Source organism: Poecile atricapillus, chromosome 27 (genome assembly GCF_030490865.1).
Source record: "Poecile atricapillus isolate bPoeAtr1 chromosome 27, bPoeAtr1.hap1, whole genome shotgun sequence".
NCBI classification, from domain to species: Eukaryota; Metazoa; Chordata; class Aves; order Passeriformes; family Paridae; genus Poecile; species Poecile atricapillus.
The window spans coordinates 1,760,901-1,891,362 of NC_081275.1; the positions used below are offsets into that span (position 1 = coordinate 1,760,901).

The window sequence follows — 130,462 nt, forward strand, 5'->3', positions numbered from 1 at the left end:
CTGCAGAGCGCGGATGACTCGGGCTACATCGGCTACCGCAGCTACAGCCCGTCCTTCCAGCGCCGCACCGGGCTGCTGCACGCCCTGTCCTGCCGGGACCCGGCCTTCGGGGGGCTGCCCACCTTCAGCATCGCTCAGCGAGCGGCGGCTCCGCTCAGGGACCCCGCGCTCAGCCCCGCCGCGTCCCCCGCCGCCGCCCCGGCCGTGCCCAGCGCGGCCCAGGAGCCGAGGCCGGAGGGCGGCCGAGCCTCCGAGCAGCCGGAGGAGCGCAGGGAGGAGGTGGTGCTGCGGCAGAAGCCGCCCACGGGCCGCAAGATGCCCGCGCCGCTGCGGCAGATGAACTTCGTGTTCCCCGAGGGGGTGAAGGAGACGGACATTTGTGACCCGGCCGGGGCCGCGGGCAGAGGGGACAGGCCGGGGGGCGAGCGGCCGGGCCGGAGAGTGGCTCCCTTGGCGGCCCCCGAGGACTCGCTGGCGTCCATCCCCTTCATCGGTGAGTCCAGGGCTCGCTGGTCACCTCCGGGAAGGGATTTGGGAGTTCCCGTGCCAGGGAGGGCGCGTTTGGGGCTCAGAAGTCCAGGGCGTCCATCTGTGGCCAGCGGGAGATGGGAAGGGGCTACACCAGCGGCTTCTGCAGTTCCCGGCACCCCAGAGAGTTCCGAACTCCACAGAGTTCCGAACCCCACAGTTCTGCACCCCACAGAGTCCCGAACCCCACAGTTCTGCACCCCACAGAGTCCCGAACCCCACAGTCCCACACCCCACAGAGTCCCAAACCCCACAGTTCCGCACCCCACAGTGTCCTGCACCCCACAGAATCCCAAACCCCTCTGGATCTGCTGTCCCCAGACAGGCTCGGGGCTGGTGATGGGGTGCCAGGGTTTGGGTTTGAGCACCCTCACCCCTCTCTCTTGTCCTGCAGCCCCTGCCCCTTACTGGTGCCCCTCACTGGTGTGAACTGGAGCCCTGCTGGCTCCGGCCCTGCTCCGGGGTGGGGACAGGGCTGTCCCTGTCCCTGTCGCACCTGGGATCTCCCTGCCCAGGGTGTGGCTGGGTTCGGGAAGCCACAGCTCTGCCCTGTCCCCGTTCCCGGGGAGGGAACTGGGTGGGATGGGAAGGGAGGGGATGGAACGGGGCTGGGGGGGTCTCAGAGTGGGTGAGGGTCTCACTCCTGGGGATGGGAGCGTGTCCCCAGCCCAACCCTGACACCAAACCATCCTCAGAAACACCGGGGGGGTCCCAGCAGGGATTTCCCCTGCCCCCAACCCCTGTCCAACACTGCCCACCCCCCTTGACAGACGAACCCACCAGCCCCAGCATCGACCTGAAGGCCAAGCACGTCCCGGCCTCCTCGGTGGTGTCCAGCGCCATGAACTCCGCACCCGCCGTGGCCACCAGCCCCGCGTCGCCCACCTTCGCCTTCGCCCTGTCCCGGCACTACTCCCAGGACTGCAGTAAGTGCTGGGCAGGGGGAACAGCCCCGGGAGTCGGGGAGGGGAGCAGCCCCCCGGCCCAGAGCCCTGCCCCGCGCCCCCGGGCTGAGCAGGGTGGGCTTTGCCCCCTCCCCACCGCAGGCAGCATCAAGGCCGGCCGCCGCTCCTCCTACCTGCTGGCCATCACCACCGAGCGCTCCAAGTCCTGCGACGACGGTCTGAACGCGTTTCGGGACGAGGGGAAGATCCTAAGGTAGGGCTGGAGCCCGGTCCCGCCCCTGCCCCACAGCTCCCACCCCCTCGGCTGACGGGGGCTGCTCTCCCCGCAGGAGGATGCCCAGCCGGGTCCCCAGCCTCCGCATGCTGAGGAGTTTCTTCACCGACGGGGTGAGTGCCGCGCTGGGGGCCGCCCCCAAAGAGCTGGGGGGGCAGCAGGGGGTGCCGATGGCCTCCCCCCAACACCTCCCTCCGGCCCCTCGCAGTCTCTGGACAGCCTGGGCACGTCCGAAGACGCCCGTTCCAAAAGACACTCAACCTCCGACCTCTCGGACGTGCCGTTCAGCGCCGTGAGGAAGGAGGGCTGGCTCCACTGCAAGCAGATCCTCACCAAAAAGGGGAAGGTAGGCAGGGTTTGCCCCCAGCCCTGGGCGCGGCGGGGCCGCTCCCCGAGGCCGCCGCTCCATCCCTTGTCCCCCGCAGAAGGTCGGTGGAGGCATCCGGCAGTGGAAGCGCGTGTTCGCCGTGCTGCGCACCCACTCGCTGTACCTGTGCAAGGACAGGCGGGAGGCGGTGACCTGCGCCCCGGCCCCAGGTGAGGAGGAGCCGCCGATCAGCATCCAAGCGTGCCTGGTGGACATCTCCTACAGCGAGACCAAGAGGAAGCACGTCTTCCGCCTGACGACCGCTGACTTCTGTGAATATCTCTTTCAGGCAGAGGATCGGGAAGACATGCTGGCCTGGATCAAAGTCATCAGGGAGAACAGCAAGGCTGAGGGCGAGGTGAGAGCCACATGGGGCTCCCGGCTGCCTCTGGCTCTCCCGGCACTAACCGCCTCGGCTCTCTCCGGCTCTTTGCCTTGTGCTGCTTCCCCAGGCCACGGCCAGGCCCGTGCCGCGCTCCCAGGGGTGCGTGGGGGCTCGTGGTGTCCAAGAAGAGCGTGGCCCCCCCGCCCCGGCCGGGGCAGGGTGCGCGGGATGCTCGGCGGAGGGGCCGCGGCTCTCCAGGCGGAGCCGGTGCCGATCGGCCGAGTCGGTGTTTGGCTGTGCGGTGGTGGAGGAGCCTGCGTGGCTCTGCCGTGGTGTGTCCTGGCTTTGGTGAGGCGCCACGTGGCTGTGCCGTGGCGTGGCTGTGCCGTGGTGGGGTGTCCCTGCCACGGTGTGGTTTGGCATGTCCCTGGTGAGGCTGGATGTGTCTCTGCCGAGGTTTGGCATGTCCTGGTGAGGCTGGATGTGTCTCTGCCGAGGTTTGGCATGTCCCTGGTGAGGTGGATGTGTCTCTGCCGAGGTTTGGCATGTCCCTGGTGAGGTGGATGTGTCTCTGCCGAGGTTTGGCGTGCTCCTGCCAAGGTTTGGCGTGTCCCTGCTGAGGTTTGACGTGGCTGTGCCAAAGTTTGACGTGGCTGTGCCACAGTGTGACTTGTCCCTGCCAAGGTTTGACACGGCTCTGCCGTGGTGTGGCCTGTCCTTGTCGCTGTGTGACTTGTCCCTGCCATGGTTTGGTGTGGCTCTGCCATGGTTTGATGTGGCTCTGCCATGGTTTGGTGTGGCTCTGCCATGGTTTGATGTGGCTCTGCCACGGTTTGGTGTGGCTGTGCCACGGTTTGGTGTGGCTGTGCCATGGTTTGGTGTGGCTCTGCCATGGTTTGGTGTGGCTCTGCCATGGTTTGATGTGGCTCTGCCACGGTTTGGTGTGGCTCTGCCATGGTTTGATGTGGCTCTGCCACGGTTTGGTGTGGCTCTGCCATGGTTTGGTGTGGCTCTGCCATGGTTTGGTGTGGCTCTGCCATGGTTTGCCATGGCTCTGCCATGGTTTGGCGTGGCTCTGCCATGGTTTGGTGTGGCTCTGCCATGGTTTGGTGTGGCTCTGCCATGGTTTGGTGTGGCTCTGCCATGGTTTGGTGTGGCTCTGCCATGGTTTGGTGTGGCTCTGCCATGGTTTGATGTGGCTCTGCCATGGTTTGCCGTGGCTCTGCCATGGTTTGGTGTGGCTCTGCCATGGTTTGCCGTGGCTCTGCCATGGTTTGGTGTGGCTCTGCCATGGTTTGATGTGGCTCTGCCATGGTTTGCCGTGGCTCTGCCATGGTTTGGTGTGGCTCAGTTTGTGGAGAGAGATCCGGGCATGGATTGTGCCGCTGCCGAGCCCTCCCGGGACAGCCGTGGGCTGTGCCAAGTCGCTGAGGTGTGAGATGGGCACAGCTGCCCCCGGCGCCGCTCTGGGCTCCAGCAGTGGATCCTCAGTGTGGCCGTGCCGGTGCCGGTGCTGGTGCTGGTGTCAGTCCGGCCGTGGTGGCTCAGTTTGGTGGCAGTGGTGGTCACACTGGGCTTGTGGCAGGCTCCAGCCCCAGAGGGTGCGTTGAGCTCGGGGCTGTCTCTGGTTGTCTGTGGCACAGCCCTGCTCCGGGGGGCGCAGGGGGCTCGGCAGGGATGGTGCTGCTGGATCAGAACCGGATGGTGCTGCCAGGTTGGAATCAGATGGTGCTGGAGGGTCAGAACCAGATGGTGCTGCTGGGTCGGAACTGAACCGTGCTGCTGTGGTTGGAACCCGACGGTGCTGTTGGGTCAGAACCAGATGGTGCTGCTGGGTCAGAACTGAACCGTGGTGCTGTGGTTGGTGTTGATGGTGTGGATGGTGCTGCTGGGTCAGAACCACCTGGTGCTGCCGGGTTGGAACTGAACTGTTCTGTCGGGTCAGAACCACCTGGTACTGCCGGGTTGGAACTGAGCTGTTCTGTCGGGTCAGAACCACCTGGTGCTGCCGGGTTGGAACTGAGCTGTTCTGTCGGGTCAGAACCACCTGGTGCTGCCGGGTTGGAACTGAGCTGTGCTGTCGGGTCAGAACCACCTGGTGCTGCCGGGTCAGAAGTGCTGCCATGGTGGGAACCAGACGTTTCTCCAAGTCTGGAGCGTTGTGGAGGTTGGAGGTTGGACAGCTCCAAGGCGGAGCTGTCTGTGCACACCCCGGCTCTGCGGTGCTGTTGGGGCACACCGTGTGTCCAGCGGCTCGATGGAGGTGTCCGTGCCCTGGCAGGACACACCCGTGTCCGGCTCGGACCCCGCTCCGCGGCCTGGAGCGACGGACAGCGGCGGGGCCGGGGCAGCGGGGACCTGGTGCTGCCCTTGCCCGGCAGAGCGTGGACTTGCCCGGGGTTGTCCGGCGGACGCGCTTGCTCAAGCTCTCCCTTCCCCTCTTCTCTCTGCCTCCCCAGGACCCCGGTTTTGCCAGCCAAGCCCTTATCAGCAAGAAGTTAAACGACTACCGGAAAGTGAGGTACGGACCGGGGTGGTGGGCACCGAGACCCCCGGGGCGTTGGTCACCCTGGTGTGACGGTGACGGAGCAAAGCCGGCGGCTCCCTGGAAGGGGGCAGTGATAGAAGAGCCGCCCGCACCCGGCTTGGCCTGGGGTCGGCCAAACCCACTTTTAAGGAGGCTCGGAGCAGCCCGGGGGTCTCTGTAGGATGCCGGGAAAGGCTGGGAGTGACGCCGGCAGTGTTTACCGGGAGGTTTTGTGCCGGGCTGGTGCCCCTGGCCCTGCCCCACCTGAGCCCTCCCCGCTCTCCCTGCAGCCCTGCGGGCACCAAGCCCGACTCGTCCCCCAAGGGCCCTCGTGGGCTGGGGATCCGAGCCGAGTTCCTGAAGCAGACGGGAACCAGCGCGCCCCGGTCCCCCAGGCAGGACGCAGCTGTCACAAAAGGTACGGGTGACACCCCAGGATGGCAAACTGGGGGTGCTTTGTGTCCCCCCAGAGCTGCTGTGGTGCTCATCCCTGTGGGGCTGCTCTTCCCATTTATCCCAAGTGATCCTGTGGGTTTTTTTCCCCTCCCCACCCACCCCAGATGAAAGCAGCTCCCAAAAAGCCCCGTGGGGCATCAACATCATGAAGAAGAACAAGAAATCCGCCCCGCGCGCCTTCGGCGTGAGGCTGGAGGATTGTCAGCCTGCCCCAGACAACAAGGTAGGACCGTGCCACCACCGCCAGCCCTCGGGGACTCCGCACAGCCCTGGCACCCCCTGAGCCCGTCCCTGTCCCTGCAGAACGTGCCCCTGATCGTGGAAGCGTGCTGCAAGGTGGTGGAGGACCGCGGGCTGGAGTACATGGGCATCTACCGCGTGCCCGGCAACAACGCGGTGGTGTCCAGCCTGCAGGAGCAGCTCAACAAGGGAGCCACCGAGATCAACCTGCAGGACGAGGTGAGGCCAGGGCAGGTGACTGTCCCTGCTGCTGGCCAGGGATGGTCCCCATCCCTACCATGCCTCTGGAATGCTTCCTGGTCTGTGTCATCATCCCTGTCCTTGTTATCATCCCTGATCCCATCATCATCCCTGTCCTTGTTATCATCCCTGTCCCCATCATCATCCCTGTCCTTGTTATCATCCCTGATCCCCATCATCATCCCTGTCCCCATCATCCCTGTCCCATAGTCCCTGTCCCTTTTATCCCTGTCCCCATCATCCCTGTCCCCATCATCATCCCTGTCCCCATCATCCCTGTCCCCATCATCCCTGTCCCTTTTATCCCTGTCCCTGTTATCCCTGTCCCCATTATCTCTGTCCCCATCATCCTTGTCCTTGTTATCATCCCTGTCCCCATCATCCCTGTCCCTTTTATCCCTGTCCCCGTTATCCCTGTCCCCATTATCTCTGTCCCCGTTATCCCTGATCCTGTTATCCCTATCCCCATCATCCCTGTCCCTGTCCCATCATCCCTGTCCCCATCACCCCTGTCGTCATCATCCCTGTCCCCGTTATCTCTGTCCCCATTATCTCTGTCCCCGTTATCCCTGATCCTGTTATCCCTATCCCCATCATCCCTGTCCCCATCACCCCTGTTGCCATCATCCCTGTCCCCGTTATCTCTGTCCCATCATCCCTGTCCCCGTTATTCCTGTCCTTGTTATCCCTGATCCTGTTATCCCTTTCCCATCATCCCTGTCCCCGTTGCCCCTGTCCCATCATCCCTGTCCCCGTTATCTCTGTCCCATCATCCCTGTCCCATCATCCCTGTCCCTGTTATTCCTGTCCTTGTTATCCCTGATCCTGTTATCCCTATCCCCATCATCTCTGTCCCCGTTGTCCCTGTCCTGTTGTCCCTGTCCCCATTGTCCCTGTCCCCGTTATCCCTTTCCCATCATCCCTGTCCCCGTTGTCCCTGTCCCCGTTGTCCCTGTCCCCACCAGCCCCGTTTCCATCCCTCCCCTGCAGTGCCAGGGCCCCTGGCGGTGGCTGTGGGTGACATCCCGGGGACACTTTTGTCCCCCTGCATCCGGCCACTCCTCCGCGCTGGCTCAGGACTTCTCCCTGCCTGTGTCGCTGCCCTGGGGACTTCACCCCGCTGTCCCCTGGGTGTCCCTGCTTGTCCCCCTGAGCAGCCTCTTCTGTCCCCTGCAGCGGTGGCAGGACCTGAACGTCATCAGCAGCCTCTTGAAATCCTTTTTCCGAAAGCTGCCCGAGCCTCTCTTCACCGACGGTGAGTCCCCGACCCCCGAGGCCACCAGAGCCCCCGACCCCACCCCCCCGTGTTGGGGACATGTCCCCAAACCCGGTGACACAGCCACCCACGGCGGGGGACAGCGCAGACCCCCCTGTCACCAAGGCCGCTTGTCCTTGTCCCTCCCTGCCGCGGGAGGAGCACTGAGACCCTTCCCCAAAATCTCCAGCGGGTTCATCCGGGGGTCCCTGGCTCTGGGGGGGTGGGGTGGTGGCCTGTCCCCTCCACCCGGCTGTGACACCCTCAGGTCCCCCTTTCAGATAAATACAACGACTTTATCGAAGCAAATCGCATCGAAGACGCCAGCGAGAGGATGAGGACGCTGCGGAAGCTGGTAGGGACACGGGACACGGGACACGGGACAGGGTGGGGACACGGCCCCAGAGCCCCCCCTTGGCTGGGGACAGCGAGCAGAGGGGTGACCAGTGCCACCCCACAGATCCGGGACCTGCCAGGCCACTACTACGAGACCCTCAAATTCCTGGTGGGTCACCTGAAGACCATCGCTGACCACTCGGAGAAGAACAAGGTACTGACCGCCCCCATCCAGCCCACCCTGGGGATCTCCTGGCCCACCCGAAGCCCCCCCCCCCGGGGGTTGGGCTGCAGCTCTGACCTGGCTCTGGGCACAGATGGAGCCCCGGAACCTGGCGCTGGTGTTCGGCCCCACGCTGGTGCGGACGTCCGAGGACAACATGACCGACATGGTGACGCACATGCCCGACCGCTACAAGATCGTGGAGACCCTCATCCAGCACGTGAGTGGCACCCCTGGGTGGGATCTGGGTGGGGAGGGTGGGATCTGCACCCCGAAATTTGGGGGTGGAGGTGCTGACCCCTCTCCCGTCCCCCCCACAGTCAGACTGGTTCTTCAGCGACAAGGAGGACAAGGGCGAGAAGGTGAGTCCTGCCCGCCCTCGGGGGGGTCTCGCTGTGGGTCAGGGGGGGTGCAGACCCCCGGTTGGGTGCTGGGGGGGTTCATGGCAGAGCCCTGATCCTCTTTTCCCCCCCTCAGACCCCCGTGGATGAGAAGGAGGCTCAGTCCGTGCCCAACATCGAGTACCTGCTGCCCAACATCGGCAGGACGGCGGCGCCCGGCGATGCCGCAGGTGAGGGGCAGCGTCCGTGGCATTGTCCCCTCCTCTCCTGGCACCCCGGGGTGCTCCCCCCGACCCTCTGTCCCCTCCCCTGCCCACATCTCTGGGCAGCCAGCCCGGCTCGCCACGGCCACGGCCAACCTGTGTGTGCTGGAGTGGGACATCCCTGACCCCTCCTCTCCGAAAAACGGGAATAACCCCTGGAGACGCCCGATGATCCCCCTGTCCCATCACCCTCCTCTCTCTCCGATGGCCACTCCTTGTCCCTCAGGGCTCCCCAGCAGCGCCCACCCCGCGGGACCCCCGCCCGTGCCCGCGCTGCCCACCCCGGAGAGCGGGAGCCTTTGACGTTGGACTGATTTCTTACGTTCTTTCCTTGAACTTCTCTGTGCTGTCCTCTTCCTCCTCCTCCTCCTCTTCCTCCTCCAGCGGACCTCCTCGAGAGCTAGAGCGGGTACAGTCTGATCCCGGGTGCATTGCTCACGCACTAACCCTCGGGGGGACCACGAGAGAGCGGGAGCAGGGGGGGCACAGCGGGAGGGGAGGGGACCCTGTCCTGCCTGGCGCTGTCCCCAGGGTCCCCCAACACCGGCAGGGATGGGAGCCCCGAATCCTTTCCACTCTGCTTCTCCCACTCTTGTTTGGCCAGTGCCTGTGGTGGCATCTCGCTGCGGGGAGGGGTGTGGGGTGTCCCAGAACCCTCCAGTTCTGGGGTGCGAGGTTCCCAAAGCCCCGGGGAGGGTCAGGACCCCCTTTCTGCCTCCCCCTCTCTCGTTGTCAGCAGCTGCTAACCCCGTCCCGGGCATGCGGGGCGGGAGAGGGGTCTGTGTCCTGTCCTTGTCCTTCACACGGTGGCAGCAGGGCCAGGGCTGCTTGTCCCCTCTCTGTGTCCCCTCTCTGTGTCCCCTCTTTACCCCGTAACCCCCCGGCCTGTCCCAGCCCCCTCGGGCACCCCCAGACCCCGCTCCGAGGCTGGGTGTGGCACGGAGCCCCCTCCCCGCGCTCCGTCCCGGTGTCGCGCTGTCCCCGTCCCCTCCGTGTCCCCCCGCGGCCGCGGGAGGGTTGGGGTCCCACCGCGGGGGTCCTGGCTGTGTGTCCTGGCTGTGTGTGACCCCCTTGTCCCCACTCCTCACCCTGGGTGAGGCGAGCAATGCCAGGGACCCCCCACCCACCCCGGGACCACCGGAGCCCCTCCCGGGGCGAGCCGGGTGTGACGGCCCTGCCACGTCCCCGTCGTGGTTCGGGGGGAGCGGAGCAGCACCCCCGACTCGACCCCCAGACCCTTCCCCAGCACTTTCTCACCCCCGGGACCCCCCTAACCCCCCTCTCCCCTCTGCTTTCCAGGCTCGACCCGCAGCGGCTCCGCCAAACCGAAGGTGAGAGGGGGGGGTCCCGGTGCGAGGCTGGCGGGGGGTGGCTCGGGGGGACACGGGGACACTCAACCCGTCCGTGTGGCCGCCACCGCTGACCCCGCTGTCCCCGCTGTCCCCGCTGTCCCCGCTGTCCCCAGGGCACGTGGCCGTCGCGCAAAGCGCCGCCGCACCGGGAGCTCCTCGCCATCCCCTTCGTCTCGGCCGCCGCCCGCAAGAGGAAGAAGAGGAGAGAGGCCGAAGGCGTTGGGAGCAGCACCGACGACGACGCGGAGCGCAGGGACGGCCCGGGCCGGCAGCAGGAGCGGGAGGGCCCCGCGGTGACACCCGGCAAAGCCCCCCGCGGCACCGGCACCGGCACCGAGCCGGCGGCTCCCGGCCCGGCCGGGATGGAGCGGGGATGCTCCGCCGATCCCGCGGGAACCGGATCCGAGCCGGCCCCCGACGCCCGCTCCATCGTGTCCGGCTACTCCACGCTGTCCACCATGGACCGCAGCCTGTGCTCCGAGGTGCACTCGGTGGCCGGGAGCCGCGGGGAGGAGGCGGACGACGAGCGCAGCGAGCTCAGCCACATGGAGACGGACACGGAGAGCCGCGAGGGCGGCCGGGGACAGCCCGGGGTGGGGACAGGCGACGAGGACAAGTCACCCCTTGGCCGCCCCTCCTTCAACTCGCACCGCTTGATCCAGTGCGACACGCTGGCCCGCAGGAAGCTGGGCAGGCCGCGGCCGGCCGGGGACACCGCGGGGGTGGCCAGCGGCGACGAGCAGAGCTGGGTGGCCCCCGGGCGACCGTGGCTGCGGGAGCAGCTCCGGCAGCACCTGCGGGGCTCCACCGATGACATGGGGGTCCGCCTGCGCCGGGCGCACTCCCCCGAGACCCGCCGCAAGAAGAGCAGCTGGCGCCGGCACACGGTGGTGGTGCCCGGTGGCCTCAAGGACCTCAACTTCAACGAGTGGAAGGAACCGCGGGGGCTCGAGGGGACACCGGGACCCTGTCGCGACAAGGACTCGGGGCTCAGCAGCTTGGAGTCCACCAAAGCCCGGCCCGCGGTTGCCCCGCCTGGCACTGGCGGCCCGGGCACGGCCACCGAGAGCCCCCCGGGCAGCCCCGGCCCCCCGGCCCCCCTGCGCTTCCCGCAGTGTCTGTGACCCCCCCGGGCAGTGTTTAATTTAAGGATTGTCCCTTGTCCCCGTATTTAATTGTGCTCCGGACAAGCTGCTGTGATTATTTAACAGGTCCCGGTGGCCCCGCGCCTGGGGAGGGGGGACAAAGCCACCTCGTGCCCTCCACGCTTTGGGGACTCAGCGGGGTCCCGCAGCCCCCAGGCAGTGCCGGGAGGGGCTGGCGGGGACTGTCCCCAGTGGTGGCCCTGCTGTCCCCAGCCGCGGCGGAGCGAAGTGCGGGCACTTCCCTGGGCGCTGCGGCTGCTCCGGCCGGGACCTGCCCTGGGTTGGGGACCTTGGGGACCTCTGGGTCAGAGACCCCTGTGCTGGGGACCCTGGGGACATCAGGGTCAGAGACCCCTGCCCTGGGGACATCAGGGTCAGAGACCCCTGCCCTGGGGACCTTGGGGACATCAGGGTCAGAGACCCCTGCCCTGGGGGACCCTGGGGACATCAGGGTCAGAGACCCCTGCCCTGGGGGACCTTGGGCACCTCGGGGTGTGAGACCCCCACCCTGGGGACATCAGGGTCAGAGACCCCTGTTCTGGGGACCTTGGGGACATCAGGGTCAGAGACCCCCACCCTGGGGACCTTGGGGACATCAGGGTCAGAGACCCCTGCCCTGAGGACCCTGGGGACTCTCCATGCCCTGAGCACCTTGAGGACCCCACCTCAGGGACCCCCCCCCGTGTGTCGGGGTCCCTTGGGGACCTCAGCGCTGTCACCCTGAGCCTGGGGTGTCCCCAGGAGCCGGGGAGGGGCTGGCACTGAGTGGGGACACCCTGTGACACAGGGGAGGGGACACTGCCACCGTGTCGCTGTCCCCTCCCACCGCTGTCCCCTTCCTGCCCCCCAGGCCAGAAGCACTTTAGGAAGGGGGCGCGGGGACCCCTGGCGTGGCCACGCGGGGACACCGAGTGCCACCAGCTCGGTGGCCTTGCTGTCACATCCCGTCACCGTCTCTCCGTGTCGTTCTCATTACGTTATGCAAATATTTGCTGTAAAATTTGTTTTTTCTTTTCGAATTTTTGGGATTTTTTTTCCTTTTTTTTTTTTTTTCCTTTTTTTTTTTTGTTTTATTTTCCCCCCCTCCCTGTAAATATCGTCTCTGTGCCCGTGTAACATATCCCAAAGGATTTATAAAGGATTTTTTTAAAGAAGTTTTGCTCAGCGGAAAAAGCCAGCCCCGAGCAGGGGACGTGCTCAGTGGTGACTTTTTAAAACCCTCCTGCATGTCCCCCCCTCCCCAAAAAAAACCAAAACCCCCTCCCCATCCCCACTCCCGGCGCCTCGGCCCCGTCGGGATCTGCAAAACTGCAAAAAAAAAAAAAAATATAAATATAAAAACCGCAAACCAACCCCAAAAATCCCCCCTGCTTTGCCCTCCCACCTCCGGTCCTGGTCTATATATTGGAAATAAACTGATTATTCAAAGTTTTGCTGGTGTTAATTCCCATTTTTTGGCGGGGGGGAGGCGGGAATAGAACCCAAATTTCCCGCTGTTGGGAATTTTTATTCCTGGATTTATCCGCGGTGGGGATAAATCTCATTTTTCCTCTGAGATCGTGGGGAGGAAATAACAGAATTGGGGATGTCTCATCCCCATCGAAATTCTCAATTTTGGGGGGTGGAAAGTGAGGGGGGGAAAAAAAAAGCGCCAGAAAAAAGAGAGAAAAAAGAGTCCAAAAAAATAAAAAAAAAGTTAAAAAAAAAATTTAATTTTTATTAAAGCCAGACACTCTGATAGAAAAGAAAAATTATCAAGGGAAAAAAAAAAAAAAAGGAAAATAATAAAAAGCAACCCTTATTTTTTTGTTTGTTTGTTTGTTTGTTTTTTATCACGGGAATTACAACGGTCACACACAACTACCCATGGCATCCACGGCGACACGGGGGACACGGCGAAATGGGGAGGGGGTGGCACAGGTTGGAGGGGGAGGTCTCCCCTCCCTCCCCTCCCCCGCTTTTCCCCTGTGCGAGACATTTTTTTTATCATAATTATTTTTTTTCTTCCTTTTTTTCCTTTTTTTTTCCTTATTTTTCAACTCTTTTTTTTTAATATATATATATTTTTATTTTTTTTTTGTCCGTTTTATTTCCTTTTTAAAACAGTTCACGAGAAAATTCATGCGGAAAAGAGAGAGAGAAAGAGAGAAAGAGAGAGAGACACACAACGGCGTAGAAACCCCAAAACATCCTCTAAAGAGAACCAGAAATTCATCGTTTTTTTCCCTTTTTTTTTGGTGTTTTTTTTCGCTTTTTCTTCTCAGTTTGCTCATTTTTTTTGTCCTTTTCAGAGTCGTAGCCTTTTTTTATTCCGTTTGTTTGTTTGAAAACAACATCCAGACGAGAAAAGCGGGGAGCGCATGCAGCGGGGCGCCTCCGACACATGCACGATGCAGGCAGCGCTTGGATTTCAGCTTTTTTTTTTTTTTGGGTGATTTTTATACATTTTCCTCTTTTTTTTTTTCATTTTTATTTATTTTTTTCTTTCTCTTTCCGGTCCGGACCAGAAGGGAGTTGTTTTATTTTTAATTTTGGGTGTTTTTTGGTGTTTTTTGGTGTTTTTTGGGTGTTTTTTGGGTGTTTTCTCCTTGTTTCAGCGAGGGATTTGCACGATGCCATGAAGGGGACGCACACGCGGGGACATCACGCTCACGGGGACACCAGCCGCGGGGACAAAGGGACACTTTTTTGGGGGGGGTTTGGGGGTGGTTTGGGGACAGGTTTGGGGACCTGCCACCCCTCACCCTGTCACCTGGCGTTGTCACTTCCCCCCGCTCTGCCCTGCGGGGGTGACACCGAGATTTGGGGACAAAGTGGGGTTGGGGACATCGGGGTGGGGACACCACACGCCACCCCCACCCCAAAATTGGGGACAGCTTGGGGACACCGCGGTGGGGACACCGGGGTGGGGACATCGGGGTGGGGACACTGGGGTTGGACTAAGGACAGCAATGTCATTTTTGGAGGTGTCACCAAGGAGGGTGGCATTGTCACCCCCCCCCCCCAAATGGGTGTCCCTAAGGGGGTGGCAGTGTCACCTCCCCATGTCATTTTTGGGGCTGTCACCAAGGAGGGTGGCGTTGTCACCTTTATATGGGTGTCCCCAAAAGGGTGGCACTGTCACCCTCACGTGTGTGTCCCCAGAGGGGGTGGCATTGTCACCTCCATGTGAATGTCCCCAAGGAGGTGGCACTGTCACCTCCATGTGGGTGTCCCCAGAGAGGGTGGCACTGTCACTTCCCCAGCTCGGTGTCCCCAAGGGGGTGGCACTGTCACCTCCATGTGGGTGTCCCCAAGGGGGTGGCACTGTCACCTCCATGTGGGTGTCCCCAAGGGGGTGGCACTGTCACCTCCCCATGTCATTTTTGGGGGTGTCACCAAGGAGGTGGCATTGTCAGCCCCCATCTCGGTGTCCCCAAGGGGGTGACAATGCCACCTCCATGTGGGTGTCCCCAAGGGGGTGGCATTGTCACTCACAATTGGGTGTCCCCAAAAGGGATGACCCTGTCACCTCCATGTGGGTGTCCCCAAGGGGGTGGCACTGTCACTTCCCCAGCTCGGTGTCCCCAAGGGGGTGGCACTGTCACCTCCATGTGGGTGTCCCCAAAGGGGTGGCACTGTCACCCTCACGTGGAGGTCCCCAAGGGGGTGGCACTGTCACCTTTATATGGGTGTCCCCGAAAGGGGTGGCATTGTCACCCCCCATCTCGGTGTCCCCAAGGGGGTGGCACTGTCACCTCCATGTGGGTGTCCCCAAAGGGGTGGCATTGTCACCTCCCCATGTGGGTGTCCCCAAGGGGGTGGCACTGTCACCTCCATGTGGGTGTCCCCAAGGGGGTGGCACTGTCACCTCCATGTGGGTGTCCCCAAGGGGGTGACAATGCCACCTCCATGTGAATGTCCCCAAGGGGGTGGCACTGTCACCTCCATGTGGGTGTCCCTAAGGGGGTGACAATGCCACCTCCATGTGGGTGTCCCCAAGGAGGTGGCATTGTCACTCACAATTGGGTGTCCCCAAAAGGGATGACCCTGTCACCTCCATGTGGGTGTCTCCAAGGGGGTGGCACTGTCACCTCCATGTGAATGTCCCCAAGGGGGTGGCACTGTCACCTCCACCCCTCCAGCCCCGCTGGGTGGGGAGGAGGGTGAGGCGCTGTCACCGCGCCCCCTTTGGGGTGACAGGAGGTGACAGGAGGTGACAGGAGGTGACAGGAGGTGACAAAAGGCGCGCGGGGAAGGGGAGGGGACAGCGCCAGGTGCCACCCCCAGCCAGCCCCGGGGAGCTACAGCGAATTCACGTCGGTACCGAGGGAAGGAACCGGCACCGCCGCTGGCACCGGGGGACGCGCCCGGGTGTCCCCAGCGCCACCAGCAGCTGGGGACAGCCCTGGCGACAAGCGGGGAGAGCGGGGACGCAGCGCCACGAGGAGCTCGAAACCTAAGCAGGGATTTTTTTTTTCAAATCCACCCCCTAAATAACGATTTATCATTTATTTCTCTTCATTTTTTCTTTTTTTTTTTTTTAGTTTTTTTTTAGTTTTTTTTTTTCCCCTCTTTAAATATTTATATATAGATTTATATTACGTATATTATATATATATAATATGTAAATATATTTTTTAAAACAATATAAAATGTTAAGACACTTCACTTAAATGTAAAGAGTTGCTTTTTTTGCAATCCAAAGAAATTGCATCGTGATTTTTTTTTTTTTCCATTTTTTTTTTTCCTCTCTTTTTTTTTTTTGGTCTTTTTATTTAATATTTTTTTTGGTTTTTTTTTTTTGTTCTTTTTTAGTCTGTGTTTTTTTCTCTTTGTTATCCAAAAAAAGGCTCTCGTTTCTTCTGTACAAAAATGATCGAGATACAAAAAAGAAAAATAAACCCAAAACCGAACAAAGAACGAAACAGAAAACCGGAGGAGAGGGGGGAAAAGGAAGAAAAAAGGAATTGAAGGTTTTTTTTTTAAAAAAACCCGAAAATTATCAACCCAAGGACGAAATAGAGAACGGAAGCAGTGATTGGATCTCGTGTTGTACACGCACACACACACACACACACACACCTGGGCACACCTGGGCACAGCTGGATACACCTGGGCACAGCTGGGCACAGCTGGATACACCTGGGGCACAGCTGGATACACCTGGGGCACAGCTGGGCACAGCTGGATACACCTGGGGCACAGCTGGATACACCTGGGGCACAGCTGGGCAGACCTGGGCACAGCTGGGGTACCCCTGGGGCACAGCTGGGCACAGCTGGATACACCTGGGGCACATCTGTGCACACCTGGGTGCTGCTGGGTACACCTGGAGCACACCTGAGGCACAGCTGGATACACCTGGAGCACACCTGGGCACACCTGGGTACTGCTGGGCACACCTGGGCACAGCTGGGCACAGCTGGGGTACCCCTGGGATGCACCCAGGCACAGCTGGGACACACCTGGACACACCTAGAATACACCTGTGCACACCTGGACACAGCTGGGCACACCTGGACACACCTAGAGTACACCTGGAGCACATCTGGACACACCTGTGCATACCTGGGATCACCTGGGCACACCTGGGCACATCTGGAGCCCACCTGAGGGACACCTGGTGCTCACCTGGCCACACCTGGGCTCACCTGGGCTCACCTGGAGCACACCTGGACACAGCTGGGTGCTCCTGGGGCACACCTGGGGCACACCTGGGCACACCTGGAGCACACCTGGACACAGCTGGGGCACACCTGGGCTCACCTGCGCACACCTGGACACAGCTGGGTGCTCCTGGGGCACACCTGGGGCACACCTGGGCACACCTGGGCACACCTGGACACACCTGGGGCACACCTGGCCACACCTGGGGCACACCTGGGCACACCTGGCTCGGCCGCTCTGCTGGGAGGTGGCCACGGACCCCCCGCCCAAGCCCCCCCGGTGTCCCCGCCAGCCCGGCCGGGTCCGGGGCTGCTCCCCCGGGGCTCCGGGTCCCCGTCCCGCCCGCTCGTCCCCAACGGGAGGGGACAGAGCCGCGGCCAGGTGACCCCCCCGGCATCACCGCAGCCCCTCCATCGCACCCCGAGCCCCCTCCCCAGTTCACACCCGCGCCCGGCGACCCCTCCGGCACTCCCGGGGACCCCCCGGCCCCTCTCGAGGGGAGCCGGGCGTGGCGGCGGCGACAGCGGCGACAGCGGCGACAGCGGCGACAGCGGCCCGGGATGTCCCCGAGCCCTCGGCTCCTCCGGCCACCCACCGGCGAGCCCTGCCCGGGGCTGTCCTCTCCTCCTGCGGGGACACGGCCGCGGCTCCCGGGACGCTCCGGGGCTGCTCCGGGGGTCGCTCCGGGGGTCGCTCCGGGGGTCGCTCCGGGGGTCGCTCCCGGGGTCGCTCCCGGGGTCGCTCCCGGGGTCCCTCCGGGGGTCGTGTCCTCGGCGGGCGCTGCTTCCCGGTTTTCCGCGCGGTGGGAGCTGGAAGCTGCTCCTGGCTGGACGCTGGTGGGGGGAAGCTCTGAGAGCTCTTAAATAAACAGGAAAAAAAAACCAAAACAAACAAAAAAAAAAAAAACAAAAAAAAGAACCAAAACGAAAAAACGGAGGGGGGAAAAAGGGGGGAAAAAAGAGGAAAATGGGAGGGAAGGAAACCAAACCAACAGCGATCCGAGGGGGAGGAAAAAAAAGGGGAGAAAAGGAGGAAAAAGAGAGAGAGAGAGAAACAGAAAGTGGCTGGTTGGCCATGGCGGAGCGGGAGGGGACACAGAGGTCGGGCCGAGGCGCGGCGCAGGCGACACACAAAAAAGTTCTTTTGGCGGAGCGGAGGCGACAAAAAAACATGGATCAAACAGAAAGAGGAGGGGACAACAGGTGGCGGCTTCCCTCCAGAGCGCCTCAGGAAGAAGCCAAGTCCCAGGGAGGAAGAGGAGAGCGAGGAAGAGAGGAGGAGCGGCCGGGCGGAGCTGGCAGGGGCGCTCAGAATGAGATGGAGGAGTTCCTGGCCCCAAAGGAAGTCAATACGGGGATGGATGTTCTGCCAGCTGCGGGTTTTTCTGAGACCGTGGGGGAGGTCTCACTGGCCTCTTTAGATGGTCTAGTGGCCTGGAAAGAAAAGCAAGATTCAAGGAGGACGAGGAGGAGGAGAAAAGGGTGGAAAGTCCGAAAAGAAAGAAAGGAAAAAAAAAAAAAAAAAAGCTTTAAAAATAAAAATAAATAAAAAGACGAAAGGAAAAACTGAAAGAAAGGGGGGAAAAAACCAACAAAAAACGAGGACAAGGGGGGAAAAAAAAAAAAAAGGAAAAACAAAACCCAAAAACAACCGAGAACCAAAGGGAGTTCGTTCAGAAGCAGCACTGAGTCAGGCCTGAGGTCAAGCAGCTGGAAAAGGGCCACCACAAACAGCGCGACAAGAGCGGGTCCCACGCGTCACTGCACGGGCAGGGGACACCCCCGAGAGGAGCGGACGGACGGACGGACGGACGGACAGGCGGACACACAGGCAGACGCAGGCGGGGGGTGGCGGGGGTGGTGAGGGGGGAGGCACAGGGGACACGGGGGAGGCACAGGGGGGACAAGAAGGGCAGCGTTAGAGCGGGCACAGCCCCCGGCCGAGCCTCGGCGGTGCCCACCCTGTCCCTGTCCCTGTCCCTGTCCCTGTCCCTGTCCCTGTCCCTGTCCCTGTCCCTGTCCCTGTCCCTGTCCCCACCGTGCCCGGGGGGTGGGGGTCGGTCACGGGCATCGGGAATGATGAAAATCCCCCGGGGAATGAGGACAGGGATCCTCCAGCCCCTTCCTCGCCCTCAGTGAGGGGTTGCGATGCTGAGGGAGAGGAGCGGGGGCGCGGCCAAATGTGACACGCGGGGACAAAAGTGACACGGAATAATGCCAGCCGGGGCACCCGCAGGTGCCGGGGAGGGGCTGATGGCGCCACCGAGGTGTCCCCGAGGAGGACAGCGGTGACACCGAGCAGCCGCGGCTGTGTGGCCACCAGGGGAGGGGGCTCGGTGGCCTCGTAGGGTCAGGAGATGCTCCCCGGCCCCTCTCTCCGGTCCAGGGGGAATCCAGAGGGAGCTCCTCGCCTGTCCCTGGTTCCACGGGCCGCGACAGCCCCGCAGGCCGGAGGGGACAGCCAGGGGACGCCCCCCGAGCTCGGGGATGGACCATGGACCCTCCTTGGGGAAATTTTCCCACTGGGAACGGAGCAGCCGAGGAGAGGGTTTGACCCTTCTCGCGGGGTCCGTTTTGCTCATTCCACACTTGCCCAAATTGAGCGAAATCCCCCCCAAAACCCTGCTGGGAGTAGCTCCGGTGTGTCCGACAGGGCCGGCGGCTGCACGAGAATGAGCAGAATTGGGTTTATTGCGGGATTTTGGGGGTGAAAAGGGGGTCGGGACACAGAGGGGGGCGCAGGAAGGGCTCAAGGCGGAGCCGCCGGCGGTGCTGCTGCCCAGCGAGGGGAAAAGGGCTGCTGGGAGAGGGGACAAGGGGTCAGCAGGGAGGGAGGGCACCCGAGTGGCCGTGATCCCCTGGCCTGTGGCCCGAGCCGGCCGGGAATGCGCGGCAGGAGCCGGGGTGACAGCAGGGACGGAGCTGGGGGGATGCAGGAGCTGCCCCCCGGGATGGGCAGGGGTCAGTGCTGGGGGGCTGGGGATGTTCCATCCCATCCCCAAAACGCTTCTCTTCCAGCTGCTGTGGCCCGCTCACCCTGTCCCCACGGTGTCCCCACGGTGTCCCCACGGTGTCCCCGGTGCCACCACCCCCGCCTGGGACACCACAAGCTGCGTGGGGCGGGGTCCCAGCTCCCCAAAACCTCCCGGGACAGGAGTCCCAAGGAGGGAATCCCCATCCCCAGAGCTCCCGTGGCTCTGCCACGCTCCAGGGAGGTGTCACTGTCCCCAGGGGCGAGGGGACAACGCCACCGCGCCAGGGTGACACCCAGCGCTGGGGGACAGCCGGCTGCGGCTTCAGCCAGGACAGTCACAGTCACAGGGTTTGTGTCTCTCAGCACAAAGTCGTGTCCCTGTCCCCTGTCCCCACGGGCTGTGACAAGAGCCCCTCGTGCGCCTCGACAGCCGCGTCCCTTTGTCCCCAACCCCGCCGGGCTCAGCCCAAGCCGAGAAGGCACCAAGAAAGAGAGAACCCAGCCCCAAAAATCCTCACGCTGGGGGTGTCCCCGGCTCAGGCCGTGCCCGAGGGCGCTGCCGGGGCCGCGGGCAGCCCCGGGCCGGCTCTAGGGGTGGAGTACCTGCTGCTGGCCCTGGATCCGCATGTACTCCATGCGCTGCTTGATGTGCTTGCCCTTGTCGGGGCTGCCCTGCTGGCCCTGCTTCAGCCGCGACGCCGGGTTCACCACCTTCATGGCCGGGATGGAGACGCCACCGCTCTGCCGGGACACAAAATCCAGGGGAAAAGGGGTTAAAGTCATTTAATCTTTTAATCCTGGTGGAGCCGGCAGCGCTGGATGCCTGGGGCTGAGCCACCCCTGCCCGCACAGCCCGTGCTGGCGAGGATGAGGAGGATGAGGCTCCCCCGTGTGAGCTCCAAACCCCGCCGGGACTTACCGGGAGCCACCCGAGAGGGGGTTTAGGGCAGACACGGCAAAAACCGGGACACCGAGGGCGGGACAGGACACCCGAGAGAGAGGGAAAGAGGCGGCGGCAGGCAGAAGCAGATTCCAGGTGGGAACGGCGGCAGTGGGAATACAGAGGAGTTTATTGACGGCTGTGCACAGGAGCGGATACAGAGAATCGCCAGAGCACCCCCGCGTGTCCCCTCCCGTGCCAGGGACACCCCAGGTCCCCTCCCGGTGGCCTCGTGCCTGTCCTGTTCCAGTGGGGACATCCCAGGTTGGGAAATCCATGGCTCGGGTGAACCCCTGGGATCCTCCGTGGTCCCCACAGGTGGGACACGGGGGATTCCCACACCCCACAGCACGAGGGAATCAAAAAATCATGGAAAATTCCTCAGCTGGGAGGGTGGAGGATCATCAGAGTCCAAATCCCAGCCCTGGAGAATCCCACAGCATCCCCGGCATTCCCGGCGCTGGGAATCTTCCAGAATCCTCGGGAGGTGACAGCAGCCCTGCCCTGCCCCGCTCTGCTTTAGGACGGACCCATCACAGCCCCTCCTGCCTAACCCTGAGCCTGGCTTTGCCCCAGCCCCAAATCCATCCCCGCAGCTCCGCTTCCCGTTTTCCAGGGAAAAAACATCTGGAAAAATTGCAGCTGCACCCCCGTTCACCCAGCCAGAGCCCCCCGAGGAGCGGGAGAACGGCTCCAAATGGAAAAGGAGATTTATTCCCCAGCGCTGGCTGTTAATAAAGGAGCAGGTTGACGTCGCAGCGGAGCTCAGGGCATTTTTCCCCTCCCTGTTTTTCCCAGATATTCAGCTGGATTCCAGCGGAAAGCAATTTGGGACGGCTTCAGGGAGCTCACGCTGTGGTTTAATTAGGAGAAACATCTGCTGGGTTCCGGCTGCTGCTCATTAGGAGGGAGTTTTTATGCAAAATGGTGAAATTGAGAGCGGTGCTTTGGCATCCGGAGTGCCCAGCCCTGGCCAATCCTGTGGGATGTCCATGGACCCCTTGGGATGATCTTGGATCCCTTGGGATGCTCAAGGACCCCTTGGGATGATCCCTTGGGATGCTCTTGGACCCTTTGGGATGACCTTGGACCCCTTGGGATGCTCAAGGACCCCCTTGGGATGCTCTTGGACCCCCTTGGGATGCTCAAGGACCCCTTGGGATGCTCAAGGACCCCTTGGGATGCTCAAGGACCCCTTGGGATGCTCAAGGACCCCCTTGAGATGCTCAAGGACCCTTTGGGATGCTCTTGGATCCCTTGGGATGCTCTTGGACCCCCTTGGGATGATCTTGGACCCCTTGGGATGCTCAAGGACCCCCTTGGGATGCTCAAGGACCCCCTTGGGATGCTCAAGGACCCCTTGGGATGCTCTTGGACCCCTTGGGATGCTCATGGACCCCTTGGGATACTCAAGGACCCTCTTGGGATGGTCAAGGACCCCTTGGGATACTCAAGGACCCCTTGGGATGCTCAAGGACCCCTTGGGATGCTCTTGGACCCCTTGGGATGCTCAAGGACCCCTTGGGATGCTCTTGGACCCCTTGGGATGCTCATGGACCCCTTGGGATACTCAAGGACCCTCTTGGGATGGTCAAGGACCCCCTTGAGATGCTCAAGGACCCTTTGGGATGCTCTTGGACCCCTTGGGATGACCTTGGATCCCTTGGGATGCTCTTGGACCCCTTGGGATGCTCAAGGACCCCCTTGGGATGCTCAAGGACCCCTTGGGATGCTCAAGGACCCCTTGGGATGCTCAAGGACCCTTTGGGATGCTCAAGGACCCCCTTGGGATGCTCTTGGACCCCTTGGGATGCTCAAGGACCCTTTGGGATGCTCAAGGACCCCCTTGGGATGCTCATGGACCCCTTGGGATACTCAAGGACCCTCTTGGGATGGTCAAGGACCCCCTTGAGATGCTCAAGGACCCCTTGGGATGCTCAAGGACCCCCTTGGGATGCTCAGGGACCCCCTTGGGATGCTCAAGGACCCCTTGAGATGCTCTTGGACCCTTTTGGGATGCTCTTGGACCCCTTGGGATGCCCATCCTGGACCTGGTGCTCCAAAACCCTGCCAGGGCGGAAGAATCCACCTCATCCCGGGTCTAATTCCAGGACGGGATCAGCCAGCACCACCCGGCCCCGCCTCCCTTCCAGCAGCCAGCTCCTGCCTTGCTCATTCCTGCCCTTCCCAAACCCCTCCAAGTGCCAGTGAGAAGAGGAAGATTCGCTCTCCGCCTCGGCCCTGCCTGGAGGAGGAGTCACAGAGAGGGAGCAGGCGGAGGAAGAGACATCAGAGTGAATCCAGGGCAGAGCAGGGCACGGGGGAGAAGAGAAAATGAACCTGGCGAGTGCCGGGGGGCAGCTGCGGCTTGGGGAGCAGCGCTGGCTTGGTCCTGCTCGGACTCTTGGCAGCGCCATCCTTGGCCTGGCTGAGGTCCAGCGCGGTGTCACCGTCGCAGCCTCCGAGCCCGAGGTCCCCCAGGCTCTTCCCGGCCTCCTGGGATCCCAGCGCGTCCTTGGGGAACGCCAGTTCCACGGCGGGGTGGCTGCTGATCTCGCTGATGGTCATTTCCAGCTCGCGGATGGTTTCCTCCAGGCTGTCCAGTCTCTGGTAGGTGTCCTCATAAATCTCCTTTTTGCCCGGGGCCGGGGGCAGCCCGGGGGACAAGCGGCCTCTGCAGAGCCCCTCCGCCGCTTTCCCCCCCGTTCCGGGGTCGCCCCCCGCAGCCGGAGCCCCTCCATCCCATCCCGGAGGTGCCGTGGCGTGGCTGGAGCGGGCAGGAATCTGCTCCAGGGGCTGCTCCTGCCGGGAATGTCCCTCTGGATCCCTGCCCGCGGGAATCCCGGGATGTGGCAGCGGGCTCTCCTCTCTCCACGCGGCTTTGGGAGCCCCACCGGAGCGTCCAGGAGCGAGCCCGGCTCCTCTTTGGGGATCCCCATCGGGAATTTGGGGGATGATCCCGGTACCGATGGAGGGGAGCGCGGCCTCCGCAGCTCCGGCGCCTTCCCCGCGGCTCCGAGGAGCCCCGCGACTTTGGGGACAAATCTTGTCGCCTCCTCCTGGCCTGCTGGCAGCGTCCAGAGCCGCGTCCCCTCCTTGTCCCCCCATTTTATCCCTCGGGAAAGGCGCGGCTGCCAAAGGAAACGCCCGGGAGGTGCTGCCGGGGGCCGGCGGGGCTGGAGGGCGTTCCTGTGCCAGCGGGGACTTTGGGGAGCTGCCAGGAGCCACCGCAAGGCCCCTCCTTGTCCCCTCGGGTGGCAGCCGCGCTCCTGCTGCGCTGCCCGGTGCCAGCCACGGCTCCGGCTCGGCTTCGGGGGACGGCGGCTCCGACACCCACTCGGTGAGCACGATCTGGGGCAGGGAGAACGCCCGGCTGGCCGGGGCTGCCAGCGGCTCCTAGGTAGAGAATTCAGACAGGTTAGGGGCCGGGAGACAGCGGGGTCTGCCTGGGGAGGCACCACGGGGCGCCACAAATTATTGGGGTCCCCCCCCACGGCACGGCCGAGTTCCACAGGGGGGAGTTTGGGGAGGGAGAGGAGGGGGCTCAGCTCCCTCCTGCCCATCCCGCACATCCCAGAGGGATTCACGGCACGGATGGGGGCTGGAGGGGGGCTCAGCTCCCTCCTGTCCATCCCGCACATCCCAGAGGGATTCACGGCACGGATGGGGGCTGGAGAGGGGCTCAGCTCCCTCCTGCCCATCCCACACATCCCAGAGGGATTCAGGGCACGGATGGGGGCTCAGCTCCCTCCTGCCCATCCCGCACATCCCAGAGGGATTCAGGGCACGGATGGGGGCTGGAGGGGGGCTCAGCTCGCTCCTGCCCATCCCGCACATCCCAGAGGGATTCACGGCACGGATGGGGGCTGGAGGGGGGCTCAGCTCCCTCCTGCCCATCCCACACATCCCATTGACAGGGACAGTGTGAACAGGGGATGGAAGGGAATGTTCAGCTCCCTCCTCCAGCCCTGATATCCCACTGGGATCCAGAGCATGGACAGGGACTGGACAGGGATGTTCAACTCCCTCCTCCATCCCTGAAATCCCGCAGGGATCCAGAACATGGACAGGGACTGGACAGGGATGTCCAGTTCCCTCCTCCAGCCCTGAAATCCCACTGAGAGCACGGATGGGGACTGGACAGGGATGCTCAGGTCCCGCCTGTCCAGCCCTGACATCCCACCGGGATCCAGAGCATGGAGAAGGACTGGAAGGCAATGTCCAGCTCCTTCCTCCCACCGGGATCCAGAGCATGGAGAAGGACTGGACAGGGATGCCCAGCTCCCTCCTCCAGCCCTGACATCCCACCGGACCCAGAGCACAGACAGGGAACGGAGGGGAAGCTCAGCTCCCTCCTCCAGCCCTGACATCCCACTGGAGCACAAAACCTCGGAGCAGAATCCAAGCCGGTGTTTCTGCGCCTCCCGAACGCCTTTGGAAATCCCGCTGCCACCAGCAGAGAATCCAGCTGGGATTTCTCCGTGCTGGCACAAACTGGGGGCACTGGGACAGAGCTCCGGCGGGGGCTGAGCCATCCCAGCCGAGCTGCCGAGGGCCGCCCGGCCTTTCCCACCCCGAGGGGCTCAAAATCCCCCGGAAAATGCTGCTCCTCCTGCCGCACTTCCCTGCTCCCGTCCCAGGAATCCCTGGGATGCCTGAGGGAATCTGGGGGTGCGGCTGAGCCCATCCCAGCTCTGGAGCAGAGGGACAGAGGGATGATCCAGCCCAGCTGGCCCAGGACAGGGGGGCACCCAGAGGGACCAGACCCTCCCCCAGGAGCTGAACTGGGGGATGAGCCAGAGCTCCCCTCGCATCTGGAATGGCAGGAGCTCCTGTCCCGCTCTTTGCCCCTTCCTGGGCACTCCCTGCTCCATCCCAGCCGCTCTCCAGGCATTTCCCTCCTGCTTTTCCTGTCCTGGGCACTCCCTGCTCCATCCCAGCCGCTCTCCAGGCATTTCCCTCCTGCTTTTCCCATCACGGGTATTCCCTGCTCCATCCCAGCCGCTCTCCAGGCATTTTCCTCCAGTTCTTCCCAGCCTGGGCATTCCCTGCTCCATCCCAGCCGCTGTCCAGGCATTTCCCTCCCGTTCTTCCCATCCTGGCTATCCCCTATTAAATCCAGGCCACTCTCCAGGGCATTTTCCTCCTGCTTTTCCTACCCTGGACATTCCCTGCTCCATCCCAGTCGCTCTCCAGGCATTTTCCTCCAGTTCTTCCCAGCCTGGGCATTCCCTGCTCCATCCCAACTGCCCTCCAGGCATTTTCCTCCTGCTCTTCCTGTCCTGGGCATCCCCTATTTAATCCAGGCCACTCTCCAGGCATTTTCCACCTGTTCTTCCCATCCCGGGTATTCCCTGCTCCATCCCGTCCTCTCTCCAGGTATTTTCCTCCTGCTCTCCCCACCCTGGACATTCCCTGCTCCATCCCAGTCGCTCTCCAGGCATTTTCCTCCAGTTCTTCCCAGCCTGGGCATTCCCTGCTCCATCCCAACTGCCCTCCAGGCATTTTCCTCCTGCTCTTCCTGTCCTGGGCATCCCCTATTTAATCCAGGCCACTCTCCAGGCATTTTCCACCTGTTCTTCCCATCCCGGGTATTCCCTGCTCCATCCCGTCCTCTCTCCAGGTATTTTCCTCCTGCTCTCCCCACCCTGGACATTCCCTGCTCCATCCCAGCCGCTCTCCAGGCATTTTCCTCCTGCTCTTCCTGTCCTGAACATCCCCTGCTCCATCCCGTCTTCTCTCCAGGTATTTTCCTTCTGTTCTTCCCACCCTGGACATTCCCTGCTCCATCCCAGCCACTCTTCTGGCATTTTCCTTCCGTTCTTCCCACCCTGGCTATCCCCTATTTAATCCAGGCTGCTCTCCAGGCATTTTCCTCCTGCTTTTCCCAGCCTGAACATTCTCTGCTCCATCCCAGCCACTCTCCAGCCTCTCTCCACCCCAGAGAGAGCCCAGCGTGGATCTCCGGAGTGCTGCGGTGGGGCCGGACGTGATTCCAGGCAATCCCAAACCACCGGACCGTGCTCCAAACCCTTCCCTTCCCATCCTCCGCATGCACCCGGAGCTCTCCCGTGCCCCGCCCGCCCCCCGGGGCACCCAGCGTGGCGTGAGAGCGGCGGGCGCTGCCCGTGCGGTGCTGGGGGTGCCCGGGATCCCCCCGAGAGCCCCCCGGGAGCCCCCCGGGAGCCCCCCGGGAGCCCCCCGGGAGCCGCGGCCCCGCGTTAGTGCTGGCTCCGGTGCCGTGTCAGTGCCGTGAGCGAGGCGGTGAGGAGAGAAGCCGTTAATTAGCCGGTTAATTAGCCGGTTAAATCAGAGAGAAGGAGCAGAAGTGAGTTGAGAGGAGGCAGAGGAGGAAGGCGGTGAGAGCGCAGCCCTGTTACCTTCCATCCTTCGGCCGCCAGCGCGGCTCCATCGGGCCAGGGCTCGGAGTGGCCCGGGGCCACGGGCTCGAGGGGGTCACAACGGAGCGTGGGGAGGAAAGGGGAGGCGGAGCTGCGCTGAAACACCTGGGGAGTCAAACACGGCCGTTGGAGGGAGCGTGGGGTGCCCTGGGCCCGCAGCGGGGCTACGAACGGCCACGGGCTCAGCAGGACCCGCGGGATGTTGGTGCACAGGCAGCGCTGTCCCCTGGGCTGCTGGCAATGTCACCTGTCCCCTGGCCAGCAGTGTCACCTGTCCCCTGGCCAGCAGTGTCACCTGTCCCCTGGGCTGCTGGCAATGTCACCTGTCTCCTGGCCGGCAGTGCCACCTGTCCCCTGGTCAGCAGTGTCACCTGTACCCTGGTCAGCAATGTCACCTGTCCCCTGGCCAGCAGTGTCACCTGTCCCCTGGCCAGCAGTGTCACCTGTCCCCTGGGCTGCTGGCAATGTCACCTGTCCCCTGGCCAGCAGTGTCACCTGTCCCCTGGCCAGCAGTGCCATCTGTCCCCTGGCCACCAGTGTCACCAGTCCCCTGGCCACCAGTGTCACCAGTCCCCTGGCCATCAGTGTCACTGGTCCCCTGGCCACCAGTGTCACCAGTCCCCTGGCCATCAGTGTCACTGGTCCCCTGGCTACCAGTGTCACCCATCCCCTGGCCAGCAGTGTCACCTCTCCCCTGGCCACCAGTGTCACTGGTCCAGTCTGGCAGCATCACTGGTCCAGTTCTCCTGCTTGCAGCATCATCACCTGTGCCACACCTGCACCATCACCTGTGCCCCGTGTCACCACATGTGCCCCATGTCACCACCTGTGCCCTGTGTCACCATCTGTCCCACACCTGCACGGTGCCCAGTTCTCCTCCCTCCTGGGGGAAACCATCCAAGGAAAAACCATCCAAGGAAAAACCATCCAAGGAAAACCATTCCCTCCCCACTGTATCCCCCGGGCAGTGCTCAAAACCAGGCGAGCCAGGCTTAGAGCCCAGGTGGGAAGTGCAGAAGGAGCCCCCAGGTGTGCAGCACCTGTCCCCGGCACCGGTGCCACCCGCGGTGCCGCCCGTGTCACCTCGCCCGTGTCACCTCGCCCGTGTCACACCCCAAAGCCCACCCCGAGCTGTCCCAAGGACGTGGCGGTGTCACCTCGGGGGCGGGGGTCCCGCGGGGGTCCCGCGCTCACCTCCAGCTCGGCGATGATCCGATCCTCATCATCATCGTCCTTGATGGCCGAGGCGATGATGGGCGGGGTGGAGGCGGGCCGGACCACCTCGGACACCGTCCGCCTCAGCTTCACCTGCGGCTTCTGCGGCTCCAGCTCCTCCGACTCCGCCTTCTGCCGGGACAGAGGGGCCGTGAGCGCCGGGGGACAGCGGGGACAGCGGGGACAGCGGGGCCGTGAGGGCCGGGGGACAGCGGGGACAGCGGGGACAGCGGGGCCGTGAGGGCCGGGGGACAGCGGGGACAGCGGGGACAGCGGGGACAGCGGGGACAGCGGGGACAGCGAAGACAGCGGGGACAGCGAGGACAGCGGGGACAGCGAGGACAGCGGGGGACAGAGGGGCCGTGGGGGCCGGGGGACAGCGGGGACAGCGGGGGGCACCGGGGGACAGCGGGGACAACAGGGGACACCAAAGGACATGGGGGGACACCAAAAGATACCGAGGGACACCAAGGGACACCGAGGGACACCGGGGGACACCGAGGGGACACCGGGGGATGCCGGGGGGCACCGAGGGACACCGAGGGACACAGGGGAACACTGCGGGACACCGAAGGACGCCGAGAGACACCGGGAGACACTGAAGGACACAGCGGGACACCGGGGGCACCGGGGGACACCGGAGGACACTGAAAAACACGGAGGGACACCGAGGGACACTGAAGAACACCGGGGGACACCGCGGGGCACCGGGGGAACACCGGGGGACACTGAAGGACACTGGGGGGACACCAAGGGACACCGGGAGACACCGGGGGACACCGGGGGACACCAAGGGACACAGGGGGACACCAAGGGACACAGGGGGACACCGGGGGACACCGCATCGCTCTGTCCAGCCCAGCGGCCATCCCTACCTTCATAAATCCGGGCTCCTTCTTGCTGGTGACAATGACCTCGCCGCTGCGGGTCGTGGTCAGCCCGTGCGAGGAGGGGAAGCTCCGGCGGGGCGGGGGAGGCGGAGGGGACTTGGAGGGTTTCTCGGTTCGGTACCGCGGCACCGTCAGCTCGTCTGGGCACAGAGGGGACCGTGAGACCCCTGTCCCTCCCACTCGGGGACACCCCCAGCGTCCCCTCCCTGCCCGGCCCGTACCTGAGCCCCGGCGGCCGTTGGGGTCCCCTTTGCCCCCCGATTTGGGGGTGTGCTGTGCCTTGGAGGGTTTGTGCTCGGGCGTGGAGGCGGCGCTGCCGCTGCCCGGGGTTTGTTTGTGCTTGGCGGCGAATTCCAGGTCGGGGATGGCCTTCATGAGCTCGGCCTGGGTCTCCTCCAGGAGCCGGTTGATGTCCTTGGCGCTGTACTGGGTGAGCGCCGCCCGCTTCTCCTCCCAGTCGCGCTCGGCCGCCTGCGGACACAGAGCCCGCTCCAGCCCCGTCCCTGGCGGGCAGGACGTGACCCACAGCCCTGGGACACCCCCAAACCCGCTGGGAAGGGCTGGGGGGTGGCGGACAGCACATTTTTACCCCCATCCCCAAATAATTCCCCAAATCTCCCCACCCTCCCACGCTCCCAGCGCTCCCACGCGAGGCGGAGAGGGATGAGCGCCGCTCCCTTTGCCATTTTCACCTTCCGCAGGATTCCCCCCCAAAAAACCGAGCACCCCCCGGGCCGTGCCGGGCTCTCACCTCCACGGACACCGCTTTGTCCACGCTTTTCTTGCTGGGGGTCTCGGGCCCCGTTTGGGTCTTGGCGGGCACCATCTCCGGGGCTCGGGAGGGGTTATTGCTCTTGCCGGGGTGGCTCTGGGGCTGCGGGGGGCTGTGCCCGAAGCCGGGCACCCCCAGGGGGTCGGGGGCGGCCGTCAGGTGGTGCAGGCTCACGGGAGGGCTGGTGGGCATCTCCAGCTCCAGCCCTTTGCTGAAATCCGTCTCCGGGGCCACCTTCTTGGGCGACTGGCTCAGGCTGCTGGGGGAGCTCCACACGCCCTCGTCCACTTGCCTGGGAGGGAGCGGAAACACTGAGGGAGGGACGCAAAAATCCCGGTTTCCCCAAATCTGAGGTGCTCCGAGCATCCCGGGCTTAAAGGGAAATCCAGGAAACCCTGGAGCATCCCAGTGCAAGCGCACAAATCCAGGAAATCCTGAAGAAAGGGGTTGGGATTGGTGAGGTTTTTTGGGAAGAGCTCTGCCTGCCCACGCTGATGGCAGGAAATGGGATCCATCCAAACCCTTCCTCTTCCCTTTCCCGGCTGGAAGTGTCCTTGGGATGGATCCCTTTCCCAGTTGGAAATGCCCTTGGGATTGATCCCTTTCCCGGCTGGAAGTGTCCTTGGGATTGATCTTTTTCCTGGCTGGAAATGCCCTTGGGATTGATCCCTTTCCTGGCTGGAAATGCCCTTGGGATTGGTGCCTTTCCTGGTTGGAAATGCCCTTGGGATTGATCCCTTTCCTGGTTGGAAATGCCCTTGGGATTGATCCCTTTCCCGACTGGAAGTGCCCTTGGGATGGATCCTTTTCCTGGTTGGAAATGCCCTTGGGATTGATCTTTTTCCCGGCTGGAAGAGCCCTTGGGATTGATCCCTTTCCCAGTTGGAAATGCCCTTGGGATTGGTGCCTTTCCCGACTGGAAATGCCCTTGGGATTGATCCCTTTCCTGGTTGGAAATGCCCTTGGGATTGATCCCTTTCCTGGTTGGAAATGCCCTTGGGATTGATCCCTTTCCTGGCTGGAAGTGCCCTTGGGACTGATCTTTTTCCCGGTTGGAAGTGCCCTTGGGATTGGTGCCCTTCCCAGTTGGAAATGCCCTTGGGATCGATCTTTTTCCCGGCTGGAAGAGTCCTTGGGATTGATCCCTTTCCCAGTTGGAAATGCCCTTGGGATTGATCCCTTTCCTGGCTGGAAGTGCCCTTGGGATTGATCTTTTTCCCGACTGGAAGTGCCCTTGGGATTGAGGAATTTGTAGGGATGAGGGTGACAGGCTCTGTGTGATCCCACGGGTTGATTTCCCTGGAAAAACCGGGAATTGCGCGATCCCGCTCCCCCATCAGGGCCGGGAGCGTCCCCAGAGGTTTCCCAGTGGGATGGGGCAGGTAAAATCCACCCGGCAGCGGCTCCGGGAGAGGATTTTCCTCTGGGAGAGGATTTTCCCCTGGCAGAACAACTCCCTGCTCCTCGGGAAAGAGGATTCTGCTGATTCCAGGGGCTGTGTCCCCAGCCTGGTGTAAATCCCGCTTTTTTTCCAAGGAAAAATGAGATTTGTGTCAAAAGAGAGGGTCCCAAACACGCCTGGGAAGGACTGAGGGGGTTTTGGGGGCTTTTAGAGGTGTCAAAGGTTTTGGGGTGATTTCAGGGGAAATTTTGGGGGTGCCAAAGCTGATTTTGGAATGATTTCAGCTGATTTGGGGATTTTTCGGGGGGCAGTTCTAGATTGCTTTACAGGGTGATTTTAGGGGTGATTTTGGAATGATTTGGGTTATTTAGGGTTTTTTTGGGGGCAGTTCTAGGCTGCTTCAGGGGTTGATTTTAGGGGTGATTTTGGAATGATTTGGGTTATTTAGGGGTTTTTGGGGGGCAATTCTAGATTGCTTTAGGCCGTGATTTTAGGGGCGATTTTGGGGATGCCAAAGCCGATTTTGGAATGATTTTAGGTGATTTGGGGATTTTTTGGGGGCCAGTTCTAGGCTGCTTTAGGGGTTGATTTTAGGGGTGATCTTGGAACGATTTCAGGTGATTTAGGGATTTTTCAGGGGACAATTCTATGCTGCTTTAGAGGGTGATTTTAGGGGCGATTTTGGAATTATTTGGGTTATTTTGGGGTTTTTGGGGTACAATTCTAGATTGCTTTAGGCCGTGATTTTAGGGACGATTTTGGGGATGCCAAAGCTGATTTTCGAATGATTTCAGGTGATTTGGGTTTTTTTGGGGGGGCAATTCTGGACTGCTTTAGGGGTTGATTTTAGGGGCGATTTGGGGGATGCCAAAGCTGATTTTGGACTGATTTCAGGTGATTTAGGGTTTTTTGGGGGGCAGTTCCAGGCTGCTTTAAGCAGTGATTTTAGGGAAGATTTTAGGGGTGCCAAAGCTGATTTTGGAATGATTTCAGGTGATTTAGGGTTTTTTGGGGGACAATTCTAGATTGCTTTAGGCTGTGATTTTAGGGACAATTTTGGGGATGCCAAAGCCGATTTTGGAATGATTTCAGTTGATTTGGGGTTTTTTTGGGGGGGGGCAATTCTAGACTGCTTTAGGGGTTGATTTTAGAGGCGATTTTTCGGGTGCAGAAGCCGATTTTGGGTTGATTCGGGGTGATTTGGGGGGTCTCACCTGCGGATCTGGGCCAGGGTGTCGGTGACGGTCTTGCAGCGCTTGAGGAGCCCGTCCAGGCGGTTGGGCTCCTCCTTGAGGAACTTGACGGCCTCCACCTCCACCCGCAGCACCACCCGCATCTTGCTCTGCAGGCCGGGGAACTGGGCTGCCAGGGGACACCGGTGTCACCTCCTGGCATTGCCAGTGTCACCTCCTGGCATTGCTGGTGTCACCTCCTGGCACTGCCGGTGTCACCCCCTGGCACTGCCGGTGTCACCCCCAGGCACTGCCGGTGTCACCTCCTGGCACTGCCGGTGTCACCTCCTGGCACTGCCGGTGTCACCTCCTGGCACTGCCGGTGTCACCCCCAGGCACTGCCGGTGTCACCCCCTGGCCCTCCCGGTGTCACCTCCTGGCACTGCTGGTGTCACCTCCTGGCACTGCCGGTGTCACCTCCAGGCACTGCCGGTGTCACCCCCTGGCACTGCCGGTGTCACCCCCTGCCATTGCCGGTGTCACCCCCTGGCCCTCCCGGTGTCACCTCCTAGCACTGCTGGTGTCACCCCCTGGCACTGCTGGTGTCACCCCCTGGCACTGCCGGTGTCACCCCCGTGGACCTCCCGGTGTCACCCCCTGGCACTGCCGGTGTCACCCCCAGGCACTGCCGGTGTCACCTCCTGGCACTGCTGGTGTCACCCCCTGGCACTGCCGGTGTCACCTCCTGGCCCTCCCGGTGTCACCCCCTGGCACTGCCGGTGTCACCCCCGTGGACCTCCCGGTGTCACCCCCTGGCACTGCCGGTGTCACCCCCAGGCACTGCCGGTGTCACCTCCTGGCACTGCTGGTGTCACCCCCTGGCACTGCCGGTGTCACCTCCAGGCACTGCCGGTGTCACCCCCTGGCACTGCCGGTGTCACCTCCAGGCACTCCCGGTGTCACCCCCTGGCAGGACCGGGAGAGGCTCTGGGGGGAACCTGGGGGTGCTCCCTGCAAATCCAGGGGTGCAAAACCCCAAAAATCCAGGGATAGAAAAAACCTGGAGAATCCCAGGTGCAAATCCAGGGAATCCTGGAGCATCCTGGGTGCAAATCCGGGAAATCCTGGAGCATCCCAGGTGCAAATTCTGGGAATCCTGGAGCATCCTGGGTGCAAATCCGGGAAATCCTGGAGCATCCCGGGTGCAAATCCAGGAAATCCTGGAGCATCCCAGGTGCAAATTCTGGGAATCCTGGAGCATCCCAGGTGCAAATCCAGGAAATCCTGGAGCATCCCGGGTGCAAAGAGAAATCCAGGGAATCCTGGAGCATCCCGGGTGCAAACACACAAATCCAGGGGCAGGGAAAACCTGGAGCATCCAAGGTGTCAATCCAGGGAATCCTGGAGCATCCCAGGTGCAAAGAGAAATCCAGGAAATCCTGGAGCATCCCGGGTGCAAATCCAGGGAATCCTGGAGCATCCCAGGTGCAAAGAGAAATCCAGGAAATCTTGGAGCATCCCGGGTGCAAATCCAGGGAAAACCTGGAGCATCCCAGGTGAAAATCCAGGGAATCCTGGAGCATCCCGGGTGCAAACACACAAATCCAAGGGCAGGGAAAACCTGGAGCATCCCAGGTGCCAATACCCAAATCCAGGGGCGACAAAAAACCTGGAGAATTCCTGATGCAAACACAGATCCAGGAAATCCTGGAGCATCCCAGGTACAAACACAGATCCAGGAAATCCTGGAGCATCCCAGGTACAAACACAGATCCAGGAAATCCTGGAGCATCCCTGGTGCAAATCCAGGAAATCCTGGAGCATCCCCAGGTACAAACACAGATCCAGGAAATCCTGGAGCATCCCAGGTGCAAGTCCAGGACATCCTGGAGCATCCCAGGCAGGGATGGAGCAGGGAAATGCCGGAAGGCTCTGCTTGCCCCCCCCCCCCCAAAGCCCCCTCCTCACCTTTCAGGTCCGTCAGGGTCTCCCCCAGCTGCTTGAGCACCACGGCCTTTTCCTCCAGCTCCTGCACCGGGATCAGCCGGTGGTTGTGCGCCAGATCCTTCTGGATCTTCTCCACGGACTTCTCCAGGTCACTGGGAGGGCAGGAGGAGGGCAGGGGGGTCACTGGGGGGGCACTGGGGGGTCACTGTGCATCACTGGGGGGCACTGGGGGGCACTGGGGGTCACTGGGGGTCACTGGGGGGCACTGGGGGGCACTGGGGGTCACTGTGGGTCACTGGAGGGCACTGTGGGTCACTGTGGGTCACTGTGGGTCACTGGGAGTCACTGTGGGTCACTGGGAGGGCACTGGGGGTCACTGTGGGGCACTGGGGGTCACTGTGGGTCACTGGGGGTCACTGGGAGGGCACTGGGGGGGCACTGCTGTGTCAGGAGGGTGGGGAACCCCGAGAGTGGCAGGTGCCCAGCAGGAGAGGGGAACTCCGGGCTGGGGACCCCCCTCATTTGGGGACGTGGTCACTGCAGGAACCCCTCCTTATTCAGGGACATGGTCACTGCAGGGGGACCCTCCCCACTCAGGGACGTGGCCATTGAGTGGGGACCCCCGTCGTTCAGGGACCCCCCTCATTTGGGGATGTGGTCACTGCAGGGACCCCTCCTTGTTCAGGGCCAAGCCCCGGCCCGGGGGAGGCTCCGTGTCCCTTCCCGGGGAGGCTCCGTGTCCCTTCCCGGGGAAGCTCCGTGCCCCGCCCGGGAATGCTCCGCACCCCTTCACGGCCCGGGGATGCTCCGAGCCCCTTCCCGGGGAAGCTCCGTGTCCCTTCCCTGGGAGGCTCCGTGTCCCTTCCCTGGGAGGCTCCGTGTCCCTTCCCGGGGAGGCTCCGTGTCCCTTCCCTGGGAGGCTCCGTGTCCCTTCCGGGGGAGGCTCCGTGTCCCTTCCCGGGAATGCTCCGCACCCCTTCACGGCCCGGGGATGCTCCGAGCCCCTTCCCAGGGAAGCTCCGTGTCCCTTCCCGGGGAGGCTCCGCACCCCTGCCCTTCCCGGGGAGGCTCCGTGCCCCGCCCGGGAATGCTCCGAGCCCCTTCACGGCCCGGGGATGCTCCGAGCCCCTTCCCGGGGAAGCTCCGTGTCCCGCCCGGGGATGCTCCGAGCCCCTTCCCGGGGAAGCTCCGCACCCCTGCCCAGCCCGGGGAGGCTCCGTGTCCCTTCCCGGGAATGCTCCGCACCCCTTCACGGCCCGGGGATGCTCCGAGCCCCTTCCCGGGGAAGCTCCGTGTCCCGCCCGGAGAAGCTCCGAGCCCCTTCCCGGGGAAGCTCCGAGCCCCTTCCCGGGGAAGCTCCGTGTCCCTTCCCGGGGAGGCTCCGTGTCCCTTCCCGGGGAGGCTCCGAGCCCCTTCCCGGGGATGCTCCGAGCCCCTTCCCGGGGAAGCTCCGTGTCCCTTCCCGGGGAGGCTCCGTGTCCCTTCCCGGGAATGCTCCGCACCCCCGCCCGCCCAGGGAGGCTCCGTGTCCCTTCCCGGGGAAGCTCCGTGTCCCTGCCCGGGGAAGCTCCGAGCCCCTTCCCGGGGAAGCTCCGAGCACCTTCCCGGGGAAGCTCCGAGCCCCTTCCCGGGGAAGCTCCGAGCGCCTTCCCGGGGAAGCTCCGAGCCCCTTCCCGGGGAGGCTCCGCGGCCCTTCCCGGCCCCTGCCCGGGCTCACTTGAGCTGCTGGGTGATCAGCTCCTCCTCGTTGAGGTAGCGGAGCCTCTCCTCCTCCACCAAGCTGCGCTGGCGCTGCAGAGGGTCCTCGTGTTTGCGCATCGTGTCCGTCACCCGCACGCTGATCTCCGTCTCCGTCCGCCGCAGCAGCGTCTTCACCGTCTCCTGGTTCTGCAGCTGCGGGGAGGAGGAGGAGGAGGAGGAGGAGGAGGAGGAGGAGGGGGTCAGGCTGGGAGAGACCCCCCAAGATGGGAAATGGGGAGTGGGGAATGGGAATAGGGAATGGGGAATGGGGAATGGGAAATGGGGAATGGGAATGGGGAAATGGGGAATGGGAAATGGGAATAGGGAATGGGGAATGGGAAATCGGGAATGGGAAATGGGAAATGGGGAATGGGGAATGGGGAATGGGGAATGGGGAATGGGAACGGGGAATGGGGAATGGGAAATGGGGAATGGGAAATGAGGAATGGGAAATGAGGAATGGGAAATGGGGAATGGGGAATGGGAAATGGGGAATGGGAAATGGGGAATGGGGAATAGGGAATGGGGAATAGGGAATGGGAATGGGAAATGGGGAATGGGGAAGGGGGAATGGGAAATGGGAAATGGGGAATGGGGAATGGGAATAGGGAATGGGGAATGGGAAATGGGGAATGGGGAATGGGGAATGGGGAATGGGGAATGGGAATGGGGAATGGGGAATGGGGAATGGGGAATGGGGAATGGGGAATGGGGAATGGGGAATGGGGAATGGGAAATGGGGAATGGGGAATGGGAAATGGGGAATGGGGAATGGGGAATGGGAAATGGGGAATGGGAAATGGGGAATGGGAAATGGGAAATGGGGAATGGGGAATGGGGAATGGGAAATGGGAAATGGGGAATGGGGAATGGGAAATGGGGAATGGGAAATGGGGAATGGGAAATGGGGAATGGGGAATGGGGAATGGGAAATGGACAATGGGAAATGGACAATGGGGAAATGGGAATAGGGAATGGGGAATGGGGAATGGGGAATGGGGAATGGGGAATGGGGAATGGGGAATGGGGAATGGGGAATGGGGAATGGGGAATGGGAATGGGAAAGGGAGCAGCCCTGAGCTGGGAGTGGGGAGGGATCCCTGGGGTTGCAGTGAGGAGGGATCCGCTGGCTCAGTGTGGGAAAGGATCCCTGAGCTTGGATCCGGGAAGGATCCCTGGGCCTGGATTTGGGAAGGATCCCTGAGTTTGGATTCCAGGAAGATCCCTGAGCTCAGATTTGGGAAGGATCCCTTAGCTCAGTGTGGGGAGGGATCCCTGCGATTGGAGTGGAGAAGGATCTCGGAGCTTGGATTTGGGAAGGATCCCTGAGCTCGGGTTTGGGAAGGATCCCTGAGCTCGGACTTGGGAAGGATCCCTGAGCTCGGGTTTGGGAAGGATCCCTGGGCTTGGATTCAGGGAAGGTTCCCTCAGCTCGGATCCAGATGGGACCCCCGATCTCAGCTCTGGGCAGGACCCCCGAGCTCGGATCCAGACGGGACCCCCGAGCTTGGATCCAGGCAGGATCCTCGAGCTTGGATTTGGGAAGGACCCCCGAGCTCGGATCCAGGCAGGATCCCCGATCTCAGCTCCGAGCAGGATCCCTGATCTCAGCTCCAGGCAGGATCCCCAATCTCAGCTCCGAGCAGGCCCCCCGAGCTCTCCCCACCGCTCCCACCCCATTTCCCCCCTTGTCCCCCCAGGAGCCGTTCCCAGCCGGGCTGTCTCTCACCTGCAGTTTCCGCAGCTGCTGCAGCTGGTTGCGGAGCTCGCTGGCGTTCTGCTGCAGGTCGTGCAGGTGCAGCTGCATGTGCAGCCGGGTGACGGCCGTGGGCTGTCCCGCGGGGGTGCTGCTGGCCGAGGGTGGCGGTGGCGCTGGCACCGGGGTCCCCATCCCGCTGCGGCTCGTGGCTGCCCGGGGGGACAAGCGGAGGATGATGAGGGCGATGCCGGACCCAGAGCCCACCCCGGGTCACCCCAGGGTCGGGGGGTCCTGCAGAGCCCACCCCAGGGTCGGGGGGGTCCTGCAGGGGTCACTCACACGCTGACGGGGGGGTCCCGCCGTTGGTGGCTTCGGTCTTCTCGCTGCAACGAGAGGAGGAGCTCAGCTCGGGCCGGCCGGGGTCGGGGTCCCCTGGGAGGGGGACAGACCCCCCCAGGAGGGACATCCCGGGGGTCCCACACCTGCCCTCCCTCACCTGGGGGTCTCGGCCTCGGAGCCGCGGAGCAGCGCGCTCTGCACCAGCCCGGTCAGGCTGGCGATCTGCTTCTCCATGGCTTCCATCCGCTCCCTGCGCCGGGAACAGCCGGGGGGGACGGGTCAGGGGCTGGGTCTGACCCCCCGGGCTGGGTCTGACACCCTGGACACCCCCCGGGCTGGGTCTGACACCCCGGGCACCCCCGGGCTGGGTCTGACACCCCCGGGAACCCCCGGGCTGGATCTGCACCCCCCGGGCACCCCCGGGCTGGGTCTGACACCCCCCGGGCACCCCCTGGCTTCTTCTGAACCCCATCCCTGCCCCCCGGGCACCCCCGGGCTGCTCCTGCACCCCATCCCTGCCACCCCGGGCACCCCACGGCTGCTGCTGGCCCTGCTCTCACCCCATCCCTGCCCCGCCGGGGCTTGGGGACACGGCTGTCACCAGCAGCTCCCCCTCTCCTCGTTCCCTCTCTGCGCTCTCACCCAGCCCCACCCGCTGCCTCATTCCCCATCCCGCCACCTCCACCGCGCTGGGGCAGGGGCAGCGCCTTCCTCTGCTCCTCCTCCTCCTCCTCCTCAGCTCCTCCAAAACCCCCGGCGCAGCCAAGCCCGGACCCCCACCCCTCCTCTCACCTGGTCTCCGTGTCCTTGGCCGCTCCGGGCGATCCGAAGCCCGAGAGCGGCCGCTCTCCGGGGCCGGGGAACAGCTCGGGGGGCCCGGACGAGCTGGGGTTACGCGTTTTGCCCACGGGGCCGTCCATGAAGACGGAGGAGCAGGAATCCTTGCGGAAGGACTGCCGCACGGGCGAGGAGCGGCTCGGCGGGCCCGAGTAAGGGCTGTGCGGGCTCTGCCCGGGCTCCACCATCTTCTGCGGGGACGAGGGCGGCATTCGGAATCCCAGCCCGGGGCCGTACGTGTCGCTGTAGATGGGCGCGTTGGGCTTGTACAAACTGTCCTCCAGCTCCGTCTGCAGCGCTGCCGCCGAGTAGGTGCTGAGTGACCGCACCGAGCCCCGCTTGTAGAGCCCCCCGGAGTAGCCGAACGGGTCCCCCATGCCCGCCAGCGACTGCGTGGAGGTGATGCTGAGCCGCCCTTCGTGCACCATCCCGTAAGGATCGGCGTACAGCCCCTCGTTCTTCACCAGCACCACGTTCTTGCCCGCCAGGTCCTCGTCCGGTTTCACGTCTCGGCGCTCCAGGATGGCGCTGGGGCTTGGGGACACGCCCGGGGCCGGGGGGAGGCTGGACAGGCGCTCGCCGTGGTGCACCGGGCTACCGGCGTACGAGGGTGGGCGACCGCCGCTGTAGGACATGCGGGAGCGGGACGGCGACGAGGACTGCAGCACGGGCGGGGGGGAACCGGAGGCCAGGTGGGAGGCCGGGGAGATGTTGTTGAGCCGGCGGGTGGGAGAGGATTCCCGGGAAGTGTAGACCATCTCCCGCTGCGGGAATAGGGCGGGAGGGTGAGCGCGGAGTGAGCCCTGCCCTGCTCTTGCCTTGGCAAACCCTTCCCTTGGAGGAACGGCTGAGGGAGCTGGGGATGTTTATCCTGGAGGAAAGGAGGCTCAGAGGTGACCTCAGCACTCCACAATTTCCCTGAAATGGTTGTGGCCAGGTGGGGTCGGGCTCTTTCTCCAGGAGCAGCTGGCAGAGCGGGAGCGCGCAGCCTTAAAATTCAGGCCGGATATCGGGAAAAAAGTTTTTTACGGAAAGGGTGAGGAAATACTGGAATGTTCTGCCCGGGGAGGTGTGGACTCAGCATCCCTGGGGTGTTTGTAAAAGACTGGATGTGCCGTGGTTTAGTTGAGGTGTTAGGGCTGGGATGGACTCGGTTTTAGAGGTCCCTTCCAACCCTGGGATTCTGGGATTTTGGGATTCTGGGATTTTGGGATTCTGGGATTTTGGGATTCTGGGATTCTGTGGATTGGGTTTCTGGGATTCTGTGGTTCTGGGATTCTGTTATTCTAGGACTTGGTGGTTCTGTTATTCTGTGGTTCTGGGATTTTGGGATTCTGTGGTTCTGTGATTCTGTGATTCTGGGATTCAGTGGTTCTCTTATTCTGAGATTCTGTTATTTTGGGATTCTGGGGTTCTGTGGTTCTGTGATTCTGTTATTTTGGGATTCTGGGGTTCTGTGGTTCTGTGATTCTGTTATTTTGGGATTCTGGGGTTCTGTGGTTCTGTGATTCTGTTATTTTGGGATTCTGGGGTTCTGTGGTTCTGTGATTCTGTTATTTTGGGATTCTGGGGTTCTGTGATTCCCAGCCAGCAGCAGGGTGATTTATCCCGATGATTGATTTACCCCTATGAATTCCCCCCATGATTTAATTCCCTGAACCCCACCTTTTTAACCCTGCTGTCAGCCCCCAGGCAGCTCTGGAAGCAGGCAGGATAAATCCCAGCCTCACACCATCCATTCCCAGTTTCTCCCGCTTCCTCTCCCTCCTGCTCCCGCTCCCGCAGGTCCTGCCACCCTCCCGGGCTGTCCCCGTGTCCCCTCTCACCCTCAGGTCGCCGTTGGTGATGTGCGAGGCTGGGAAGGAGGCGTAGAGCGGCTCTTTCCGGTAGATTTTAATGATGCTCCTGTCCTGGATGTCCCTGGAAGCGGAGACAGAGCCTGAAAAACCCCATCTCCACACCCACCACCCCTTTCCCCTTCATCCCACAGATTTCCCGGCTCGGGATGGGTTTCCAGGCGGGATTTGAGCTGCTCACCGGACATCCTCCAGCTCGTAGAAGACGTTTCGGGACTCGTCCTTGATGAGGATGGCGGTGTTGGGGGATTTGAGCATGCCCATGGTGAGCTTCTGCGGGAACATGTGGACGATGAGGGCGTGCAGGGTGTCCATGCTGCTGATCTCGTGCGTGATGTGCACCCGCCTGGTCTCGTCCCCAAACTGCAGGAACAGCACCCCTGGCAGCACAGGGAGCACCCCGGAGTCAGGCCTGGCCCTGCCCCTTCTCCAAAGGGGTGACAGGGATGGCCTGGAGGGCTCTGGGGCAGCCGGGAAAAAAATGGGGTTGGGGAGGTCTGGCCACCCAGCCTTGTCCTGGTGATGGGGGAAGGCTTTGGGGTACCCAAAAAATGGGTTTGGGGATCTCTCACCACCCAGCCTTGTTCTGGTGAAGGGGGAAGATTTTGGGGTACCCAAAAAAATGGGGTTGGGGAGGTCTGGCCACCCAGCCTTGTCCTGGTGATGGTGGAAGGTTTTGGGGTACCCCAAAAAAATGGGTTTGGGGAGGTCTGGCCACCCAATTTTGTCCTGGTGATGGGGGAAGGTTTTGGGGTACCCAAAAAATGGGTTTGGGGAGGTCTGGCCACTCAAACTTGTCGTGGTGATGGTGGAAGGTTTTGGGGTACCCCAAAAAAATGGGTTTGGGGATCTCTCACCACCCAGCCTTGTTCTGGTGAAGGGGGAAGATTTTGGGGTATCCAAAAGAATGGGTTTGGGGAGGTCTGGCCACCCAGCCTCGTCCTGGTGATGATGGAAGGTTTTGGGGTACCCAAAAAAAGGGGTTGGAGATCTCACGCTACCCGACCTCATCCTGGTGAAGGGGGAAGGTTTTGGGGGACCCAAAAAAACGGGATTTGGGATCTCTGGCCACCCAATTTCACTCTGGTGAAGGCGGAAGGTTTTGGGGCATCCAAAAAAAAGGGGTTGGGGATCTCTGGCCACCCAAGCTCATCCTGGTGAAGGTGGAAGGTTTTGGGGTACCCAAAAAAGGGGTTGTGGGGATCTCTGACCACCCAACCTTGTCCTGGTGAAGGTGGAAGGTTTTTGGGGTTCCCAAAACAAGGAGTTGGGGATCTCTGACCACCCAACCTCACCCTGCTGAAGGCACCAGGGCCACCCTGAGGTTCCTCCCGCTCCTCCCGGGGTTTTTTGGGGAGCTGGAGGCCAATCCTCCCGCTCCTCCCGGGGTTTTTTGGGGAGCTGGAGGCCAATCCTCCCGCTCCTCCCGGGGTTTTTTGGGGAGCTGGAGGCCAATCCTCCCGCTCCTCCCGGGGATTTTTGGGGAGCTGGAGGTTTTGGTGTCGCGGGTACCTGGGGAGCGCAGCTTGGTCTGGCTGGCGGAGCGGGACAGCGGCAGGCTCTGCCGGAACCGGTTCATCCTGTTGAATCCCAGCGGCAGCTCCGCCTCCGACATCGTCTCCAGGGATTCGGCCGAGGCGAAGGAGAGCTTGGCTTGGTCGGCCAGGCCAGGCTGGGAGCCCTGGGAGTGCCGGGAGCTCCTGGTCTGGAAGGGGACAGGGGACAGGGATGGGTGTCCCAGCAGCCCTGGGGGAGGCTGCTCCCGCTTTTCCTCGGGAATGCGGTGCCGGGATGGAGAGGCCGGTGTGGGAATATCGGGGATTGGGGATGAGGGATCCACAGAGGTCATCGTGTCCCACCCCTGGTCATGGGACAGCCTCGGAAATCCTGCCCTGGGCCTGAGGGTGGGGCTGAGCCAGGGGATCTGTCCTCATCCCGGATCCATTCATGTCCAGGGATCCATTCATGTCCAGGGATCCATTCATGTCCAGGGATCCGTCCACATCCAGGGATCTCCATCCACACTCAGGGATCTCCATCCACATCCAGGGATCCATCCATTTCCAGGGATCCATTCATGTCCAGGGATCCCCATCCACACCAAAAGATCCATTCATGTCCAGGGATCCATCCACACCCAGGGATCTCCATCCACATCCAGGGATCTCCATCCACATCCAGGGATCCATCCATGTCCAAGGATCCATTCATGTCCAGGGATCCAACCACATCCAGGGATCTCCATCCACATCCAGGGATCTCCATCCACATCCAGGGATCTCCATCCACATCCAGGGATCTCCATTCATGTCCAGGGATCTCCATCCACATCCGTGGATCTCAATCCACATCCAGGGATCCATCCACACCCAGGGATCTCCATCCACATCCAGGGATCTCCATCCACATCCAGGGATCTCCATCCATGCCCGGGGATCCATCCACACCCAGGGATCCATCCATGTCCAGGGATCCATTCATGTCCAGGGATCTGTCCACATCCAGGGATCCGTCCACATCCAGGGATCTCCATCCACATCCAGGGATCTCCATCCACATCCAGGGATCCATCCACACTCAGGGATCTCCATCCACACCCAGGGATCTCCATCCACATCCGGGGATCCATCCATTTCCAGGGATCCATTCATGTCCAGGGATCCATTCATGTCCAGGGATCCATCCACACCCAGGGATCTCCATCCATGTCCAGGGATCTCCATCCATGTCCAGGGATCCATTCATGTCCAGGGATCCATTCACACTCAGGGATCTGTCCACATCCAGGGATCTCCATCCACACCCAGGGATCTCCATCCACATCCAGGGATCCATCCATGTCCAGGGATCCATTCATGTCCAGGGATCCATTCATGTCCAGGGATCCATCCACACCCAGGGATCTCCATCCACACCCAGGGATCCATCCACATCCAGGGATCCATCCACATCCAGGGATCCAACCACATCCAGGGATCCAACCACATCCAGGGATCTCCATCCACATCCAGGGATCCATCCACATCCAGGGATCCATCCACATCCAGGGATCTCCATCCACATCCGTGGATCTCAATCCACATCCAGGGATCCATCCACATCCAGGGATCACCATCCACATCCAGGGATCACCATCCACATCCAGGGATCACCATCCACATCCAGGGATCTCCATCCACATCCAGGGATCACCATCCACATCCAGGGATCTATCCACATCCAGGGATCCATCCACACTCAGGGATCTCCATCCACATCCAGGGATCTCCATCCACATCCAGGGATCCATCCATGTCCAGGGATCCATCCACATCCAGGGATCCATCCCCATCCCGGGATCCTCCATCCCCCATTCCCAGCCGAGCTCAGGCCCTGACGTGTCCCACCCCCCGTGCCAGCTCCATCCTCCTCCACCTCCCATTCCCAGCACCGACCCCATTCCCAACCCCATCCCTCTCTCCCTCTTCCCGCTCCGGGATGAACCTTCCCAACACCATCCTGGTGCCTCTGAGCTCCCACCCCGGCAAACCCCCGGACCCAAACCCGGCAGGAGCCGCTGGAATAACCCTGGCAATTCCCAGAGCTCACACATCCATTACTCCATTCCCGGGAATCGGGAATCTCCCGGCTCCTTCTGGAAGCAGCGGGAAGTTCACGGCTCTGGGAGCCGGGAGAGAGCGAAGCCTTCGGGTTTGGAGCGGGGAGAATTTAATTTTCACGCCACGGACACGGAAAAATGCAGATTTTTTTTTTTTTTTTTTTTTTTTTTGGCACAAATATCCCCAAATTTGTGGCTGGCGCTGCTGCCTGTCAATAACGCCTCAAAATCCAAGATTTTCCAGACACTTGTTGAATTTTGGCAAATCCAACAGAGGGAACAAACAGCTCCCTGGGTGTGGGAAAGGCGGAGCTGGAAAGGGACAACAGCTCTATTTTAAGATGGGTAAAGAGAAGGGGAAAAAAGGAAAGAAATCAATATGAAATGATAACAGCCATCATCGCCATTTAAACAAGACATTAATTGGAAGATTTAATTAATCCTGCGAGGCGGGGTTTGGGAGGACTTGAAATGTTCTCGCCGTAGTTAATTGCTGGAAAATTGACTGCTGGGCTCGGTTGTTGTTGTTGGAGCACAAAGAGCCCTGGCAGAGCCTCACATCCAGGAAAAAACGCAGGGATGGACCGAAATGTTCCTTGCTCCCATCCCTGGGGCCGTGGGACACAGCCCTGACCCCTCCCGGGGGTGATTTTGGGGTGGAGGAGGTGGATTTTGGGGCTCCCCACCATCAAGGCTGTGGTTTCTGGGTACCTGGCTCTGGCTTTGGGGTGATGCTGACCCCAGATCCCAGCTCGGATGGATCCTTAGGGAAGCGCAGGGATGGGATGGGATGGGGTGGGATGGGATGGGATGGGATGGGATGGGATGGGATGGGATGGGATGGGATGGGATGGGATGGGATGGGATGGGATGGGATGGGATGGGATGGGGCCCGGGGCTGCAGCTCAGCCTGGCTCTGCCTTCCTGGATGTTTCCCCTGATCCTGTCCTGTTCCTGTTCCTGGGAACTCACCCTGCCTTAAATCCATCCCTGCATCCCTAAATCCATCCCTGAATCCATCTCTCCATCCCTGAATCCATCCCTGCATCTATCCCTGCATCCCTCAATCCATCCCTGCATCCCTAAATCCATCCCTCCTTCCCTAAATCCATCCCTGCATCCATTCCTACATCCCTGAATCCATCTCTCCATCCCTGAATCCATCCCTGCATCCCTAAATCCATCCTTGCATCCATCCCTGCATCCATCTCTCCATCCCTGAATCCACCTCTCCATCCCTGAATCCACCTCTCCATCCCTGCATCCTTGCATCCATCCCTGCATCCCTAAATCCATCCCTGCATCCCTGAATCCATCCCTCCTTCCCTAAATCCATCCCTGCATCCCTGAATCCATCTCTCCATCTCTCCATCCATCCCTGCATCCATCCCTGCATCCATCCCTGCATCCCTAAATCCATCATGCATCCCTAAATCCATCCTTGCATCCCCAAATCCATCCTTGTATCCATCCCTGCATCCATCCCTGCATCCCTAAATCCATCCCTGAATCCATCTCTCCATCCCTGCATCCATCCCTGCATCCTTGAATCCATCCCTGCATCCCTAAATTCATCCCTGCATCCCTAAATCCATCCTTGCATCCATCCCTGCATCCCTAAATCCATCCTTGCATCCATCCCTGCATCCATCTCTCCATCCCTGAATCCACCTCTCCATCCCTGCATCCTTGCATCCATCCCTGCATCCCTAAATCCATCCCTGCATCCCTGAATCCATCCCTCCTTCCCTAAATCCATCCCTGCATCCCTGAATCCATCTCTCCATCTCTCCATCCATCCCTGCATCCATCCCTGCATCCATCCCTGCATCCCTAAATCCATCCCTGCATCCCTAATTGCATCCTTGCATCCATCTCTCCATCCCTGAATCCAATACTCCATCCCTGCATCCATCTCTCCATCCACCCCCGCATCCCCCCCGTCCCCGCCCCCTGTCCCTGTCCCCACCCCCGGGGGTGACGGGGACACTTTTCCTGTCCCAGGTGAGCCCAGCCCCCGCTGCCCGCGGGCACCGAGGCTCACCCGCTGTGGATAATTTATGGAATCGGTCAAACCACACAAAAAACCCTCCCAAACCCAGGGAAGATGGAAGTTAATGGGTTTTTAGCCCCGAAGGGACTGCTCTGCCCTGCTGCTCTGCTCAATGTGATGTCCCCAAAACTGTCACCGGCACCGGGGCACAGCCGGCCCAGACCCCCCTTCCCCAAAATCAGAGCAGCCCTGTGGGCACGGGACCCCCACAATGGGCATGGGACCCCCAGAAATGATCGTGGGACCCCCAAAAATGGGCACAAGACCCCCACAGATGGGGACAGAACCCCCACAAATGGGCACGGGACCCCCACAATGGGCATGGGACCCCCAGAAATGATCGTGGGACCCCCAAAAATGGGCACGAGACCCCCACAATGGGGGCGAGACCCCCAGAAATTAACATGGGACCCCCAAAAAGGAGCATGAGACCCCCACAGATGGACAAGAGACACCCACAATGGGCACGAGATCCCCACAGATGGGCACAGGACCCCCAGAAATGGGAACAGGACCCCTAGAAATGATCATGGAACCCCCAGAAATGATCATGGGACCCCCAGAAATGGGCACAAGACCCCCACAGATGGGCAGGAAACCCCCAGAAGTGATCATGGGACCCCCACAATGGGCATGGCACCCCCACAGATGGGTGCAGGACCCCCAGAAATGATCATGGGACCCCCCAGATGGGGACGAGACCCCTCCAGATGAGCACGAGACCCCCACAATGGGGACAGAACCCCCACAGATGGGGACAGGACCCCCAGAAATGAGCACGAAACCCCCAGAAATGATCATGGAACCCCCAGAAATGATCATGGAACCCCCAGAAATGATCATGGGACCCCCAGAAATGATCATGGAACCCCTAGAAATGATCATGGAACCCCCAGAAATGATCATGGGACCCCCACACATCCCTGGGTGCTGGAAAAGACAGATCCTGCAGGGGTGGGGGGACACAATTCCCAAATTCCCAGTGTTATTTTGGGGGGTTTGTTCCTCTTCCAATTCCATGGACATTCCAGGGATGGACATGGAATGGGAATTGAGATGCCCGGGGAGGGGACAAAAGCTGCTCAGAGAGGGGACAACAACTGCTCCGACCGTGGCCTCCAGCAGCCCATTAATTCCCGGGAAAATCGGGTTTTATGGCTCTGCCTGGCTGATGGTTTCTCCCGCTCCAGGATGATGCATTAAAGGACACCTCAACCCCCTCACATCCCTGTCCCTGCCACCCCTGGGATGTCCCCGCTGTCCCCCAGCCCCTCGGGCAGCGCCCACAGCCCGTCCCGAGCAGGGGGGACCTGGCCTTGCTCACCCCAAAGCAGCTTTGCCCATCCCTGTGGAATTCCTGATTTTTTTTTTTGGGGGGGGGAAGGTCCTGATCCTGCCTTGAGGGCTCCAGGCAGTGCCAGGATGGATGTCCCCTGTCACCCCTGTCACCGCTGTCACCCCTGTCACCCCTGTCACCCCTGCCCCAGCCAGGGCATGCAGGGGACATCTCCTGTGGGGTCAGGATAAACCCCAAACCCCACAAAAACCTTCTGTCCCCCCTCATTTCTCAGTCCTGCCCCTCCAGGGACCCTTTTATCCACACCCCGACCCCTCCCCGGGGGTTTCTCCAGCCCCAAAATTCCCGGTGGAGGCCGAGCCGGTTCCCTGCGGGATCTGAGCCCGCCCTGGTGGCACTGGAGGGGTGGAGGGAGGGGACATGGCCCCCCCTGCTCCTGTCCCCGCTCCCGCTGCGAAATGACCCATTTCCCACCCAGCCAGCCCCAAACCGGGAATCCTGCAGCTGGATCATGGAATTCCCGGCTGGCCAGAGTGGGAATTCCAGCAGGGAATGCTCGGGGAGGGAGTGAGGGAGCAACAAAACGCGCTCAAGGCCAGGGGGAAGCGGCGCCAGGAAAAAATGTGGAATTTTGGGGGCTGAGGGGGTGGGATGGGGGCTGGGAGAGGGGCACCAAGCACTCACGGCTCCCCCCGGGATTAAATCAGCTTGGATGGAACCCCCCCGGGAACCTCCCGAGCCGAGGGAATCCCGCTGGAGCAAAGCTTGGATCCCTGGCAGTGCCCCCGTGGTGATGGGAAAAGCTGATCCCAAAAACCCCATCGATCCCAAAAAACCCATCTGGAGAAGGCAGGGGGGAGAATCCCACATTCCAACAGGGATGGGAGCATCTCCAGACCCTCTGGAAAAGGCAGGGAGAGAAATCCCGCATTCCAGCATGGTCAGGAGCATCCCCAACCCCTCTGGAAAAAACAGGGAGAGGAATCCCGCATTCCAACATGGTCAGGAGCATCCCCAACCCCTCTGGAAAAGGCAGGCGGGAGAATCCCGCATTCCAACAGGGTCAGGAGCATCTCCAGACCCTCTGGAGGAAGAATCCCAGACTCAGGTGGATTTGGGATCGTCCCCAGCCCCTCTGGAGGAAGAATCCCCGACCCAGGTGGATTCAGGAGCATCCCCAGCCCTTCTGGAAAAGGCAAGGAGAAGAATCCCACATTCCAACAGGGTCACGAGCATTCCCAGCCCCTCTGGAGGAAGAATCCCAGACTCAGATGGATTCGGGAGCATCCCCAACCCTTCTGGAAAAGGCAGGAAGAGGAATCCCACATTCCAGCAGGGACAGGAGCATCTCCAGCCCCTCTGAAAAAGGCAGGGAGAGGAATCCCGCATTCCAGCAGGGTCAGGAGCATCTCCAGACCCTCTGGAAAAGGCAGGGAGAGGAATCTCACATTCCAACAGGGTCAGGAGCATCTCCAGACCCTCTGGAGGAAGAATCCCCGACTCAGGTGGATTCGGGAGCATCCCCAGACCCTCTGGAAAAGGCAGGGGGGAGAATCCCACATTCCAGCAGGGTCAGGAGCATCTCCGGCCCCTCTGAAAAAGGCAGGAAGAGGAATCCCGCATTCCAACAGGGTCAGGAGCATCCCCAACCCCTCTGGAGGAAGACTCCCCGACTCAGGTGGATTCGGGATCATCTCCAGACCCTCTGGAGGAAGAATCCCCGACTCAGGTGGATTCAGGAGCATTCCCAGCCCCTCTGGAGGAGGCAGCAGCTCCGGGAATGGGAACAGCGGGAAGAATCCCCAACTCCAGCAGGGACAGGAGCATCCCCATCCCTTTCCCCCCTCCCCTGGAGCTTTATTTAGAAGCGGTGGGATGGGGAATGGAGGGAGACTCGGGGGTTTTTGTCGAAGGTTTTTTTTTTTTTGGGTCTTTTGTCTCCCCAGGGCTAAAAAAAGCCACAATTAAGGGATTCTTTGAGCTCCTAAAAAAGCCCCGAGGATCCCTCCGCTGGAAATGGAAGCGGCTCCATTATCTCTGCCGGGAGAGAGATAAGGATTCCTCCTCATTCCTGCCTCTCCTCATCCTCATCCTCATCTTCCACACCCCTCCCCAGCTGGGAGGGTGGAATGTTCGGAGGGGAGCAGGGAAGGATCCAAGGACCCGGCAGATCTTTTGGGAAGCCAAAAAAAACCCAAAAAAAGTGAAAGGAGGAGCGGGATCATCCCTCTGGATCGGGAAAAGCTGCTTGGATGGGGAGGGGGAGAGGGAGAGGGGTCGGGAGGGGGACAGAGGTGACAGGAGCAGCCCTGGATATCCCACGGGTCACTTCAAAGCAGAGAGGAGGGAAAAGAAATTGGAAAAATGCGTGGGGAAGGAATTTTACCCCGGGATGGAGCAGCTGCCGCCAACAACTCCCGGAGATGAAGATTTCCACCCCCTGTCCCTGCCGGGGACCCTCGGGGAGGGGACACCGGGTTTGTCCCAGCCCCGCAGGCTCCGAGGGCCGTGCCGGGGCCATCCCAAGGAGAAAACGCGTCCTGCCCGACCCCTCCGTCCATCCCACACCTTCCAGAATATTCCTGGTGACGAGGACAGCAGCAGGAGAAACTCCTTTCCTTTCTGCCACCCCCTCGGGGACACTCCCGGGACACACAGAGCTCAAATTCCCGCCCCAATCCCGAGCTCCGCACCCCCTCGGACCCCAAAACCCCCCGAAACAAACCCCAAAAACCGACCTGGGATGGACGAAGCTTCGCTGTCCCAGTGCCACCAGCGGCTCCTGTCCACGACAGCCACCCCTCCTGTCACCGTCACCGGGAGGAGCCTCCCGGGCTGGGCTGGGCAGCTCCGGCTTGGGGGCTGGGAGCCCCCAGACCCCCCAAAATCCCTCCCCATGGGCACCCGGGGGGCTCGGGAGCGCGGCCGGGCATGGCCCTGGTGGGGTCTGGCAGGTCCTGGCAGCTCCTGGCAGGTCCTGGCAGCTCCTGGCCGTCTGCACGATGGGGATGGGGGCGAGGGGGCCCCGGAATCCTTGGAAAAATCCTTGGAGCTGGAACTGGGGCTGGAGCTGGAGATGGAGCTGGGGCTGGAGCTGCAGCCCCCGTTATTTACCGAGAGCACAAAGCCCCGCTCCGGCCCCTGGCTGGACACGGATCGGGATTAATCCCTGCTAATCCCCCTCTCATGGCTTAATCCCAGCGCCCCCCGCGGATCCCATCTGCTGCCGGGGCCTCCGATGGGGTGGGATCCGTGGGATGGGGTGGGATCTGTGGGGTGGGATCTGTGGGATGGGATGGGATCCGTGGGATGGGATCTGTGGGATGGGATCTGTGGGATGGGATGGGATCCGTGGGATGGGGTGGGATCTGTGGGGTGGGATCTGTGGGATGGGATCCCTGGGATGGGGTGGGATCTGTGGGGTGGGATCTGTGGGATGGGATCCATGGGATGGGGTGGGATGGGATGGGATCCGTGGGGTGGGGTGGGATCTGTGGGGTGGGGTAGGATGGGATCCATGGGATCCATGGGATGGGATCCCTGGGATGGGGTGGGATCCGTGGGATGGGGTGGGGTGGGATGGAATCCATAGGACAGGATGGGATCTGTGGGATTGGATCCATGGGATGGGATGGGATGGGATCTGTGGGATGGGATCCATGGGATCCATGGGATAAGATCCATGGAATGGGATGTGATGGGATCTGTGGGATCTGTGGGATGGGTGAAAAAAAAAAATGGTGAAAAAAGAAATAAATGAACTAGAAATACTAAAAAATTTAAATTATCTTGGGAATTCCAAGGGAAGGGAAGGGAAGGGAATGGGAATGGGAATGGGAATGGGAGCAGGGAACGAGACATTCCAGCAGCCTCCAGACACCCCCTTGCTCCTGGCAGGATGTAAATTCCTCCCTGGAAAGGATCCTGACCCAAAACCAGCATTCCCAACTGGAATACCGAATTCCTGACCCAAAACCAGCATTCCCAACTGGAATACAGGATTCCTGACCCAAAACCAGCATTCCCAACAGGAATACCGAATTCCTGACCCAAAACCAGCATTCCCAATTGGAATACAGGATTCCTGACCCAAAACCAGCATTCCCAACTGGAATACCGAATTCCTGACCCAAAACCAGCATTCCCAACTGGAATACCGAATTCCTGACCCAAAACCAGCATTCCCAACTGGAATACAGGATTCCTGACCCAAAACCAGCATTCCCAACTGGAATACAGGATTCCTGACCCAAAACCAGCATTCCCAACTGGAATACCGAATTCCTGACCCAAAACCAGCATTCCCAATTGGAATACCGAATTCCTGACCCAAAACCAGCATTCCCAACAGGAATAGCGCATTCCTGAGCAGAACCCAGCATTCCTGACTGGAAACCAGCATTCCCAACTGGAACACACCATCCCTGACCAGAACCCAGCATTCCCAGCAGGAATTCAGCATTCCCGGTCCCCAGGCACCGCCTCCCGAGCCTGAGCATCCTCCCCCGGGTTCCAGCTGCATCCCAGCCCGTCCCAGCCCCGGACACTCCCGGCTCTGGTGCTGCCCTGCTCGGACATCTGATCCCGGCAGGATCCCGGTGAAACCGAACCCCTCTGCTCCCTGTTTTCCCTCAGCTCCACCAGCCAGGAGCGGATGAATTCCACGCAGGAAGGAATTCCACCATCCCAGCTCCTGCCCCTGGGGATGGAGGAGCCGGGAGATGCCCGGCTGGGAAGAAAAGGAGGAAAAACCCGAGGTAATTTGGGCAAAAAATGGAAGAAACCAGAGGTCCAGGGTGCTCTGAGCACCATCCAAAGGGGTTTTTTCCAGGAATCTCCCGCATCCAAGAGATTGTGGCCTCTCCATCGCCGCTTTCCCAGCCCCCTCCCCTCTCTCCCCTGTCCCCGTCTCGCCACCAAATTAAAAACGTTCCCGCCGCCGGCAGCAATAATTCATCCAACGTCTAATGCCCAACATTTTGTCAGGATTATCCCGATTAACCCGGAATTAATCCCGATCTCAATGTTAACAGGATTAGCGTTCAAATCGGATTAGGTTTTCTTCAAACCGGACCCCTCGACTGAAGGAAGGGGCCGGCCCCTCCCAGATGTGCGAGGCAGGCAGATGTGAACCTGGGGACACCGTCACCCCCATCCCAGCTCCGCAGGTGCCACCACGAGGATGTCCCCAAGCCAAAGCCACCCCTGTGTCCCCGCAGAGGGGACTCAGGGGGCTGCTCGTCGCCGTCTCCCCGATTTTCCTGCTGCCAGTGCCTGATGAATATTTAAAAGCCTGGATCCTCTGCAGCCTCATGAATATTGAGGCTGCTGCTCGCCCCTCAGCTTCCCCGTTCGGGATCGGGATGGGCTCGGGATATTCCCGGGAGAAGGGAGATCCCAGGGATGTCCCAGCCGGGTTGAGGGAGCTGCAGCCCTAAAAACGCTCGTTTTCTCCCCAAAAAACGCGGGTGGGGAGGTGTCGCTGATCTCAGAGGGGCAGGAGAAGGTCCTGATGGGGTCGGGATGGGATTTGGGATTGGGAAGAGCCCCAGTGAGGGGACACGTGGTGTCCTCTCCTCACCCCACGCCTCTCCCGGCGTTAATTATTCACCTCTCAATAAATTCAGACGGGTTTTTATCCCTGGATTTCCTTTCCCTGTGTCTCCAGCGGGAATGTCCAGCCGGGAATGAATCCCACGTGAGACCCTGGGGATCCTGCTGAGGGGCTGAGCCCGCCCCAGGACAGGGATTAGGGTGGGATAAGGGACAGGAGATGTTTTTTGGGGTGAGGTTGACGCTCCTGGTTCCGTCCCTGCCACCTCGGCCGGGGCTGGGCCGCTCTCGGTCCCTGCTCTGCCTCGGGTGACAGAATCTCCCAAAAATAACCCAATTACGGCATCTTCGGGATCGCTGATGGACGGGAGCAAGGCCAAGGGCGAGGAAGCAGCAGGGAGGGGACAGGGGGACAACAGGGGACAGGGGACAGGGGATAAGGGACAGAGGATAAGGGACAGGGGACAGGGGACAGGGGATGGGGGACAGGGGACAGGGACACAACAAAGGACAGGGGACAGGGGACAGGGGACAATGGATGGGGGACAGGGGACAGGGACAGGGGACAGGGGGACAAGGGAGAGGGGACAAGGGACAGGGGACAGGGGAGAGGGGACAGGGGACAAGGGACAGGGACAGGGGATAAGGGGACAAGGGACAGGGACAGGGGACAGGGGACAGGGGACAAGGGGACAAGAGGACAAGGGGACAAGAGGACAGGGGACAGAGGACAGGGGGACAAGGGAGGGGGACAGGGCCAGGGACAGGGGCCAGGGACAGGGGACAGGGGACAGGGGGACAAGGGACAAGGGACAGGGGACAGGGACAGGGACAGGGACAGGGACAGGGGACAGGGACACAACAAAGGACAGGGGACAGGGGACAAGGGACAAGGAACAGGGACAGGGACAGGGACAGGGGACAAGGGGACAGGCGACAAGGGATGGGGGGAAAGGAACAGGGACAGGGAACAAGGGACAAGGGACAGCGGTTGGGGGACAAGGGACAAGCCCTGGCACCCAGGAATGAGCCCTGGGGGACACTGACAGGGACACGGAGGTGGCAGGTGACACGGCTCAGCTCTCTGGATTTGCTGGCCCAGCTGGGGACAGGGAACACCCGTGGGGACATTCCTGGATTAAAAAAACAACCCAAAAGGTTTGAAATGTAAAAAAATCCCCCAAAGCAGCTTCAGCAGGAAGAGGCGGAGGGAAAGAGCCCCAGATCTGCGATTCCAGCCCCGGCGCTGCCGGAGGTTGTGCTGCTGCATCCCCGCTGGAAAATCCAACCCCGTCTCTCCCCGCCGTGCCTCAGTTTCCCCATTCCCGCCCTGAGGATGCCTCTCCCATTCCCAGCGCCCTGATGGGGTGGGCGCCACCCCCGCCAGTGGCAGGAGATTGGGATGAGGAGAGTTTTTAATCACTTTTCCAACCAAAACCATCGCGCCTTTCCGCAATCACCGACACGCAGCGGGACCGACGGGTGACAGCACCTCCGGGAGAGGCCGGGAAACCAGCGCCGACCCCAAAACCACAGCGAGGCGGCTGGAGCAGCCTCTCCCCGCTCTTCACCCACCCCAAATCCCCCTTCCCACCGGGAACAGCCCAGCCGGGTCACCTCTGGAAGCGGAGGGCGAGGATGGAGGGGGAGAGGCTGGAGCGGGAGCAGCGGGATTTCAGGAGCTGAGCACTCGCTGCCTGCAATTTGCTCATCTCCTGCGAGTAAACACCGCGGCCTGCCTCTGATTCCGGCTGGGCGAGCGCCGCCGAGGTGGAAATGGCTTCCCGCAAGGAGAGCCGGAGCTCCCGGGAAGCCGCAGCCCCGATCCCGATCCCGATCCCGATCCCGATCCCGGAGCTCCAGCCCGCTGTGGGTGAAGCCTCTCCAGACACTTGTTCTGGAGACAAACGCGTCCTTTGTGTCCCCCGCCGGTTTTTTCCCCTTTCTGTATCTTTTCCTTGGCTGCTTTTGATGTTCCTTTAAAGTCCCGGCTCCAAAGGAGCTCTCCCGAGCCTTTGGATCTTCCCGTTCCTCCCGCATCCCACCGGGAGCCGGTCCACCCTTCGCATCAGCGCAGCGGGAACCCCCGGACCTCTCCACAGAAATTCCCCACGGGATTTCTCCCCTCCCCTCCCTCCTTGGATACGGCCCAGGACATCCCAAAAAAACCCCGCGAGCCTCTGGGATGGCCCCGCCCGGGATTTTGGGGTAGGGAAGGTGGGAGCGGGGATTGAGGGGATGGAAAAGTGGGGGGAGGAGTGGGATGTCCTGGAAAAGGGAGTCGGGAATGCGCCTGGGGGCAGCAGCAGCGTGACAGGGACACGGAGGGGGCGATCGATGGCCCCGGGGGAAGGGACAGCGGGGCCGGCTGGGTCTGGAAACCGCGGCGGAAATCCCAGGGATTGGGATTGGGATTGGGATTGGGATTGGGATTGGGATTGGGATTGGGATTGGGATTGGGATTGGGATGTGCTGGGGCAGGAGGATGGGGAGGGGCAGGGGCTGCTCCACGGAACCGGGGGGACGTGGGGATGAATGGCCTAGGGACACCCTGGAGCCCCCTGCAGTGACAGCAGTGCCACCAACACCCCCGACATCAGCCTGGGGACACGGTGACACCCTGGAGCCCCCAACAGTGACAGCAGTGCCACCAACATCACTGAGAGCAGCCTGGGGACACGGTGACACCCTGGAGCCACCTCTGCAGTGACAGCAGTGCCACCAACACCGCTGAGATCAGCCTGGGGACACGGTGACACCCTGGACCCCCCTGCAGTGACATGGAACCAGCACCCCCGAGACCAGCCTGGGGACACGGTGACACCCTGGAGCCCCCTGCAGTGACAGCAGTGCCACCAACACCCCGACATCAGCCTGGGGACACGGTGACACCCTGGAGCCCCCTGCAGTGACAGCAGTGCCACCAACACCCCCAAGATTGGCCTGGGGACAGGGTGACACCCTGGAGCCCCCAACAGTGACATGGAGCCAGCACCCCCGAGATAAGCTTGGGGACAGGGTGACACCCTGGAGCCACCTCTGCAGTGACAGCAGTGCCACCAACACCCCCGACATCAGCCTGGGGACACGGTGACACCCTGGAGCCCCCAACAGTGACAGCAGTGCCACCAACACCCCCGACATCAGCCTGGGGACAGGGTGACACCCTGGAGCCCCCAACAGTGACAGCAGTGCCACCAACACCCTGAGATCGGCCTGGGGACACGGTGACACCCTGGAGCCACCTCTGCAGTGACAGCAGTGCCACCAACACCCCCAAGATTGGCCTGGGGACAGGGTGACACCTTGGAGCCCCCAACAGTGACATGGAACCAGCACCCCCGAGACCAGCCTGGGGACACGGTGACACCCTGGAGCCCCCAACAGTGACAGCAGTGCCACCAACACCCTGAGATCGGCCTGGGGACAGGGTGACACCCTGGATCCCCCAACAGTGACATGGAACCAGCACCCCCGAGACCAGCCTGGGGACACGGTGACACCCTGGAGCCCCCTGCAGTGACAGCAGTGCCACCAACACCCCGAGATGGGTCTGGGGACACGGTGACAGCCGGGAGCCACCTCTGGAGTGACGGCAGTGCCACCAGTACCCCGAGATGGGTCTGGGGACAGGGTGACACCCTGGAGCCACCTCTGCAGTGACAGCAGTGCCACCAACACCCCGAGATCCGTGACAAACTCAGCAACGCTGGGACCCCCTTCCCCAAATCCCACACCTGAGGAGCCCCCAGTGGCAGCCACCACCTGTCCCCAAGCAGCTGGGGACAGCAGGACGGGAGCAGCAGCCACAATTCCATCCCTGGCTGTCCCTGGAATCCAGCACAGCCCTTCCCCCATCCCATCCCATCCCCCACCTGCAGCCCCCTCCTCTTTATGGGGGGGATGGGGCAGCGGGCACAGCCAGGGACCCCTGAAAGGTGAATTTTGGGGCAGCTGAAGGCCACGCCTGGGGCTGCAGGAGCCCCTCGGGGGACACAGGTGGTGGCGGTGGCCTCGGGGGTGCCACCAGCAGCTGCTCGCCAGCCCCCGGTGCCTCACGCCCCACTTGGCAGCGGGGGCAGGGCTGGGATTTATCCCACAGCGGGGAGAGCCGGGAAGAGGCTCCTCCTGCAAAGGTTGGGTGGGAAAAAAATATGGGATTAGAGGAAAATCATCCCTGTGGAACCCTGTGGGGCCAGGGGACCTCTGGAGCCCAGCCCTGGTTTATTCCTTAGTCACAAAAAATCGGGAAAAATATTTTAAAAGTGAGGATTTTGAGCCCTCCTTCCACTGTCAGTGCCAGGAATGTCTTAAAGCCCATCCCTGTTTTATTTCTTACTCACAAAAAACGGGAAAAATATTTAAAAAGTGAGGATTTTGTGCCCTCCTTCCCCTGGCAGTGCCAGGAATGTCCTAAAGCCCATCCCTGTTTTATTTCTTAGCCACAAAAAATTGGGAAAAATATTTAAAAAGTGAGGATTTTGTGCCCTCCTTCCACTGTCAGTGCCAGGAATGCCCTAAAGTCCAGCCCTGCTTCAGTTCTTAGTCACAAAAGTTTGGGGAAAATATTAAAAACATGAGGATTTTGTGCCCTCCTTCCCCTCACAGCTCCAGGAATGCCCTAAAGCCCATCCCTGTTTCCCGTTTCCCACCTCAAACACTCCGGGAATGAAAACTCGGGACAAATGCGAATATCCCGGGAGATTCGCTGCTTTTTTTTTGGTTGTTTTGGGTTTTTTTGGAGGTTTTTTTCCCCGCGAACTCAGCGGGGACACCGAGCCAAGGTCACCCGGCATCGCCGGCGACCTTGAAACGCTGCCAGGGCGTCCCTGGCGAGGAGGAGGAGGAGGAGGAGGAGGAAGAAGAAGAGGAGGAGGGACACGGGGAATTCAGCTGCAGCACCAAGGCCGGGCTGTTCCCGAGGTTCTGGCAGGAGGGGACAGCCCCAGGAGGCTCCGGGCAGTGTCCCCTGGCTGGGACAGGTGGATTTGGGGACAAAAAAGGATTTCTGAGGATTTCTCCGGGATTTCCGAGCGCTGCGGGATGTGGGCAGGGGTGAGATCCCCGCCTTTCCCCTGCTGGGCTCATCCAGATGGACAAACAGCTTTGTTTTCTGGCCTGGAGATCCCTCAGCAGCAAATTCCAGCTTGGCAATCCCGATCCTCTTCCCTCTGATCTAAAAATCTCACAACTCCAAATTCCAGCTTGGGAATCCCGATCCTCTTCCCTTTGATCTAAAAATCTCCCAACACCAAATTCCAGCTTGGAATCCTGACCCTCTTCCCTTTGATCTAAAATTTTCCAGCATCAAATTCCAGTTTGGGAATCCCGATCCTCTTCCCTCTGATCTAAAATTTTCCAGCATCAAATTCCAGCTTGGGAATCCCATTATTCCTCCCTCTGGTATAAAAATCTCACAACATCAAATTCCAGCTTGGAAATTCCATTCCTCTTTCCTTTGGCACAGAAACCTCACAACACCAAATCCCAGTTTGGGAATCCTGTTCTTCTTCCTTCTGATCTAAAAATTTCCAGCACAAAATTCCAGCTTGGGAATCCCGTTCCTTTCCCCTTTGATCTAAAAATCTCCAGCATCAAATTCCAGCTTGGAAATTCCATTCCTCCTTCCTCTGGCCCAGAAATCTCCCAGCACCAAATTCCAGTTTAGGAATTTGGCTCCTCTTCCCTCCGATCTAAAAATCTCCAGCATCAAATTCCAGCTCGGGGATTCCCATCCTCATCCCTGTGGCCCAGAAATCTCACAACACCAAATTCCAGCTTGGGAATCCCGATCCTCTTCCTTCTGATCTAAAAATTTCTGGCACTAAATTCCAGCTTGGAAATCCCGTTCCTCTTTCCTTTGGCACAGAAACCTCACAACACCAAATTCCAGCTTGGAAATTTCGTTTCTCTTCCCTTTGATCTAAAAATTTCCAATACCAAATTCCAGCTTGGGAATCCCGCTCCTCTTCCTTCTGATCTAAAAATTTCCAGCACTAAATTCCAGCTTGGAAATCCCGTTTCTCTTTCCTTTGGCACAGAAAACTCCCAACACCAAATTCCAGCTTGGAAATTTCGTTTCTCTTCCCTCTGATCTAAAAATCTCCAGCATCAAATTCCAGCTTGGAAATCCCGTTCCTCTTTCCTCTGGCCCAGAAATCTCCCAGCACCAAATCCCAGTTTGGGAATCCCGTTTCTCTTCCCTCTGATGAACAAATCTCCCAAAAGCACGAGTGAAAATCCCGTTCCTCCTCCCCTCCCATCCATCCCGGGAGGGGCTGGCGCCGCCTCTCCCATCCCGAGATTCCCGAACTCCTCTCCTGCCCCATCACCTGGGATTTTTTGGGAATGAGGGGGATGAGGGAAGGGAAGAGGCGCTGGGAGAGGAGACACCGAGCGATGGGAGCGGTGGCAGATCCCAGAGGGCGGCAGGGAAAAGGGACGGGATCAGCTCCAGGAGGAGGAGGAGGATGGAAAGCAGAGCAAACCCTGCCTGGCAGCGGCCACCAGGATGGAGCTCCCACTTCCAACCCCATCCAGAACCGGCCTTTTCCCACCCTTTTCCCAAAATCCTGCTGTGAGGAATAACCCCAGAGCAGCAGGATTTGGCTGTGGGGTGAGCAGATCCTCGCAGAACAACTCACCCCAAACCCAAAAAAAATTCCCTCTCACCACCTTCAGCTTCACCTGAGCCGAGACCAAAACCACCTCGGCTGGGGAATCCTCATCCAAAAAATCCCACCCCGAGCTCCCACAGCCCAAATTCCAGAGGCACGGCGGCCGAGCACATGCATTTCAAAGAGAAAGCAGGAAAAATCCGAAATACTGACCTTAAAGCTCCAGTAGTTGGGTTGCTAACAACGGAAAGGGAAGATAAAACAACAGAAGAGAACACACACACACACACACACAAACAACAAAAAAAAATACCATTAAGATTCTGGGTTTGATTTTTGTTTTCCCTTTGGGAACCGCTGGGTTGGGATTTAAACCTGCTCAGGCTCCCAGAGGAGTTTTGGGGAGGAAGCAGAGGGTGAGGATGGAAGGAAATTGGGGTGAAAAAGGATGGAAAAGGGGTCACAAAAATGTTCATTTTCCACAGGGTTTTGCCCCCCGTGGGAGCCTGGAATTCCCTGAGGATGCTCGGGATGGGGCCCAGGCAGCCGCGGGATCCGGGAATTTTGGAATTGGGGTTGGGAAGGGATCTTGAGGTCGGGTTTTGGTCCCAGGGACATCCGACCTGCAGCGGGAGGGAACGGGAGCCAGGGAAAAGGGATCCAGGGATAAGGAATGGATCCAGGGATAGGGAATGGATCCAGGGATAGAGAATGGATCCAGGGAGAGGGAATGGATCCAGGGATAGGGAATGGGAGCCAGGGAAAAGGGATCCAGGGAGAGGGAATGGGATCCAGGGATAGGGAACAGGGAAAGGGAACTGGGAACGGGGGAAAGGGAGCTGGGAATAGGATGTGGACATAGGGCAAATGATTCTGGAGGTGGGCAAGTGACTCTGGACACAGGGCCAGTGACTCTGGGCTCAGGGCAAGTGACTCTGGACACAGGGCCAGTGACTCTGGGCTCAGGGCAAGTGACTCTGGACACAGGGCCAGTGACTCTGGGCTCAGGGCAAGTGACTCTGGACACAGGGCCAGTGACTCTGGGCTCAGGGCAAGTGACTCTGGACACAGGGCCAGTGACTCTGGGCTCAGGGCAAGTGACTCTGGGCTCAGGGCAAGTGACACTGGGCACAAAGCAGCAGCACCAGTCTCCCCCCCAGCCCTGCACGGGGCCAAACCCCAATTCCAGCGGTGCCCCGTGTCCATCCCAAGGTTCCAGCCCCGGCAGAGGCTCCAGCAGCTCCCGGGGCTCGGCTGGAACTCGCCCGAGCCCCGGGATGTGCCAGCCCAGCCCGGAGCCGGGAATGCCCCCGGGATCTGCGGGGACAGCAGCTCTGTCACTGCTCCCGCTCCTGGGGAAGTCTGCGCCAGGAAACCTCGACAAATCCCGTTTTAAATGGGCAGGGTTTTGCTTTCCAGCTGATTTGGACTGGACAGGACCCAATCCCCCGGCCCTTCCCTTCCAGCAGCCGCTGGTCCCCCCCAGCTCACCCCCTGCCCGCTCCCCGAGGCCTGGAGGTGCCGATGTCGCACCCAGGGGACACTCAGATCCTCCTAATTCCTCAATTCCCTCATTCCTTCCTCCCATTTAACGACTGAGACCCTCCTCCCATGAGATTCCAAATTCCAGGAGCAGCCCCCAAAGGCCCCTTGGGGCAGGAGAAGACGCTCCCGACTTTTCCCTTCCCCAACTTTTCCCTTTTTCCCTCCCCGCTCTTCATTTGGCCGCTGAGGAGCCTCAGTGATTTTCCTGTGCCCTGATATTGCTGATCCCATCCGGTGCCAGCGCCGGGCGTGGATTTTTATTTATTATTTTGGGATGACTGGACGAGCTTATCACCGAGCCCATAAATCACGGCCCCACCTCACACCACGGCCCCCGAGTGCCGCGGGAGAGAATCCAGAACCTTCTGGCAGCGATGTGGGGCACGGGGTGGAACAGAGCCCGTCCCTATCCCAGCTCGGCGGGTCCAACCTTGCCCTGGGGACAGGGACGCGCTGCCTGTCCCCTGCCGGGAGCCTGGAGCATCCAGGGCTGACAATCTGCTGCTGTTTGCCAGCGCCAAGCGGCCCTCGCTGGGCTCCATCTGTCCCCCAGCCCGCCCCGAGCCTCCTTCACCCATCCCAAAGATCCCCAAAAAAAGCGGAGGATGTGTTTTTGTGATGGCCAGAAGGGCACAGCCACATCCCCCAAATCCAGGGGACAGAGCGGGGACATCCCCAGCGCCGTGCCCAGCTCCCTGCCAGCCCCTTCCAGGCTGGATTTCTCCAGAGGGGAAGGGAAAGGCCCAAAGATCCCCAAAAAAAGCGGAGGATGTGTTTGTGTGATGGCCAGAAGGGCACAGCCACATCCCCCAAATCCAGGGGACAGAGCGGGGACATCCCCAGCGCAGTGCCCAGCTCCCTGCCAGCCCCTTCCAGGCTGGATTTCTCCAGAGGGGAAGGGAAAGGAGAGGCGGAATTAACAATTCGCTGGCTCTTCAGAAGCATCAAAGGGAGATAATGGGCCGGGAGAGGATTGGAAGCGACAGCCGCGTTCCGAGCCATAAAACAGGCGGCTCCTTGCAGCAGGAACCCTGCGCAAGGTGCGGGGAATTACAGAGGCTGCGATTTATAATTACAATGAGAGTCATGTCCGTGCTGCTGCCGAACCAGGGCAGAACGAGGGGCTGGGGGTCCCCAGAGCGCGGGGATGAGGGGCAGGAGAAGCAGGGAGGGAGGGGAGATGATGCCCTGGAGCTGCTGGGAGGGGAGGACACAGGGCTGGGGTGATGTCATCAGGAATATTTTGGGAGTGAAGTTTAAAGGGGGATGTGGAAATAAGAAATAAAAATAAAAAAATAAATTGAAAAAAAAAAAAATAATAAAAAATAAAAATAAGAATTAAAAAATCAAAATTAAAAAATCAAAAATCAAAAATCAGTAATAAGTAATAAGTAATAAGTAATAAGTAATAAGTAATAAATAATAAAAAATAAAAAATAAAAATAAATAATAAATAATAAAAATAAATAATAAATAATAAATAATAAATGAAAATGAAAATAAAAATAAAAATAAAAATAAAAATAAAAATAAAAATAAAAATAAAAATAAAAATAAAAATAAAAATAAAAATAAAAATAAAAATTAAAATTAAAATTAAAATTAAAATTTAAATTAAAAAATAAATTAAAAAGAAATAAAAAATAAAAATAATAAATTAAATGGTCTCTGCGGTTGTCCCAGGAGCAGAGGGGAGGGAAATGAAATGAAATCCAAGGGAGTCCGAGACCGAGAAGGCGGGGGGACTTCCCCTGGCTGGCAATTAAATCCCAAATTTGTTGGTGATTAACGAGGCACGACCGTGTCCCTGCCGAACGGGCAGCAGCAGCAGCCGCCACCCCGGCACGCTGTGCTCCAAGGGAGGACGGAGGCAGCTTCATCGGCTTTTTAATTAACTCATTTCCAGGAGTTCCAGCTTCCGATCGAGTCCCCCACCCTCGGGCACCGCGTCTTGACAAACAAAAACCTCCTTGAAAAATAACAGCCGAGCGAATTTAATCTGTTTCTCCTTATTAAAGTTTTTTTTTTTGTTTGTTTTGGTTTGTTTTGGGTGGGTTTTTTTTTTACTCTTTTAACGCTTTTCAGCGCCAGAGAAAGCGAGTTAAAGTGGAAATAGCAACGTGACAAGACGGGGAGAAGGATGCAAACAGTGAGCAGACAGAGCGGAGAGCGACACCGGCGCCTGCAGGTTTTGTCACCTGAGGTCTCGCAGTTGTCGCAGGCGCCTCTCAAACGTGGCCAGGGGAGGGGACAGCGGGGACAGGATGGGTTGGGAGGGTTGGGGCTCGTTCCCGTCACAGCTGGGCTCCTCGGTGTGTCACCCAGAGCCCACCACGAGGTTTTGCTGCTCCTCTTTCAGGCAGAGCCTTGGGCTGTGCCGCCCCTCCACCCAAGGAGGGCTCTGATGGCCATCGAGGTGACATCAGAGATGCCACAGCCGCCTGTCACGGCGACTCAACGTCAGGCCTCCCCCGCAGACCCCCCCCAGCACAACCTCGCCGCTCCAACTTTCCCCTCCAGCCCCCTCCACCTGCCCCCGCGCCCCCTCCTCTCCGAGCCCATCAGCGCTAATTACAGCCCCGGCCTCCCCCGCGACCCCTGGGGACAGCGCAGGTGACACCAGAGCCCCGACCCCGCTGGCCACGGGTGGCTTTGCACGCCTGGCCCCGGCTCCAGCCTCCTCCTCCTCCTCTCCCCGGTGCGAGGCGAATCTGCAGCGCCTGCTCGGAGCAATGCATCAGGACGTGCTCTGCCGAGGAGCAGCCATGCTGAGGCTCCAAAATCTCCCTCCTGCAGCAGCCCCGGCCAAGGTCGGGCCCCCCTCCCGCCCCCCAGGTGCTCCAGGGAGCGCATTTCGTGCTCGGAACAGCCTCAGCCTCCTCGTGAGGGGAGCAGGGGGGGTCTCTGAGCCATCGCTCCCTCATGCGGGAGCGCCCCGGAGCTCCTCACGGGGTGGGGTCAAGGTGTCCCCCGGCCACCGCCCCGCAGCCGGGCCGGAGGTTTTGGGGCAGGGCAGGGCAGGGGAAGCTGGCAGGAGTTGGGCAGATCAGATGGCACGGTGGCCATGGCAACGGCACGGCGTAGGTGGACCAAACACAATGGGGACGTGCAAGGTAAAGCCGGCGGCCAGCGGAGCTCCGCTCCCCGCCGGGCACAGCCCCGGCCCCCGGGGCGACCCCCCCGCCACCCACCCGCCACCCCCAAAACACAGCAGAGAGCGATAAATCCTTGAGAAACGCCAAGGACAAGGGCTGGAGCCCCCGCGGGGTCCCCTCGGAGGGTCGCAGCAGGCGCAGGGGGGATGCGCACCCCCTTTCCCGGCCAAGCTGGGGGTGAGGAAGACCCCGGCACGCAGCCGCTGCTGGAGCCCGCCCTGCCCTTCCTCTGTCCCCTCCTGAGCCGGGGCTGGCGGAGCCGCAGGGACGGCGGAGCCGCCGCTCCGGCTGCTGCAGGGCTTTGGAGACCCCTCCCCTAAAAAGCACAGCGGGGAGCGGCTGGGCACGACCCCGGAGGTCACGGGGAGAAGGAGCGGGATTGGGGTTAGGAACAGCGGGAAACTTCCAGGCAGGGAGGGAGGGATGGATGGATGGATGGATGGATGGATGGATGGATGGATGGATGGATGGATGGAGGGAAGGAGGGAGGGACGCGTTCACCTTGCCCGTGTGTGCCGGGGAGAGCAGGAATGCGCACAGCTCTTCCAGGGGGAGGAAGGGGGAGCGCCGGGAGCCCGAGGGTGCCAAGGGGAGCATCCCACCTCCAATCCCTGCTGGCCACCTCCCGGGCATCTCCCTGCCGGGCTGCCATGAACTCATCCCTGCCCTCCCCGGGGCTGTCCCCGCTGTCCCCAGCCTGGTTTTTACCCACTTCTTGCCGACTTCAAGACCCTGTTCCATAAAAAAACCCAAACAAGGAGAAGTGGCGCGACCCACGGAGTTGTGCCTGACTCCAGCGCCCGCATTCCCAGCCAGGGCTGCTGGAACGAGCCGGGAATGGCTGGCGGTGGGGAAAAATGTGGGAATCGATAAGGCCGGCTCCGGCTGCAGTCCCAGGGACACGCACACAACGCTCGTGTTACTCCCGGCGGCCACGCGCGCTCCGCTCCACCATTTCAGCGCTTCCCAGCGCCTCCCGTCGCTCTCCACCTCTGGAGACCAAGATGACACCGCGGGAAGAGCCCCAGGGGACCCCGCGTCCCCAAAGCCACCGCGCTGCCGCCACCAGCCAGCGCTCAGCGTCCCCACGGAGCGCCCAGGTACCCCCAAACCTGCCCCAGCGGGCACCCCGAGCCTGCCAAGCTCACGCCAAGACCGTGTGCCTCCTCTCCTGGGGGGTTTGGGGGTGAGCTCAGGGGTCCGGTTTGGGGGTCCCCGCGGGAAGGACGCTGGGCCAGGTGAGATGGGGGCGACAAAAGCTCCCGCAGGGCGCAGGGACCAGTCCAGGCCACCCCCTGTCCCTCTCCGCTGCCCGAGGGGGACAGAGGGAAGCGGTGTCGCCTGCCGGGGTGACAACGCGGAGCTGCCCTGGGGACGCAGGGGGGGTGGCACGGGCACGACCTCCCCTGTGCAGCCGGAGGGGACAAGGTGAGACCCCCCCGGCTGCTGCAGCAGAGGGCAGCGAGGGCAGCACCCACAAAGTGCCACCCCCTCCCCACCGCGACACTGGGGAGGGGAAGGGGGAGAGGGGAGAGGGGGAGGCTGAAGGGAAAGGGGGGTTGGAGGAAAGAGGGGGGGCTGGGGAAAAGAAGGGGGGGCTAAAGGGAAGGGGAAGCTGGAGGGACAACCCCCGGTCTGGGGCCAGGGTAAAGACACCCCCGGCTGCCGACGGCGGTGGGAGAGGGCAACCGGGACCTCGGGGTGGGAATTTTGGGGAGGGGGATATGGGGGTGGGTAGGAGCGACGCCAGGGCAGGGGGTATCGGCGGGAGAACTGCAGCAGCGGGTGGCGGACACCGGCTCCGCAAGCACCCGGAGGGATGCGCCCCGCTCCATCCCGCTCATTCCCGTTCCATCCCGCTCATTCCCGCTCCATCCCGCTCCATCCCGCGCCTTCCCGCCCGGTACCTGCGGCAGGTGAGCGCTGCGGGTCGGGATCCGCAGCGCCGCTCGGCCCCGCTCGGCTCGGCTCGGCCCCGTTCGGCCCCGCTCGGCTCGGCTCGGCCCCGCTCGGCCCCGCTCGGCCCCGCTCGGCCCCGCTCGGATCGGAGCCGCCCTCTCCCGCCGCCGGGCCCGCCCCGCCCCGCCCGCGGCGCCGTCACCATGGCAACCGCGGCCCCGCCCCCTCGGCGCAGCCGGCAGGGGGCGCTGAGTGCGCGGGGGGCGGGGCCTGCTGGGGGGGGAGGGCACGTGAGGGAATAACGGGGAAAAAACAGGGAAATGGACATGGGAATGGACATGGGAATACAGGGATATGGACATGGGAATACAGGGATATGGACATGGGAATGGACATGGGAATACAGGGATATGGACATGGGAATGGACATGGGAATACAGGGATATGGACATGGGAATGGACATGGGAATACAGGGATATGGACATGGGAATACAGGGAAATACAGGGATATGGACATGGGAATACAGGGAAAACACAGGGATATGGACATGGGAATACAGGGATATGGACATAGGAATGGACAGGGATATGGACATGGATATGGACATGGGAATGGACATGGGAATGGACATGGGAATGGACATGGGAATACAGGGAAATACAGGGAAATACAGGGATATGGACATGGGAATACAGGGATATGGACATGGGAATACAGGGATATGGACATGGGAATACAGGGAAATACAGGGAAATATAGGGATATGGACAGGGATATGGACATGGGAATACAGGGAAAACACAGGGATATGGACATGGGAATGGACAGGGATATGGACATGGATATGGACATGGGAATACAGGGATATGGACATGGGAATGGACATGGGAATACAGGGATATGGACATGGGAATACAGGGAAATACAGGGATATGGACAGGGATATGGACATTGGAATACAGGGAAAACACAGGGATATGGACATGGGAATGGACATGGGAATACAGGGAAATACAGGGATATGGACATGGGAATACAGGGATATGGACATGGGAATGGACATGGGAATACAGGGATATGGACATGGATATGGACATGGATAAGGACATGGGAATGCAGGGACATGGACGTGGATAACGCAGGGATACACTCATGGAAACGCACATGGATACACGCAGGGATGTACACACGGATGTACACAGGGATTCCCACACACCTGGATTCACACCAGGATTCACACCAGGATTTACACCTGGATTCACACCTGGATTCATACCTGGATTCACACCTGGATTCACACCTGGATTCAAACCAGGATTTACACCTGGATTCGTACCTGGATTTACACCTGGATTCACACCAGGATTCACACCTGGATTCACACCAGGATTTACACCTGGATTTACACCTGGATTCACACCAGGATTCACACCTGGATTCACACCAGGATTTACACCTGGATTCACACCTGGATTCACAACTGGATTCACCCCTGGATTCAAACCTGGATTCACCCTCATCCCAACCTTCATCCCAACCTTCATCCCAACCTTCATCCCAACCTTCATCCCTGCCTTCATCCCTTCCTTCATCCCAACCTTCATCCCAACCTTCATCCCAACCCTCATCCAAACCCTCATCCCAAACCTCATCCCTTCCTTCATCCCAACCTTCATCCCAACCTTCATCCCAATCTTCATCCCTTCCTTCATCCCAACCCTGATCCCAACCTTCATCCCAATCCTCATCCCAACCTTCATCTCTGCCTTCATCCCAGTCTTCATCCCAACCTTCATCCCAACCTTCATCCCAACCCTCATCCCAAACTTCATCCCATCCTTCATCCCAGCCTTCATCCCAACCCTCATCCCTTCCTTCATCCCATCCTTCATCCCAGCCTTCATCCCAACCCTCATTCCTTCCTTCATCCCAACCCTCATCCCTGTCTCCATCCCTGCCTGTCCCTCCTCCCCGCGTTCCCCCCGTGGCTCCGGACGCCCTCCCCCAGCTTCCATTGATTTATTCCCGAGCCAGATTTATTCCAGGCAGCTGCAAATCTGCTGCTCTCAGGCACGGAACGCTCCGCTCCAGCTTTTTCCCGGATATTTTGTTGTTGTTTCCCTGCCTCAGAGCAGGACAGGCTGAAATCCAAGATTTTGGACACTTCATTTTTTTGGGATCCTCAACTCCGGCTGGGCCCTGGGGCTCAACCCTGCCAGGAAAGGCTGGGAGAGGAAGGGGTTAAACCACAAGGCAGCTTTTCCCTGGTTCTGGGTGGGAATTGGATCCCTTTTTTCCTGGGATTTATGATCCATCTGCATCCATCCGCACTTTCCCGGCCCGAGTGGAAAAGCGCATCCGGAATCGACGGGATGTAGGAACCGGGGATGGGGAATGGAGCGACTCCTTAAACCACAGAATTATTTCCCTGAATTCCCCTGATTCTCCCAGCTATTCCCGATTTTTCCAGCAGTTCCCAGCTTTCCATGCCCTCGGCACCAGGTGGTGTTGAGCGGCTCCATCCGAATCCCATTCCCAGAGCATCGGCCACGGAATTACGGAACAATTCGGGTCGGGAAGCGGCTTAAAAATCATCTCCTCCCACCCCTCTCCTGCTGGATTTTCCCTTCCCAGGGCAGGATTTACCCCCAAATCCTACAGCCAACATTTCCAGTGGCCTCTCATCCCATTCCCATTCCCATTCCCATTCCCATTCCCATTCCCATTCCCATTCCCATTCCCATTCCCATTCCCATCCTCATCCTCATTCCCATTCCTCTCCTTATCCTTTACATTCCCATTCCCATTCTCATTCCCATTCCCATTCCCATTCCCATCCTCATCCCCATTCCCATCCTCATCCCCATTCCCAATCCTCTCCTTACCCTTTAAATTCTCATTTAACGCCTTCTCCCACCTGGATTTTAAATGATCCCGGCAGATTTGCCACAATTTTTCCCTGGATATTTAATTTCCCCCTGCTCTGCCCATAATTAAAATTAACATTTCTCTCCCTTTCCCATTCCTGAGCTCAAATCCAAGGGATTTTTTTGCCAGGCTGGAAAATTGACTTTTATGGAATGTTCCTTTTCACCTCTGAAGTTCCAAATTCCCTCCAATATTTGTTGGTTTTTTTGTGGTTTTTTTTTTTTTTCTAATCCAGATAAAACAGCAAAGCCTGGGAATTCTGAAATCCCTTTTCCTTATTCCTCTGGAATAGCAAAGTGAATTTCAAACATTCCAGGCAGAGCTGGATCCCAATGTCATTTAAAGGTTGGCACCTGAGCTTTCCAGGATTTCTGGATCCCGGTTTTTATTTACTGCCTGCGGGGGAAATGAAGGAAAAGAAAGGGAGGGAAAAATGGGGGAAAAAATAGGATTTTGTAGGATTTTGGGGTGTTTTGGTGGGGAGTGAGCTGCAACCAAGCCCAAAAAATCCTGCTTGGGTTTGTCTGGAGCACCCAGACACCCACAACATTCCCACTGATTCGGGAATAAAGGAGATAATTCCCAAATCCAGATTTGGGAATCATCTTTCCTTCACCTATAAAACTCCTCAGCAGCTTATCAGACCTGAGCCAACCCAAGCTGGATTTTATTTCTTCTTCTTTTTTTTTTAGAGCTGCTGCTTATTTCAAAAAAAATTAAATTCTTTAAATCCCTGTGATATTAGGGGAAAAATCCTATTTATTTCCCAGGAAGCAGCACTCCGTGCCTGGAAGTGCCCCTGTTGCATCTCCAAATCTAAATGGTGGTGGCAAAAAAAATTCAATTATTGTCCCCTCGCCAAAATTTGGGGGTTCGGGGGGTGTTTGGGGGGGCAGCAGCTCCGATACCGGTGGTTTTCCTGGAAAATCTGGATTTCCTTCCACCACGCCACTTGTGGGGATTGTCACCTTTGTCCCCTGGGGATTTTTGGGGATTGATCTGAGGTTTCCTGGATGCTCCAGGTTCCCCTGGCCAGGGGGAGGTGGGGATTTGGGCACCCCAAAGCAGGGGTGGGAACCTCCTTCCGGAACATTCCATCCTCGGGGCTCTGCAGGTGTCACCAGAGGTGTCACCAGAGGTGTGACCTGCCCCTTGGACAGCAGACACACAATTGAAGGACTTCATGGTGGACACGGTGCAGACCCCAAGGGGGTTTGGGGTCCCCAGAACACCCCAAAACAGGGGTAAGAACCCCCTTCTGGAACATTCCATCACCTGGGCTCTGCAGGTGTCACCAGGTGTGTCACCAGGTGTGTCACCAGAGGTGTCACCTGCCCCTCGGACAGTGGACACACGATTGAAGGACATCGTGGTGGACACAACACTGACCTCAAGGGGATTTGGGGTCCCCAGAACACCCCTAAACAGGGGTGGGAACCCCCTTCTGGAACATTCCATCCCCTGGGCTCTGCAAAGGCCACCAGAGGTGTCACCAGGTGTCACCAGGTGTGTCACCAGAGGTGTCACCTGCCCTGAGGACCCGCAGGTCCTGGGGGACACAGCCAAAGGACCGACCCCCCTGGCTGGGGGCCCACCCCAAACCTGCCAGGACCTGGATTTGGGGTCACCCCCGGGCTGGGGTCACCCCCCTGTGAGGGCTGTCACACCCCCCACCTCTGCAGGGACAAATGTCCCACTCCTGTCCCTGCCAGTGGGATGGAATCCATCCATGGGGCAGAGAGAATCCATGGAGGAATCCATCCATGGGGCAGAGAGAATCCATCCATGGGGCAGAGGGAATCCATCCATGGGGCAGAGGGAATCCATCCATGGGGCAGAGAGAATCCATCCATGGGGCAGAGGGAATCCATCCATGGGGCAGGGGGAATCCATCCATGGGGCAGAGGGAATCCATCCATGGGGCAGGGGGAATCCATCCATGGGGCAGAGGGAATCCATCCATGGGGCAGAGGGAATCCATCCATGGGGCAGGGGGAATCCATCCATGGGGCAGAGGGAATCCATGGAGGAATCCATCCATGGGGCAGGGGGAATCCATCCATGGGGCAGGGGGAATCCATCCATGGGGCAGAGGGAATCCATCCATGGGGCAAGGGGAATCCATGGAGGAATCCATCCATGGGGCAGGGGGAATCCATCCATGGGGCAGAGGGAATCCATCCATGGGGCAAGGGGAATCCATGGAGGAATCCATCCATGGGGCAGGGGGAATCCATCCATGGGGCAGAGGGAATCCATCCATGGGGCAAGGGGAATCCATGGAGGAATCCATCCATGGGGCAGGGGGAATCCATCCATGGGGCAGGGGGAATCCACCTGGGACACCCCCGGTCCTGGGGAGGGGTGCGGGGCTCCCCTGTGGGGGCTCCTCCCACACCTGGAAGGTTTTGCTTGTCACACCTGGGGGGTTGTGTTCCTCACACCTGGAGAATTCCCTTCCTCACATCTGGAACATTCCCATCCTCACCTCTGGAATATTCCCACCCTCACCTCTGGAATATTCCCATCCTCACCTCTGGAATATTCCATTCCTCACCTCTGGAATATTCCCTTCCTCACACCTGGAGAATTCCCTTCTTCACACCTGGAGAATCCCCTTCCTCACATCTGGAACATTCCCTTCCTCACCTCTGGAATATTCCATTCCTCACCTCTGGAACATTCCCATCCTCACCTCTGGAACATTCCATTCCTCACATCTGGAACATTCCCTTCCTCACATCTGGAATATTCCATCCCTCACCCCCGGAGGACGCTCCCCCGGCACTGCCGCACCCACCCCGCCCTTAGCACCCATCCACCCCCCTCCCTCCTCTCCTCTCCTCCTCCATCCAGATCATCCTCCATCCTCCATCCTCATCCTCCACGCATCCACAACCTCTCCGCATCCCCCCGCCATCCCGGGAAATCGCTCCTTACCTGGTCCCGCAGGCGCTCCTGCTGCCCGCGCAGCGCCAGGGCGTGCTGCGGGTATTTGCTCTTCAGGTGGTCCATGAAGGCGTCCCTCTTGCGCTCCATCTCGCTCTTCTGGAGGCCGGTGAGCGCCTCCAGGCTCTGCGCGGCGATCACGGTGTGCCGGCGCTCCGAGGTGTGCACCAGCCCCACGTTGGAGAAGCGGCGGGTGCCGTTGCCCAGGGTGCGGTACTCCCGCGGGTACTCGGCATCGTCGGCGGAGATCATGTGCGAGCTCGTCCTGTCGGGATCTGCGCGGGCAGCGGGAGAGCACAGCGGGGTCACGGGAGGGTCCCCCGGCCGTGGGGCAGAGCGGGGACGGGCCCCAGGCATGGGGCAGAGCCGGGGGATGGGCCCCAGCTATGGGGCAGAGCTGGAGGATGGTCCCCAGCCGTGGGGAAGAGGCGGGGATGGTCCCCAGTTGTGGGGCAGGGAGGGGGGATGGTCCCCAGTTATGGGGCAGACCCAGGGATGGTCCCCAGCCGTGGGGAAGAGGCGGGGATGGTCCCCAGCTATGGGGCAGGGAGGGGGGATGGTCCCCAGCTAAGTCCCCAGTTGTGGGGCAGAGCCGGGGGATGGTCCCCAGTTATGGGGCAGGGAGGGGGGACTCGTCCCGTCGGGATCTCCCCGGGCACCAGGAGAGCACAGCGGGGTCGAGGGAGGGTCCCCCAGCTGTGGGGCAGAGCCAGGGATGGTCCCCAGTTATGGGGCAGAGCCAGGGATGGTCCCCAGATGTGGGGCAGAGCCAGGGATGGTCCCCAGATGTGGGGCAGAGGTGCGGGGACACGGGTGCCGCAGTGGGATCACCCCTCGGTGGGATTCCCGCAGTGGGATCACCCCTCGGTGGGATTCCCGCAGTGGGATCACCCCCCAGTGGGGTTCCCGGGGCAGGGGTCGGTGCCGGGTTCGTCCCCCAGCGGTGGCAGCGCTGTCGCCGCTCCCGGACACGCGGCAGGAGAGGAGGGGACAGCGGAGCCGCGAGGGGAGGGGGCGCAGGGGCTGTGACCCCACCAAACCCCGCCATGATCGCAACGAAACGGGAACAAAACAGCGCTGGGTGACTGAAAACAGCACAGACACGGGGCAGGGACACGGCTCCGGACACACGGGGGACACGGGGGACACGGGGGGACACGGGGGGACACGGGGGACACGGGGGGACACGGGGGGACACGGGGGACACGGGGGGACACGGGGGGGACACAGGACACAGGACAGAGCGAAAAGAAAATGAAATCAGGCAGGGTGGGGAAGGGTCGTGTGTGCGGGAATTGCGCTGGGGGAGGGGGGAGAGGGACAGGCCCCAAATGTCCTGTCAGAGACCCCAGCGAGGGGCTCAGCCCCCCCAGAGACCCCAGAGAGGGGCTCAGACCCCCAGAGACCCCAGAGAGGGGCTCAGACCCCCAGAGACCCCAGAGAGGGGCTCAGACCCCCAGAGACCCCAGCGAGGGGCTCAGCACCCCCAGAGACCCCAGAGAGGGGCTCAGCCCCCATCCTGCAGCCTCTGCTCCCAGGGGCCAGCCCGGTCCGCGGGCACCAAACCCGGGAATTCCGGGATTCTCTGCCCCATCCCAGCCCCGGGATCACCAAACCCGGGAATTCCGGGATTCTCTGCCCCATCCCAGCCCCGGGATCACCAAACCCGGGAATTCCGGGATTCTCTGCCCCATCCCAATCCCCTCCCGGAGCTCAGCCGAGCCCGAGGCACCAAACTCGGGATCTCTGGGATGTTCTGCCTTATCCCAGCTCCGGGATCACCAAACCCGGGAATTCCGGGATGCTCTGCCTAATCCCAGCCCCTTCCCGGTGTCCGAGGGCACAAAACCCGGGATCTCTGGGATGTTCTGCCTTATCCCAGCTCCGGGATCACCAAACCCGGGAATTCCGGGATGCTCTGCCTAATCCCAGCCCCTTCCCGGTGTCCGAGGGCACAAAACCCGGGATTTCGGGGATGCTCTGCCCCATCCCAGCCCTTCCCGGAGCTCAGCCGAGTCCCGGGATCACCAAACCCGGGAATTCCGGGAATGCTCTACCCCATCTCAGCCTTTCCCGGGGCTCAGCCCAGCCCGGACAGGCAGGGGAGGGGGCAGGGGGACAGACAGAGTGTCCCGGGGGACAGACAGAGTGTCCCAGGGGACAGACCGAGGGTCCCAGGGGACAGACCGAGGGTCCCAGGCTCAGAGAGGCGACAGGGACTCGTCCTTTGGCTCATAACTCATTCGGCGCACGCCGGGATTTTATTTCCAGGGAAGCCGCGAGCGGCGATGGATGCCTGGAAGTCCCCGCACGCTGCCAGCGCCTGGCACCGCCTCGGTGCCCGCACCACGAGCCCACCCCGCAGCCGGGCAGCTCCAGAACCCCAAAAAGTGTGAATTTCCCCCTAAAAAAGCCGCTTTGGAGGGTCCCCCGGGCGCTGGGCTGGTGCCAGCCTGGCGTTGCCACCACCACGGATGAATTTCGCAGCTCGTTCCGCGGGGCTTCACCGCCTCCCCCTCCTGCTCCTCTTTTAACCTTGATCCATAATTCATCTCCTGCTTTTTCCCTCTCCCCGTTAAACAAATCACAACGAGGTTTTTGTGGTTTTTTTTTTTCCCTTTTCCCTCAGTTATTTATCAGCCCAGCAGGTCAGTTTGATATCAAACCGATATAAAGCGCTCTCAGCCGGGACCACGGACGCGATTCCTCCTCTCAAGGTCGCACAGGCGGCTCTCCCACGAGCCCAGCGGGGACATCACGCGCTCCGTGAACGCCACGGGGACATCCCAGAGCCTTCCCTCTTCCAAAAAACCACCGGTGCAGCTCCCGTCCCCACAGCTCCGGCACAGAATGTGACCTTGGCTGGGTTGTCACCCGATTTTTCCCAGAAAACGGAGGTGGGATGTGGGAATGCTGAGGATCCCATCCCTGCCTCGCTCTGTTGGGTCCTGGAGAGGTCATGGTGGCACCAGGGAGGTCATGGTGGCACCAGGGAGGTCACGGTGGCACCAGGGAAGTCATGGTGGCACCGAGGAGATCACGGTGGCACTGAGATCATGGTGGCACTGGGGAGCTCATGGTGGCACCAAGGAGATCACAGTGGCACCAGAGAGGTCACGGTGGCACTGGGGAGCTCATGGTGGCACTGGGGAGCTCATGGTGGCACCGAGGAGATCACAGTGGCACTGAGATCATGGTGGCACTGAGGAGCTCATGGTGGCACTGGGGAGGTCACAGTGGCACCAGAGACGTCACGGTGGCACTGGGGAGCTCATGGTGGCACTGGGGAGCTCATGGTGGCACCAAGATCACGGTGGCACCAGAGAGGTCACGGTGGCACCAGGGAAGTCACGGTGGCACCAAGGAGCTCATGGTGGCACCAAGGAGCTCATGGTGGCACCGAGGAGCTCATGGTGGCACTGGGGAGCTCATGGTGGCACCGAGGAGATCACTGTGGCACCTCCAACACCCCAAATTCCCCCGGGCGAGGTGCCCGAGGGGACCCTGATGGCAGAGGGGACACCACGAGAGCATCGCCCCGAGGTGCCAGCGGCTGCCGAATTCCAGCTGGGATGGGAATTCCCGCTGGAGCCGTTTGTCCTGAGCCGCCGGGACACCCAGGAGCTGCCCCTCTCTCCTCTCCCCACCTTCCTCACCGGGAAGTGCCGATCCCAGCTGGAAAACTCCTTCCCTGCCTCGGCCCCCTGCCCCAGCACCGCGTCCGTGACCCCAAATTTGGGCAGGAACTGCACCCAGCACCCATCCCCATCCCTGGAGCCCTTTGGAAAAGCTCTGGAGCACCCCTGGCAGCTGCCAGGATGCTGCTCTGGGCTCGGGGATGGGACCCGGGGCCACCAACCCCAACTCCGAGCCCACCAAAACAATCCCTGGTTGATGCCGGGTCCTGAGCGCCGCGGAACTCCCAGATTTCCCTCATCCCACGGGAATTGTCGGGGGCCAGGGATGAAGGCGCTCCCTGCCAGCCGCAGCTGCAGCAGAGCCGGGGCTGGCAGGAAGGAGCTGCAGCTCCTCTCCCCCCTGGAGCCAGAGGAAGCTGCAGGGACAGCGATTTTGGGGTGAGAGAGGGGGATTTGCTCCCCTTCACCACCTCCCGGTGCCTGCTCCAGCCCCGCTGCAGCATCCCGGGGCTGGGGCCGCGTTTCCAGCTCCTTCCCGGCCTCTCCCGCTCCGTGATCAGCATGCAGCTCCCCGCTCGCTAATTACACGCTCCGGGAGCGGAACGCGCCAGCTCCGCGGCTCGCCCGCTCAAAGGGATGATGCGAACAGGGTCAGGGAGGAGCTGGATCCCCCTCAGGAGCTCTCCCCACCCCCGGCTGCGCCGCATCCGCTGCCGGCTCCATCCCCGCCATCCGGAGCCAGCGAGGATGAGGCGGCCCCGACCCCGTAAAATCACAAATTTTGTGATCCGTGAATCCCCTGCGAGGCGAGAGGGAGGAGAAGCCACCCCAGCCACGTGCGCCGGCCTCATGTCAGCCACCCCTGAGCTCCAGAGATGTCACCCGCAGCGGGCAGGGCTGGTCCCGCAAGGAAACAAGCGACAGCTGCAGTATGGGGGCTCCTTCGGGAAAAGGGACCCGAAAACCCGGCCAGGGACTGCAGGAAAGGGTGTTAAAGGGTGTTAAAGGGTGTTAAAGGGTGTTAAAGGGTGTTAATCCTTCCCTCCCGGGGATAATTCCACCTCAAATCCCCCACAAAGTTTTGTTTGTTTTTCTTTCCTCCTCCTCCAGCCGTACCCACAAGCAGATCCCTGGAAAGTGCTTCCCGACGCCGCTTCCAAGTAGGTCACTGGGGTGGCAGAGCCGCTGGCCGGAGCCTGCCCGAGCTGCCCAGCCCAGCCCAGCTCCCCGGGACACCCCTCGGGGCCGTGTCCCCACACCGGGACTGTCCCCTCGCTTACCCGCGGGCGCAGCGCGGCTCCCACGGCGGCCGGGCAGCGGCTCCGGAGGGATGGAGGGGGCAGCGCTCCGCTCCGCGGGGGCTGCGGGCGGCTCCTTGGCCGGGCGCAGGGCTCCCACGACGGCCAGAATGCCGCGGTAGATCCTGGCCAGCCCCTCTCCGAGCAGCGGGAGGTTGAGGGAACGCGGTTCTCTTTGCCGATTCATCCACCCATCGTCGCCACCTGCCAGCAGAGGTGACACCCGTGCCGGGGCCGGAGCCCCGGGCTGCTAGCAGGGCACGGCCATGGTGTCCTTCCCGGGAAAACAGGGATAGCCGAGGGGTTTTTTTTTAAGGTGATAATCCTCGGGAACGGCGAAGGAGCTCCCGGGGAGCTGCTGAGAGTCAGGGCAGGGAAAATCCCCCCCAAAAACCTCCCCGGTGCTGCCGCAGGCGCTGCCCCGCGGGAGCAGGATCCGGCTGGGATCCCCGCTTTGCCAGCGGCTCGGCGGGGGTTTTTATCATCCGAAGGAACCTCTCAAACACAGTTTATTACTGCAGTCCCATAAATCTTCATGAGGCAGCGAAAGCTCCGCGCGGGTCGCGGGAAGCGGCGGCGGCAATCAGCGGAGCGTGAAAAATCGGCCGAGAAAGCGCTGGCACAAAAAAGGGGCGAAGGGAGGGGAGGCGGGGAGTGCATTTGGGGAGAGAAGCAGCCGGGAGGGTGGAAGCCCCTCGGAGCGATGAGGCTCCCCCGCGCCCGGCCATTAGCGCGGCCGGAAGAGCGGGATGATGCTCCCGCTTCCTCCCGGAGGCTGCACTGCCGCACTGCCCGGCACCCAGCGAGCCTCGCCGGCTCCCGGAGCCCTGCCCGGCGCTAACCCCTTCCCTGCCGCGCTCCCGGAGGTGGGAGGAGGGGTGGGGAGAGTGGGGGGAGCCGCTGAGCAGCGGGGTTTAACCCGTGTGGTGCTGAGGAGTTGGCCATGGAGATGCGCGCCCTTGCCCGAGTCAGGCCGGAGGAGTGCGGGGGGTTCTGGGCTGGTTTGGGGTGGGAAAATCAGGAAGATCCAGGCGGTGCCAGGAGGTTCCGCCTCGCCGGGTGGCTCGGAGGCACCGTCCCAGCCGTTGTCACCTGTCCCTGGCTCTGCCACCTCCGTGCCCGATCATTTTGGGATGGCCAAGCGCCTTCCAGGATCCACCCTGACACCCAAAAAGTGCTGGGAGCTGCCCAGGTGCTCAAGTTCTCCACGGAAACCCACGTCCCGGAGCAGGGACAAGGCGGGTGACACCGGGGGACACCGGTGCCCCCCACTCCCACCACAGCCGTGTCCCCGAGGGGTCCAACCCTGGCCGGGTCTGGCCACTTCAAGCCAATTCCCAGAGAATTCCAGCCTTGTTTTGGGCCAAGCCTGGTGGCTCTGGGAATGCCGGGAGCGGGGCAGAGCCGGGCTCTATCCCGGGACGGGAATGTGGAAGTGAGGGGACGGCGGGGTGTCCTTGTCCCTCTCACAGCGACACAACAGCGGAAGGTGGCGGCGACCGGGATGAAAATTCCCCACCCTCCCCTCGCCCCCGGGCTCATGGAGCGGCCACCAAATCCCCTGGGAAAAGCCAGGTGACGCCAAGGCCACCCGCAGGGGACCGTGAGCACCCAGCAGGGGACAAACCTCCCCGTGATGTCCCCTGGGATGCGGGAATTCTTCTCCAGCCTCATCCCCCCCTTCCCGCATTCCCAAGGATCCCTGGCCGGGCTCAGCCGCAGGCAGCGGGCTCCCCGCCGTGCCTTTCACTCCCAAATTCCAGCGGAACGGCGGAAAATCGAGCACCCCCCCCGCTGTTCCATCGGGAACTTCCCAGGCGGGACCCCACAGAGCCAGGCTTTGCTCAGGGGCACCGTGCCCGCTCGCCGTGGATTCTCCGGGTGAAATCTTGGGATCCTGCCCGTTCCCAGCCCTGAACGCCGCCTTCTCCATGCCCGCATCCCACTAATTCCCACTCCGGAGCAGCGCCGGGACGCGGAGCTCGCCCCAAGCCGCTCCTGGCTGCAGCTCGGAGGGGCCCAGCTGGCATCTCCCGGTGACACTGCCCTGCCAGGCGGCTCCTTCCCTCTGGAAGCGCCGAAGCCACCGGATAAATCCTGCATGTCACTTGTCAGAACCCAAACCTGAGGGAGAAATCCCATCTGGCCGGCCCTGGAAAAAGCAGCCGCCACTTTTTCCCACCTCGCCGGGTGTGATCGCGCCCACGCGCCCACATGGAGACGGGAGACGAGTTCACCTCCCAAAATCCTGGGGAGCCGGTGCCAAGGGAACTGGCTGGACACACCTGGATGCTCGCTTGGAGCCATGCGGGAAGGAGCAAGCCGAGGAAAAATGAGGGGCAGAGGGTGGGAAGGACAAATTCCAACTGGGAGAGCTGGGGAAAGCTCGGGAAGCCGAGGAAAAACGAGGAGCGGAGGGAATGAGGGGAAGGACAAATTCCAACTGGGAGAGCCAGGGAAAATCTTCCTGCTGCCCTCGGGAAGCCAAGGGAAAACGAGGGGCAGAGGGGGGAAGGACAAATTCCAACTGGGAGAGCCAAGGGAAAATGAGGAGCAAAGGGAAAGAAGGGAAGGACAAATTCCAACTGGGAGAGCTGGGAAAATCTTCCCGCTGCCCTCGGGAAGCCAAGGGAAAATGAGGGGCAGAGGGGGGAAGGACAAATTCCAACTGGGAGAGCCAAGGAAAAATGAGGAGCAAAGGGAATGAAGGGAAGGACAAATTCCACCTGGGAGAGCTGGGAAAATCTTCCCTCTGCCCTCGGCTCGCTGGCTGGAGGCTGAGCCGGAGCATGGAAAACATCCCTGCCCGGGCAGAGCGGCCGTGAGGAGGAGAAGGAGGAGGAGGAGGAGGAGGAGGAGGAGGAGGAGGAGGAGGAAGAGGAGGAGGATGGAGCCCTGCGTGCCCTGGCATCCTCGGCTGGGGAGCTGCCAGCAGCCTGGGGACACGGGATGAGAATGAAGGAGAGGCGCGGCTGGCCAGGGCTCCGACAGAAGCCGCTTTGTGTCGCCCACCCCCGCGGCACAGCCGGGGCCTGGCAGCTGCCATGGGAATAGCCCGGGAATCTCCTCTGGGAGAGGGAAACTGAGGCACAGTGACACGGGTCCGGCTGCGGGCGGTGGTGCTGGGAGGGAAGGGAGTCAAAGCCAGCGTGGGAGTCAATTCCAGGCTGGAATTGAAAGGAGATGGAGTTTTCCCAAGGTTTTGGCTCCCTCAGTCTCCGTGTGGGGCGGATGTGGGGCCGTGACTGAGCCCTGGGGCAGTGACTGGATGGATGATGGATGATGGATGGATGGATGGATGGATGATGGATGATGGATGGATGATGGATGGATAATGGATGGATGGATGATGGATGGATGGATGGATGGATGATGGATGGATGGATGGATGGATGGATGGATGATGGATGATGGATGGATGATGGATGGATGGATGGATGATGGATGATGGATGGATGGATGGATGGATGATGGATAGATGGATGGATGATGGATGATGGATGGATGGATGGATGGATGATGGATGGATGGATGGATGGATGATGGATGGATGATGGATGGATGGATGGATGGATGATGGATGGATGGATGGATGGATGGATGGATGGATGGATGGATGGATGGATGATGGATGGATGATGGATGGATGATGGATGGATGGATGATGGATGAATGGATGATGGATGGATGATGGATGGATGGAATCCATGGATGGATGGATGGATGGATGATGGATGGATGGATGGATGGATGATGGATGGAATCCATGGATGGATGGATGGATGGATGGGTGGAATCCATGGATGGATGGATGAAATCCATGGCTCCATGGATGGATGGATGGACAGGGAAAGATCAGGAGGCTTTGGCTCCAGCCTTTCCCAGGATTTACCGGGATGAGCCAGGATCTCATTCCAGGGTTTGGGATTTGGTTCTGATCTCCTCTCTGGACAGGCTGAGAGAGGCCACGGAGCTGGGCAGGGGTGAGGAAGGGCTGGGAGGAGGAGGAGGAGGAGGAGGAGGAGGAGGAGGAGGAGGAGGAGGAGGAGGAGGAGGAGGAGGAGGAGGAGGAAGGGCAAGAGGAAGGGGAGGAAGGGCTGGAGGGGACCAAGACCAAAAATCAACTCCCTCAATGAAACACCGAGGGAGTTCCTGAACACATCAAGGCCTCCACAACCACAGAATCCTGGGATGGGTTGGGTGGGAAGGGACCTTAAATCCCATCCGGTGCCACCCCTGCCATGGCAGGGACACCTCCCACCTTCCCAGGCCACTCCAAACCCCGTCCAGCCTGACCTTGGACACTTCCAGGGATCCAGGGCCAGCCCCAGCTGCTCTGGGAATTCCATCCCAGCTCCTTCTCACCCTCACAGGGAGGAATTCCTTCCCAAAATCCGCTCTGAACGCCGTCACTTCCCTGCCAGGAGGAACGGGCAGGAGCAGCAGAGGGGACTGCCACCCTCCAGCCTGGCCTGTGGCCACCAGCAGCTGCCAGGGCAAAGCCCAGAGCTGGGCACGGGGCCTTTGGCACCCCAAATCCCGCTCCAGCAGGGACGGGAGAGAAGCCACGAGGGGAAGGATCCAAGCCAAGCCCACGGCGTTCCCAACCCTCTGCCCCACAAGGGCAGATTCCACTCGGGAGCACTCGGGACGGGGATTTTTCCTGCCTCGGAGGATTTGGGACCACAACAATCCCACAGCCACGCTCAGCCCAGCCCCATCCTTGGCACAGGAGACCCAGCTCGCCCAAATCTTGGCTCTGCCACCCTCAGGATGGGCTCAGAGCCCATCCCAGAGCTCCATCCGCAGAACCGAGCCCTGATCCCGCATCCTCCAGGCAGGATTTGGGCGGCACTGCCCATTTGGGTGACTCCCGCCGGGAGCTGGGCACTGCCAGAGGCCGGGAAAAGCTGGGTGGGGGTCCCGGGGGGGCCCTGGGGAGGCCGGGAGCGCTCCCGGCGGGGGCGTGGAGAACAGACCCTATTTCTGAGCACACAGGTAGCACGTTGGTGGTTGGTCACCGCCTGCCGTGCCAGCCCGGTTAGTCACAGCTCGTTAAAAATCAGAAATGCTGGGGGAAAAAAAAAAAAATATCTCAGAGCGACGTCTGAGGCCTCCGAGATGCAGGAAATCGTGCTCGGGGATGGGAAACGCGGGGTGAAATCCTGCAAGGATTCGCTGTCAGCTTGAGCAGCCACGGGACGGGGAGGCTGCGGGGACATGTGACACATCCCCCCTGGCCGCAGGGCACGGCGACACCGAGCCGGTCCCTCTGGGCTGGGGGCGCGTCCCAGCGCACCTCCGGACGCTGCGGGTGACACGAGGACAAGGCCACCGCGCTGTCGCAGGGGTAGGTGGCAGCTCTCGGGGGGCTGAGCAAGCGCTGCTGTCCCCTGCTGCCCCAGGAGGGGCACATGGGGGGCACGGCCATGTCCCCCCCTCCCCGCCCGCCGCCTCCCACCAGCGCCAGTCAGAAGCTGTCCAGGCAGCGGGGTTTAGTCAAGCAAAAGGAGGGCAGCAGCAGCTGCCTGCAGCCCTGCACCTTCTCCCCCTCCTCCTCCTCTTCCTCCTCCTCTTCCTCCTCCTCCCTTCAGAGCCGTGCACGGCACAGCCCACGCCATCTGTGCCCACCTGTGAGGGGCTGGGACCATCGCCAGGTCACCCCAGAGGCTCCTGTGTGGGGCTGGGATCACCCCAAAGTCATTCCAGAGCCCCCTGTGAGGGGCTGGGATCACCCCCAGGTCACCCCAGAGCCCCCTGTGAGGGGCTGGGATCACCCCCAGGTCACCCCAGAACCCCCTGTGAGGGGCTGGGATCACCCCCAGGTCACCCCAGAGCCCCCTGAGAGGGGCTGGGATCACCCCCAGGTCATTCCAGAGCCCCCTGTGAGGGGTTGCAACCACCATCCATCACTTCCCAGGGCAGTGCCCACCTGTGAAAGACTGGGAACATCTCCAGGCTGGGCCTCCTGTCCCTTCCTGGGGCAGAATCCATCTGTGAGGGGCTGGGATCACCCCCAGCTCATTCCAGAGCCCCCCTGTGAGGGGCTGGGATCACCCCCAGGTCATTCCAGAGCCCCCGTGAGGGGCTGGGATCACCCCCAGGTCACCTCAGAGCCCCCCGTGAAGGGCTGGAATCACCCCCAGGTCACCTCAGAGCCCCCCGTGAAGGGCTGGGATCACCCTCAGGCCACTCCAGAGCCCCCCGTGAGTGGCTGGGATCACCCCCAGGCCACTCCAGAGACCCCTGTGAGGGGCCGGAATCACCCCCGGGTCATTCCAGAGCCCCCCGTGAGGGGCTGGGATCACCCCCAGACCACTCCAGAGCCCCCCGTGAAGGGCTGGGATCACCCCCGGGTCATTCCAGAGCCCCCCGTGAGGGGCTGCGACCACCCCCAGGCCACTCCAGAGCCCCCTGTGAGGGGCTGGAATCACCCCCGGGTCATTCCAGAGCCCCCTGTGAGGGGCTGGAATCACCCCCATGCCACTTCAGAGCCCCCCGTGAGGGGCTGGGACCATCTCCAGGTCATTCCAGAGCCCCCCGTGAGGGGCTGCGACCACCCCCATCCCACCCCCCATCACTCCCAGGGCAGAGCTCATCCCCTGGCTCCTCCCGACCCTTCACGCCCCCATCCCCAGCCGCCCCCCGCTCCGTACCCACGAGCAGCGCTGGCAGCCGCTGTTCCCCGGGCTCGCTGGCTCTGCCCGGCTCCCGCAGCCTCGCCAGGGCTCGGGGGGAAGCTCCGGGGGGATTCTTTGCCCAGCGAGGCAGCATCGCGGCGGCGCGGGGGGGAGCGGGGGGCGGCTCGGAGCGCGGCTCCCGGATCTGCGCGACAAACACACGCAGCTCATGGCATCCGCTTAAACCGGGCCGGCCACGCTCTGCCTCATCACTTTGGCATTTAAAGCCGCACGCAGGGCCCGGAGGGTCGGCTCCGAGCGGCCGGATCGGGCTGAGGATGATGATGATGATGATGATGATGATGATGATGAAAGGCGGGGTGGGCGCCGCGCTCGGGGGAGGGGGGGCACCGACCTGATCGCGCAGCTCTGACCCCGCCGGCGTGCGGTGGCTGTCACCTCGCATCCAGCGCCACCGCTGTCACCTCGCATCCAGCACCACCACCGCCACCTCAAATACCTCAAATACCTCAAAAACCTCAAAATCAGCGCCACCACCGCCGCCTTTAAACCTCAAAAATCTCAAAAACCTCAAAAACCTCAAAATCAGCGCCGCCACCGCCACCTTAAAACCTCAAAAATCTCAAAATCAGTGCCACCACCGCCACCTCAAAACCTCAAAAACCTCAAAAACCTTTAAACCAGAGCCGCCACAGCCGCCTCAAAACCGGCTCCGGGTCCTCCTGGCCGGGGAGCGGAGCCGCAGCGAGGCCCGGCGGACTCGGGCTCTCCCCGCTGCTGTCCCCGCTCCTGTCCCCGCTGCTGTCCCCGCTGCTGTCCCCGCTGCTGTCCCCGCTGCTGTCCCCGCGCTAGCGAGGGGTTCCCAGGGCAGCTCCCATGGCCGATATTCCCCTCTCCCGTCCCCTCTGCCAGCTCCCATCCCTTCCCCTCACATCCTCGTCCCCGGTAACTTTTCCTCCCCCGTTCCCGGTTTGTGGCTCCGCTCGGCTCGGGCGATTCTCGCTCTTTTTTCCGCCGTTCCGGAGCTCCCTCAGGGTCTCCCGGGGATTTTTGTTTGTTTTTTGGTCCCCCCCCCCCCTTGAAATGTCAGCGTGTCCCCTCAAACGCATCACATGGCAGCAGCCGGGCAGTGCCACCAGCGCCCGGATTGTCGCCGTGTCCCCCGGTGCCACTCGGGGAGCTCTCGCCGTGCTGCCACCACCCCCGGGAGCCACCCCCGAGGCTCCGGGAGCCAGCGCTGGCCCCTGCTGGGGACACCAGGATGTCCCTGATGTCACCGAGCTGCCCAGACCCGGGCACGGACACCCCGAACCTCGCCTGGTTTTAAAAATTCAATTTATTTCTGCTGGATTTAACCATTTCCACGGCCTAAAAAAGAAAAGTCAGCGATCCGGGTTTTTTCAGGTTGTTTTTTTACAGATCTGAGGGTTTCCAGGAGTTTTGCTGATCCCACAGCAGCCCCGAGGGAGCTCGGGGATGGAATTCTGCCCGGCTGCAGAGGGTTTGTCCCCAGGACACGGCGCTGGTCACTCTGGGCAAGGCCAGGTCACAGCCTGGATGTGTCCTGCACGGACGGACCATTCCCAAAATTCCCGGGGTGAGGAGATTATCCCGCAGGAAGGAGGAGCAGGCGGTGAACACCCGCAGCTCATTCCTCACATAAAACCACTGGAATTCCAATTGCAGTTCCAACATTTTGGGGAGTTTTCTGCCACCTCCGAGGTTCCGGGGCCAAAGGGACCCCAAGGCCACCCCACAGGGTCACAGGGTCGCCTTCAGCCCGGCTGCCACCCCAAAACCCGCTGATGCCACAGGATTCAAAGCCAACTCCGGGAATTTTGGGATCCCTAACCTGGAAAAGCCCAGCCAGCATTCCCCCAGCGCTGTCACCCGTGTCCCCAAGTGCCACCTCCACGCCCCCCTGCAGGGGTGGCCACTCCAAACCTCCCTGGGCAGCTCTGCCAACCTTCCCCGTGAAGGAATTATCCCAAATATCGGATTTAAACTCCCCCTGGCGCCTTTCCTCTTATCCTAAAACCACGCGGACGCTCGCACCGCGCTGTCCTGTCACACTGGAATGCCCCACCCACCTCGGAAATTCCAGCCTTTCCCGGTTTTCCTCATCTTTTCCGGCACTGGGGAGAAGTTTTGGAAACTTTAATCTTATTTCTGCCTCCCCCATTGCCGGCGTTTCTCTCCCTGCCCTTCTGGGCAATCCCAAAAGTTCTCCCCGAGCCCTGACGGCTCAGGCGGCTCCAGGTGGGAAGAGCTGGGAATTCGGGAATGTTCACATCGCCTTGGATTCTCCCTGCTTTTGACGCGGGGGAAACTGAGGCACGGGCGGAGCAGGACCGCTCTCAATTCCCAACTCAGGGGGCAAGAAGGGAGAAACTCCAGAGCCCTGAGCTCCCGCCTGGAGCTTTTCCAGGCTCGCCAACAGCCGCAGCCGTGAGTCACAGCTGGCACAGGCGGCACTCACGACACCAAGAACCTTCCCAAAAAAATTCCTTTTCCTCCCAGCTGAGCGCTCTGGGCCACAATCCCAAAATCCCGCACCTCACACTCACCGCGGGGGATTTTTTTTCCCCCTCTTCTCTCCCTCACTTTGAGGCCGAGGGAATTTTTCCCCACATGTTTAATATCCGATATTATCCACTCCAGGTCGGTTCCTGCCTGGAGGAGAGGCGGGAATCGCTCCAAATCAAAAGAAATCAATTTAAAATAAATCTTGGATGGAGCCCGGCCGTGCAGCTGAGGCAGCAAAGGGCCAGGAGAGGTGGCCAAGGACACTCAGCAGGACAGGGACAGGGCCGGGACCTTTGCTCAGGACCCGCAGCTCCAAGGGAAGGCGCTCCTTGCCCCTGGAATAACTCGGGAATGATGAGATCTGAGGGAAAATTCTGGAACGCCCCGAGGATTAAATGTCCTTCCCGCTGATCCCTGAAAACCCGGCTGGCAGCCGCAGGGAGAGCCGGAGGATGCGGTGACCTTTTAATCACCTTTAATTGCGATCGCGCTGCTGATGAGGGGGAAATGAGCCCCGCTGCGGTCCCGGAGCCGCTCGGGAGCTCCCGCCACATCCCTGTCACCCACGGTCCCCAATGTCCCCCGATCCACGGGGATCGGAGCTGCCACGGGACAGGGGAGGCAGCTCCAGCCCCCGGGTTTATCCCGGGATAAACGGGACGGGGACAGTCCCCAGCAGGGCAGCATTCCCTGAACCCCCGGGAGGGAGGAAAACGCCTGGTTTTAAATCCAAACCTCGTTTTTTTCCCCCCACTTTGGGCTTTGCTGACTTCCCTGAGCTGGCAGGGTGGTGACAAAGGTGTCACCCCAGCGCTGGTGGCACCGCTGGAGCCGCGGGGTGTCCGTGAGGTAATTCCCAGGAAAAAGCCGCTAAAAGCAGCTCCGGCACGTCGGGGTGAGACATCTGCATTCACACCTGCGCTCCCAAACACGCTTCTGCTCTCAGCAGCTCCCGCGGAGCCGCTTCCAGCCCCTGCCGTGCCCGCGGGGTGAGGATGCTCTGCTGATTCCCTGCTCCATTCCCTGCTCCATTCCCGCTCCATTCTCTGCTCCTTTTCCTGCTCCGTTCTCTGCTCCATCCCTGCTCCATCCCTGCTCCATCCCTGCTCCATTTCCTGCTCCATTCCCTGCTCCATTCCCGCTCCATTCCCTGCTCCGTTCTCTGCTCCATCCCTGCTCCATTCCCTGCTCCATTCCGCCTCCATCCCCTCTCCATCCCCTCTCCATCCCTGCTCCATCCCTGCTCCATTTCCTGCTCCATCCCTGCTCCATCCCTGCTCTATTCCCCGCTCCATCCCCTCTCCATCCTCTTTCCATCCCCTCTCCATCCCTGCTCCATCCCTGCTCCATTCCTGCTCCATCCCTGCTCCATCCCTGCTCCATCCCCTCTCCATCCTCTCTCCATCCCCTCTCCATCCCCGCTCCATTCCCTCCACACCCCATCCCACCCCTCAGTGAATCCCGGCTCCCCTCCGAGCCCTCATCCCCCCCGGAGCAGCACAATGAGGGCTCGGGACGGGAACAGCGGGGCAGTCATGGATCGGGAATCCCGGCGCCTTCCCGGAGCTGGGACAGACGCGGCTTTGTGCGCTCGGTGCCGGGGCAGCGCCGAGTCCATCGAGCAATATTCGCACAGGCGGTGCCCTCCTGGCACAGAGGGGCCTTTGTGTCCCCAGCACGGCCACAGAGACCGGGGACAAACGGAGCGCGGCGTCCCGGAGGGGGATGTGCCGCTGCAGGGATGCTCCAGGGGGGGTTATCCAGGCCTGGATGAGCGCTGGGAGTTCAGAAAAAGCTCGGCCGTGCTGGCGGGGGTGGGATCGGGCCGTGCCCAGCGCGGCTTGGGGCGGGGTGGCGGTGCCAGGAGGGGATGGAAGTGCCGGGGGGGGATGGATGTGCCAGGGTGGGGATGGATGTGCCCATTCCCGATGGGATGGGTGTGCCAGGGGGGGATGGAAGTGCCGGGGTGGGATGGATGTGCCCATTCCCGGTGGGATATCAGTGCCAGGGTGGGATGGAAGTGCCGGGGTGGGATGGATGTGCCCATTCCCGATGGGATGGATGTGCCAGGAGGGGATGGAAGTGCCGGGGGGGGAATGGATGTGCCCATTCCCGGTGGGACATCAGTGCCAGGGGGGGAGGGGTGTGCCAGGGTGGAATGGAAGTGCCGGGGTGGGATGGATGTGCCCATTCCCGGTGGGATATCGGTGCCAGGGGGGGATGGATGTGCCAGGGGGGATGGATGTGCCCATTCCCGGTGGGATGGATGTGCCAGGGTGGGATGGATGTGCCAGGGTGGGATGGATGTGCCCATTCCCGGTGGGATATCAGTTCCAGGGGGGGATAGAAGTGCCGGGGTGGGATGGATGTGTCCATTCCCGGTGGGATATCGGTGCCAGGGTGGGATGGAAGTGCCGGGGGTGGGAATGGATGTGCCCATTCCCGGTGGGATGGATGTGCCAGGGTGGGATGGATGTGCCAGGGTGGGATGGATGTGCCCATTCCCGATGGGATGGAAGTGCCGGGGGGGGATGGATGCCCCCATTCCCGGTGGGATATCGGTGCCAGGGGGGGATGGGTGTGCCAGGGGGGGATGGATGTGCCAGGGTGGGGATGGATGTGCCCATTCCCGATGGGATGGGTGTGCCAGGAGGGGATGGAAGTGCCGGGGGGGAATGGATGTGCCCATTCCCGGTGGGATATCAGTGCCAGGGGGGGATGGATGTGCCAGGGGGGTGGAAGTGCCGGGGTGGGATGGATGTGCCCATTCCCGGTGGGATATCGGTACCGGGGTGGGATGGATGTGCCAGGGGGGATATCAGTGCCAGGGGCGGATGGATGTCCCCATTCCCGATGGGATATCAGTGCCGGGGTGGGATGGATGTGCCAGGGTGGGATGGATGCCCCCATTCCCGATGGGATGGAAGTGCCGGGGTGGGATGGAAGTGCCCATTCCCGGTGGGATATCGGTGCCGAGGTGGGATGGATGTGCCAGGGTGGGATGGATGTGCCCATTCCCGATGGGATGGAAGTGCCAGGGGTGGATGGATGTGCCCATTCCCGATGGGATATCGGTGCCAGGGGTGGATGGATGTGCCCATTCCCGGTGGGATGGATGTGCCAGGGGGGATATCAGTGCCAGGGGCGGATGGATGTGTCCATTCTCGGTGGCGGAGATGTGGGATTTGAGCTTTTCCCGGCGCTGTCGGTCCGCCTGCCCTCGCGAGGACAGACACACGGACAGACAGACACACGGACAGACAGACAGGCAGACAGACAGCCTCTCCCGGCCGTCCCCAGGCGCTGGGAGCAGGAGGCGGCTGCAAAAGGAGACGAGGACAGCGCTGGGAGCTGCTGGGGAACCAGAGCCTGGTTAGGAAGCGCTTCTCCGAATCTCCAAAAATTCCCAAATTCCCAAATTCCCGATCCACGACCCCAAATCACCGCTCCGGGAAAAGCCAGGCCGGGACAGGAGCTGCGCCCCGGGGATAGCGACAGGGGACAGACAGGACCCAAACCCGAACCTCTGGGGGGTCACCAAGGGGAAAAAACCCCCCCAGTCCAGGCGGGCAGGAAAACCTTTTCCACCCGGAGGCTGCCGGTGGAGGGATGGGATCTGCCGCTGTCGCTGCCGGCAGGAAACCGAGTTAAAACTCCTCAGGGACCTTTTGGCACCGCGCGGCTCCGAGCCTTTCACAGCTGAAGGGCCAGGAAATGCGGATCCTGCTCCAACCCAGCCAAGTGACGGCTGATGAGTTCTCAAATCGCACAAAAAAAGAAAAAAAAACACCCCAAAAAAAAAACTCCTCAAAGCCCGAGCAGAAGAAGAAGAAGCCGGAGGTGTCGAGGCAGCTCCGGGGATGGCTCAGCCTGCTCGGATCTCTGCGGGCAACATCTGCCGAGCCTGGCATCGCCCTCCGCGCTGGCAGAGCCCGGCACCGCTCCCAGACGGGAGCTGCCAAGCGGTGCCAGGTGGAGCCGAGGCAATTTTGGCACCCGCAGGTCCCCTCCAGCCTCCCACGGCCCCGCTCGCATCCCAAGCTGTTCCCGCGGCCGCCCCGGCACCCTCTGGATCCATCCCTGGATTTGGGGCTTTGATCCCCAGCTGGTGGCGGATCCCAGCCCCTCCCGGAGAAGCGGGAAGCGAGAATTTGTTCCCCGAAGCCGAGCGGAGCCTGGCACAGCCTCCCGGGGGCTGCGGCGACACCTCCGGGGCCCGGCTGGCGCCCGGCGCCCACCGGCTGCACCCGGAGCCCTGGCACGGCCCCAAACCCCGCTGCTCCAGAACCTCCGTTCCCCTTTTCCTTTGCTCACTTTGCTCAGCGCGGAGGCGCCGATGCCGCTCGGATCGGCCGCAGGATCGGGAGATGCGCCCGGTTCTGCCTTAAAATATCCCCAAAATCCACCCGCGGGAGGTGGAGAGGGAAAGGGACGAGCGGCAGGAGCAGCTGCGGCAGAGCTGGATGGAGGAGCAGGGCCAGGGAGGAGAGAGGAGAGAGGAGAGGGGAGAGAGGGGAGAGGGGAGAGGGGAGAGGGGAGAGGGGAGAGGGGAGAGGGGAGAGGAGAGAGGGGAGAGGGGAGAGGGGAGAGGGGAGAGGGGAGAGGGGAGAGGGGAGAGGGGAGAGGAGAGAGGGGAGAGGAGAGAGGGGAGAGGGGAGAGGGGAGAGAGGGGAGAGGGGAGAGGGGAGAGGGGAGAGGGGAGAGGGGAGAGGAGAGAGAGGAGAGGGGAGAGAGGGGAGAGGGGAGAGGGGAGAGGGGAGAGGGGAGAGGGGAGAGGAGAGAGAGGAGAGGGGAGAGAGGGGAGAGGGGAGAGGGGAGAGGGGAGAGGGGAGAGAGGAGAGAGGAGAGAGGAGAGAGAGGGGAGAGGAGAGAGGGGAGAGGGGAGAGGAGAGAGGAGAGAGGAGAGAGGGGAGAGGGGAGAGGGGAGAGGGGAGAGGGGAGAGGGGAGAGAGGAGAGAGGAGAGAGGAGAGAGAGGAGAGAGGAGAGAGGAGAGAGGAGAGAGGAGAGAGGAGAGAGGAGAGAGGGAAGAGGGGAGAGGAGAGAGGAGAGAGGAGAGAGGAGAGAGGAGAGAGGAGAGAGGAGAGAGGAGAGAGAGGAGAGAGGAGGGAGAGGGGAGAGGAGAGAGGGGAGAGGGGAGAGGAGAGAGGAGAGAGGAGAGAGGAGAGAGGAGAAGCCTCGCCAAGGGCAGCGCTGGGCTTTGGGGGCACTTTGAGGATCCTTCTTGGCATCATCGGAAGGATCCCAGGAGGGTTTGGGATTTATTTCCCACCCCCTGCCACCGTCAGGGACATCTCCCACTATCCCAGGCTGCTCCAACCTGGCCTCGGACACTTCCAGGGATGAGGAAGGTGCAGATTTTCCTCCCATTTTTAGCGCAGGAAGATCCCAAAGTGGCACAGGAGAGGTGCAGGGCTCCTCAAACCTCCGGGCTGTCCCAAACCTGCAGGATGGGATAAATCCAGGGGGTCCCTCCCACACCTGGGAGCTGCCCCCACCGGCCTCATCCCACTCCAGGGACGCTCCCGGAGAGCCAAACCTCACCTGGCTTTAAAAATTCCATTTATTTCCTCTATTTAACCATTTCCTAAAAAAAAAAATAAAAGAAAGTCTCAGCAATCGCGGGGGTTTTCCAGGAGTTTTGGCAGCTCCCATCCCCTGGGGATGGTCCAACCTCACCTGGGGACTTCTGCTCTTCCTCCAAAGATTTCAATCAAGTCCCGGTGCCAAAATCAGCACAAAAATTGCATTTCCCGACCTCTCCGTTTGTATCCCCGCGCTCTTCCCCCGTTTGGAAGCCGCGGGAGGGAGCGATTGAAAGGCACGCGAGAGCAATTCTTAAATTAACCATTCACAAATGCCTTAATTGAGGTCCTGCTCAATTGAGAACCTCTCGTTGCAGCGGAGAGGATCCGGATCGTTGCTGTTTGTGGGTTTTATGGTGAATTTGTTGGGTTTTATTGTGAATTTGTTGGGTTTTATTGTGAATTTCAGGCCCTGGGCTCCCATAAAAGCTTTAAAACCTCGCCTGGGGCTGGGAGTTGTGGTTTAAACTGGGCACGGCGGATGGGGGTGGGGAAGGGGGGAATTTGGGATAAAAATGGGAGAGGGAAGCAGGAAATGAGGGAGTTGGGGGATATTCACAGCCCTTCTGGGGGGTTTCTGTGGCTTTGAATAAGGATTTTGAGCTGATTAAAAAAAAAAATTGGGGGTGTTTGGAGGGTGGGGAAGCTCAGCCCTGGGTCGGGATCCACGCTGAGATTTGGGGTTTTAGGGATGAAACTGGAGTTTGGAGTTTGGAGCGCCCTGGGATAGCGGGATAGCCCTGCCCTTGGAATGGGATGAGCTTGGAGCTCCCTTCCAAGCCAAATCCTTCTGGGATTCCAGATTTTTACAGATCCGGGGGTCGCCGCTGATCTTTTACAGATGGAGAAATGGACTCGGGAGGGGATTTGGGGGAGAAATTCCTCCCTGTGAGGGCTGGGATGGAATTCCCAGATTTGCTGGGGCTGCCCCTGGGTCCCTGGGAGCATCCAGGGCCAGGCTGGACATTGGGGTTTGGATTGGCCTGGGATGGTGGGAGGTGTCCCTGGGCGCACTGGAGGGGATTTGAGGTCCTTCCATCCCAAAACCATTCCCTGATCCCACAGAGCCCATTCCCCACCAACACCGGGAATTCCTCAACCCCCGGGAGCGGGGCTGACCCCGCTGCGCTCCCACCTTCCCCGAAATCCAATTCATGGCAGCGCACGAGGGGTGGGGGACACCGGGAAGGGGATGGAGGGAACCGGGAAGGGCTGGGGAACACAGGGAAGGGGATGGGAAACACCGGGAAGGGGATGGGAAACACCGGGAAGGGGATGGGAAACACCGGGAAGGGGATGGGAAACACCGGGAAGGGGATGGAGGGCACCGGGAAGGGGATGGAGGGCACCGGGAAGGGCTGGAGGACACCGGGAAGGGGATGGGAAACACCGGGAAGGGGATGGGGCACACCGGGAAGGGGATGGGGGACACCGGGAAGGGGGTGGAGGGAACCGGGAAGGGGATGGAGAACAACGGGAAGAGCTGGGGGACACCGGGAAGGGCTGGGGGACACCGGGAAGGGGATGGGGGACACCGGGAAGGGGATGGAGGGCACCGGGAAGGGGATGAGAGACACCGGGAAGGGGATGGAGAGAACCGGGAAGGGCTGGGGAACACAGGGAAGGGGATGGGAAACACCGGGAAGGGGATGGGGCACACCGGGAAGGGGATGGAGGGCACCGGGAAGGGGATGGAGGGAACCGGGAAGGGCTGGAGGACACCGGGAAGGGGATGGAGGACACCGGGAAGGGGACGGGGAATACCGGTAAGGGGATGGGGGACACCGGGAAGGGCTGAAAGGAACCGGAAGGAAGCACCGGGAAGAGATGGAAGGAGACCGGGAATGTTTGGAAGGCTCCAGGAAGAGATGGAAAGAACCAGGAATGGCTGGAGGGCTCCGGGAAGGTTTGGAAGGCACCGGGAACGGCTGGAAGGCTCCGGGAGGGGATGGAAGGAACCGGGATGAGATGGAATACACCGGGAATGGCTGGAAGGGCTGGAATACACCGGGAAGGGCTGGAAGGGCTGGAATACACCGGGAAGGGCTGGAACACACCGGGAAGGGCTGGAACACACCGGGAAGGGCTGGAACACACCAGGAATGGCTGGAATACACCGGGAATGGCTGGAATACACCGGGAATGGCTGGAATACACCGGGAATGGCTGGAATACAGCGGGAAGGGCTGGAATACGCCGGGAATGGCTGGAATACACCGGGAATGGCTGGAATACACCGGGAATGGCTGGAATACACCGGGAATGGCTGGAAGGCTCCGGGAGGGGATGGAATACACCGGGAATGGCTGGAATACACCGGGAATGGCTGGAATACACCGGGAATGGCTGGAATACACCGGGAAGGGCTGGAATACACCGGGAATGGCTGGAAGCTCTCGCAGGCAGCCAAGGCCGCTCCCGTCTGCTCCAGCCCCTCTGCCGGCGCTAATTGCGGCACATCAGCCGGTAATTATAGGTGCGGTAATTATAGGTACAGCTCTGACGCCGCAGCCATCAGGCGGCTCTGGCAGGAGCCCGCAGCCTCTCCCCCCGCTCCCGCCGCTATTTTGGGGATGTCTGGGAGCTGCCCCGGCCTCCTGCTCATCCCGCGGGGTCAGAACGCCCGCGAACAGCGGCTCCAGCGGGCTCCAGGCCGCCGCTCCCTGCGGAAATTCCAGCCGGGAATGGTTTTCTCACCGCGGGAATTTTTTATCGGGAGGGTTTTTAACCCCAAAGAATTGCCGGAGGGGGAGGGGGTGGGAGCGGGGAGGGTGGGCAGGGGGCGACCAGCGGCCAGCCGGGACCACCAACAGCTCCGGGAGGAGGAGGAGGAGGAGGAAGAATGAGGAGGATGAGGAGGAGGAGGAGGAAGAATGAGGAGGATGAGGAGGAGGAGGAGTATGAGGCGGAAGAGGAGGCTGAGGATGAGGAAGATGAGGATGAGAGAATGAGGAGGGTGAGGATGAGAAGGAGGAGGATGTTGAGGAGGATAAAGATGAGGATGAGGAGGATGAAGATGAGGAGGATAAGGATGAGGATGAGAATGAGGAGGATGACGAGGAGGATGAGGAGGATGAGGATGAGGAGGATGAAGATGAGGAGGATAAGGATGAGGAGAATAAGCATGAGGATAAGGATGAGAATGAGAATGAGGAGGATGAGATGAGGATGAGGAGGATGAAGATGAGGATGAGGATGAGGAGGATGAGATGAGGATGAGGAGGATGAAGATGAGGATGAGGATGAGGAGGATGAGATGAGGATGAGGAGGATGAAGATGAGGATGAGGAGGATGAAGGTGAGGAGGCTGAGGAAGGTGAGGACACCACATTTCCCGGTTTTACAGGAAGGGGAGGAAGATGCCGGCGGTGGGAGGAGCGATAATTGTGATAATTGTAATTAAAAGGCGATCGGCGGTGCTGGAGCCGCTGGGAACGCGGAGCTGTGGAAAAGCTTCGGCCCCAGGAGCGATCCCTGCTGGGAACGGAACCCAGAGACACCGGGACAGGACACCGGGAGCGGGACAGGGCAGTGGGGACCGGGCATGGGGACATTCCCTGTCCCTTGGAATGGGGACATTCCCTGTCCCTCGGGATGGGAACATTCCCTTGTCCCTCAGGATGGGGACAATCCCCTGTCACTTGGGTTGGGGACATTCCCTGTCCCTCGGGTTGGGGACATTCCCTGTCCCTCGGGATGGGGACATTCCCTGTTCCTTGGGATGGGGACATTCCCTGTCCCACTGGGTTGGGGACATTTCCTGTCCCACTGCATTTGGGACATTTCCCTGTTCCTTGGCATGGGAACACTCCCTGTCCCTCGGGTTGGGGACATCCCCCTGTCCCTTGGGATGGGAACATTCCCCTGTCCCTCAGGATGGGGACAATCCCCTGTCACTTGGGTTGGGGACATTTCCCTGTCCCTCGGGATGGGGACATTCCCTGTCCCTCGGGATGGGGACATTTCCTGTCCCTTGGGACGGGGACATTCCCTTTCCCACTGGGATGGGAACATTCCTTGTCCCTTGGGATGGGGACATTCCCACTGGGATGGGGACAACACTTTCCCCTTTCCCACAGGTTTGGGAACAATCCTTCCCTTGTCCCATGGGATTGGGGACAACCCTGTCCCTGTCCCAGGGGATTGGGGACAATCCTTCCCCTGTCCCATGGGATTGGGGACAATCTTCCCCCTGTCCCAGGGGACACTGTGACCACACTGTCCTTTACCCTGGCACCGCCACCCTACGCCCACCACCCCTTTCCCCGGGAAACCACGAACATTCCCATCATTCCCACACAGAATTCCCGGCTCATCCCATCCCGGCCGCTCCCTCCTCTCTCCCCCCGGCTCCTCCGACACGTCCCAGCCGCCTCCCGTCACCTCGCGGTGGGACTTTGGTGACAAAACCCAGCGACTTTTGGGGACAAAAACCACCTCCACCCCCTCCCTGACCACCTCCAGCGTTTTTCCCGGCCGGAACACCGGGATGAAAGCGGCGCCGGTTTCCTCCAGGTCTTCGCAACCCTCGGGAAGGGTCAGGAGGTGTTTTGGGACCGGGAGGCAAAACTCATTAACGTCCCCATTAGCGGTGGCCTCGCTGTCGCTGTCACCTCCGCCAGGACGCGGCGGCGCTTTCATCCCCCCAGACAGAGGCGGAAAAGCAGACGGGAGGCAGGAAAAATGTTCCAAAGGTTCGGGAAAAGGGTTTTTTTTCCATCATTCCCGCCCCTGATCCCACATAAATGTCTGTAGGGATGTCACCTCGTGACGCGGGAGATGCCACCGAGGGTTGGTGGCCCCCGGTTTGGAGCTGGGGGGGAAGAGGGGTCGGGAGGGGCTTTTCTGGTTGGGAAAGGTCCCCCAAATCCCACAAATCCCAGAAATCCTACAAATCCTGAGTGCCCAGCACTCTGCCATGCTTCCTCCAGAAGCAGCCTGATCCATTCAACCACTGGATCCTGAAGGATCATCACCACTGGATCCCAAAAAACATCACCACTGAATCCCAAAAAACATCACCACTGAAACCCAAAGAATTGCCACTGAATCCCAGAAAACATCACCACTGAATCCCAGAAAAATCACCTCTGGATCCCGAGAAACATCACCACTGAATCCCAAAGAATTGCCACTGAATCCCAGAAAACATCACCACTGGATCCCGAGAAACATCACCACTGAATCCCAGCAAACATCACCACTGAATCCCAAGAAACATCACCTCTGGATCCTGAGAAACATCACCACTGAAACCCAAAGAATTGCCACTGAATCCCAGAAAACATCACCACTGAATCCCAAAAAACATCGCCACTGAATCCCAAAGAATCACCATTGAAACCCAAAAAGTCACCACTGAATCCCAAAAAAAGGTCACCGTTGAATTCCAAGGAACATCAACACTGAACCCCCAAAAACATCATCATTGTATCCCAAAAACCCATCACACTGAATCCCAAAATGCTGTCACCGTTGAATCCCAAGAAACATCACCCTTGAATCCCTAAAAACCATCACTGCTGAATCCCCCCAAAATCACCACTGAATCCCAAAAAAAAGGAGCAGCACCACTGAATCCCAAAAACCCATCACACTGAATCCCAAAAACCCATCACACTGAATCCCAAAGAACCATCACCACTGAATCCCAAAGAACCATCACCACTGAATCCCAAGAAAACATCGTGGCTGAATCCCAAAAAAGTCACCACTGAGCCCCAAAACCCGATCACCACTGAATCCCAAAGAGACACCATCACTCAATCCCTGGCAAAAATCACGATTGAATCCCCCCAGAAATTACAGCTGAATCCCAGAGAAGCAGCACCACTGAATTCCAAAAAAAAAATTAACTGTTGAATCCCAAAAATGTAGCCGTTGAATCCCAAAAGCTCATCACCACTGAATCCCAAAAAAACTGTCACCACTGAATCCCAAAAAAACATCGGCACTGGATCCCAAAGGAACATCACCATTGAATCCCAAAAAAGTCACCACTGAATCCCAAAAAAAGGAGCAGCACCACTGAATCCCAAAAACCCATCACACTGAATCCCAAAGAACCATCACACTGAATCCCAAAAACCCATCACACTGAATCCCAAAGAACCATCACACTGAATCCCAAAAACCCATCACACTGAATCCCAAAGAACCATCACACTGAATCCCAAAAACCCATCACACTGAATCCCAAGAAAACATCGTGGCTGAATCCCAAAAAAGTCACCACTGAGCCCCAAAACCCGATCACTGCTGAATTCCAAGGAACCATCACCACTGAATCCCAAAGAGCCACCATCACTCAATCCCCCCCAAAAATCACGATTGAATCCCCCCAGAAATTACAGCTGAATCCTGGAGAAGCAGAACCACTGAATTCCAAAAAAAAAATTAACTGTTGAATCCCAAAAATGTAGCCATTGAATCCCAAAAGCTCATCACCACTGAATCCCAAAAAAACTGTCACCACTGAATCCCAAAAAACCATCGGCACTGGATCCCAAAGGAACATCACCATTGAATCCCAAAAAAGTCACCACTGAATCCCAAAAAAAGGAGCAGCACCACTGAATCCCAAAAACCCATCACCACTGAATCCCAAAAACCCATCACACTGAATCCCAAAGAACCATCACACTGAATCCCAAAGAACCATCACCATTGAATCCCAAGAAAACATCGTGGCTGAATCTCAAAGAAGTCACCACTGAGCCCCAAAACCCGATCACCACTGAATCCCAAAGAGCCACCATCACTCAATCCCCCCAAAAATCACGATTGAATCCCCCCAGAAATTACAGCTGAATCCCGGAGAAGCAGCACCACTGAATTCCAAAAAAAAAATTAACTGTTGAATCCCAAAAATGTAGCCATTGAATCCCAAAAGCTCATCACCACTGAATCCCAAAAAACCATCGGCACTGGATCCCAAAGGAACATCACCATTGAATCCCAAAAAATTGTCACGACTGAATCCCAAAACCTGATCACCGCTGAATCCCAAAAACTCATCACCACTGAATCCCAGAAAACATCACCACTGGATCCCAAAAAACATTGCCACCGAATCCCAAAGAATCACCATTGAAACCCAAAAAAGTCACCACTGAATCCCAAAAAAAGGAGCAGCACCACTGAATCCCAAAAACCCATCACCACTGAATCCCAAAAACCCATCACACTGAATCCCAAGAAAACATCGTGGCTGAATCCCAAAAAAGTCACCACTGAGCCCCAAAACCCGATCACTGCTGAATTCCAAGGAACCATCACCACTGAATCCCAAAGAGACACCATCACTCAATCCCCCCCAAAAATCACGATTGAATCCCCCCAGAAATTACAGCTGAATCCCAGAGAAGCAGAACCACTGAATTCCAAAAAAAAAATTAACTGTTGAATCCCAAAAATGTAGCCATTGAATCCCAAAAGCTCATCACCACTGAATCCCAAAAAAAACTGTCACCACTGAATCCCAAAAAACCATCGGCACTGGATCCCAAAGGAACATCACCATTGAATCCCAAAAAATTGTCACGACCAAATCCCAAAACCCGATCACCGCTGAATCCCAAAAACTCATCACCACTGAATCCCAAGAAAACATCACCGTTGAATCCCAAAAAAGTCACCACTGAATCCCAAAAAAAGGAGCAGCACCACTGAATCCCAAAAACCCATCACACTGAATCCCAAAAACCCATCACACTGAATCCCAAGAAAACATCGTGGCTGAATCCCAAAAAAGTCACCACTGAGCCCCAAAACCCGATCACTGCTGAATTCCAAGGAACCATCACCACTGAATCCCAAAGAGACACCATCACTCAATCCCCCCAAAAATCACGATTGAATCCCCCCAGAAATTACAGCTGAATCCCGGAGAAGCAGAACCACTGAATTCCAAAAAAAAAATTAACTGTTGAATCCCAAAAATGTAGCCATTGAATCCCAAAAGCTCATCACCACTGAATCCCAAAAAAACTGTCACCACTGAATCCCAAAAAACCATCGGCACTGGATCCCAAAGGAACATCACCATTGAATCCCAAAAAATTGTCACGACTGAATCCCAAAACCCGATCACCGCTGAATCCCAAAAACTCATCACCACTGAATCCCAAAAAACATCACCACTGGATCCCAAAAAACATCGCCACCGAATCCCAAAGAATCACCATTGAAACCCAAAAAAGTCACCACTGAATCCCAAAAAACCATCGGCACTGGATCCCAAAGGAACATCACCATTGAATCCCAAAAAATTGTCACGACTGAATCCCAAAACCTGATCACCGCTGAATCCCAAAAACTCATCACCACTGAATCCCAAGAAAACATCACCGTGGAATCCCAAAAAAGTCACCACTGAATCCCAAAAACCCAATCACCTCTGAATCCCGAAGCAGCAGCACCACTGGATCCCAAAAATAATCACAAAAATAATCACAACGGAATTATAAATAAAGGAGGAGCACCAGGGATCCTTTTAGGAACTCTGAGGATCCCTCCAGGAACACCAGGAATCCTTTTAGGAACACCAGGGATCCTCTAGGATCACCAGGAATCTTTTTAGGAACACCCAAAATCTCTCCAGGATCACCAGGAATCCTTTTAGGAACACCCAAAATCTCTCCAGGATCACCAGGAATCCTCCAGGATCACCAGGAATCCTTTTAGGATCACCAGGAATCCTTTTAGGAACACCCAAAATCTCTCCAGGATCACCAGGAATCTTTTTAGGAACACCCAAAATCTCTCCAGGATCACCAGGAATCCTTTTAGGATCACCCAAAATCTCTCCAGGATCACCAGGAATCCTTTTAGGAACACCCAAAATCTCTCCAAGATCAACAGGAATCCTCCAGGATCACCAGGAATCCTCTAAGATCACCAGGAATCCTTTTAGGAACACCCAAAATCTCTCCAGGATCACCAGGAATCCTTTTAGGATCACCAGGAATCCTTTTAGGATCACCAGGAATCCTTTTAGGAACACCAAAGATCCTCCAAGACCACAAAACTCCACAAATCCACCCTGTCCTCCACCAAAATTTTGGGAAGCGACGCCTCAACCACGGATGTCAACCAAAATCCCGGCAGGTCCCTCTAAAACATCCCAAAAATTGGGCAGGAACCTCTAAAACATCCAAAAAAATGGGCAGGACCCTCTAAAACATCCCAAAAATCGGGCAGATCTCTGTAAAACATCTCAAAAATCGGGCAGGACCTCTAAAACATCCAAGAAATTGGGCAGGAACCTCCTAAAAACATCCAAAAAATGGGCAGGACCTCTAAAACATCCCAAAATCCAGGCAGGACCCTCTAAAACATCCCAAAAATCAAGCGGGAACCTCCTAAAAACATCTCAAAAACTGGGGAGGACCTCTAAAACATCCCAAAATCCAGGCAGGAACCTCTAAAACATCCCAAAAATTGGGCAGGACTCTCCAAAACATCCCAAAAATCAAGCGGGAACCTCCTGAAAACATCTCAAAAATCAAGAAGGAACCTCTAAAACATCCCAAAAATTGGGCAGGACTCTCTAAAACATCCCAAAAATCAAGCGGGAACCTCCTAAAAACATCCAAAAAATGGGCAGGACCTCTAAAACATCCAAAAAATGGGCAGGACCCTCCAAAAAACATCCCAAAAATCAAGGGGGAACCTCCTAAAAACACCCCAAAAATCAAGAAGGAACCTCTAAAACATCCCAAAAATTGGGCAGGACTCTCTAAAACATCCCAAAAATCAAGCGGGAACCTCCTAAAAACATCCAAAAAATGGGCAGGACCTCTAAAACATCCAAAAAATGGGCAGGACCCTCCTAAAAACATCCCAAAAATCGGGCAGGACCCTCCAAAACATCCCAAAAATCAAGGGGGAACCTCCTAAAAACATCCCAAAAATCAAGAAGGAACCTCTAAAACGTCTCAAAAATCGGGCAGGACCCTCCTAAAAACATCCCAAAAATCGGGCAGGACCCTCCAAAACATCCCAAAAATCAAGGGGGAGCCTCCTCAAAACACCCCAAAAATCAAGAAGGAACCTCTAAAACGTCTCAAAAATCGGGCAGGACCCTCCAAAACATCCAAAAAAAAGGCCAGGACCCTCCTAAAAACATCCCAAAAATGGGGTTCCGGGTGCTGCCCTCACCCACCACGGGCCCGGCTGGCGGGAGAGGGGCGGGGAAAGAGTGAAAATCATGGAATTATGGAAGAAAAAGAAAAAAAAAGAGGGGAAAAGGGGAGGACGCCGTGGGCCCCCCGGTACTGACCTGGAGACTTTAAACAAAGGGAACACAGTCCTGGCTTCTTCCCGCCCGCAATTCCATGGAGCCCTGGGTAGGGACAGGAAAGGAGGAGATTGATGAATGCCCGCGGGAAATTCCAGCTGGGAATTTTTTATTATTGTTATTGTTATTATTGTTATTATTATTGGGATTTTTAGGGTTTTTTTTTTTGGCGGGAAAAAGAAAGAAATGAATCTGAGCAAGCGAAACACAGCGGAAAAAAATCCAAAATAAAAGAGCGGAGGGAAAGGGTTGGGAGCGGAATGCGGAGAGGGGTGGGGGAAAGAGGGGAAAATCCCACTGGATGCCGTGGATTCCGTGGATTCCATGGATATGGGGCTGGGAATAGCGTCCCCCACACCTGGGGACTTGTTCCTGCTTGTAGGGAGAGGAATATCCCAAAATTGGGAGAGGAATATCCCAAAACATGGAGAGAAATAGCCCAAAATTTGGAGAGGAATATCCCAAAATAGGGAGGGAAATATCCCAAAATAATGAGATGAATATCCCAAAATTTGGAGAGGAGTATCCCAAATTAATAAGAGGAATATCCCAAAATAATGAGATGAATATCCCAAAATTGGGAGAGGAATAACCCAAAACATGGAGAGAAATAGCCCAAAATTTGGAGAGGAATATCCCAAAATTTGGAAAGGAATATCCCAAAATAATGAGATGAATATCCCAAAATAATAAGAGGAATATCCCAAAATTGGGAGAGGAATATCCCGAAACATGGAGAGAAATAGCCCAAAATTTGGAGAGGAATATCCTAAAATTGGGAATGGAATATCCCAAAATAATGAGATGAATATCCCAAAATAAGGAGATGAATATCCCAAAAGAGGGAGGGGAATATCCCAAAAGAGGGAGGGAAATATCCCAAAACAGTGAGGGAAATATCCCAAAATAATGAGAGGAATATCCCAAAATAGGGAGAGAAACATCCCAAAATAATAAGAGGAATATCCCAGAATAGGGAGGGAAATATCCCAAAATTGGGAGAGGAACATCCCAAAACAGGGATCAGAATATCCCAGAACAAGGAAAGGAAAATCCCAAAAGAAGCAGAGGAACATCCCTGAAGAGGAAGATCCCAAAACAGGCAGAGGAACATCCCAAACTTGGGATTTGGGAGGGAAAAGGGGATTCACATCCTCTCCTACCCCATGGATCCCGATCCAGACCATCCCACCCATCCTGCCAGCCCCAATTCCCAAAAATCCCAATCCCATTCCCAATTTTGGGGTCTGACCCCAATCCCTGTGGGTCACCACGATCCCGGAATGGATATGGGGGAATTTAAGGGAAAAAGGGGATTCACAGCCCCTCCTACCCCATGGATCCAGACCTGGAAAATCCCATTCCCAACCTGCTGATCCCAAAGAATTCCCTGATCCTACAGAACATCCTGGAGCTGCTCTGAGGCTGTTTTTGGGGTCATGGGATGAGCAGGACAGGGCAAGATGGACACAGATCCCAAAAAAATCCCTTTTTTTTGCCATGAGAAGGGTGGGAAAGGGCTCCATGACCTTTCCTGCACCCCAAAACCCCTCCTGGAAGGACTCAACATTCCCGGGATCACCGCTGAATCCTTGGAATGGATCAAAAAACCCAGCCAAGCCCTTTTATCCCCATTTTCCCTGGAATTTTGGGGCGGTTTCACCTCCGAAACGAGAGATTTTGGCGTCTCCTGCCCATGGATCCGAAATCCGGGAAGGAATTTCGAGTAAATCATCTCTGAGGCGTCAAAAAAACATAAAAATAACCAACCCAGGGAAACAAAAATCCAATAAAAAGCATGGAGCGAGAGCGGAAAATCCTTGGGAAATTCGCTTTATTCCTTTGTTTTGATAATTGCGGAGGGGTTGAATTATTTATGCCGCGTTTTGTAACGTGCCAGGGAAACCTGCGGGAATCTCCTTCTTATTCCTGGATCCCGGTGACACCTGAGAGGCGAAAATTCGGGAATTTGAGCGGGAAAAGAGAAAGGAGGGGACCCGAACGCGGCTCCTTCGGTTTTCCAGGGAGAGCGGAGCTGTCCGAACTTTCCTCGGGATTTTTTGGGGGGAAGGGGGAGGCTGAGGGGTGCTCCCAGCTTGAATTCCCAGCTGGAAGAGTGAATTCCCAGCTGGAGGGGTGAATTCCCAGTTGGAATGGTGAATTCCCAGTTGGAATGGTGAATTCCCAGCTGGAATGGTGAATTCCCAGCTGGAAGAGTGAATTCCCAGCTGGAATGGTGAATTCTCAGCTGGAATGATGAATTCCAAGCTGGAATGGTGAATTCCCAGTTGGAATGGTGAATTCCCAGCTGGAAGAGTGAATTCCCAGCTGGAATGGTGAATTCTCAGCTGGAATGATGAATTCCAAGCTGGAATGGTGAATTCCAAGCTGGAATGGTGAATTCCCAGTTGGAATGGTGAATTCCCAGCTGGAATGGTGAATTCCCAGTTGGAATGGTGAATTCCCAGTTGGAATGGTGAATTCCCAGCTGGAAGAGTGAATTCCCAGTTGGAATGGTGAATTCCCAGTTGGAATGGTGAATTCCCAGCTGGAAGAGTGAATTCCCAGTTGGAATGGTGAATTCCCAGTTGGAATGGTGAATTCCAAGCTGGAAGAGTGAATTCCCAGCTGGAATGGTGAATTCCCAGCTGGAATGATGAATTCCCAGTTGGAATGATGAATTCCCAGCTGGAATGGTGAATTCCCAGTTGGAATGGTGAATTCCCAGCTGGAATGGTGAATTCCAAGCCGTTGGTCTCGGCCTCACCTCGGAATTCCCGAAGTTTGGATGGAAGGGAGATAAAAGCTGGGAGAAGCTCCCAACTTTCACCCTCCGGAGTTATTTTGACTGGGGTGGGGCAGGCAGGAATTCCCTCAAAATCCAATTAACATCCAATTAACGATCCCAGAGGAAACGCCAAAACCACTTTTCCAACCCCGTTTTTTTTTTGGGATTACAGCTGGGAATTGCAGCATCTCTTCCCCACCTAGTCCAGCCTAATTAACCGTAATTAAGCCAATTAACGAGAACCACCCACAATGAGGTTGGGATGCCCAGAATCCCGGGATGCTCACCGGGAAGAAAAGGGAAAATTTGGGGGAAATTCTGGTGGATCAGGAGCCAAACGTTTCCCATCCTGGTGGCTGGAAATGGATGGGTGGGAGCCGGATTTGGGAATGAGCTCTGGCATCCCTGGGGGCCGATCCAGCAGAATTCCTTGGGATTGCAGGAGAGGAGCCACAATTCCTGAAACAGGGAGGGTTTGGAGAGGCTGGGATGGGGAGGGATAAATCCCAAAACAGGGAAGTGCTGGTGGTTGTGGCATCCGCATCCCGGATCCCGGATCCTCTCCCCACATCCTTTTCCATGCGTCCTTTCCCAAGGGTCCTGGAGTTGCCAGGGGATCACGGGGTAGGAATGGGGGAGAATCCAGGGAATAATGGGGTGGGAATGACAGAAAACCATGGGATAATGGGGTGGGAACGGGAGAGAAGCCGCTCCCTGACTCCTTTTCCCAGTCCTGGAATGCTGGCTCCCAGTTTGGAGCAGGGATCCAGCTCCCACATTTCCCAGTTTGGATCAGGGATTCAGCTCCCACATTTCCCAGTTTGGAGCCGGGATCCAGCTCCCACATTTCCCAGTTTGGAGCAGGGATCCAGCTCCCACATTTCCCATCTTTTTGGCTGTTCCCGGCTCCCCGAGCTCCGCTGTGCCTCCGCAATCAGCACATTTCAGCAGAGGGAGAACAACACAAACAACCCCCAAGTGTTTTTGTCCCCCTCCCTTTCCCTTCCCTTCCTTTTCCTCCCACCCTCTCCATCATCTGCTGGAGATGAATCTTCAAAATAAAAATTTCAAAAAATCCAAAGCCCGTCATTTGTGCGGATTCTGGAAGTGGAAAGCGAGCGGGAGGGAGGGATAAAATAAAACCAGCTGACGGCGAAGTTTCATTGTCCCCGGAATCGGGGAGGGCTCAGCCTGAAGAGCCCTCGAGCCCTGGAGCACCTGCAGCCGGCACGGGGAGGGAGGAACGGGCTGGGAACGGAGGGAAAAGGGCCGGGAATCCGCGTGGGGATGGATTTGGGATGTTCCCGGAGCCTGGCAGGGATGGAGGTGCTCAGCCCGGGTTTGGAATGTGGAATCACGTGAAGTGTCGGCAGACGGGCTCTGCTCTGCACCCTGGGGAGCTCGGAGATGGGGGGGGGTGGGATCATGGAGTGTCAGGGGTGTGGAATGGTTTGGGCTGCAAGGACCTGGAGGATCCTCCATCCCAACCATGCAGGATCCTCCATCCCAACCATGGAGATCCTCTCATCACAACCATGTGGGATCCTCCATCCCAACCATGTGGGATCCTCTCAACCCAACCATGGAGATCCTCTCATCACAACCGTGCAGGATTCTCCATCCCAACCATGTGGGATCCTCCATCCCAACCGTGCAGGATCCTCCATCCCAACCATGGAGATCCTCTCATCCCAACCGTGTGGGATCCTCCATCCCAACCATGGAGATCCTCCATCCCAACCATGGAGATCCTCTCATCCCAACCATGGAGATCCTCCATCCCAACCATGGAGATCCCCCATCCCAACCATGGAGATCCTCTCATCCCAACATGGAAATCCTCCATCCCAACCGTGCAGGATCCTCCATCCCAACCCTGTGGGATCCTCCATCCCAACCCTGTGGGATCCTCCATCCCAACTGTGCAGGATCCTCCATCCCAACCATGGAAATCCTCCATCCCAACCGTGCAGGATCCTCCATCCCAACTGTGCAGGATCCTCCATCCCAACTGTGCAGGATCCTCCATCCCAACTGTGCAGGATCCTCCATCCCAACCGTGTGGGATCCTCCATCCCAACCGTGCAGGATCCTCCATCCCAACCATGGAGATCCTCCATCCCAACCATGGAGATCCTCCATCCCAACCATGGAGATCCTCCATCCCAACCCCCACCAGAGAAGGACCCAGAGCTCCATTTCCCACCTCAGGGAGAGTTAAAAATGATGAAAATAAATATAATATAGATATAATATATAATAAATAAATATATAAATAAAGAAAATAAATATTATATCATAATATATAATAAATATATAATATAATACATATAATATATAACATATAATAGATAATAGATAATAGATAATAGATAACAGATAATATATAATATATAATATATAATATATAATATATAATATATAATATATAATAGGTAATATATAATAGGTAATAGGTAATAGATAATATATAATATATAATATATAATATATAATAGGTAATATATAATAGGTAATAGGTAATAGATAATAGATAATAGAAAATAAATAACATACAACATCTCATATATAATAGATAACATATAACATATAACATTAACATATATAACATATACAATATAATATATAATTAATATTATATATTATTCTGTGTTATATAATATATTTATTATCTATTATCTACTATCTATTATCTATTACCTATTATCTGTTATCTATTATCTATTATCTATTATCTGTTATCTATTATGTACTGTATATCACATAATACAATAAATATAATAAATAATAAAGAGAATCCAGAATAAGGAGAAGAATTCCCGAACCGGGCCCCAGCAGCTGGGAAGGAGCTGAGGGAAGGAGGAGCCGCTGCTGGAGGAGTCTCGGGGCCACCAGGCTGTGACAAACAGGGACCTCTGTGTCCCCCCGAGCCTCCCGTGCCTCCCCCCTGCCCTTCCCGAGCGCATCCCGCTGGGAATGCGGCTGCTGACCCCCCCTCAGAGTCCAGCACCTCCAAACCAAGAGCTGGATACGGAATTCCAAGTGCTGGGAAAACAGGGATGCTCCAAACCCTTCCCTGGCCACGCTCCAGCCCCTCCGTGTCCTTCTTGGAGGGGCCCTGAAGTGGACACGGCACGGAGGGACAATCCCTGTCCTGCTCCCACACCATTCCTGATCCAGGATCAACATTCCCACTCCCTCAGCCGCTCCTGGAGCTCCAAACCCTTTCCTGGCCCTGATGGAGATCCAGAATGTTCCCCTGATCCCCCTTTTCTCCAGGATCAACATTCCCAGCTCCCTCAGCTGCTCCAAACCCTTCCCTGGCCCTTGTGGTGATCCAGAAGGCCCCTCCTGATCCCTCTTTTCTCCAGGATCGACATTCCCAGCTCCTTTAGCTGCTCCAAACCCTTCCCTGGCCCTGATGGAGATCCAGAATGTTCCCACCGATCCCTCTTCTCTCTGGGATCAACAATCCCAAATCCTTCAGCTGCTCCAAACCCTTCCCTGGCCCTTGGGATCAGAGGTGTCCCCTCCTGTCCCCTCCTGGCAGGAAGCTCAGAATCCTGATCCCTCTTTTCTCCAGGATCAACATTCCCACTCCCTCCAGCCCCTTCCCAGCTCCCACACCCTGTCACCGGAGCAGGGACACTCCAGCCTGGCCCTGTCCCCTCCCTGCCACCCCTGCCGCGTGTCGCCGGTGTCCCCGGGGCGCAGAGGCGGCACCGGCGGCGATCGATGGCCACGATCGATGGCCATAATTAAACCCTGCCCTGATGGCTCTGTCCCTCCTGCCCCGCCGAGGGAGGGGTGGCGGGGGGCCCTGGGTGGCTCCTGGGGGACCGTGGGTGGCTCCTGGGGACCCTGGGTGGCTCCTGGGGACCGTGGGTGGCTCCTGGGGACCCTGGGTGGCCCATGGGGACCCTGGGTAGCCCCCGGGGGCCCTGGGTGGCTCCTGGCGACCCTGGGTGGCTCCTGGGGACCCTGGGTGGCTCATGGGGACCCTGGGTGGCTCCTGGGGACCCTGGGTGGCTCCTGGGGGCCCGTGGGTGGCCCCTGGGGCCCGTGGGTGGCTCCTGGAGACCATGGGTGGCTCATGGGGACCCTGGGTGGCCTCTGGGGACCCTGGGTGGCTCATGGGGGACCCTGGGTGGCTCCTGGGGACCCTGGGTGGCCCCCGGGGACCGTGGGTGGCTCATGGAGACCCTGAGTAGCCCCCGGGGACCCTGGGTAGCCCCGGGACACCCTGAGTAGCCCCCGGGGACCGTGGGTGGCCCCTGGGGACCCTGGGTGACACTCGGGTGCCACTGGAGCCAAGGGCACCCCGCTGCCATGGGAAAGGTGGGAATGGGGGATTTATTTTGTGGAAAAGGAAGGAGAGGCCGGCCCGGGTGGGTGCGGGGTAGGGAGGGGCGGAGGGAGGGGACAGTGTGAGGGGACAGAGGTGACACCCTCACCAGGGTGTCACCCTCACCAGGGTGTCACCCTCACCAGGGTGTCCAGCCAGGACGGGTCGGGTTGGTGCCCCCGGGCTCACCCCCAGCCCAGCCGGGACGTGCCTTTATCCCTCTTTTCCTAAAGGGAAAATCGCATTTTCCCACATTTTTCCCCACGGTTTTTTGGGGAGAAATCCGTGTTTTTCCTGAGCGGGGGAGCAGAGCTGAGCCTGGCAGCGACACCCGCACCCCCGGCCAGGGGTGTCCCCCACCCTCTCCTGTCCCACCGCGCACCAGCACCCCCAGACCCCGACCAGAACATCCCATAAAATCCCAAAATTCCCCAAAAAACCCCCAAACAAACCCAAAAAAGAGTGAGCATCCCTCCCTGCCCATCCCACCCTGCCGGGAGGGGACAAAGCCCGCAGCTCCTTCTGCACAAAGCCACCAAGGCTGTGACCGCCCTGCCACCCCCGGGGGCTCCTCAGCCGCCCCCCCGAGGGGGTCCCAGTCCCTCCCAGCAGCTCCCAGTGGGGAGGGGGCTCCAGCCGGGGGCACCGGGCCGCTCCCAGGGGCGGCCGAGCGTTGCCTGGAGGGAGATAATTAACGCCTGGCAAATGAATTCCTCATTAAAAGCAGGCAGGAGCCGCCGCTGGGGCTGGAACAGCCGGGGGGCTCCAGCGCCCTGAACCCCGGCTGTGTTTGGGGGGGACGGGAGGGGCCTTGAAGAGCGCCCCCCGCCCCTTTTCCCAGCGCCGTGAGAGCCACGGAGCATCCAGCGGGACTGGGAAGCACCTGCACCCCCCGAGATGCGGGGCCGGCGGTTTGGGGACCCCCAGGATGGGGATTTGGGGTCCGTGAGGATGACGAGGGAAGGGCTGAACCCCCTGCCCGGTTTGGGGACCCCTCCCCTCTTCCATCGCCGAGCGAGACGCGACCCTCGCGTCACCCCTGGAGACGCCGGGAAGGGGGCGCAGCTCCCCCGGGGCCCTGGCGCTGGTTCCGGCCGCATTCCCGGCTCCAGCCCGACTTTCCCGGGAGCTGGGAGCCGGCTGGGGGGGTGGGAGACCGGGTGGGACCGGTGGGAGACCGGGAGACCGCCGCTCGCCAGCCCCGGGGCCACGGCGAGAACAAAGGGAGGGGAGAGGCCGCGGGGCGAGCGCGGACAAAGAGACCCCCAAAAACACCCCCAAAAACACCCCCAAAAACACCCCCAAAAACACCCCCAAGGAGACCCCCAAAGCGACCCCCGAAGCGACCCCCGCCCGTGGCGCTGTCACCTCCTCGGGGCACCGCACCCGCGCCCCCACCCACGGGGGGATCAGACCCCGCCGGAGCTCCCCGCACCCCCCGGAGGCTCCGACAGCGCAAGGTTGGCGACCTCCGGAGTTATTTTAAGTTTCCCTCCCCGCCGCCTCCTCCCACGCCCCAGCCCAGGATGCGCCAGATTTTTTTTATTTTTAATATTTTTTTCCCTTTTATTTTTTTTTATAATTTTTTTTTTAATTTTTTCCCCCCCCCACCCCGCGCTGCCGGGATGCTGAAAATGTCGCCCCGGGGGCCACCCGGTGGCTCGTGCTGGCCTTTGTGTCTCGGCAGAGGCTTGAGGAGGAGGAAAAGCGAACGCAGCAGGTAGGGGAGAGCCCACGGCTCCCTCCGAGCCCGACAAACCCCGAGCCCGGCCGCCCTCAGCGCAAAACATCCCGCTGAATTCCCGGTCCGGAGGGGGCTGGAGCCAAAAACCGGCACAAAAACACCCCCTGCGAACCCCCCCAGCCCTTCCGAGCCCCCCAAAACCCCTCCAGCACCCCCAGGAACCGCTCCCACACCATTCCCAGCAGCGACGGAGCGACCCCAAAAAGCGGCAGGGACCCCACAAGCCCCGCTGTCCCCGAGGGTGGCGGGGGGGTCACCGCGTCCCGGTGTTTGTCACACGCCCCTCCGGAGCGCCACAGCCCCGCGCACGCCCTGCCTGGGCGGCCACCAAAACTCCGGCACAGCAGCATTTTATAAACCCCACACCCCGCACCCCAAACCCGGGCGAAACGCAGAAAAAAAAAAAAAAGAAGGGGTTTGGGGGTGGGGGAGAGGGGAAGAGAAGGAGAAAAGGAGAAGCAAAAAAACCACACAAATAAAAAAAAAATACCTGCTACTTAAGAATGGATGCACATAGTGAGAGTGACATGCCTTGAGAGGGTGTATTCCCCATTTCTGCTCGCCGAGGTTGCTTCGCTTTTTTTTTTTAAAAATTATTAAAATTTTTTTTGGTGATTTTCCTCTGTTTTTCTTAATTTTTTTTTTATTTAATTTTGGGGTTTTCTTCCCCTCCTCTCCTTTCCTGCCGGGAGGAAGGGGATGGAGGCCCGGCCGAGCACGGGAGGAGCGGCGGCGGCGGGGAGTGGGCGCGGGGAGCGCGCCCGCGGGAGCGCGCCCGGCTGCGCGTGGGAGAGAGCGCGGCCCCGCCAGCGACAAAAGGGAACAAAAACGGGAAAAACACATTAGCTCATGATGGATCCGCGCAGGGAGAGAGCGGGGGAGAGAGACGGCTCCCCCCCGGCCCCGCTCTGCCTCTTAAAAGCCCTCCCCACGGGGGTTTTTGTTGTTGTTGTTTCGGGGTTTTATTATTAATTTTTTTTTTTTTTTAATTTTTTTTTTCTCCGCTTCTTTTATCCCTCTGGTCGCCGGCAGCAAATCGGGCGCGGTGGCACGCGCGTGTCGCTGTCGCTGTCGCCGGGTGACAGGCGGGAGAGGCGGCGGGAGCGCGCAGGGGGAGGGAGGGAGGGAGGGAGGGAGGGAAGGAGGGAAGGAGGGAGGGAAGGAGGGAAGGAGGGAAGGAGGGAAGGAGGGAAGGAGGGAAGGAGGGAAGGGGGGAAGGAGGGAAGGAGGGAGGGAGGAAGGGAGGGAGGGAACGAAGGAGGGAAGGAGGGAGGGAGGGAGGGAGGGAGGGAGGGAGGGAGGGAGGGAGGGAGGGAGGGAGGGAGGGAGGGAGGGAGGGAGGGAGGGAGGGAGGGAGGGAGGGAGGGAGGGAGGGAGGGAGGGAAGGAAGGAAGGAGGGAGGGAGGGAAGGAGGGAAGGAGGGAAGGAGGGAAGGAGGGAAGGAAGGAGGGAGGGAAGGAGGGAAGGAGGGAGGGAGGGAGGGAAGGAGGGAGGGAAGGAGGGAAGGAGGGAAGGAGGGAAGGAGGGAAGGAGGGAAGGAGGGAAGGAGGGAAGGAAGGAGGGAGGGAGGGAGGGAAGGAGGAGCCGTCCCCGTGAGGTTTGGGGTCACCGGGGGGGAAGGGGACGCTGGTGGGGTCACCTGGGCGGGGGTGTCCCCGCAGATGGCCCAGCCGGGCACAGCCGCGGCTTTTTGGGGGAAAAGAGGCGGAATTTGTGGTGTGAGCGCACCTGGCAGGGCGGGAGCGGAGGGAGCGGGGAAAGGAGCGCGTCCATCCTGGCCTGGAGGGGACAGCGGGGACAGAGGGACAGAGGGACAGAGGGGACAGAGGGACAGAGGGACAGAGGGGACAGAGGGGACAGAGGGGACAGAGGGACAGAAGGGACAGAGGGACAGAGGGACAGAGGGGACAGTGGGACAGAGGGGACAGTGGGACAGAGGGACAGAGGGGACAGCAGGACAGTGGGGACAAAGGGGACAGAGGGGGCTCAGGGGGTTTCAGGGGGTTTTGGGGAGTTTCAGGGGGCTCAGAGAGGTTTCAGGTGGGTTTCAGGGGCTCAGGGGGGCTCAGGGGGGCTCAGGGGGGCTCAGGGGGGCTCAGGGGGGTTCCAGGGGGTTTCAGGGGGTTTCAGGTGGGTTTCAGGGGGGGCTCAGGGGGGTTCCAGGGGGTTTCAGGGGGGGCTCAGAGGGTGTGGAGCGGGTGTGGGGGGGGGTCAGAGGGAAGCCGGGGGGGTGGGGAGGGGTCAGGGGAGGGTCAGGACACCCCCCCGGAGCCCCCCCGTGGTTCCATTAACGGCGGAGCCGCCGCCCGGGGCTCCATTAGGGGACAGCGGAGCCTTTCCGGACCAGCGAGTCCCGGGGGGGACACGGGGGACACGGGAGGGGACAGGGGGGACACGGGAGGGGACAGGGGGGACATGGCAGGACACGGGGGGACACGGGGGGGGACAGGGGGGACACGGGGGGGACACGGGAGGGGACAGGGGGGACACGGGGGGGACATGGCAGGGCACGGGCGGGGCATGGGGGACACGGGAGGGACCAGGGACGACATGGGGGGGACACGGGGGACACAGGGGGACATGGGGGGATACGGGGGGGACACAGTGGGGACATGGGGGGATAGGAGGGGGACCGGGGGAGACATGGGGGGGACATGGGGGGACCGGGGGGGACACAGTGAGGACATGGGGGACACGGGAGGGACGGGGGGGGACACGGGGAGGACACGGGGGGGGAGTAGGGGGACACAGGGGACACGGGGGGGGCATGGGGGGGACACAAGGGGACATGGGGGGATAGGAGTGGGACCGGGGGAGACGGGGGGGGACACGGGGGGGAGTGTGGGGACATGGCAGGACACGGGGAGGACACGGGGGGGACACGGGGAGGGCACGGAGGGACACGGGCGGGGGGACGGGGGGACACGGGGGGACACGGGGGGGACATGGGGGGGACACGGGGGGGACACAGGGAGGACACGAGGGGACATGAGGAGGGCATGGAGAGACATGGGGGGGACACAGAGGGACACGGAGGGGACGCGGGGGAGGAGTGGGAGGACACGGGGGGGACACGGAGGGACACGAGGGGGGGACACAGGGGGGGACACGAGGGGAACACGGGCCTGGCACGGGGACAGCACCCTCTGCAATGCGTCCCCAAACCCTTCATCCTCAGCTCTGCCCAGATCCTGCCCCGAGAGGCCCCAAAATCCTTGGGAATTTCGGGTGGGACACAGCGGTGGCAGGGGGGGTGACAGCCCCCCGGGAGGTCCCAACACCGGCCAGCCCTCACCCCCCGAGCTCAGGGGAGGGACATGGAAACATCCAGAACTCCTCGGGGGAAATCCAAGTCGTTTATTCCCGATTTTCTGGAACTGGGAAGGGCACTTCGGGGAGAAGGATTTAATTTGGGGAGATGTGGACAAGGGACAAGGTCGGGAGGTGGCACTTGAGAGCATCGGCCCCAAATGAGAGCTGAGACCCCAAAATGCGGCCCTAAAACGCCCCCAACCCCCACCCCACTGCGGGGACCTGGGGCCTTTTCCCTTCCCGATAACAAAAGGGGAAAAAAATCTCAAAAAGAACCCCAAACCCTTAAAAACCTCAAAAAAAAAACCCCAAAAAATCTCAAGAAACCTCCCAAAACCTAAAAAAAAAATCTCAAAAATCCCCCAAAACCTCAAAAATCCCCTCAAACCCCCCAGACCTCCAGGTTCCCCCCAGCTCTGTGTCCCCTCCCTGTCCCAAAGGCCACGGGAGGGTTTTGGGGTCGGCCGGGAGGAGCAGGAGAGCGGGGCCGGGGCTCTCAATTATTCATCGCCCGATCCTTTTTTTGTCTCCTTTATCCCAAAAAAAGCCTTTGAAGCGGCGCCACGGGATGAGGGCTGCGGGCTCCTTGTCCTTAATTAGCCCTGCCCAGGGAGCAGGCCTTCGTCATCCTCATCCTCATCCTCATCCTTGTCCTTCATCCTCATCCTCGTCCTGTTCTTCTTGTTCCTGTTCCTCATCCCCATCCTCTTCCTCATCCTCTTCCTCATCTTCATCCTTCATCCTCATCCTCATCATCATCGTCATCCCCATCCTCGTCCTGTTCTTCTTGTTCCTGTTCCTCATCCCCATCCTCTTCCTCATCCTCTTCCTCATCCTCATACCCATCCTTCATCCTCGTCCTTCATCCTCATCCTCATCCTCATCCTCATCCTCATCCTTATCCTCATCCTCATCCTCATCCTCATCCTCATCCTCATCCTCATTCTCTTCTTCCTCATCCTCATCCTCATCCTCATCCTCATCCTCATCCTCATCCTCATCCTCATCCTCATTCTCTTCTTCCTCATCCTCATCCTCATCCTCATCCTCATCCTCATCCTCATCCTCATCCTCATCCTCATCCTCATCCTCATTCTCTTCTTCCTCATCCTCATCCTCATCCTCATCCTCATCCTCATCCTCATCCTCATCCTCATTCTCTTCTTCCTCATTCTCATCCTCATCCTGTTCTTCTTCTTGTTCCTGTTTCTCATACCCATCCTCTTCCTCTTCCTCATCCTCACCCTCATCCCCATCCCCATCCTTCATCCTCATCCTCATCCCCATCCTCATCTTCATCATCCCCATGTCATCCCATCCCATGGATCCCATGGATCCCATGGATCCCATCCCATCCCATGGATCCCATCCCATGGATCCCATCCCATCCCATGGATCCCATGGATCCTGTCCCATGGATCCCATGGATCCCATCCCATCCCATGGATCCCATCCCATGGATCCCATCCCATCCCATGGATCCCATCCCATGGATCCCATCCCATCCCATGGATCCCATCCCATGGATCCCATCCCATGGATCCCATCCCATGGATCCCATGGATCCCATGGATCCCATCCCATGGATCCCATGGATCCCATGGATCCCATCCCATGGATCCCATGGATCCCATGGATCCCATCCCATGGATCCCATCCCATGGATCCCATGGATCCCATCCCATGGATCCCCTCCTCACCTCTCAGCCTCACCGGGGCTCCCTGAAGCTCCCCAGGCCCCCCCTGAGCCCTTTGGGGTGTCTGGGGTCACCCCCCGTGAGCTCATCCCAAACCCCTCAGGTTGGGAATTCAGGGCTGGAATCCATCCCATATCCAACCCCATCCCTAAAAATCAACCAGGGAAGGATCTGTCCCTCCCCACTCTCATCCCAAACCCCTCAGCTCTAAATGGGAATTCAGGGATAAAATCCTGTCCATCCCATATCCAACCCCATCCCAAAAACACAGCAGAGAAGGATTTGTCCTTCCTCAGCCTCATCCCAACCCCCTCAGTTCTAAATAGGAATTCAGGGATGAAATCCTGTCCATCCCATATCCAATCCCATCCCAAAAGCACGACAGGGAAGGATTTGTCCTTCCTCAGCCTCATCCCAAACCCCTCAGCTCTAAATGGGAATTCAGGCCTGGAATCCATCCCATATCCAACCCCATCCCAAAAACACGACAGGGAAGGATTTGTCCTTCCTCAGCCTCATCCCAAACCCCTCAGCTCGGAGCAGGGACAGCCCCAGGCTCTGGAAATGGGAATTCGAGGCTGGAATCCTGTCCCCCATCCCAAAACCGCAGCCAGGAAAGGATTTCAGCTCCCTCAAGCTCATCCCTCTCCTCACCCTCCCTCTCCCGGGAGGAGTTTCCGGAGCCAATCCCGATCCTCTCCGGAGCTCTTCCTCGCTCGGATTTTTGCCGCAGCTCCTCACGGATCCCTCCCACCGCCATCTGTCCCTCGTGTCCCCGCCGGGCCCGGCCTCTCGCCCCCGCTCCCGTTTTCCCGTTTTTACCGCTCCCAGTCACGCTCCGGCCCTCGCAGCCCATCCCGGGAATGCGCCTTTTCCAACCCCAAATCCACCCGGGATCCTGGAGGAATATTCCTCTGGCAATCCCCCGAATTTGTGTTGTGGCCACCCAGCCCCGCTCCTGGGAATCTGCGGGGTCCTTCCTGCGATGCTGGACGGGGAATGAGCCTTTTCCATCCCAAAATTCCTCGTATTCCTCGCTCACATTCCCAAAATCCACCTGGAATCCTGGAAAAAGCGAGGACATTTCCCTCCCAATCCCCCAGATTTGTGTTGTCGCCACCCAGCCCCGCTCCTGGGAATCTGCGGGGTCCTTCCTGTGATGCTGGACCGGGAATGAGCCTTTTCCAACCTCCTCCCGGTCACATTCCCAAAATCCGCCTGGAATTCTGGAGGAAGATTCCTCTGGATTCCCCTCACAGCTCCTCGTGGGGTTGGGGACAGCAGAAATCCAAAAATCCAAGGAAAAACTTGCCTTGATCCAGGGGGTTCGGAGCCTCTGGGAAAGGAAGGAAATTCCAGCCCCAGTTTTAGGGTAGAAACCCAAATCCTGCGGCCAAATTTTGGGGTGGAAACCCAAATCCTGCGGCCAAATTTTGGGGTGGAAACCCAAATCCTGCGGCCAAATTTTGGGGTGGAAACCCAAATCCTGTGGGCCAAATTTTGGCCCCAAACCCCAGCCCCAATTTCTGGTGGAAACCCAAATTCCAGCTGCGATTTTGGGGTGGAAACACAAATCAAAGGTGGCAGTGCCCGGGGGTGACAGTACCCAGGGGTGGTGACAATGCCCAGGAGTGGTGGCAGTACCCAGGGGTGGTGACAATGCCCGGGGGTGACAATGACCAGGAGTGGTGGCAGTGCCCGGGGGTGGTGACAATGCCCGGGGGTGACAATGCCCAGGAGTGGTGGCAGTACCCAGGGGTGGTGACAATGCCCGGGGGTGACAATGCCCGGGAGTGGTGGCAGTGCCCGGAAGTGCTGGCAGTGCCCGGGAGTGGTGGCAGTGGCCGGGGGTGGCAGTGCCCGAGGGTGACAATGTCCAGGGGTGGCAGTGCCCGGGGGTGGTGACAGTGCCAGGGGGTGACAGTGCCCGGGGGTGACAGTGCCCGGGAATGGTGGCAATGCCCAGTGGTGGCTGTACCCGAGGGTGACAGTGCTCGGTGGTGACAATGCCCGGGGGTGGTTACAGTGCCCGGGGGTGACAGTGCTCGGTGCTGGCAGTGCCCGGGAGTGGTGACAGTAGCCGGGGGTGACCATGTCCAGGGGTGACAATGCCCAGGGGTGGTGGCAGTGCCCAGGAGTGGTGGCAGCGCCCGGAGGTGACAATGTCCAGCGGTGGCAGTGCCCGGGGGTGGTGACAGTGCCCGGAGGTGGCAGTGCCCGGGGGTGGTGGCAGCGCCCGGAGGTGACAATGTCCAGCGGTGGCAGTGCCCGGGGGTGACAATGCCCGGTGCTGGCAGTGCCCGGGGGTGGTGACAGTGCCCGGAGGTGGCAGTGCCCGGGGGTGACAGTGCCCGGCATTGGCGGCAGTGCCCGGAGGTGGCAGTGCCCGGCGGTGACAGTGCCCGGCATTGGCGGCAGTGCCCGGAGGTGGCCTCGCTCGTCACTGTCCCCTCCCTGTCCCCTCCGCTCCCGCTGCTTCCCTGCGGGCATCGGGAAGAGGGAAAATCTCCATGGCAACCGGGGCCAGCTGCGAGCCGCAGCTCGGGGTCCCCTGTGCCGGGCACTGCCACCCCTCGGCGAGGTGACCTTGGCCTAGAATTCCCAAATTTCCTGGAAAAGTGGGAATTTTTACCGCTTTGAACCCCCAGGAGGAGGGGGAGGATGCGATGGGAGTGGTCCCAAATTTTCAGGCCGTGGTGGCATTCCCGGGCTGGAGTTAAGGGGGAGGAATTATCCCGCATCAGCCAAAATCCGGGCTTTTCATCCCAAAAATGTGTGGGCAAGGAATCGGTGGTGATGGAGGAGGAAGAGGATGGAGAGGAAAGGGGTGGAAAAGGGGTGGGGAGGGTCGAATGGCCCTTTTCAGCCTGGATTTGTCACCTCTCTGTGCTCTGTGGGACGCTTTGATCCCTAAATCCCCACAAAATTCCATTATTTCCTCAGCACTGCTCCATGGGGTTTTGGTCACTCCAGGGGTGGCCCCCAGAGTCTGGGATTTAATGGGGACAGAGCGTGGCCCTAAATGGGGACAGATCCTGAGCATGAAGGGGACAGAGCTGGGTGTTAATGGGGACAAATCCTGACCCTAAAAGGGGACAGAGCTGGGTGTTAACGGGCAAAAATCCTGACCCTAAATGGGGTCAAATCCTGACCCTAAATGGGGTTAGAGCTGGGTGTTAATGGGGAAAAATCCTGGCCTTGAATGGGGTCAGAGCCTGAGGATTAATGGGGTCAGACCTGGCCATCAATGGGGACAGACCTGGCCATCAATGGGGACAGACCTGGCCATCAATGGGGACAGACCTGGCCATCAATGGGGACAAATCCTGACCCCAAATGGGGACAGACATGGTCAAAAATGGGGTCAGACTTGGCAATAAATGGGGAAAGATCCTGGCCCTAAATGGGGTCAGAGCCTGAGGATTAATGGGGACAGAGCTGGGCATTAATGGGGACAGAGCTGGGAATTAATGGGGACAGAGCTGGGCATTAATGGGGACAGAACTGGCCCTAAATGGGGTTGGAGCTGGGCATGACTGGGAACAAATCCTGGCCCTAAATGGGGACAGACCTGACCCTAAATGGGGAGGAATCCTGGCCATTAATGGGGACAGACCTGGCCATTAATGGGGACAAATCCTGGCCATTAATGGGGACAGACCTGGCCATTAATGGGGACAAATCCTGACCCTAAATGGGGACAAATCCTGGCCATTAATGGGGACAGAGCCGGGGAAGGGACCCCAGCTGCTTCCCAAGGCTTTGGGATTCCTCCTGGCGGCCCTAAGAGGATTTTCCCGGGGGAAGGAGCAGCTTTGCCAGGGTGACCGAGATTTCCATGATCCCATCCCAGGAAATCCTGCGCTGACCCCAGACCGGGCCTGGCCACGCCGGGCTCGATCCCTCCTTGCCTCTGCTTCCCAGGATACCCCCAGGAACGGGAATCACGGGATCTTCCATGGAACAGATCCCCCCCAAAACCCCCACAAATGTCCTCAGGACATTTTGGGAAAGGCCATTTTGGGAAGGGCTGGAAAAGGCACCCGGATGGTGGCGTGGGACATCCCGGGGACAGCGGGGATGGCGATGAGGACACGGCAGGGACACGGGGATGGCTTCGGTTCCTCGGCCACCCCCAGCCCCAGGGGTTTGGGGGACAGTGGTGGGAGCAGAAACTCCTGGAAGCTTCCAGCACCTTCTCCAGAGGCTCAGGAGGAAGCGTTTTGTGGGAATTGTCAGTGAGTGATGGAGGAGGAGGAGGATGGATGGAAAAAGGGCTGGAAAAGGGGTCGGGAGGGTCGAATGTCCCTTTTCAACCTGGATTTGTCACCTCTCTGCGCTCCATGGGACGCTTTGATCCCTAAATTCCCACAGAATTCCATGATTTCCTGATCCATGAGACCTTTGGCCATTCCAGGGATTGATTGGGATGGGATGGGACCAATGGGATCCATGGTATGGGATTCATGGGGTGGGATCCATGGGATCAATGGGATCCATGGGATGGGATCAATGGGAATCCATGGGATGGGATGGGATCCATGGGATGGGATCCATGGGATCCATGGGATGGGATCCATGGGATGGGATCAATGGGATGGGATCAATGGGATCAATGGGATGGGATCAGTGGGATCCATGGGATGGGATCCATGGGATGGGATCAATGGGATCCATGGGATGGGATCAGTGGGATCCATGGGATGGGATCAGTGGGATCCATGGGATGGGATCCATGGGATGGGATCCATGGGATGGGATCAATGGGATCCATGGGATGGGATCCATGGGATGGGATCCATGGGATCAATGGGATGGGATCCATGGGATCAATGGGATGGGATCCATGGGATCAATGGGATGGGATCCATGGGATGGGATCCATGGGATGGGATCCATGGGATCAATGGGATTTTATGGAGTTTTATGTCCCTTTGGACAAGAACTGATGGGCCTTTTCCCACAGGATTCCCATATTTTTTCCCCAAAATTTCGACTTTCCCACAGGATTCCCCCAGAGTCTGGGGAGGGATGAGGGATCGGAGCCGAGCAGAGGCCGGCGATGACTGCTCCGGGTTGGGGTCCCGGAGAGCCGGGAGAGAGAGGAAAACCCCACGGATTTCCGGGATTTGTGCTGGGAGGAGAAGGAAGGGCAGCAGAGAGGAGGAAAAACATCCCGGGGAAAATCCACATTCCCAGAGCTGCCTGGCAGGACCCGGCGTGGGGACAGAACTCTGCTGGCCGGGGCCGGGGATGGTTCTGGAATTGCGGGAGGTGGGAGCTGGATCGGGAAGAGGCTCGGCGGGATTTTCCGGGCCGAGGCGGGGATGTGGAGCGGGAGGAGGGAGCTGAGTCACGGCTCACACCTCGCTCCCGGGAAATGCTGGGAAAAAAGGGGAAAAAAGGGAAAAAGAGGAGGATGGAGCGCTCGGGTGGGGATGGAACGTTCAGGGCCAGACAGAGCCCGGGACACGGCCCCGCGTCACCCTGGGCTGTGGGGACAGCGACGGAGAGGGACCACGCCAGCCCCTGATGGGATCCATCCTGGCCTGGGATCCATCCTGGCCTGGGATCCATCCTGGTCTGGGATCCATCCTGGTCTGGGATCCATCCCGGTCTGTGTTTCATCCTGGTCTGGGATCCATCCCGGTCTGGGATCCATCTCAGTCTGGGATCCATCTCAGACTGGGATCCATCGTGGTCTGGGATCCATCCTGGTCTGGGATCCCTCTTGGTCTGGGATCCATCCTGGTCTGGGATCCATCCCAGTCTGGGATCCATCCTGGTCTGGGATCCATCCTAGTCTGGGATCCCTCTTGGTCTGGGATCTCCCCTGCTCCTTGGATTCTTCTCAGGCTTAATGGAGCTTATGGGGTCAATGGGGTCAATGGGGTCAATGGGGTTAATGGGGTCAATGGGGTCAATGGGGTCAATGGGGTCAATGGGATCAATGGGGTCAATGGGGTCAATGGGGTCAATGGGGTCAATGGGGTCAATGGGGTTAATGGGGTTTGGGGGTCTTGGGTTTTATGGGGTTCTTCAGGGATCGGGGTTTTTGAGGCACATTTGGGTTCCAGCTCCCAAAACCCTCATTCCCCACACCCGGAATTTTGTGGGATTGGAGTTTTTGAGGCACATTTGGGTTCCAGCTCCCAAAACCCTCACTCCCCACACCCGGAATTTTGTGGGATCAGGGGTTTTTGAGGCACATTTGGGTTCCAGCTCCCAAAACCATTGCTCCCCACACCCGGAATTTTTTGGGATCAGGGGTTTTTAAGGCACATTTGGGTTCCAGCTGCAGCCGGGAGCGCAGCAGAGCCCGGGGGGAGCCTGAGGATCCTTCCCGGAGCTGCTCAAAATTCCATCCTGGGAATGAAACAGCTCCAGGCAGGATCTGGGAGAGGGCTGAGGACAAACAGAGGGCGCTGATCCCTCTGCCCGCGCTGAGTCACCGAGACAAATTTCAAAAGGGCAAAAGGGGGGATAAAAAACCGGGAAAAAAAGGATGGAAAAGGAGAGATGAAGGCGGGAAGAGCCGGCCCCGAGCCCCAGGAGAGCCGAGAGCCGCGGCATCGCCCGCCGTTGCCATGGAGACACAATTTGGAGCTCTGGTGCTCTTTGCGATCCTCGCTCCCCCCTCTCGGTTGAATTCCTGGGTTTTATTCCTGGGTTTTATTCCTGGGTTTTATTCCTGGGTTTTATTCCCGTTTTTATTCCCGGTTTTTATTCCCGGTTTTATTCCTGGGTTTTATTCCTGTTTTTATTCCTGGTTTTTATTCTGTTCTCGCACCCCAAGGGGCCGCTCAGGGTTTGGGGTCCGGAGGGGTCACGGGCAGCTCTGGGATGCGGAAGGAAAAGGGATCGGGATCCCCCTCTGGATCAGCCACCCCGGAGGGGCAGCGTGGGGTGGGATTCGGGAATTCCAGGGGGTCTCCAGCCCCAAGAGCCACTCCGGATTTTGGGAAACAGCCCGGATCCCGCGTCCCCAATGCCGCATCCTGAAAATTCCCAGGAATTGTCCCTCCCAGCACCGGCCCAGGGAGGAATTATCCCTAAAATCCAACCTGATGCTCCTCCAAGGAAAAATTCCACCGGTTTTTTTGGGAATTCTTGGAGCGTCCGGGCTGACATTGCCACCGTGTGGGGACAACGCGGCAGCGCCGGGGAGCGGAAAAGTCCCAAATTCGGATTATTTGAGGATAAAATAACCCCGGGATGGTCCCTTGGGAAAATCCGGCGCTGGAAAAGTGGGAGCGGGTGGAGAAGGAGCGTCGGGGCCATCCCGAGGGTGTCCAGGGAAATCAGTTCATTAACAGGGGGTTAATTGGGCTGGAGGAGGGTGGGAAAATGGGAATTCCCAGGGGTGAGGCAAATCCAGGGGAGGGAAAGTCCTGGAGTGGGATAGGATCCATGGGATCCGTGGGATGGGATCAATGGGATGGGATCCATGGGATCCATGGGATCCGTGGGATGGGATGGGATCCATGGGATGGTATCAATGGGATCCAGTGGTTGAATGGGATGGGATCAATGGGATGAGATCCATGGGATCCATGGGATAGGATGGGATGGGATGGGATGGGATGGGATGGGATGGGATCAATGGGATCCATGGGATCCATGAGATGGGATGGGATCCATGGGATAGGATGGGATGGGATAGGGTGGGAACCATGGGATGGGATCAATGGGAACCATGGGATGGGATCAATGGGATCCAGGTGTTGGATGGGATCAATGGGATGGGATCCATAGGATGGGATGGGATGGGATGGGATGGGATGGGATGGGATGGGATGGGATGGGATGGGATGGGATGGGATCCATGAGATCTGTGGGATCCATGAGATGGGATGGGATCCATGGGATAGGATGGGAACCATGGGATGGGATCAATGGGATCCAGGGGTTGGATGGGATGGGATCCATGGGATGAGATCCATGGGATGGGATCCATGGGATCCATGGGATGGGATGGGATGGGATGGGATGGGATCCATGGGATCCATGGGATGGGATGAGATCCATGAGACGGGATGGGATCCATGGGATAGGATGGGAACCATGGGATGGGATCAATGGGATCCAGGGGTTGGATGGGATGGGATCCATAGGATGAGATCCATGGGATGGGATCCATGGGATGAATGGGATGGGATGGGATCCATGGGATTTTATGCATTTTTATGTCCCTTTGGACAAAAACCGATGGGCCTTTTCCCACAGGATTCCTGTATTTTTCCCAAAAAATTTCACTTTCCCACGGGATTCCCCCCAAAGGAGGGGCCTTTCAAGAGGATTCCCATGTTTTTCCCCCAAAAAAGAGGGATCTTTCCTCAGGATTCCCGTGTTTCCCCCCAAAAGGAGAACGGGGAATTTGGGCAAATCCAGTAATTTTGGGATGAATCTCAGTTCTCTGAGCATTCCCAGGCAGAGCCGCTCCCTTTTTTTTGTCCCCAATCCATCGTTTTTTGGGATCAAGAACTTTCCAAGGCTTCCCTCCCTGCCCATCCCAAAGGAAGCCGCGATCCTTTTAGGGCCGAGTCCCTCCCAAATGGGATTTTCCCTTTTTTTATTCCCAAAAACCCCATTTTGGATAAGGAAACCCCTCCCCCCTCTGCCTTCCCGCTCTTCCCAAATTCCCGAAAACTCCAACTTTGCATTTCTGAGCGCTCCGGGGTCAGCGGGGTCACCGCGGGTCACCGAGCAGCTGGAAAATCCCGGGAATCGGGAGAATCCATTCACATCCCAAATAAACTCCTCAATCACCGGCGGGCAGGGGAAATCCTTGGGAAAAGGTGAAACAAAACCTAAAAAAAAAAAATTGGGAATTTTTCCCATCCTTTTTAAGGATTTGGTAACCCCAAACTCGCCGCGGTTTCAAAATGCTCTGGGTGGGTTTTGAAATTTATTTTTAAATTTATCCCAAATCTTTCAATTTTATCCCAAAATTTTCTCTTTCATCCCGAATTTTTTTTTGCTGCCCACCAGGAAAGGGGGTGAGTAAAACCATTCCCTGCAATGGGAATAATTTGATTGGGCCTGGATTAATTAATTTCTAATCCCTTTTTTTGGGGTTTTCCTGGCAAATCCGGTGCATCCTCTGGAATCTCTGTTGCTCCGGGAATTTTCTCCCCTTGGCTTTTCCTCTTCTTTTGGTGCTGATTCCCGTTTTCCTGCTCCTTGCAGGAAAATAAATAATATATAATAAATTAAAACCAAATGAATTAATATAGAAATACACAAATATATAAAAGTGCTGCTATATAAACATATAAATAATTATACAAATACTGATGTATATCAATAAATACACAAATACAGAGGGGCACACACCAATAAATACCCAATTAAATGCATTGATAAACACAAATATTTGGATATTCCAATATTCCACTATTCAGATATTCAGACTTTTGGATATTGGGATATTCAGATATTCCAATATTTCAATATTCCAATATTCAAATATTCAAATATTCAGATATTCCAATATTTGGATATTCCAATAGTCAGATATTCCAATATTTATACATTTGGATATTCTGATATTCAAATATTGGGATATTCAGATAATGGGATCTTGGGATATTTGGATAATCCAATATTCCATTATTCCAATATTCCAATATTCCAATGTTCAGATATTGGGGTATGTGGATATTGGGATATTGGGATATTTAGATATTCCAATATTCAGATATTTGGATATTGGGATTTTGGGATATCAGATATTCAGATATTTGGACATTTGGGCATTTGGATATTCCAATATTCAGATATTTGGATATTCAGATATTCCAATATTCCCACATTCAGACATTGGAATATTCTAATATTCAGATATTTAGATACTGGGATATTCAGATATTGGGATTTCGGGATTTTGGGATATCCGATATCCAGATATTTGGACATTTGGATATTCCAATATTCAAATATTCCAATATTCCCATATTCACATATTGGGATGTTCTGATATCTGGATATTGGAATATTCAGATATTCCAATATTCCAATATTCAGATATTTGGATATTGGGATTTTGGGATTTTGGGATATCTGATATTCAGATATTTGGACATTTGGGCATTTGAATATTCCAATATTCAGATATTTGGATATTGGGATATTCAGATATTCCAATATTCCCATATTCAGATATCGGGATATTCTAATATTCAGATATTTGGATACTGGGATATTCAGATATTGGGATTTCGGGATTTTGGGATATCTGATATTCAGATATTTGGACATTTGGATATTCAAATATTAAAATATTCCCGTATTCACATATTGGGATGTTCTGATATCCGGATATTTGAATATTCAGATATTCCAATATTCCAATATTCAGATATTTGGATATTTGAATATTCAGATATTCCAATATTCCCATATTCAGACATTGGAATATTCTAATATTCAGATATTTGGATACTGGGATATTCAGATATTGGGATTTCGAGATTTTGGGATATTGGATATTCAGATATTTGGACATTTGGGCATTTGGATATTCCAATATTCAGATATTTGGATATTGGGATATTCAGATACTCCAGTGTTCCCATATTTAGATATTGGGATTTTGGGATATCAGATATTCAGATATTTGGACATTTGGATATTTGGATAGTCCAAGATTCAGATATTCCTATATTCCCATATTCAGACATTGGAATATTCTAATATTCAGATATTTGGATACTGGGATATTCAGATATTGGGATTTCGGGATTTTGGGATATCGGATATTCAGAGATTTGGACATTTGGATATTCCAATATTCAAATATTCCAATATTCCCATATTCACATATTGGGATGTTCTGATATCTGGATATTGGAATATTCAGATATTCCAATATTCCAATATTCAGATATTTGGATATTGGGATATTCAGATATTCAGATATTTGGACATTTGGATATTTAGATATTCCAATATTCAGATATTTGAATATTCAGATATTCCAATATTCCCATATTCAGATATCGGGATATTCTAATATTCAGATATTTGGATACTGGGATATTCAGATATTGGGATTTCAGGATTTTGGGACATTGGATATTGGATATTCAGATATTTGGACATTTGGATATTCCAATATTCAAATATTCCAATATTCCCGTATTCACATATTGGGATGTTCTGATATCCGGATATTGGAATATTCAGATATTCCAATATTCAGATATTTGGATATTGGGATTTTGGGATTTTGGGATATCGGATATTCAGATATTTGGATATTCCAATATTCAGATATTTGGATATTGGGATATTCAGGTATTCCAATATTCCCATATTCAGATATTGGGATATCAGGAAATTTGGATAATCCAATATCCAGATATTGGGATATTCAGATATTCCAACACAGGCACTTCCAGCTTTTCTGGCCCAGCTCATTCCCAAAAAAAATTCCTCAGCAGGGATCCCTCGGTGAGGCCCTGGCAGATCCCAATCCTTGGCTTTTCCCATCTCCAGGCCTAAAAATTCCCAAAAAGAGGAAAAATCCCCAGCCAGGAGCGATCGGGGCATGGATAACGAGAGGTGCAGGGACACCTGTGGCAGGAATTTGAGACAAAACGAGTTTATTTGGGATTAAAATTCGGGTTTTCGGGATTAAAATGAGGTTTTTGGGGATTAAAATGAGTTTATTTGGGATTAAAATGAGTTTATTTGGGAAGCGCCTCCCGCCTGTGCCCTGCCCACCGCTGTAGAAACAGAATATAGACATTAAAAATCAATTTATTTCCAACTGGGAAGTATCTCCGTGTCCCTACGGACGCACCCACGTGGAATCCCGAGTGGAATTCCTCCCCTTTCCCAAAAAATCCCGCTCCTGGCGCCGCTCCTGCCGCAGATTTCCTGGGAAATGACGACATTCCCCCAACCCCCTTCCCCTCCCTCCCGGCGCTCGGGGGGCTCCGGCTGCTCCCCAAAACCCCCCCTGGGGAGATCGGGGAGAATTCCTTGGGATTTGGGATCCTCCCAGCCCCATTCCCGATCCTCTGGGAAAAGGGAGAATTCCCGAATTTTCCTTCCCGCTCTTCCCCTCCCTCCCTGCCTAGCTCAGCCCGAAGGTAAAATGGCTCTGGCTCGGTGTGGAAAAGGAAATTTAACCCCAGGATTCCCAGGAAAAGCTCCAGCGCCCTTGGAATTTTCAGGAATTTTGGATTTTCCCCTGCTGGTTTCCCCCAAAACCCCCCCAAACCCCTCCAGGGCTGGAACAAAAAGGGATTTGGGGTTTTTGTTGGAAAAAAAAAAAATTCCTGACAGGAAATTAAAAAAAAACAGAGGGAAAAGTGCGGGATTGGGCTGGAAAATTGGGATTTTTTTTCCCGCGGGGGGAGCACCCAAAGGTGCTGGGAAAAGGGGGAGATCCCAGTGGATCCCTGCGCCTGCTGTGGGATCGCAGGGAAAAGCGATCCCGGGATCCCCGCTCCCCAACTGGAGTTATTTTCAATTTTTTTTTGAATTTTCTTTTCTTTTTTTACACGCTCGCTCAGGAATTCGCTTCCTCCTCCTCTGTTCCTCCTCCTCTTTCCTTCCTCCTCCTCCTCCTCCTCCTCCTCCTCCTCCTCTCCCGGGATCCTCGCTAAACCGGGATCGCTCCCGCTCCATCCTTGAGTGGAACAAATCAAATCCCGCCCGTTTATAAAATCTTTTATAAAAAAAAAACACCAAAAGAAAAAAAAAAATTCAAATAAAAAAACGAGGAAGAGGAAGAAGAACAAACCCAACTTTTCATTCCGGAGACAAAAACGGGGCTGGGGAAGGAGCGGAGCCGCCGCTTCCCTGCCCCCAGGAAGGTTTTCCAGGGAAGTTTCCCCAAAATTCGCCTCCTGAGGAGCTCGAACGCAGCCTCAGGTTCAGACAATGGAGCCCGGAGCTGCCTGAGCGCTTCATTCCCATTTTTTTCCTATTTTTTTCCCCCATTTTTTCCCATTTTTTCACTTTTTTCCCCTTTTTTGGGAAGAGGAATCTCCAGCCCGGGTTTGGTTTGGGTTTTTTTGTTCCTGGGTTGGTTTTTTTGGGGGAGGGAAGAGTTGCTAAACAGCGAAAAAAACCTTGGGATTTAAAGTTGGAAATAAAGTTTAGCAGCTCCAAGGAGTGCGAGAGAATTCCCATTTCCCCCTCTATTATTTCCCTTTTTATTTTTTCTTTCCCCCTCACTATTCTTATTTTTTCTTATTTTTTCCTTTTATTTTTTGTATTTTTCCCATTTTTTATTTTCCTTTTTTAAAATTTTTTTCCTCTTTTTTCTTTTATTTTTTCTTTTTTTTTCTTTTTTCATTTTATTTTTCTTTGCTTTTTTCTTTTATTTTTTCTTTATTTTTTCTCTTTTTTCTTTTTTCTTTCCTTTTTTCTTTCCTTTTTTCTTTCCTTTTTTCTTTCCTTTCTTGTCTTTTCTTTTCTTTTTTCTCTCCCCCCTTTTTTTTCCTTTCCCTTTCTTCCCTTTCTTTTCTCTTTTCCTTTTCACCTTTTATTTTTTTTTTTCCCTTTCAAGAAAGAATCCGGGCGAAAAAAAACCCCACAAAAGACGCGAACTGAATAAAGACGGTGCACGAGTAAAAAAAAAAAAAACCCAAAAAAAAGAAGAATACAACTCCCTCAAAACTCTCATTTTCCACCGCTCTTCTCATGGACGCCAGCTAATAAATACAATTAATTGCCAATTAATTAATAAGCCGCAGGATGAATTGTGGCCGAGGCCATGGCTTCGAACGACCCGCCTAGAAGGAAAAATTTTCACGCTTTATTAAAAATATTCCTCCACACACCCATCCCAGAGGAATCCACATTTGGGAAGGCGCAGCGACCTCTTCGAGCAACCCTACGTGGAGCCAAAAAATCATCGAAAAATCCATTTAAACCGCGGAAACAAAGCGGAGGCGCCCGCGCTGCCGCCACCTCGGAACCTCGGTGATTTGGGATTTTTTATTTTGGGGGGTTTTGAGTTATTTTTGGGAGGGGGGAGGGGAAAAAAAAAAAAGCGGCTTTGGGGAGGGGGAGAGGGGGGAGGGGGCTCATTGTGCGTGCGGGGTTTGGGGAGGGGGCGCCTGTGAAATCTTTGGGGTTTGGAAGCGGGGGTGTCCCCGGAATATTCCAGCGGTGGGGAAGGAACCTGGGACCCCCCCGAGCCCCCCGAGCTTTGTTTTACACCATTTCCCCCCCAAAAAAAAGCGATTATTTGGGAGGCGGGGGTGGGTGCGGGGCCGGCCCGGGCGATGAGAGATGTTTGACTTCTTGATTTTTTTTTTCTCTCTTTTTTTTTTTTCTCTCACCGGGGAGGGGGCAGAAGAGGAGCCGAGCCCCGGAGCAGGAATTTGGGTTTTTGGGAGATGTTGCCAAACCTCGACCGGAGCG

At 58.6% G+C, this 130,462-nt stretch overlaps 2 protein-coding genes across 4 annotated transcripts in view; one reads left to right on the plus strand and one right to left on the minus strand.

Annotated features, from left to right (window-relative positions):
• ARHGAP23 (Rho GTPase activating protein 23) overlaps window positions 1-11,932 on the plus strand; it is a 36,471-nt gene extending 24,539 nt beyond the window's left edge. For 2 of the 3 annotated variants that reach the window (XM_058858044.1, XM_058858042.1), the window contains exons 7-24: window positions 1-493; window positions 1,299-1,454; window positions 1,575-1,686; window positions 1,763-1,820; window positions 1,916-2,053; window positions 2,133-2,432; window positions 4,859-4,920; window positions 5,217-5,344; window positions 5,487-5,605; window positions 5,686-5,841; window positions 7,039-7,117; window positions 7,399-7,472; window positions 7,578-7,667; window positions 7,771-7,896; window positions 7,997-8,038; window positions 8,154-8,247; window positions 9,580-9,611; window positions 9,746-11,932. The exon at window positions 1-493 is cut by the window's left edge and continues 954 nt beyond it. In XM_058858044.1, the coding sequence (XP_058714027.1) occupies window positions 1-493; window positions 1,299-1,454; window positions 1,575-1,686; window positions 1,763-1,820; window positions 1,916-2,053; window positions 2,133-2,432; window positions 4,859-4,920; window positions 5,217-5,344; window positions 5,487-5,605; window positions 5,686-5,841; window positions 7,039-7,117; window positions 7,399-7,472; window positions 7,578-7,667; window positions 7,771-7,896; window positions 7,997-8,038; window positions 8,154-8,247; window positions 9,580-9,611; window positions 9,746-10,756 (3,270 nt within the window). In that variant the 3' untranslated portion in view covers window positions 10,757-11,932. The remainder of the gene's footprint in view (window positions 494-1,298; window positions 1,455-1,574; window positions 1,687-1,762; window positions 1,821-1,915; window positions 2,054-2,132; window positions 2,433-4,858; window positions 4,921-5,216; window positions 5,345-5,486; window positions 5,606-5,685; window positions 5,842-7,038; window positions 7,118-7,398; window positions 7,473-7,577; window positions 7,668-7,770; window positions 7,897-7,996; window positions 8,039-8,153; window positions 8,248-9,579; window positions 9,612-9,745) is intronic. The other variant, XM_058858043.1, reaches the window with a different exon arrangement.
• Window positions 11,933-16,025: 4,093 nt separating this feature from the next.
• SRCIN1 (SRC kinase signaling inhibitor 1) lies at window positions 16,026-102,211 on the minus strand. Its single transcript, XM_058858091.1, has 22 exons — window positions 102,174-102,211; window positions 72,197-72,480; window positions 42,122-42,314; window positions 40,791-40,989; window positions 40,580-40,673; window positions 38,709-39,517; window positions 38,074-38,166; window positions 37,917-37,960; window positions 37,608-37,786; window positions 35,856-36,031; window positions 34,160-34,290; window positions 32,234-32,381; window positions 29,597-29,909; window positions 29,067-29,316; window positions 28,831-28,985; window positions 27,935-28,087; window positions 26,720-26,845; window positions 22,680-23,735; window positions 20,003-20,140; window positions 16,619-17,259; window positions 16,421-16,451; window positions 16,026-16,390 (listed from the first exon to the last, which is right to left on the minus strand). Exons 2-22 carry the CDS (start codon window positions 72,455-72,457, stop codon window positions 16,334-16,336), a joined length of 5,247 nt encoding a protein of 1,748 aa, XP_058714074.1. The 5' UTR covers window positions 72,458-72,480; window positions 102,174-102,211; the 3' UTR covers window positions 16,026-16,333.
• Between the last annotated feature and the right edge of the window lie 28,251 nt (window positions 102,212-130,462).

What these genes read in the sequence shown, in the direction of transcription:
- SRCIN1 (XM_058858091.1), bottom strand. Translation starts at nt 72,457, where the DNA reads ATGATCTCCGCCGACGATGCCGAGTACCCGCGGGAGTACCGCACCCTG. An exon ending in CGGGACCCCCCCGTCAGCGT is followed by an intron (nt 37,787 to 37,916) that starts GTGAGTGACCCC and finishes CCCCCCGGGCAG; the next exon opens with CCACGAGCCGCAGCGGGATG. An exon ending in TGTGTCCAGGTGTGCTCCAG is followed by an intron (nt 16,391 to 16,420) that starts GTGAGCCCAGGT and finishes AGGTGTGGCCAG; the next exon opens with GTGAGCACCAGGTGTCCCTC.